We start from the raw sequence: 121,896 nt of genomic DNA on the forward strand, positions 1-121,896 counted from the left end.
CTCAATTTCTTATAATACATGAATTCATCATTTACAAATTTAGTAAATATCCTTTGCAATTCTTCAAAGTACTAGGAATGAATGGGCTTTAGAAGCACACATAATAAAATAAAAAATTACCAAAGTAAATCTTTCTGTTACAAAACAAACCACAATAACAAATTATTTGCCAGAAAAGCAGTCTAACATCACCACTTCCTTCTTCCTTATTTCTACTTTTTTTACGGAATGTACACAGGCAACAAAGGAAAGATAATCAACATTTCTATTTCACTAATATTATCTTTATTCATTCTGAATAGGGTATGAGATTATAATTCTATTTTGTAAGTTGCTGATCACAAGGATCTCAAGAATGTGGCCAAAGCCTCGAATTTGTCCCCATTTATTCCTCAATAATATCACATACAGAACAGTTCTACCATGCCCATAATTTCTTCAAGTAGAATTGTTATATGTAACTTGTAATTGTAATTGTTATCTGTAACTGGATGTTATTCAGGATAAAATAAGTTAATAAAATAATTAAAACCCAATGAGTTTCAGTAACGACAGATGATATTTAATGGCTTGAAATACCATGACTACATCTAGTACTTCAAGATATGTCACACTTTTGTTTAACATTTGCTCTGCAAGACCAGCCTATGAACTTCAAGGTCAAAATTTACTATAATTTGCTAATAGGGAAAGTGAAAATCAAAGAATTATTTTAAAGATTTTATTTATTTATTCGAGAAAGAGAGAGAGGTAGGGGGAAGGGGCAGAGAGAGACAGAGAGGGATGAACAGACTCCATAGCTTAAGGGAGCCTGATGCAGGGCTCGATCTCATGATCCAGAGATCATGCCAAAATCAAGAGTCAAATGCTTAACTAACTAAGCCACCTAGGTTCCCCAAGAGAATTTAAGAAACTTACTTAAGATCAGAGGTTGATAAGTAAGAGAAGAAAGGCAGAAGCCAAACTCATTAATGATGCTTTCAGAACTATTTCCAACACTAGTGAACTCATTTTCTTATATCTAAATTTCACAACTTATTTTTTATAAACACATTCTCAATAAACTACACATTTTGTGGTTACACCATTCTCAAGACCATGCTCCAATCTCCTTTATTGTTTCCTTATCAAACGAAAGCACTATCTGGAGCGCCTGGGTGGCTCAGTGGGTTAAAGCCTCTGCCTTCAGATCAGGTCATGATCCCAGGGTGCTGGGATCGAGCCCTGCATTGGGCTTTCTGCTCAGCAGGGAGCCTGCTTCCTCCTCTCTCTCTGCCTGCCTCTCTGCCTACTTGTGATCTCTGTCTGTCAAATAAATAAATAAAATCTTCAAAAAAAAAAATATTACCATTCCCCTATTCCTGGAAATGTACTTGTACCTAGAATCTATCTTTTCTAGGAAACATTTCATTTATCAAGAAACAAGTATAAATTCAGGACTATATAAGTGTCCAGACACTACTGAATCCCCTGAGGAAACAACATAATATAAGATCCTTATTTTTAAAAAGGCCATGCCTAGCAAGGAAAATTACCAAATGAACACATACCATAAGGTATGGTATGTACTAAAGGGAGATATAAGCAAGGTGCTATAAGGTCACTGGGAAGAGAGGGCCTACGTAAAGATTGGAAAGAAGGCTCTGGGGAAAAACTTTCCAGACAGAACACCCCCTCTATGACAGGGGATGCAAACTCATCACTACAGATCAAATATAAGAAAAAGTGGGGGTGCCTGGGTGGCTCAGTGGGTTAAGCCGCTGCCTTCGGCTCAGGTCATGATCTCGGGGTTCTGGGATCGAGTCCCGCGTCGGGCTCTCTGCTCAGCAGGGAGCCTGCCTCCCTCTCTCTCTGCCTGCCTCTCTGTCTACTGTGATCTCTGTCTGTCAAATAAATAAATAAAAATCTTTAAAAAAAAAAAAAAAAGAAAAAGTGACAGTGCATACACAATGGTAACTGGTAACTGACACAGCATGTGCAAGGAAAACAGGGAGTGGTGGGAAATAATGGTAAACTGGAAAATGAACCAAAAAGTGCCCTCACTCAACTAATTGGTGCTTTGTGGGAAGCAGGTTCACTATGTCAGATATTCTAATTTCCCAGAAATTAGAAATCTGAATTTTTGCATCAAAATTCTCAGCTGTTAAACACTTGCCATTAATTCATGTTTTAAAATACACCATGAATGCCAAACAAAATATGTCCGTAGGCCAGACTCAACACATCAACTGGCTATTTAAATTCTCCACCCTATAGTTCTCTCTGATGCCTGCCCTAGGAATTTGGGGATTCAGGATCCAAACATTCGAATTAATACAACTTCTCAAAAACACTGAGATTTTTAATTGTATTTTTTCTTAACCCTTGACTTCCCTAGGTTGGAAAACCCTTATGCATGTGCAAAGAAATCCTCATGACCCTTATTTGGGTTTCCCTTTACTAATTCGTGTGGTTCTTAAGGAACATCAAACTAGAAGTGCTTCCAATCTTAAACTACACTAACAGAACAAGGATAAAACACTCTAGATATCTAGAATATCTGATCTAAATTGTGTGTTGCATGTTAAACTCCAAATTATCAAAATATTCCAGTTTTAAGATCTACATTCCACTAATAAGAGATTATTTAAAAGTCCTTTCAAAAACATAGTCTCAGGGAGAGGCAAGATGGCAGAGGAGTAGCAGACTGAAATGACATCAGATCCCAGGAGTTCAGCTAGATAGGTATCAAACCATTCTGAACACCTACAAACTCAACAGGAGATAGAAGAGAAGAGATAGAAGAGAAGAAGAGCAGCAATTCTAGGAACAGAAAATCAACCACTTTCTGAAAGGTAGGAAGTGAAGAAGTAGAGAAGTGAAGGAGTGGAGAAGTGAATCAAAAGTAATGGGAAGATAGACTGTGGAGGTAGGGGCTGGCTCCAGGCAAGGGGCAGAGAAGTGGAGCACAAAATCAGAATTTTTAGAAGTCTGCTCCACTGAGGGACATCACTCCAGAGGCTAAGCGGGGGTGGATCCCTCACTGGAACAATGTGGTCTCAGGTCCCATGGCGTCACAGAAAGATCAGGGGTGTCAGAGTATGGCAGAACTGCCAGATACTGGAACAGGGAAGCCAACTACAGAGACAGAGCCGAAAAGTGAGCTCTCAGATCAGGGTTACATTAAACCATGATCCAAGTTACAGTCGAGCCACTGCTTTTCAAGGAGGGACCCCACAAGTGGGAGATTCAGGGAGACTCGCCTTGACTCACCTTCCTCCTCCAGGAGGAGCAGTGCAACATGAATCTGTTGGTTTGGAGACTCCAAAAGGGGCCTTGCACCAGAGATAGAAACACTTGGTCACAGGCCAGGTAAGCTCGGAGTGTGGCTAGAAACCAGGGAGACAGGAGAGATTGGCTGCTTTTCTCTGAGGGCATACTGAGGAGTGCGGCCCTGAGTTGTCGGCTCCTTCCTGGCCTCAAAGCAGTATGGAAACCATTCAGGGAACAAAAGACTCAAGAGAGAACCCAAGCAGATTATTTAGCCCAGTCTCTGGCAAGGGTGGTACAATTCCGCCTCAGGCAATGAAATTTGAGAATCACTGCAACAGGCCCCTCCGGCAGAAGATCAGCAGGAACATCCAGCCAAGACCAAGCTCACTGAACAATGAGAACAGTGGAACTCCAGAGCTAGGGGGAAGCAATGAACAGAATTCATGGATTTTTCCCCATGATCCTTTAGTCTTGCGAAGTTAAATTTTTTTTTTAGTTTTATTGTTTTCTTATTCTACTTTTTTTAATTTTTCCTCTTTCCTCTTTTAACATTTTTTAACTAGTTTATCTTAACAATATATTTCTAAAAGAAAATCCTTTTAAACCTTTATTGTTATGTTTTATCCCTTCATTTTTTTTAAAGATATTATTTATTTATTTGACAGAGATGACAAGTAGGTGGGGAGGGGGAGCAGGCTCTCCACTGAGCAGAGAGCCAAATGTGGGGCTTGATCCCAGGACCCTGAGATCATGACCCGAGACGAAGGCAGAGGCTTAACCCATTGAGCCACACAGGCACCCCTTCCCTTCATTTTATTTAACCTTATTTTTTGCTTACATATAGGGTTTTTATTTTTTCTAAAAAATTTTGGGATAAAATTTCTTCTAATAGAGCAAAATATACCCTAATCTAGAACATGGCTTTGTTCTACTCTCCAGCCTGAGCACATTCCCTCCTCTCTTTTTTTTTTTCTCTTCCCAACCAACTTATCAATTCCATACTCAGAATTTTTTTCTTATTTTTCAACTTTACATTCATATTCCATCCCTTCATCATGTTTACCCTTATGTTTGTACATATATGTTTTTCTTTCTTTAAAATTTTGGGAGGTAGTTTCTTCTAGAGACCAAAATGGAGCCAAAATCAAGTGGGTGGCTCTGTTCTAGTCACCAATCTAACTACATATATACATATATATTTTTTTTAATTTTTATTTCTTTTTTCTCCCTCTCTTCTCCCCCGAGTTTTGGATCTCTTCTGATTAAGTTAGCGTACATTTTTCTGGAGTCTTTGCCACCCTTTTAGTATTTTATTCTCTCATTCATATATTCTTATCTGAATAAAATGACAACGGGAAAAATCACAGAAAAAAAGAAAAAGTGGCAGTACCAACAGCTAGGTTTCTAATCAATGTGGACATTGGTAATTGTCAGAACTAGAGATTAGAATGATGACTCTCAAGTTGCTAGCTGGGCTCAAAAAAGGCATGGAAGATATTAGAGAAATGCTTTCTGGAGAAATAAAATCCCTTTCTGGAGAAATAAAAGAACTAAAATCTAAATAAGTTGAAATCAAAAAAGGTATTAATGAGATGCAATAAAAAATGGATGCTATTACTGCTAGGATAAATGAGGCAGAAAATTAGTTATACATAAGACCAAATGATGGAGAATAAAGAAACTGAACAAAACACAGACAAACAACTACTAGAACACGAGGGGAGAATTCAAGAGATAAGTGATACCGTAAGACAATATTAGAATAATTGGGATTCCAGAAGAAGAAAGAGAGGCACAGAAGGTACACTGGAGCAAATTACAGTAGAAAATTTCCCTAATATGGTAAAGGGAACAGGCAGCAAAATCCAGGAGGCACAGAGAACCCCTCAAAATAAATAAAAATAGGTCCACACCCCGTCATCTAATAATGAAACTTAGTCTTTGTCTTAGTGACAAAGAGAAAATACTGAAAGCAGCTTGGGACAACAAGTCTATAACATACAGTGGTAGAAATATTAAACTGGCAGCAGATTATCCACAGAGACCTGGCAGGCCAGAAAGAATTGGCATGATATATTCAGAGAACTAAATGAGAAAAATATGCAGTCAAGAAACTATATCCAGCTAGGCTATCATTGAAAATAAAAGGAGAGATAAAAAGCTTACAGGAAAAACAAAAATTAAAAAATTTGCAAACACCAAACCCCCCTACAGGAAATATTGGAAGGGGTGCTCTAAGAAAAGAGAGAGCCTAAAAGTAGTAGACCAGAAAGGAACAGAGACAATATACAGTAACAGTAACCTCACAGGCAATAAAATGGCACTAAATTCACATCTTTCAGTAGTCACCCTGAATTTATGTAAATGGGCTGAATGCCCCAATCAAAAGACACAGGGTATCAGAATGGATAAAGAAACAAAACCCATCAATATGCTGCCTACAAGAAACTCATTTTAGACCAAAAGAAACCTCCAGATTTTAAGTGAGGGGTGGAAAACAATTTACCATGCTAATGGACATTAAAAGAAGCTGGGGTGCGAAGATACAGATGTAGTGAAAAGAAGGGCCATCTGTACCCCAATGTTTATAGCAGCAATGGCCACAGTCGCCAAACTGTGGAAAGAACTAAGATGCCCTTCAACAGACGAATGAATAAGGAAGATGTGGTCCATATACACTATGGAGTATTATGCCTCCATCAGAAAGGATGAATACCAAACTTTTGTAGCAACATGGACGGGACTGGAAGAGATTATGCTGAGTGAAATAAGTCAAGCAGAGAGAGTCAATTATCATATGGTTTCACTTATTTGTGGATCATAATAAATAGCATGGAGGATAAGGGGAGATGGAGAGGAGAAGGGAGTTGAGGGAAATTGGAAGGGGAGGTGAACCATGAGAGACTATGGGCTCTGAAAAACAATCTGAAGGTTTTGAAGGGGTGGGGGGTGGGAGGTTGGGGGAACCAGGTGGTGGGTATTAGAGAGGGCATGGATTGTACGGAGCACTGGGTGTGGTGCAAAAACAATGAATACTGTTACGCTAAAAAGAAATTAAAAAATTTAAAAAAAATTTTTAAATGTCCTTTAAGGAGCAGGCACCCTGCTGGGGAGACTGGAAGAAGGCAACCCTTTTACAAAGGGACTTTTTAAAAAATAAAAAGTCTGTTTGCCAGATAAAAAATAAAAAAATAAAAAAGCTGGGGTGGCAATCCTTATATCAGATCAATTAGATTTTAAGCCAAAGACTATAATAAGAGATGAAGAAGGACACTATATAACACTCAAAGGGTGTGTCCAACAAGAAGTCTAACAATTTTAAATATCTGTGCACCTAACATGGGAGCAGCCAACTGCAAAAAACAATTAATAACAAAATCAAAAAAACATTATCCAAACAAAAGATCAATGAGGAAATAAAGGCCTTAAATGACACACTGGACCAGATGGACATCACAGATATATTCAGAACATTCCATCCCAAAGCAACAGATTACAAATTCTTCTCTAGTGCTTGTGAAACATTCTCCAGGATAGATCACCTCCTGGGTCACAAATCAGGTCTCAACCGGTACCAAAAGTTTGGGATCATTCCCTGCATATTTTCAGACCACAATGTTCTAAAGCTAGAACTCAATTACAACAGGAAAGTTGGAAAGAACTCAAATACATATAGGCTAAAGAGCATCCTTCTAAAGAATGAATGGGTCAATCAGGAAATTAAAGAAGAACTGAAAAAATTCATGGAAACAAATGATAATGAAACAAAATTGTTCAAAAATCTGTGGGACACAGCAAAGGCAGTCCTGAGAGAAAAGTATATAGCCATACAACCCTTTCTCAAGAAAGGTCTCAAGTACACAACCTAACCCTACACCTAAAGGAGCTGGACAAAGAATAGCAAAGAAAGCCTAAACCCAGCAGAAGAAAAATAATAAAGATCAGAGCAATAATCAATAATATAGAAACCAAAAGAACAGATCAATGAAACTAGGAGCTGATTCTTTGAAAGAATTAATAAGGTTGATAAACCACTTGCCAGACTTATCAAAAAGAAACGAGAAAGGACTCAAATAAACAAAATCATGAATGAAAGAGGAGAGATCACTACCAACACCAAAGAAATACAAACAATTATAAGAACATATTATGAGCAACTATACGCCAGCAAATTTGACAATCTGGAAGAAATTGATGCATTCCTAGAGAGGTATAAACTACCAAAACTGAACCAGGAAGAACTAGAAAACCCAAACAGACCCATAACCAGTAAGGAGCTTGAAGCAGTCATCAAAAATCTCCAAAAAACAGGAGCCCAGGGGCGCCTGGGTGGCTCAGTGGGTTAAGCCACTGCCTTTGGCTCGGGTCATGGTCTCAGGGTCCTGGGATCGAGTCCCGCGTCGGGCTCTCTGCTCAGCGGGGAGCCTGCTTCCTCCTCTCTCTCTCTGCCTGCCGCTCTGCCTACTTGTAATCTCTCTCTGTCAAATAAATAAATAAAATCTTTAAAAAAAAAAAAAAAAAAACAGGAGCCCAAACCAGATGGCTTCCCTGGGGAATTCTACCAAACATTTAAAGAAAAATTAATACCTATTCTCCTGAAATTATTCCAAAAAACAGAAATGGAAGGAAAGCTTCCAAACTTATTTTATGAGGTCAGCATTACATTGATCTCCAAACCAGAAAAAGACCCCACCAAAAAGGGGAATTAAAGACCAATATCCTTGATGAACACTGATGTGAAAATTCTCATCAAAATACTAGCAAATAGGATCCAACAGTACATTAAAAGGATTATTCACCACAACCAAGTGGGATTTATTCCTGGGCTGCAAGGTTGGTTCAACATCCAAATCAATCAATGTGATACATTACACTAATAAAAGAAAGGACAAGAACCATATGATACTCTCAATAGATGCTGAAAAAGCATTTGACAAAATAAAGCATCATTTCTTGATCAAAACTCTTCAAAGTGTAGGGATAGAGGGTACATAACTCAATATCATCAAAGCCAACTATGAAAAACCCACAGTGAATATAATTCTCCATGGAGAAAAACTGAAAGCTTTCCCCTAAGGTCAGCTACACGGAAGGGATGTCCACTATCACTACTGCTATTCAACATAATACTAGAAGTCCTAGCCTCAGCAATCAGACAACAGAAAGAAATTAAAGGCATCTGAATCAACAAAGAAGTCGTGTAACTTTCACTCTGCAGATGATATGATGCTTTATGTGGAAACTCAAAAGACTCCACTCTAAAACGCTAGAACTTATACAGGAATTCAGTAAAGTGCCAGGATATAAAATCAATGCACAGAAATCAGTTTCATTTCTATAAACCAACAGCAAGACAGAAGAAAGAGAAATTAAGAAGTCAATCCCATTTACAATTGTACCCAAAACCATAAGTACCTAGGAATAAACCTAACCAAAGAGGCAAACAATCTAGACTCAGAAAACTGAAAAGTACTCATGAAAGAAATTGAGGATGACACAAAGAAATGGAAAAATGTTCCATGCGTCTGGATTGGAAAAACAAATACTGTAAAAATGTCTATGCTACCTAAAGCAATCTATACATTTAATTCAATCCCTATCAAAATACCATCCGTTTTTTCAAAGAAATGGAAAAAATAATCCTAAAATTTATATGGAACCAGAAAATACCCCCAAATAGCCAGAAGAATGTTGAAAATGAAAGCCAAAGTTGGTGGCATCACAACTCTAGACTTCAAGCTCTATTACAAAACTGTCTTCATCAAGACAGTATGGTACTGGCACAAAAATAGACACATAGATCAATGGAACAGAACAGAGAGCCCAGAAATAGACTCTCAGCTCTATGGTCAACTAATCTTTGACAAAGCAGGAAAGAATGTCCAATGGACAAAAGAAAGTCTCTTCAGCAAATGGTCTTGGGAAAATTGGACAGCCACATGCAAAAAATTAAACTGGACCATTTCCTTACACCACACACAAAAATAGACTCAAAATGTTTGAAAGACCTCAATGTGAGATAGGAATCCAACAAAATCCTTGAGAGGAACACAGGCAGCAACCTCTTCAACCTCAGCCACAGCAACTTCTTCCTCGAAACATTGCCAAAAGCAAGGGAAGCAAGGACAAAAATGAACTATTGGGACTTCATCAAGATAAAAGCCTTTTGCACAGCAAAGGAAACAGTCAACAAAACCAAAATACAACTGTCAGAATGGGAGAAGATATTTGCAAACAACATATCAGATAAAGGGGTAGTATCCAAAATCTAGAAAGAACTTAGCAAACTCAACACCCAAAGAACAAATAATCCAATCAAGAAATGAGCAGAAGACATGAACAGACATTTCTGCAAAGAAGACATCCAGATGGCCAACAGACACATGAAAAAGTGCTCCACATCACTCGGCATCAGGGAAATACAAATCAAAACCACAGTGAGATATCACCTCATAACAGTCAGGATGGCTAAAATTAACAAGTCAGGAAATAACAAATGTTGGAGAGGATGCAGAGAAAGGAGAACGCTCCTACACTGTCAGTGGGAATGCAAGCTGGTGCACCCACTCTGGAAAACAGCATGGAGGTTCCTCTAAAGTTGAAAATAGAGCTACGCTACCACCCAGAAATCACACTACTTGGTGTTTACCCTAAGATACAAATGTAGTGATCTGAAGGGGTACCTGGATATTTATAACAGCAATGTCCACAAAAGTCAAACTATGGAAAGAACCTAGATGTCCACCAACAGATGAATGGATAAAAAAGAGGTAGTGTATATACTCAATGGAATACTATGCAGCCATCAAAAGAAATGAAATCTTGCCATTTGCAATGGTGGGGATGGAACTAAAGGGTATTATGTTAAATGAAATAAGTCAATCAGAGAAAGACAATTATATGATCTCCCTGATATGAGGAATTTGAGAGGCAGAGTGGGGGCATTCTGTGGGGTAGGGAAGGAAAAAATGAAACAAGATGGTATTGGAAAGGAGACAAACCATAAGAGACTCTTAATCTCACAAAACAAACTGAGGGTTGCTGAGGGGAGAGGGGGTGTGGAGAGGGTGGTTGGGTTTTGGACATTGAGGGAGGTTTTGATATGGTGAGTGCTGTGAAGTGTGTAAGCCTGACGATTCACAGACCTGTAACCCTGGGGCAAATAATACATTATATGTTAATAAAAAATTAATTAAATATATTAGTATTAATATATTATATTAATTTATATAAATATATTTTTAAAAATCCATAGTCTCTAAAACAAATTAAACTCTGAAAGGATCACACTTACGCAAAAACAAAGAGAAAGAGAAAAATTGCCAAAGATATCCGTTATTCAAAAGCTCATGATAAATGCTGTGGTTTTTCTTCCTGCTATTTATCTTTGATTCATAGGAAAAATGAACACATGAGATATTCTGAAATAAAGAAACACTGAATTGTCTTAAAACTAAGTATATCATTTAGTACACTGCAACTTGGGATACTACACTGGATTGAAAATTCAAAAATTTTTAATTAAATTCTTCATTTCATGATTAATTTTCCCTATTACTTGGAATTCATCTCTATAGAAGACTTGGTTAAAACCCAGTATAAAGGGATGCCTGGGTGGCTGAGAGGGTTAAAGCCTCTGCTTTCAGCTCAGGTCATGATCTCAGGTTCCTGGGATGGAGCCCCACATCAGGCTCTCTGCTCAGTGGGGAACCTGTTTTCCCCTTTCTCTCTGCCTGCCTGTAGTTACCCTGAATGTTAATGGGCTAAATGCCCCAACCAAAAGACACAGGGTATCAGAATGGATAAAAAAACAAAACCCATCTATATGTTGCCTACAAAAAACTCATTTTAAACCCAAAGACACCTCCAGATTTAAAGTGAGGGGGTGGAAAACAATTTACCATGCTGATGGACATCAGAAGAAAGCAGGAGTGGCAATCCTTATATCAGATCGATTAGATTTTAAGCCAAAGACTATAATAAGAGATGAGGAAGGACACTATTTCATACTCAAAGGGTCTGTCTAACAAGAAGATCTTAAATATCTATGCCCCTAACGTGGGAGCAGCCACCTATATAAACCAATTAATAACAAAATCAAAGAAACACATCAACAATAATATAATAATAGTAGGGGACTTTAACACTCCCCTCACTGAAATGGACAGATCATCCAAGCAAAAGATCAACAAGGAAATAAAGGCCTTAAATGACACACTGGACCAGATGGACATCACAGATATATTCAGAACATTTCATCCCAAAGCAACAGAATACACATTCTTCTCTAGTGCACATGGAACTTTCTCCAGAATAGATCACATCCTTGATCCTAAATCAGGTCTCAACCAGTATCAAAAAATTGGGATCATTCCCTCATATTGTCAGATCACAATGCTCTGAAGCTAGAACTCAATTATAAGAGGAAATTTGGAAAGAAACCAAATACATGGAGACTAAATAGCATCCTTCTAAAGAATGAATGGGTCAACCAGGAAATTAAAGAAGAATTGAAAAAATTCATGGAAACAAATGATAATGAAAACACAATGGTTCAAAATCTGTGGGACACAACAAAGGCAGTCCTGAGAGGAAAATATATAGCGGTACAAGCCTTTCTCAAGAAACAAGAAAGGTCTCAAGTACACAACCTAACCCTACACCTAAAGGAGCTGGAGAAAGAACAAGAAAGAAACCCTAAACCCAGCAGGAGAAGAGAAATCATAAAGATCAGAGCAGAAATCAATGAAATAGAAACCAAAAAAACAATAGAACAAATCAATGAAACTAGGAGCTGGTTCTTTGAAAGAATTAATAAAATTGATAAACCCCTGGCCAGACTTAACAAAAGAGAAAAGAGAAAGGACCCAAATAAATAAAATCATAAATGAAAGAGGAGAGATCACAACTAACACCAAAGAAATACAGACAATTATAAGAACATACTATGAGCAACTCTACGCCAACAATTTGACAATCTGGAAGAAATGGATGCATTCCTAGAGACATATAAACTACCACAACTGAACCAGGAAGAAACAGAAAGCCTGAACAGACCCATAACCAGTAAGGAGATTGAAACAGTCATCAAAAATCTCCAAACAAACAAAAGCCCAGGGCCAGGCGGTTTCCTGGGGGAATTCTCTGCCTGCCTACTTGTGGTCTCTGTCAAATAAATAAACAAACAAACAAATAAATAAATAAAATTTTAAAACCTAGTATAAATTACAATATTGACCTTGAAAAAGTTTTATGAAGGTAAATTTAAAAATTAATGAAAACTAAACATATTTAAAATCAAATTATTAATAAATTATCACAAACAAATTGATAGACCACTGTGTGAATGACCTAAAAATTATCAGCATGTCTGTTCTTAGTTCAGTCTGGTGTTTCAGAATTTGGTATTTTCAGAAACAGATTATAATACAACCAACTTTGCTCTCATCATAATAGAATAAAAGAAAGCATTAAAAACAAACTACTTCTATTGTTTGGACCTTTCCTTATAGATTCAGGATGTGTGGAGACTCAAGAACGTGAGAAAAAAGGATTTTGGGGGTCATCAGACCATATAACCCTGATGATATCTCTTGATAAAACAAAAATTTAACCATATATTCTAGAAAAACAGAATAAAATCTAGATGTTATCAGAATATTTTCTACTTTTAATGATAATATGGAGTGAAGGGCAGGGATGAGACAGAGTTCTGAATCTTTAGTGATATATCTGTCTTCTCCAGGAGATGACAGGCTCCTCAAAGGCAGGTGCCATGTCTGCTTTTTTAACTGTGGCATACCTAGCACCTAGGACATGGTAGAACACAAGTATTTTAATAAATGAGTAAAATAAATAAAAATATTGTGTGCTATCTGATAGTTATACTGTAAATTATACTAAATATCTTATTCAGTATGGTCATAGAGTAGGATTTCTGATTAAGGATATATATATTTAATATTATATATTAAATTATATTATTAATTATATATAATAACATATTACATATTATATATTTAATATATATTAAAGAATACTATTAATAGAGAAGTCTCCTTTCAATTAGACAGTTTATAAAAAGGAAAGACACATGGACTTTGAATTCAAGCTCACCTGAGTTTAATTTCTTTTTTTTTTTTAATATTTTATTTATTTGACAGAGAGATCACAAGTAGGCAGAGAGGCAGGCAGAGAGAGAGGAGGAAGCAGGCTCCCTGCAGAGCAGAGAGCCTGATGAGGGGCTCGATCCCAGGACCCTGAGATCATGACCTGAGCCAAAGGCAGAGGCTTTAACCCACTGAGCCACCCAGGCGCCCCCTGAGTTTAATTTCTAATTGAGTTTAATTTCTAAACCTGACACTTAGAATTATTTAACCTCTCTGAGTTTGTTTCCTCATCTGTGATTAACACTGGGAGTAACACTGTCCACCTCATTAGAGATGGCAAGAGGACAAACAGAAAGTACATGTAAAATGTATGGCATAGGCATTTGGTCAAAAGTGGTAACTACTATCATTGTTTTTTTAACTACTATCATTTTGAAGAAACAATAATTTTATTAAAATACTAAACCCTAAAATCCATTCCAAACTGAGTTTTGGGTGTTTTTTGCTCATTCAGGTCATATTTCAAGATCTTTCAGAGTTCTTATTTGAATGGAAAATAAGACAACAAAATAATTGCAGAACTGGCAGTTAACAGAGACCCAACTTCTAAAGTCGCGGATAATTAAAGATCCTCCTAATATGCTGAACTACTATGCAGCAGGCATCTGCATGACAAGCACACTAAACAGACAAAACTCTCTTAAGAGAGTAAATTCTGTGGGAGTTGGATGAATGGGGCCAGGAGACAGACAATTAATAATAAACATTATACATACGGTATTTCAGCAAGAGATTAATGCTATTAAAATAGAGAGTAAACTATGGGAAGATTGGCAGTACAGGGTGGGTGGGGATTAGAATATTTATTTCAGTGCACCTGGGTGGCTCAGTGGGTTAAGCCGCTGCCTTCGGCTCAGGTCATGATCTCAGGGTCCTGGGATCAAGTCCTGCATCGGGCTCTCTGCTCAGCAGGGATCTTGCTTCCCTCTCACTCTCTCTGCCTGCCTCTCTGCCTACTTGTGATCTCTGTCAAAAAAATAAATAAAATCTTAAAAAAAAAAGAATTATCATTTCAAACTGGGTGGTCAGAGTAGGTGTCTGAAAGAGGACATTTAGGTAAAAATCTGAAGGAAGAGAGGAACTTGGCTATATGGATATTATTCTAAAAATAAATGCGTATTCAGTAATTTTAATTTATGTTATTAATTTTATAGTTTCTTAATTATCTAATTATTAATCCTCTTTTGCCTCATGTCAATTTTTTCTTACTCTTTCTTACTTGAAAAATCCATTTCAGGTCATGAGTGTGAAACAATGATCAAAAGAACACCATTATTGGGTGAGCACTCAATAACCATATTTTTAATAAATGTCTGTTAAGAGGGAAAATAAATTAGGATGCTTAAATTTCAGAGATGACGCTTCACTGAATTGAATTATCTTTTAAAAATAATCGTTTAAGGGGGACTGGGTGGCTAAGTTGGTTGACTATCCAACTCTTGACTTTAGTTTAGGTCATGATCTCAGGGTCCTGAGATTGAGCCTCACTCAGAATGGAGTCTGCTTGTTCCTCACCCTCATCCCCTCCACCCCCCCTCAGCTCTCTCTCTAAAATAAATAAATAAATAATCTTTAAAAATAATGAATTTAATAGTGGCATCTCTCTAAAATCACTTAAAAATGTGACCTACACTTTTTGGCATAACAGACAAATAAGACTATCATGCTAAATAGACCGGCAGGCTTGTGGTTCTTGTGGAGAAAGATAAGCATAAACTACACTTGCTTCTACAGGAAAGCATAATAAAAAGAGCTGATAAATAAGATTCTTCAGAATAATTATATGGATTTTTCACTAATCAGATCTCTGTGTGTGCCCCCAAAAAGAAGAAATTAAACAACTAGACTAAATAAAATCACTTTAAGAAAAACAGAGAAATGGTAAAAGTCATACGAGATTAGTACCCTTTAACAGAAAAAAAATGAATCATATAATAAGAGCTATAAACTCTAACAGTTCTGAAAAATGTTTAAGCTGAATTACAAACATTCAAATATATATTTTAATATCCTCCCTAGCACATTTCATTATTTTCCTGAACCAATTTTATGTACATGTAATTTATGTTTCTGTGTCAAACACCTGCATGTTATAAATATATTAGCACAAAAACCTATTTTGGGGATTTTATTAAATCAGAAGTATATACTAGTACGCTTCCATTCCGTTGAAAAAGTTAATACAAGAATTGTTGGCTAGTTATGGTACAAAACTGAGCCAGGAAAAACATTCATTTATTTATATACTGTAGCACCTGAAAATGTTTCATTTACACTGTGCCCAGAACCACAAAATTTATCAAATAAATTTCCAAACTCTCCCATCCATGTGAAGGCTACATTTCCAAAGACACTGTAAAATTCACATTAATCTTAAAAATAAAAATTAGCCCTCCATAATTGTATCTGAAAACCAAAAAAAAAAAAAAGAAGTGAAAATAGTATTTGTAAATAATGGAAAGAATAATACATTAAAGATTTTTTAAAATATGCAGAAGCTGGGAAAATGATCTTAAGAACATTTTATACAAGAAAAAAATTAAGACTGCATATGATAAAGATGAAAAGTCAGGGGGTGGGCGCCTGGGTGGCTCAGTGGGTTAAGCCGCTGCCTTCGGCTCAGGTCATGATCTCAGGGTCCTGGGATCGAGGCCCGCATCGGGCTCTCTGCTCAGCAGGGAGCCTGCTTCCTCCTCTCTCTCTGCCTGCCTCTCTGCCTGCTTGTGATCTCGTTCTGTCAAATAAATAAATAAAATCTTTAAAAAAAAAAGTCAGGGAGTCTGGGCTTAAAACAAATTATATTATTGTAGCAAACGTGGTGAGACCTGAAGTCTTCAATTTTTAAATTATTCTTTATTTATAATACTTACAATCAGCCTTTAATATAGCATGGGAAAATTATGGCATCTAAACACCCAAATCAAGTCAGCCAGCACCCATAAGGATGGAACCGAACTAAAAATTCACATTCCCGTATTTCATTGGTTCACAACAAGGGGTGATTCTGCCCCCGCTCCCTGGGCATCTGGCAATGTCTGAAGACATTTTTGGATATCACTACTGGAAATAGGGGAGGAAGGGCTACTGGCATCTAGTGGGTACTCACTGCTGCCAACCATCTCACTGTAGAGGACAGCACCCACATAAAAAACCCATATAATCCAAAATGTCAATAGTGCCCAAGTTAAGACACCCTGCTATTTAAGATAGATCCCTTGGTTTAAGACCCCATCCTTGGGTCAGTCATCTGTAACTGGCCGGATAGTGGGATCTACTTGAACAAAGTAGATAGTGATCTCCATAAAGAATCCCTCAGAAAAGGGCAATATATGAGAAGGCAACGTGATTGGCCTATCTCATACCTTGGCAAAACACAGAACACCTTCTTTTCCACCTTAATGCAACTGCTTCCAATACTTGTCCCATGGGTTCAGAATCTCTACTTGCTTGCAAGTTTGTATGTTTGAATCTTCCACATGTTTGTTTGTTTGTTTGGCTGGGTTTTTGTTGTTTTGCTTCTGGTGGAAAATCCATACATATACAAAAGGAATAGTGTAATATAGCCATCACCCAACTTTAACAAGTATCAACATTCTGTCATTTTTTAGCGTGTCATTTTCATCTTTTGTTTCTACCACTCTTTTGTTGAATAGTTTTATTAGAGTATTTAAATGCAAATCTCACATGCCACATTATTTCACCAATATTTCAGCTTCTCTGTATATGTTTACCCCTCAAGAAAGATATTCAGGACAACCTGGATGTGATCAACCTAGAAAGTAGACAGCAATAGAATGAGATTAATTAGGTCACCCTGACAATCCAAGGAGGGGAAAAAATCCAAGATGGGTAGGAAATACACAAATGATAGCACCTATATTACCAAATTGTCATTTCTTCTCTGGGGGCTATAATAAAACCTGGAGAGGAAACAAAGCTTCCATGACTGAGACTCCAGGGGTCAGAACAAGGAAACCAAAAGTAGCACACATCATACTGCAGAGCCATACAAAAGGCTGGTGGTCTGTTTTGTTGGCTTCCTGCCTATCCATTACCAAGTGTGGATGGCCCTACGCCTACAAGTTTGTTCAAAAAATACCAGTAAGAGGAGCGTCTTGCTGGCTCAGTCAGTAGAGCATGCAATTCTTAACCTTGGGGCTGTGGGTTTGAGCTGCAGGTTGGGTGCAGACATTACTTAAAATCTTAACAACAACAAAGTTACTGCATGGCTTGCAAGTGTGCTATGATGCCAGATTAAAAGTTAAGACACTAAGATTCCAGGTGTGTGCACTCATGGGAAGGATTTAAAGACACTGGTTTAAATCAAAGATGTCTAATTCATAAACACACAGTCTAAGGAAAAGACCATGGACCCTGGGTCCACTGTTTTCCAGTATCCAAATAGCAGCCTACATGTTCTTTTCAAAATACAAATATGATTATGTCACTCCTTGTTTAACACTTTGGTGTTTCTTACCTTACCCTAGAATACAGTCCAAAATCCTAACACAGTCTGACTTGGCCCTTGCCTACTTTTCCTCCTCCAATGGCACAACATTCTGCCTCACCCTATCCACACTGACCTCCTTTCAGTTTCTCTTTCTCAAATAAAAATCACTGTACATTTATTATGCCCCAGGCACTGTGTTAAATACATTACATTTACATTTAATTCCCTCAAAATCTTACAGGATAAGAGTAATTATCTCCACAAAAGAAGTAAGTGCCTTACCACTGAGAGCCAAGTGTGAATGAAGCCTAATGAAAGGCTTCACTGCATGTATTTCAACTATTTGCAATAAAGACTTGCAAAAATATGAAAATTTGTTTTTAGATCACAAGCAAGCACTACTCTCAAGTTATTCATTCATGTTTCTTTAAAACAAGGTAGCTATAAAAATGCAATAATGCTTCCACTTAACTCAGGTCAGACCTCTGACAATCTCTAGCCTTGTACTAAAAGTTGGTTTAAAAAACTCTGAAAGGCTTATCTTGAAATCCATGAATGTTACACAACAGGAAAAGCAGAATTATAGGTAGATTCCAACAACTTAGTAAACCATATCATGGTATTATATGTGGACACAATAGCCAGTGAGCAGTAAAAGCTGGTAGATGATTTCGAAAGAGTAGACCAGATCTTGTTTTCTTTTTGGTTTTTCTAACAATCTGAAGGCATTCAGTTTTATTGAATGATAACACAACATACTCAACAACATGTCAGTGCATCACTGTTTAGTTCAATATTTGAGATTTAAATAGGATTTAAGTAGGGAAGCCAATCAAGCATTATACAAATATTCTCATTTTTAAAAACTAAAACAAAAGCTTTGATCTTCAGAGATTTAAGCTTTGGTTATTTTTAAAATTCTATATTTATCTCTAAAACACTGCCTAAATGGGTATTAGTGTACAATATAATGGCCAGTCATATATTTAAATATTCAAAATATAATTTCTTTGAGAACTTGAGGACTCATTGCCCTAAAAATAGGACATAAGTCTATTGTGTTAATGAAGACATTTGTGAGATTGTATTGTGTTTGAACATGTATGTGTAAATTTAAACACTGAGCATGAACAATTTGTAGCTCTTTTAAAAGCCACAGGAAGTGAACAAACCTTGTAAATTTTAGGTTCATTTATTCAGGAGAACAAATGTATTTACTTTTTCTCTGTGTTCCAATGTGTCCTCACCTATCCTACTATACGTATACATACATGTTTTTAAGATTTATTATTTTTTCTGATTGCAAAAGAAGTGACATACATTGTACATATTTCTGAAAATGCAGAAAGGGAAAAGGAAAATTTTAAATACCACAACTCAAAGATGATTACTCCCATTAAAATTTTGGTATATGTTCTTCCAGTTTGTATATTTATTCTAACAAAACTATGAAAATATTATAGAAACTGTGTAACTATTTTGAATGTAACAATTACCTTGCCATGTTCTTAAATACTTTCTCAAACACAGCTTTTAAATAACTATGTGTGGGTTTTAACTGTAACCTAATTCAAGTAACTTTTGGAAACTGGTAGACTACAAAATGGAAAAAAATATTAACTCTCATGGTATAACATTAGTTTAATCTGATTTTTATCATTATTGAAAGGAAAAATAATCTACATTATACTTTAAATTAAAATAAATTGAGGGGTGCTTAGTTGGTTAAGCATCTGCCTTAGGCTCAGGTCATGATTTCAGGGTCCTGGGATGGAGCCCCACTTCAGGCTCTCCGCTCAGCAATGAGTCTGCTTCTCCCTCTCCCTCTGCGATCACTTTCGTTCCCTCTCAATTAAATAAATAAAATCTTTTAAATAAATAAAAATAAACTGAAATATGACTCCTGAATTTAAATATATGTTCAAATTATTCAATAGAACAAGAACTCTGTAACATTCAAATTTTTCAAACATGGGGAATCATGGGAACAAAAATATATTGTTACAGGTTTTAAAATTAAATAATTAGTTTGATGAGGACTGTAAAGACTATTTCTTTTACATTACAATAAAAAATAAATAGCCCACATAATTCAGGATTGGCCTGGTTTTTTGTGTTTTCTTTTAGTCACATAATTTTTTTAAAAGATTTTATTTATTTATTTTAGATAGAGAGACAGCGATTGTGAGAGAGCAGGAGTGGGGAAGCAGAGGGAGAGGGAGAAACAGTCTCCCTACTGAGCAGGGAATCCACTGCTGGATGCGGGGCTCAATAGGAGCTCAATCCCAGGACCTCAGGACCAGGATCTGAGCCAAGGGCAGAGAGTTAACTGACTGAGCCATCCAGATGCCCTTGGTCAAATATTATTTTTAAGAGGATTCTTTCTGAGGGATTTGCCCAATAAAGGAAAAGAGGAAATTCAGAGCACGCAAATTACAGTAATATTTAAAACATAATTTTGAAAAAAGTTTATATTTACAGAAATATTATAAAGAAGGTTACAGCTGCCTTTAACCTCCCAGTCTTAACATCTTACATAAACATGAAAAATTTAGCAAAACTAGGAAGTGAAAATGGGTGAAACACCAATAACTAAAATTCAGATTTCATCAGTTTTTTGAGTAATGCTCTTTTTTTGTTCCAGGATCCAAACCAGGATATCAAGATAGTCTTGATGTCTACTTAGTCTCCTCCAATAGCTGTCAATTTCTTAGTCTGTCTTTGTTTTCCATGATTTTGGTACATTTGTAAGGTACTAGTATCATATTTTGTAGAATGTTCCTCAATTTGGGCTTGCTTGATTTTTTTTTCTCATGACTATACCAGGATTAGGAATTTTTGCGACTACTACAGAGGTTATCATCACATAGTATCACAAAGTATATGATATCAACATTACTTATTTAGTGATGGTAAACTCAATCATTTGATTAAAGTAATGTCAGCCAGTTTTTTAATGATAAAATTACTATTTTTCCCTTTCCATTCTACTTATTGGAAGTAAGTCCCTAAAATCCTGATCACCCTGAAGGGGGGAGAACATAACTCAACCTCAGAGAGAAGAGTATCAAAGCATTTTTACACATATATTAAGTCACCAGAATAATTAATAAGTATTTGAGAAGAGATACTTTCAGGCTATGCAAATATCCTGTTTACTCTTTTTAGTGTTACCCCCTAATTTTAGCATTCATCAGTACATGAATCATTTCTGGGCTGCACTATGATTTTCTATTTCCCTCATTATTTTTACATTTATTATTTAGAATTCTTTTGTAAAAAATATTTGTCTTTTGTCCTTCATTCATTTATTTATTCAATTACTTATTTGTATCAGTATTGACTCACAAATATCTATTTTATTCTTTGAGTTATAATTCATTACTATTGCTATTTATTTTGTTGCTCAAATTATTCCATCTTTGACTATGGTTCTTTCAGTTTGGCTCCTGCATCCTCAAAGCAGAGAAATTTTTATTTCTTTTTTTGGATCAAGGAAGAGGAAAGGATGGGTACGTAGCACCACTCCCACTAAGCCAGGTGGAAATTATACCGCTGTCTCATCTCACACACAAGAGCTAGAAGTACTTGGCTTCACCACAGAACCCAGGTTCTGGGAACAGCCAGGCTAGGTATCAACTGGTCCTTACAGGTCCTTAGAGCAAGAGGACATGAAGGAATCAGGTGAGTTGTAAGTGCCCCACACACCATGGACTGTGCTGTGAATGACAAAGCAGAATAATTTTAAGTGTACAGTTCAGTGCCTTTTAGCATATTTTCAAAGTTGTACAATGGTCACCTCTAATTCTAAAACATTTTCACCATCCCAAAAAGAAATGTGGTTCTTCTGATACTTCTTTTTTTTTTTTAAGATTTTATTTATTTGACAGAGAGAGATCACAAGTAGGCAGAGAAGCAGGGAGAGAGGAGGAAACAGGCCCCCCGCTAAGCAGAGAGCCTGAAGTGGGGGTCCATCCCAAAACACTGGGATCATGAACTGAGCTGAAGGCAGAGACTTTAACCCACTGAGCCACCCAGGCGCCCCTCTTCTGACACTTCTGCCTAGCCAACTACAAATTCAGAAGTTCCCACACCTATCAAGTTCAAGAATTCACTAAAGAATTCACAGAACTCAAAAAACCACTTTACTTATATTTTCTGATTTATTATAAGGGATACAACTCAGTCCAGCCAAATGGAATACATAGAACAGGGTATGCGGAAGAGGACTGGCACAAAGCTTCCATGCACTCTCAGGCACGCCACATTCCCAGCACATCGATGTGTTTACCAGCCCAGAAACTCTCTCAGAACTCTTATCTATTTAGCAATTTTTAATGGAGATTTCATATTGTAGGCAGTGCTGATTGACTCACTGGCCATTGTTGACTGAATTCAGTCTCTAGCCCCCCTCCTTTCCCTGGAAAGTCAGTGGGTGTGGTTGAAAGTTCTAACCCTTTAGCAACCAACTCCCATCCTAAAGCCATCTAGGATTCCTCTAGGTATTATTTTATTACCATACAAAAGACAGTGTCAAAATAAAATATATTGGAGACCAGGTTTGAAGAATCCCTCAGGCAGCACACAAAACCATGCAAGCAAAACTTAAACTAGCTTACTTCATGAATGTAAGCACAACTTAATTTAGATTATTTCTTATAAATGCCTCAGATAATCATAAATAAAACTTAAGCCATCTTCCTGAAATAGTATAAGATAATCACTTTTAACCAATCCCTGCCATCTGGAAATCTCCTTTTAATAAGCAATTATTGTAAAGTTTACAACATCCTCATTTTCACTTTATAAGCCACCCTGTAATGTCCTGCCTCTGAGCTTCATACCACTTTTAAGTTTGACGTCTCCCTGTTTATACAGTTTTTTTCTCACCCAATATAATATTCATATCAAGTAAAGCTCTGAATTTTCTTTCATTAAGAGTACATTCCAAGTCCTTTAGGAGCCCTGTGCTAGGAACACAGGACAAACACCAAATACTTATTTTTTATTATACCACAAAACCCCATTTCAATTAGAAGTCATTCCATATTCCCCCTCCTCTGGCAACCACTAATCTATATTTTGTTTCCATGGATTTACATACTTTGGACAGCTCTGACAAAAGGATTCTTGTAGTATGTTCTCTATTATGTCTTCTTCGTTAATTTATTACAATGTTTTCAAGTAGGCAGAGAACTTCATTCCTTTTTTGGAAAAATATTATCCCATAGGATGGATATAATACATTTTGTTTATCCAATCATCAGTTGGTGAACATTTGGATGGTGTCCACCTTTTGGCTACTATATATATATATATATATATATACACACACACACACATATATATAAAATAATGTCCCATTTTTTACTATGTGTGTGTGTATATATATATATGTATATATATATAATGATGTCCTATTTTTAAATGGCAAATCCAATTAAAAAAAAAAGCTTTTTTTAAAAAAATGAATATATAAACTTTAATGTATATATATATGGAATCACCAAACACCTATTAATAAAATTAAATTCACTAAATTTAGTTATATACTTAAATCACATATAAGATTATATATAAATCTAGAAATATTGCTTTGTTCCACTTAGAGCTTGATTAAACAATTTTACTCAAAGTCATCACATATATCTTCAACATTTGGTTCTTCACCGTTAGCACAGCCATTCATACCATAAGGACATTTCAAAATAGGTGGCTAAGAAATGGATAGACAATTCACCTTTACCAAGTCTATAAAGCCTTGACCTCTAGAGTCTTCTTTGAAACTCCAAGTCATCAGAAAAATATTTACTTAAAATCTTGTTTGTATTATTAGGTTAAGAACAAATCTTTTGTAACAAAAGACCCCCAAATACAGTAGCTCAAAGAAAGTAGAAGTATGATGCTCTTCCATGTAACATTCAGAGCCACACAAGTGGAGTAGAATCGGAAGGCAGACTGCTCCTTGATGTCACCCAGGGATCACGGCACTTCCACATTATTTTTTAGATATCCCCTCAGAGTATTGCCTTTATCAGCATGGTTGAAGATAACTCACTACCATAAAAGTTAAGGTCCAGTCTATAAAAGAATGGAATAAAAGATGGATCTACACGGGTGCCTGTGTGGCTCAGTGAGTTAAAGCCTCTGCCTTCGGCTCAGGTCATGATCCCAAGGTCCTGGGATGGAGCCCCGAATTGGGCTCTCTGCTTGGCAGGTGGGCCTGCTTCCTCCTCTCTCTCTCCCTGCCTGCCTCTCTGCCTACTTGTGATCTCTGTCTGTCAAATAAATAAATAAAATCTTAAAAAAAAAAAAGATGGATCTATGTAGATCCATCTATATAGATGGATGCTATATACTCAGTTTTTTAAAGGCAAGACTTAAAAGGTGCATTTATAATTTCTACGACACACCATAGGTAAAAATTAAGACATGTAACCACATCTAGTTCTAACAAGGCTGGGAAATATCATCTTCAGCTTAGGGCCCATGTGCCCAACTGGAAATCAGAAGTTTCTCTTGTAAAACGAAAAAGGGAAGAATGGGCATTGGGGATAATTGCCAGACTCCGTTAACAAGCCTTATAAGTAAATTCAAAATTAAAAATGAATATTGAAAAAGAAATTACTGAGGAAGTTTAACATGAAATGCTATATTCAGAATATACTTTTTTTAAAAGATTTTATTTATTTATTTGAGAGAGAGACAGTGAGAGAGAGCATGAGCGAGGAGAAGGTCAGAGGGAGAAGCAGACTCCCCATGGAGCTGGGAGCCTGATGCGGGACTCAATCCCCGGACTCCGGGATCATGACCTGAGCCGAAGGCTGTCGTCCAAACAACCGAGCCACCCAGGCGTCCCTCAGAATATACTTTTAAAAATAAAAATGTGTTTCTTTAAAAATTTAGTCCTAAAATACTTCAAACATGCATAAATTATAATCTATCTTGACATTTAAGAAACTAATGTTGAGATCTTTGGGATCTACTTTCAGTGACCTAGAGAAATGGTGGAAAATAGTGGGGGGCAAAATCCTTAGATAAGCCAGGACCCTCAATGTAATCCTGTCAAACTCTCAAATATTTTATCTGAGCTAATAAAATAAAACAACAATAAAAATAGCATAGTTTTTGTTTCATCTACTTTTATCCACCTATCCTGAGTTAAACAGGTAAGAAAATGCCTAGAGCAGGAACTAAAAGTAAAAAACCAAGAGAGGTGTACAAACTAAATAATTCCTCCAAGACTGTAAAGAGGCCACATATTACATACTAGAAGACATCACTTCTTTTATAGAAATAGTGAAAGTTCTGAAAATTACCAGCCAATGGGTTATTTTTGGCTAAACTACACTGTGTGAGCTTTATTCCATGCAGGCTTAATATATGTTAGATATGTTCAAAAAAACAAATCAGTTCAGCATGAACTAATAATCAGGTGGCAACCATATCAGTTAAAGCCAAGTTCTGACTTCCTTAATGAAAACTCCCTAGTAGGTTAATAAATGAGTTTGGAGTATCAGAGTATTAGGGACTATGATAACTCCAGTCACTTTTTAAAACCTAATCCCAACATTTCCAGATGTCCTCTGACTATAGGTGGCAGCTTAACGAAGTTGAGAATTTTAAAAGAACTAAACAATCTTATCCTTAGAAGTCCTGTTTGAAAGAGGACACCTGCAGTAATAAAGGTAGAATCATCTGAACGTGTCTTAAGAACACTGATTTCCCAAAATGAGAATGAAAGAGCCCATATATGAACTGCTCTGTTCAGGGCAGGGTGGACTTTCAGCAAGTATTTATATAAATTTACCTATGTAAAAGAATTTGCAGCATTTGGGGGTCTGGCATGAGTACTACCTTTCATTAAGCCTAGCTAGAACCATTTTCACAATTTGGATCTTAGAGAATGTGTATTTTTGGAACATCACATATATTTTATATAAAAAATAAAAGTGTTTTCATTGATTATTATTTAAAATAAAGTTTCAACTGATAAACAGAAGTGACTAAGTAACTACATTTTCATACATTTATTAATGTCAACAGACATTTTTAAGTATTCTTCAGCTAATTAAACCACCATTCCACTTTTGAACCTCATTTTTAATATTTTCTATTTATTTGGTCATTTCCTACTATAAGTTTAATACCATATTTTATATAAAGTCTACTTTAATGAGAATTCCTTGTGAGCAAATAATGTTTTCACATTGAAGCATAGCATATTAAACTATGTTAAAAGGGGCATAGTAAGAATGTTTAACAAAGTTTGGAATTCAAGCAGTAGCTTAGCCTAAAAAAAGCTATTCTGACAGAAGTGCTCCACTGTCAGAAAAATGTTTTTAAAACCCAGACTCACAATTCAAAGAAAAAAAATGATAAAACTAAGTAAAATTTAGTGTGTGGAAACTTAAAATTTGGAAGTGTAACTTGGAATAATAGGTCAAGTGCTTCACTTGTATTCAAAACAATTACACTATTTCTAGGGAACCCAAGAGCCCTTATTTATTAAAAGTATGAAACATAATAATGAGATGACTTTTGATTCTTGTAAACAATAAAATAACAAGAACAACAACAACGGACTAAAACTGATACATCCATTAATTCAAGTAAAGCAATAAAGTAGAAGAACAAAAATCTGAAACAAGTTATTTATTCTCTAAATTAAGGTACATAAAAAGAAAACACACCAAAAAAAGACAAACTATAAAAATCTCACTTGATAATTACTCAGTGCAGGTCTATTAAAGCAGACAAGTAGAATATTAAATCTCAAAAATCTTTTAGAGATTGTGCCAGTTATTAAGCTATTGTCTCTAAATTTCAAAACCCAGACCTCTAACCCCACTTTCTGGTACAAGAGCTGGAACCTTGTAAGCCATATTTCTGCTTTGCCAGCTAGCTCCACACTGCACTCTTCCAAAAAGCAATCCTAAAGGAGGAAGAATTAATTTGTTCCTCTCTCTGCTTCCTGTTTGCTTCCTCCAGGCTTCCTAGGTATTTCATTTTTGTTAGCATTGTCCCAACACTTATTCAACCCAGCAGCATCTCTTTCCATAGCAACACCTGAATCTAGTTTGCAGTTGTTCCAAACTTGCCAAACTAGTCTTATCAAGTCTTCCTGCTCCTGAACTATTATCACCAACCTGGCAATGCCGCTCCACAGAGGTCTGGGTCTCAGGTCAATGGTGCCTTTCCCCTAAGTTTCCAAGTCATTTTAGTTTTATTTTAGTTGCTCTAGCCTTAGTAGTGGCAGCTGTGGTGCTTCAGTATTCTCCTTTCCCATTATTCAGTTTTCTATTTAGCTTTATGCCAAATTCATGAGTCTTAATATTAACATCTATGTTTAAATAACAAATATGGTTTCTGTCCTGACTGAACTCAAAGTGATTGTTCAGTAGTTCCTTAGGTGCTATCAAAATCACTAAGGCTTGGGAGATACAAGGCATATCTATTTTCACGTTACATAATTTTCTACTTGCAAAATAAAAGAATCTTATTTTCATAAAATAAATCTTAACCAAATATTCTTGGTTCCTAGGGATATACAGAAGAGAGTGATTCTCAACTTGAGTGGAATGGAGATTATGGAGCTTGAGATGGAGACTTAAATTAACAAAAGGTTTAGAAACACAATTCAAGTTGAGTCCTTTCATAATATAAATAAACAATCTAAGCATCATTAGACCTATAAGCTCCTTGAGGAAAGGAACTGAGTTTTGTTTACCAAAATATGTTGTATAATAAACATTCAAAATAAAAACTTGTATGAATAAGAAAAGTTAAAGAGAGTACCTAAGATCAAAAAGCAAGTTAGTGGCAGAATTAAGCCTCAGTTGGCTGATCTTATTCTGCCTGTCCCATTTTTATAACAGTGCCCTATTAACACTGCACTGAGGGCCCAAGAAAGCAATGGTAAGGGCTGAGTTCCTCAGGAACCAGACCTGTACTGTATTAGGGGTATTAATTATGATCAACCCCTGGAGGAGAACGGGGAAAGACAAGGAGTAAACAAAGGAAGAGGTTGGACTACAATGCAGTACCAAGAGAGGTTGCAGTTGACTCTACAAGAAATTTGAAAGATCCCATGATTCTTTGGATTATGCTGAGTTATGCTGAGCTGGCAAAGAATTTGAGCCTTTAGACATCTGTGTCAATCAGCCATTGGATCCAGGCAAACCCAGAAAGGAATATGACCTTCAGTGAGGTAGCTCCATCAACCTAGGCAATCCTAGTGGAGGCTGACTACTCAGCATTTTCTGCTGGCAGTACTTCCAGGAGCTGGGGGTCGGGGGAGTAAGTCCTTCATTCCTGGAGGGGGACAGCTGGGTGGTATATCACAGTGTCCACTACAGTCCAATCCTTGTGCTACTAAATGCAAAGACATGCATTTTTATAAGACAGAAAAAGAGAGAGACACACATAGAAATGGAGAAGGCAATGTGACTCCAGAGGCAGAGATGGAGTGATACAACCACAAGCCAAGAAATATCAGTAGTCATCAAATGCTGATAGAAGCTGAAAGAGGAAAGAAACTAATTGTCCCTTGGAGCCTCCGGAGGGAGCATGGGCCAGAACTGTAAAAGACTAAATTTCTATGGTTTTAAACCACCAAATTTGTGGTTATTTATTATAGCAACCCTAGGAAAATAACATAAGGATAATAAAGAAAAATGTTATGGGATGAATATTGTTTTATGAACAGTAGGTAAGACTTAGATATGTGGTGACTAGAAAGAAGGAAAAAAAAGGTGGGAAGGTAATCATTACAGATGAAGGGAAATGGCAGTAAGACAGGAAATCAAGGGAACAGTACTTGACTGAACTGTAAAAAAAAAAAAAAAGAGCTGTTCAATTAGGCAAGAGCATATGTTATTTGAAAGTAAGCAATGATACAGATTATTGAAGATCCTGAATGTCAGCCTAAGAAGTTTAATTTAATCTCAGAAAAGAAGTTTGAACTTCCATCTACAGATGGTCAAGATCCTCTTGCAACTTGTGAGGACAAACTGTGTGTGTGTGTGTGTGTGAGAGAGAGAGAGAGAGAGAGAGAGAGAGATGGGAGTCTGGGAGTGAGTAATAATATGCTAAATCCTTTGCACACCTCTATCTTTTTATTCTCCTATTTTCTATTCGTCTTCTTCTACCTCAAGACTTAAGGGTTAGGTTTCTTTCCCCAGGACCAAGCAAAAAATCTGGCATGTATTTTTGATAAATAGTAAAAAAGTGAATAAAAAATACTGTGTAATTTTTTATTGTCATTACTAAGCACGATAGGACAAAGTAAATCAGAATACTAAATAATACCTGAATCACTTTTACTCTTCAAGGGTCTGATTAAGATAATTGTATTAAAATAAATATAAATATTGAAAGTAGAAGAGATTTGGGCTCAGTGTGATTCTCGATTCTGGAATGCTCCAGAAACAGGACAACAACTGGAGCCAAATCCCATCAATAAGCGGTGGTTGTCTGGAGCACAGTTTATAAGTAACAAAAGGTTTGTGCCTTAATAGATGAGCGATGTCTGCTAGAATGTTGGATTAGTAATTGACAGCCAAATGACTTCTGTTTCCCATTTCACTCTCGCTCCATAAAAAACCTTTCATTTTTATGTCTTACGTGAAGTACAGAAAGAAAAAGTCCATTTCAGTGTAGGTTTCCAATAGTTAAGCATGGTTAATCAAAGGCTTACTGCGTTCAGGTGTGAAAAAGAAGCCAAAGGTTGTAGTGTAAAGGGGATAGAAGATGGTTCTGCTGCTTGTATTCTACGGTTTCAGAGTATTAACTATTCTGACTTGGAAAGAAAGGGCATGTTCAGTTGCTTGCCTTGGAACTGCAGTCAGGTTTTATGATAAAGCTAACTGTTTTGGACAAAGGGAGATACTCAGTGGGGCCTTGGAGTGTTGGAATATGGGACCACCGGCCAGTAGAAGCCCAGCAGGAAAAAATGGACTCTGTAAATAATGAACTCCAAAGTTTACACTTAAAGTTTTGAGACTCAACCCAGAGAGAGGCTAAATAGCAGTCGCTGGAAGTGAAGTCAAGGCTGAAGTAGGCCACCATCTTCCGTGACCGTATGTAGTACCCACACCCAACGTGTGAGGGGTGTACCAAAACAGGTAACTGTCTTTTAAAGGTTTAAAACGTAGTTCATGAAACAAGACAAAAACACGAACATTATCACACAAGTTTTGTTACCCTTGTTGCTTTTGTAGGGAAGGTAGAGTATCCACCCTCTGAGGAGCAAGTTGTTGAAGGGTTGCCCCAGTTACCATTTTTTTGACGTGGAGAGGAGTTCCAGGTTCAGTGTGGGCAGCTCTCCTAAAGCCCTGAAATCACGGCTTGGTCTTTGATAAACAGCCCTCGCACATCCTTTCCAACTCGTCAAACTCGCCGGCTTTTCTCTGGAAATGCACGGAAGAAGCAACCACGCCAGCACGCTTTCCACAGAGCCAGCGCTCTGTGGAACCTCACACCGCTGCCCACGCCCCCCTCCCGCCGCCACGCCCCCACACCCCCACCGCCACGCCCCCTCCTGCCGCCTGGCGCAAGCGCATTCCGAGTCTGGAGAACTAACCTAAAGCCGGTAGAGAGCTCTCTTTAGCCACGCCTTCCTCTTTTCTAAACTGGCGCGGTTAGGGAAGGGACTAGCTATATAATTAGCTTTTATTTATTTATTTTAAAGATTTTATTTATTTAGTTGACAGAGATCACAAGTAGGCAGAAAGGCAGGCAAAGAGAGAGGGGGAAGCAGGGTCCCTGCTGAGCAGAGAGCCCGATGGGGGGGGCTCCATCCCGGGATCCTGAGATCATGAGTTGAGCCAAAGGCAGAGGCTTAACCCACTGAGCCACCGAGGCGCCCCTTTATTTTTTAATCGCCTTGTGTATCTGGACGCTCTTGGGTTCATTTCACCCCGACTCTTGTTGGAACTCAACTTTGCCTAAAGTAGGAGTTGCTGGTTGGGGATAAAATTTGCTCCTCCCATTTGTTACGGTTCTGCTCTCACAGGCGGAATGCGTCCTTTACGCAGCCAGTCCTGACAGATATGAAAAACTAAATGACTTATCATAGACACTCAAAATCCGCTCACTTACATGACAAAAATCCCCTTACAAAAAAAAAATTCTGCGTTGTTCCATTCTACATACATCATAAACCCAGACTTTCATTTTCCCAAGCCAGACCAAAAAAGTTCTTCTATTTATTAACAAGGACCTGCCGGGAGGAGCGGCGCACGCGCAAGCCACCAGCCGGCAGTGAGGCACCGGAGAGGCCAGTGTACACGCTTACCTTGTGCTCTCCAGCTGTAGTGAAGGAGTTTCCTGGCTTGGTCTCGGGCCGCGATGGGGAAAGTGAATGTGGCCAAGTTACGTTACATGAGCCGGGATGACTTCAGGGTCCTGACCGCGGTAAGAAGTTCGCTGTTTTTCCCTGCCCCCAGTCCTTTGCCACCGCGCGTTTTTCTTTTCTGCGACTCGGCTGAGAGCGGAGTGCGCTGTAGGCCCTCTGAGGAGACTCCGGCTGGGAATGAGGAAGAGAGGACCCCGACGGTCAGATTTCTCAAAGCCGTTGTTCGGAAGCTTTTGTCTTCCCCCAAACTGAGCAAAGTCCTGTCTTCTCATCATTTCCATCCTTTTCTGCTCCCCGACTTGTGCTCCAGAGCTTCACTGGCATCTCAGTGGCCTGGAACGCTTCTCTTGACCCTGGGCCTTCGACATCCACCCCCCACCCCCACCCCCGCCGCCCCCGCCCCGAGAAGAGTGGAAGAAGGCTCCAGAGAATTGATAGCACTGAGTTCCTCCCTCACAGATTCCCTCACATCGCTTTTATTCAATTTCATTCTGTCAACACTTGTCCGGATTTTAGTAACAATTTTGGGATACAAGACGAGGGTAATCATCGAGTGAAGGAGTAAATAAATGAGGAAGACAGTATCTGATAATAAGTGTTGTGAAGGTGATAAAGAGAAGAATACAACAGAAACTCTTTGCACCTTTGGGCTGGGGAGCATGAATGCCATCTTTAAATTGTGTAGTCAGAGAAGATTGCCGGAGTGAAAGAATCTTGTCTGTTAGGTGTTGTAGCCAAAGTGTTAAGGCCTTTTGAAAAAGTTCCTGACGTTTGGTAGGTACTGAATAAATATTTGCCAAATGAAAGAAAGACTGGCAGGGGAGAGGGGGAAATAATAGGAGCTGAATGAGAAGGAGGTAATCCAGTGGGCTTGGAAACAGCTGTAGTAAGTGAACAGCTGAGCTAGAAACCGTTTTTTGTTTTGTTTTGTTTTTTTTAAGATTTTATTTGTTTATTTAACAGACAGAGATTACAAGTAGACAGAGAGGCAGGCAGAGAGAGAGAGGAGGAAGCAGGCTCCCTGCTGAGCAGAGAGCCCGATGCAGGACTCGATCCCAGAACCTTGGGATCATGACCTGAGTCGAAGGCAGCGGCTTAACCCACTGAGCCACCCAGGCGCCCCTAGAAACCGTTTTTGAAGAATGGAAAGGCCAGTGAGGCTGGAGCATAGTGAGCAAGAAGTTGACTGGTTGGAGATGAAATTGGACAAGGTGAGACAGATCATGTGCTATAGAGCCTCGCAGGCTTGGTAAAGAATTTGGAATATATTCTAAATACAGGGGAGCCACTGAAGGTTTTAAGCGGGGAAGTGACAAAAACTAATTTTAATAGTGGTAGTCTTATGGCACAAAGATCAACAACATGTAGATTAGTCATCTCAAGAATAAAACAATGAGGGGCACCTGGGTGGCTCAGTGGGTTAAAGCCTCTGCCTTCAGCTCAGGTCATGATCCCAGCGTCCTGGGATCGAGCCCCGCATCGGGCTCTCTACTCAGCCGGGAGCCTGCTTCCTCCTCTCTCTCTGCCTGCCTCTCTGCCTACTTGTGATCTCTCTCTGTCAAATAAACAAAATCTTAAAAAAAAAAAGAAAACAATGAATTTTTTAGAAGCTGATATCTTTTGCGTAAATAGGCAATACTTAAAATATTAAATTCAAATTCAGTATGAAATTTAGAAGGCACTCAATTCATCTGCACGTTCTCTAAACACCTACTGTCACTTCTGAAAGATACCTTCCTTCTCTGCTTCCTCACCACATTGATTTATTCCTAATGTGGGACAGAAACAGGGGAGTCAAGAAAGAGTATTAGAGGCCAACAAGGGAATGAGTTAAGGTGTGAGATTTTGGTTGGGACATCATAACAGTCCACTTTTATCTTCCAAACCTTTATCTCTGCAATATTTAACTTTATTATTTGAAGCTCACCAATAAATGGCCTACTTGTTAAATATATTTCGGTCTCTGTTGAATCTTAACCATCCTTGGTATCAGCAGTCATCTTTCCTTGACTCTCTCTTTACTTCTCAGGCACTCCTATATCAATAATCATACTTTGGCTGGCTGCCTTTACCTTTTAATGTGAACTTCCCCCAAAATTCTGTCCCTCAGCCCTCCTTTGTCTTCCATTATCTCTTGTTTGATGATCACATCCACTTTACAGCTTTATCTGTCACCTCTATCAAATAATTGACAACTTTACCCTTTAATTGTGACTTCATTACTGAGTACAGATACATCTTTCCAAATTACCTTAAACATCCTCGTTTGAAAGACCTTCCAGAACTTTGAGTTGTGATTAATGTCCTTAGAACATCTCTGTTCATATATCTCCCTTGTGTAAACACCTTCAGGGGTTTTCAGTTTTCCTCAACAAGAAATCTAAAACTCCTTGATCTACATTTCAAGGCCTTCCGTACCTTTCTCAAAAGCATTTTCAAGCGCCTTTTCACAAATTCCGTTTGCCATTGCATCTGAGGTAGCACTATTCTAGCTGTTTCTGTGCTTTATATTTTCTTGCCTGTGTGTCATGTCCGAATCTTTTGTCTTTCTCTGATATTCTCTGATGTTGTGTGTTTTTTTGGTTTTCCTGCATCTAAAAGTCAATCTCAAGTGCCGCTTCTTTGAAACTGATCCCTCAGCTAGAATTATTTTTGTTGAGCCCTGAGTCACTTCTTTTTTAGCTCTTTCCATTTCTTGTCTTCTAATAAAGTTAGATGTCTAGTTCTTATTTCCACAATCAGATAATAAATTCCCCAGGGGTAGGGATTATTTTTATATATTTTTAAATCTTCCACCATGGCTGCCTATGATACTTTAATAGTAAATAACTTCTCAATGAATATCTGAAATATGTATAGTTTTTAAAGATAAATATTTAGGTGTCAACAAATATCTTAGTATTTGCCACATCAGTAACTGTTAAGTACTTCAGTTTTTACTCTTAGAGTTTAATAGAGAGGCAGAATATGTGTATCTGTGATTATATAATCAGATTGTGATTAGAAATATGTCTAGAATTACATCTCAGAGTTGGCTGGGTAAGTGCATGGTTAGAGAAATTTGAAGAAGTTAATTACTTAGCAAAGTTTTGGTAGACAACAGCTCTATGTTGATTATGATTACATATGATTCTTTTAATTTCAGGTTGAAATGGGCATGAAGAACCATGAAATAGTTCCATGCAGTTTAGTTGCTTCTATAGCCAACCTTAAACATGGTGGCTGTAATAAAGTTTTAAGAGAATTAGTGAAACATAAACTCATAGCTTGGGAGCGTACCAAAAGTAAGTATTTATGACACCATTTGTGATTTTTCATGTATCTGGGTTCCCCCAGAGCAGGCATTTCAAAAGATGGAAAGTGAAAGTTGCCAGACCAGCAAAGTACTCTTTGTAGACCTGAAAGTGGCACACATTTACCATATTCTGTTAGAGCATTGACAGGGCCCACCCAGATCAAAGAGAGTAGAGAAATAGCCTCCATCTCCTGTTAGGAGATTAACAAGTTCTAATTGGCAGAAGAGCAAGTAGGAGAGAATTAATGCCACCATCTTAGGCAAATACATTGTACTGTACTACTCTAAAGCATTAATTCTCAAACCGTCTGCAATGAGGGTTGTTTGTTTTTTTCAACCCATTATGCATCCATACTTTAGTAAAATAACAATAAAAAAGTAATTACTAGAAAAGTGAAATTTAAAAACTGATAAAATATAGGCACAAATTCCTTACTAGAGTTGAAGACAAAATAACTTGGTTTAAGTGATATAAAAAGTTCTTAAGGTAACCACTTCATTCCAGTTTCTGTGTCTTATCACAGACTGGTAACAAATATTTAGAGACTGGTCTCAGTCTGTGAGTTACACTTTGAGTAACACTGCTCTAGAGAAAAAAATACAAACTATAGGAAGAAATGCCACACTCTAAAGACTGGGTAAGCTAATCATTCCAACTAAGATATCTTATGTTTAAATTCTTCTCCTGACTTGAACTAATGTGACTTTATTGTACAATGTAAGTAATACACAGTCTTTTTTGTTTTATTTTGTCTAGCTGTCCAGGGCTACCGATTGACAAATGCAGGCTATGATTACCTAGCTTTGAAAACACTTTCTTCTAGACAGGTAGTTGAGTCTGTTGGAAACCAGATGGGTGTTGGCAAAGAATCTGGTAAGTGCTAACAGTACTACTGAACTCATTTTCTTCACTCTAGTTTCTGTTTATATTTCCCCCTGAGAAAGCGTTATTTTTTAAGTTTTCCATCTTTTCCAACTGAGCAGTGAATTGAAAAGTTGGTTGGAAACAATATAGATGATGAAATTACCCTTAAGTTAGGTTATTGTTTTTCATAAGTTTGTCACTGAAAATTCAGTTATAGCAGGAATTAATTTTCTTCTAATGACTGACATCTTTGGCAAATATTATTTTTGCTTTTGTTTTATATATGGTAAATGGATATTTGTAATAGTTAAAATGTGTAACACAAAGGAGTATTAGAAGACAGTGAATATTTAAAAGCCACAAGCACATTTTTCATCATAGAAATATGGTAAACTTAGATATTTGTAAAACACAGAAAACATTCTAAAATAGCATTGAGCAAATAAGTATTGCAGGAGTGCTATTTAGCACTGTTATATTTATAACACTGTGTGTGTGTGTGTGAGAGAAATTTATTATGTGAAATGTATAAAATGAGGTAATGAACACCTTTTCTTAGATATGCTGCCTCTTTTTTATGTCCAATTTTTTTATTTTTAAAAAATGGCTTTTTTTTTTCTTAAGAACTTCACTACATGGGAATGATAAATAGTACAAAAGAAAGTATAATAAAAAGTAAATCTTACTCCTAACCCAGGTCTCAATCTGCTGTTATTTCTTCCCAAAGTTGTTACTGTTGAATATCTTATATGTCCTTCTAGATATATTTTGTTAATACTAGAACATAAGGTACTGACGATGTATATGCATATGACGATATATGTATATGCATTCACATATTTTTTAATCACAGGTGAAACCAAATATTACTTAACTATTTTACACCTAGATTTTTTCCACTTGATGCCATATATATATATATATATATATATATATATTATTTTTGAGTAATCTCTACACCCAACCTGGGGCTCTAACTTACAACCCCAAGGTCAAGAGTCCTGTGCTGTACTGAGCCAGCCAGATGCTTCTCGATGCACTTCTGATATCATTTCATGTTAACAGATGGGTCTTTTTCATAGTTGCAGTTTTACCTAGTAAATCAGTAATTGATTTACCAGTCCCAGTTGTTAGGGCATTTATGTTACTTCATCTTGTCCTTTGTAAGTAATGATGTCGTATACATCCTTTTGCACATATCTATCCAAATGTGCAGATAAATTCATAAATACAGTCTTAGAAATTTAATTATTAGAGCAAAAGTTATGTACATTTGAAACTTGTAGTACCAAATTTCCCTTCAAAAGTTTACACTAATTTATAATCCTGCCAATGTGAAAGACAGTTTCTTGATGTATGATAATTAAAATTTCTCATGAATAATTAGGACGTGTTTTAAATATCAGGATTTCAAATAGCAACTATTTTTTGATAATTGCAATACTTATGGGAAGATCTCCATTCTGATTACTATAGGATTATATATGTTTTTTTATTTTTAAGATTTTTATTTATTTATTTAACGGAGAGCACAAGTGGGGGAGCAGCAAAGGGAGAGGGAGAAGCAGGCTCTCTACCAAGTAGGGAGTCCAATGCAGGGCTCAATCCCAGGACCCTAGGGATCATGACCTGAGCTAAAGGCTGACACCTAACTGACTGAGCCACCTAGGCACCCCTACGGGATTATATTCTAACAATTGAATATTATTCACTGAAGCAGTAGAAAGATTGAGCTTCATATTGTTGAAAAAAGGTATTAAATCACTTCTCATATATGTATGACACTAAGGGACAATGAGATTTTTGCCACTAAATTGAACTGAGTATTGAGCACCTTTGGGAGCAGTAACCTTTGACAAACCACATCTCTGTTTTCTTTTGTATCAGATATTAATACATGTCATCTTATTTTGCATTGTATTTAAGAGAAAGAATTTTGCTGAGTAGTAAATATTCCTGGTTATTAGGAAAGAAAATTTGATGAAAATAAAATCAAAATTTGGAAATTACAAATGAACTTTTTGGGATGATAGTATAATAATGATCTTTTCTAAATCTTGGCTCTAGATATTTACATTGTTGCAAATGAAGAGGGGCAGCAATTTGCATTAAAGCTTCACAGATTGGGAAGAACCTCCTTTCGAAATCTGAAAAACAAACGCGATTATCATAAACACAGGCATAACATGTCTTGGCTTTATTTATCTCGTCTCTCTGCCATGAAAGAATTTGCCTATATGAAGGTATTTGGTCAATAAATTTATATTTCTTAACCAAATAATACATGTAGTTGAAAAGATGTAGTGACAGTTATCAGTCTGCTGCCCCTACATCTCTCTACCCCCAGTCCCAATTCTTTCACTTACTTTTAATTATTGCTTTTTTCTGTTATTTGTGCTTCTGGTGACTTTTTTTTCTGATATGAAGTCATTTTTCATTTTTACTAATGCAAATCAAGGCAAAATGTGTTCTACAATATTAATAAAATATTATCTTGTAATATGTGATAATCTACAATATTAACAATATTTAATATTTAATAATTAAATATTTAATATTTATAATTAATAAACTTAATAATTAATGATGTAATTGCCTCACAAATGTTTGTGTGAATGTATATCTATTCAGTATACATAAATATGCATACGTTTGTCTCTAATTGAAAATCCCAGGGAATTACCTATAGTAGTTATCTGTAGAAACCTTAGTGTCTTGGGTAAGTTGACTAGTGTTTTTCCTTCATGTAATAGAAAAGAAATGTTGATTTACAAATATGCATGTATATTAGGAATGGTAAAAATCTTTAGCCTTTAACCTTTCACCTTCAAAATTAAGTTCAGGATAGATTTGTTAAATATCTCTTTTATTTTCTTTTTTTTTTTTTTTAATTTTATTGATTTGAGAGAGAGAGAGTGAGAGAGCACAAGCAGGGGGACTGGCAAAGGGAGAGGGAGAGGGAGAAGGAGAAGTAGGCTCTCACTGATCAGAGAGCCTGACCTGCGGCTCCATCCCAGGACCCAGGGATGATGACCTGATCTGAAGGCAGATGCTTAACCGACTGAGCCACCCAAATGCCCCAAGATGTTAAATATCTTTAATAACTAAATTAAATATCTTCAATAACATTTAATTAAACAGAAAATAGTATCATATTGTTATTATTCTCCAAAATAATAGTGTTTATTTATTACTACTTATCTTCACCTTTTAAAATTTTGATTTACTAAAAGTCACTCTAGGGGCACCAGGCTAGCTAAGTTGAAAGAACTTGCAACTCTTGATCTCAGGGTTGTGAGTTTGAGTCCCATGTTAGGTAAAGAGATTACTAAGAATACATACATACATTTAAAAAAAAAAAAAAAGGAGTCACTCTAGTATATGACCAGTATATGAAACTCTTAGGAGTGTTCTTTGAGTAGGTTATTTTAATTCATGTGCTTAAATTTTTAGTAATCATGGGAGAATTCTCAAGACAATATAAGTGATGCTGATACCGTACATGATAGATGTTTCTTGTCTTATACTAATGGTTTGTAACCAATGATAAACAATCAGTAAGTAGGCAGTTTGGTAGGGATTGTTACACATTTTCCCAAAACTGCACTAGGTGTTTTCTCAGATGTTTATTTGAAGGTACTAGAATAGAACCAGGTTGTGCATAAATATACTTCTTAAATTTATTCTCTTTTTTTCCTAGAGTGTAAAATAAGATTAGGTGATACCTTAAACGATTAAGCCATAGTGCAAGGGCTAGACCACTATGACAATAGTTAAGATTATTATATGCTATTGAGCTGCCAAGGCATGTTCAAAAGAATTTGCATCGGGAGGAAAAAAAAATTATTTAAATCCAAACAAACAAAAACCTTTAGGGAATGAGAAGTAATTGAGTTCCTCTCACAAAAAAGATAGGAAGTAAACAGCTTTCTAAAACTAACCCTGTTAATAGATAATATATTAAATATCAGTTGTTTGCCTACCACTGTATTAAGTAGCTGGCATGCAGTGGGGTGAAGGTGTGTATACCAAAGAAATACGTAATGCAGTCAGTGTCTTAAAATTAGGAACACAACACAAATATGTTATATATATATAGAGAGAGAGAGAGAGAGTGAGAGAGAATAGTTTAAAAATTAAATTATATCTTATATTTAGAGAAACTTCTGTAGACTAGAATAGTTGATAAAGGAGGTTTCATAAAGTGAGTAGGAGTTGAGTAGAGTCATGAAGCACGCATATAATTTGTCTCTAAGGAGAAGATAGTAAGACAGTGTACTTTGCAGAGGAGCCACTAGGGGCAAAGACATGAATGTACTCCTTTCTGTGTGTACTCCAGAGTGCTTATTAAAAAGAGTACTGGAAAAACTAGGACTGGATAAGTAGATTAAAGAGAGTTTTGACAACCAGGAAAAGTTTTCCAGATTGAAATCAATACTTACAACATTGTAGGTTTTCTTCAATGGACCATTGACATAACTATTTAAGTTTGGTATTGGTACACAGAGTAAAGGTTAGATATCGTGGCAAAAGCTAGAACCACTGTTGGAGCAAATAGGTGTAAGTAACAAAGGCCTACATTGAATAGTAGCATTCCAAATTGTAGAGGGCATAAATTTCCCAATTACAACTTATTTCCATGTAAATTTTTAAAGATTATATATTTATTTGAGAGAGAGTACAAGGGGAGAATGAAAGGGAGAAACAGACTCCCCACCAAGCAGAGGCAAGCCCGATATGGGACTTGACCCCAGGACCCTGAGATCACAAACTGAGCCAAAGGCAGACACCTAACCAATTGAGGCACCCAGGCACCCTCCACGTGAATTTTTAAGTACACTCCCAATTAGTGACAAAAATTTAACAAAATAAGAAGATATATCCTAAGAGACTGTAGGCTTCTTGGGGACAGACTTTTTAACATTGAATTTTGTAACCCTAACACCATGTATAATATTCAGTAAATGTTAAGTAAAGTAATGCTTGGTGAAAAAGTGAATTAAGTAATTCATTTTTGCTGTGAATAAGCCATACATAAATAAGCGTGTGTTAACTGTAATTTTGTAAAGACCTCTGTGTTTTTTTTCTGGTTGTGAGCCAGTATTTTTGCTTCTATTTTTCCCTAAAAATTAATGACATCTTCATTAGTTTATACCTGTTTTGCTATGTTTCAGGCATTGTATGAGAGGAAATTCCCAGTCCCAAAACCAATTGATTATAATCGCCATGCTGTGGTCATGGAACTCATAAATGGCTATCCTCTGTAAGTATTTATTATTCTGGAAACTATGGATCCTAATAAATAAATGTAAGGTTTAGTTTTCAAAATGTCTATTAATTAAATGGAATATTTAATAGAGATAAATTAATAGAAAGCTGTAGTCTCATGCAAATTAAAAACTCAGTTTCATTCTAACAGTATGGATTTTGTAATCTCTGTGATTCATTCAACAAGTATTTAATAACAATCTAGTATATACCAAGCACTATTCTAGGATATACCAAGGCTCAGCAGTGAACAAAACAAATTCTCTGCCTTCATAGAGCTTATATTCTGTTGGAAGGAGACATGCAATAAATAGCTAATTAAGGAAATGTATGATTATCAGATGGTAGAAAATGCAGTGGATAAAAATAAAGCAGGTAAGGGGGACAGAAAGTACTGATGTAGGTGGAGGGAGCTGCTATTTACACATAAATGGGCAGGAAGAGTCTCATTGATAAGGTGTTTTTTGAGCACAGTCCTAAAGAAATGAGAGAGAAAACCATACAGCTATCTAAGAGATCCAAAGAGAGGGGACAGCAACTACATAAATCCTGAGATGGGAGCATGCCTAAATGTTCAGGGACCAGTTGAGAGGCTGGTGTGGCTGTAGTTAAGTGAGTGAGGGCAGAGAATACAAGTGATAAGATCAGAGAGGCTGCTGGAAACTAGATCATTTAGGCTTTAAAGACCATTGCAAGGAATTTTTAATTTCTTTTTTAATACATTTGATATATAAATATAAACTGTGCAACATGTTGATTTCATACATTTATATATTGCAGTGTCATTGCCAATGTAGTAATAGTTAGGACAAGGGCTTTTTTATTTTGATTGGGATAGGAGGCTGTGGAGGATTTTGGAGAGAGACAGGGTGTGACTATTTTAATAGGATTACTGTGGCTATTGTTTTGAGAATAGACTGAAATGAGATAAGGACAATTAGGAAGACAAATTAGGTGATTATTGTAATAATCCAGGCAAGAGGTAATGGTTGTTTAGATCAGAGTTGTACATTTTAAGGTGATTAAAAAGTGTTCAGATTCTGGATATATTTTTTGGGTAGAGACAACATGATTTGTTTGGGATTGGATATTGATATGAAGGAAGAGGAATGTCAAGGGTAATACCAAGGATTTGGGCCTGAATAACAAATTAATTGGAGGTACAAAGTTTTCATTTACAGAAATGGGAAAGATTATAGAAAGAGCAGCTTGGAGTTAGAGGGTGAATTAGAATCAGAGGTTCACTGTGGGACTGACATGTTAAGTTTGAGAAGCCTTAGAGTTCAGAGAGGTGTAGATTGAGGTCAGTATATATATAGTGTGTAAAGCCATGAGCCTGAATGAGATCACCAATAATGATTGTAAATAAAAGCTCCTAACAATAACCTTTGAGGAGTGCTAAAATTTAAAGGTCAAGGAAAGATGAAGAACTAGTCAAACAAAAGACTAAGCCAGAGTAATAAATATGGAAAGAGGATAGCCTGAAGAGTTGGTATACTAAGGGTAAAGTGAAGGAAGTATTTCAACAAGGGTGAAGAGTTTAACTGACAGACCAAATAATGACTACTGGACTTAGCAACATGGAAGTCATTTGTAGCTTTGACCAGACTTATTTCTTTGGAACAAGGTGGATGAAAATGTTTGAAATGGGTTCATTAGAATGGGAGGGAAGAATGAGGAAAAGTTTGGCTGTAATTATCAGAGAAAGTCTATAGTGGACAGAGGATACAGAATTAAGGCAGTGATGGCTTCTTTTAAAGAAAAAAAATAATAAGTGGGAGCTGTTATGTCTGTATGCTGATAGAAATGAATAAAAAGTTGTTAGGGAATTAAAGAATGGAAATATTAATACACATACATGCTTGCTTTCATGAAAATCGTAAATGAATACAAATAACCTATTTTCATACTTTGAGATGTCAGATACACCATGTTGAAGATCCTGCATCAGTATATGATGAAGCTATGGAACTGATCGTCAAACTTGCAAATCATGGCCTAATTCATGGAGATTTCAATGAATTTAATCTCATTTTGGATAAAGATGACCACATCACCATGATTGACTTTCCACAGATGGTTTCAACTTCTCACCCCAATGCTGAATGGTATATGCCAAAACTGATTCTGGATATGGGTGTGTTTATGTGTGATGTAATAATTTTTTTCTTAATTTTTCAATGTTGTAATACTCTCATTTGGGTCAGTAACTGATTTGAAACAGCTGATGTTAATGGTCTTAAAAAAATTGTTGCTTTTCTTTAAGATTTATTTATTTGAGAGAGCGTGCATGTGTGGAGGGAGGGGCAGTGGAAGAGGGAGACAGTCCTAGAGCAGATTCCCTGCTGAGCACAGAACCTGACATGGTGCTTAATCCCAGGACCCTGAGATCATGACCTGAGCTAAAATCAAGAGTCAGACACTTAAATGACTGAGCCATCCAGGTGCCCCTAAAATTTAGTTTTTTATTAAAGGATGTCAGACTAGGATAATCCCCCCCATAAAAGAATCTTTCTTTTTAGAAGGGGAAAAAAATGCACTTTGATTCTGTTTTTAAAACCAGTGGTCATTAAGTATATACTGTAAATGGGAAATCTGAAGAAACTGCCTGCTTTATAACCCATCAAAAGAATTTGAATTATTTGTGTAATCTGACAGACTTTTGAAAGTCAAACTTTCTTAGTCCAAGGACCCTTTATTCATACTTTTAGGTGAAAGCCCAGTTTTTAAAACAGGCCTACTCAGAAAAAGTAGGGACATAGAGAAGGAAACTGTAGAACCCCATCTTCTCTGCCTTTCCCCTTTTCTCTCTGCTCCATGGTTGCCTCCAAGAGTGTTTCACCAAGCATAGTTTGATAATTATGATGGTCTTAATAAAAATTGTGATTTTGGAGTGCACTCGGTTGCCAAAACAAGAATATCTCTCCTCTTTTTTAGTTTTGTTTTTATTATTAGGAAAGAATTCATGTAAAACCTCATCCCTGACACAGGACAGAATCACTTTATATACTGTGATAATCTCATTCCTCACATTACTTAACATGTAAGCTAGCCAAGCTGTGAAATATGACAGAATATTTTCCCTTGTATTTTATGATGAAACTGATGGTAATCAAGTTAAAGTTGAATATTTTTTTTTCTTCCTGTTCCAAGTTACAATATGAGAAACTTCTCTTTATTCCTGAAGATGATACTGCTATCACTTAGATAATAGAGATAATGAATTCTTGGAAAGTAGGAGTTCAAACCAGTTTGTGTTCAGTCAAGGTTTTCTTCCTCCTGATCTTCATTAGAAAATGTCTATACTTACTCTAGAAAAAGAAATGTCCATTAAATATAAACGTAAAGAGTATTCCCAACCAAACAATTACTAATAGATTGTTAGGTGCTTGGGTGGTTAAAATATTTTTGGATGTTGACTAATTACCATTTTTATTATATGGGGTAACATAGTCACAATGAAGGAACATCCAGGAACCACCAGAATTATAGAAAGAAACGATGACAAATCATGGCATTTGAAATGTAGGCTGCATTATTCTATAGGGAAACAGTGTGATTTAACTTGATTTTTTTTAAGATTTATTTATTTATTTGCTAGAGAGAGAGAGCAAGCACAGGCAGACAGAATGGCAGGCAGAGGCAGAAGGAGAAGCAGGCTCCCTGCTGAGCAAGGAGCCCGATGTGGGACTCGATCCCAGGATGCTGGGATCATGACCTGAGCTGAAAGCAGCTGCTTAACCAACTGAGCCACCCAGGTTTCCCTTAACTTGATATTTAATGGGCAAGTACTGGGGTATAGAAGTTGTGCTAACACCAGAAATTAAGATATAAATTAATAAATAATTAAAATATAAATAACACCTATCTCTGCTTTTGAAGATTTTGAGATTTTATCTAGTTAGATGAGACATAGACATATATAAAAATAGAATTTTAAAATAATTTTATTAATGTTTTTCCCTCTGGTGTCCTAAAAGGAAAGAAGAGTGGCATTATCTTTCTATTTCTAAAATATTAATTAATTAATATTCAAGCAGGTAGTCAATTCCACAGTACCCTGTTTCTTTATTCTCCCTTATCTAGGAACCTAGAGAATTTAATCTGTTCTCACTACTTTACTGTGGCCTAAAAAGCAATGTGATATTCACAGGTCCTTCTACACTTGGACCAGATTAACATGTCTTCAGATCATTATTTATAAGCCATAGTATTTATCTCTCTTGGCTGTTGTTGCAAATTAGCTAACAGATAATAAAGGTATATAAGCATAACATAATTAATAGTCCCCAAAGTTTTTCTTAGGTGTCACTAACCTATTTTATCTTTAGCTTTTGCAGTTGACTAGGTTCTCTTGGTATAGTTGATGAGAAGTATAACCAGACAGACTGGAAATTAAAAAGGAAAAGTGGAGGGCGCCAGGGTGGCTCAGTGGGTTAAGCTGCTGCCTTCGGCTCAGGTCATGATCTCAGGGTCCTGGGATCGAGGCCCGCATCGGGCTCTCTGCTCAGCAGGGAGCCTGCTTCCTCCTCTCTCTCTCTCTGCCTGCCTCTCTGCCTGCTTGTGATCTCTCTCTGTCAAATGAATAAATAAAATCTTTAAAAAAAAAAAAAAAAGGAAAAGTGGAAATCTACCCCCACACCGCAGATCCAGAATCTTCGTTTCTGAAATTCATATACATCTTATCTTCTCTTAGTATGTCTGTTACAGTATGGGAAGACCTTGAGTTTTCTAACTATAGGGACTTAATGCCTTTGACAGCTTTTATTTCCTCTTCATTTCTCTGCTTTTAGTTTTAATTTTTCAAACACACTGGCAACTGAGTTGTTTCTTTTATTTTCTTCTCATGAGTAACTCCTTTTTCATACAGTGATTAAGAGTGTCATTATTAAGGGTATTGTCATTGACTAATAAGGAAAAACATGAGCAACACAGGCTATATGTAAAAAATGATTCTTGCCTTTACAGGTATTTTGACAGAGATGTTAAATGCATTAGAGATTTCTTCATGAAACGTTTCAGCTATGAAAGTGAGCTTTATCCAACTTTTAGTGATATCAGGTTTGTACTCTGCTTTGTTTAAAATGATAAAACTTTAAATAACCTGATTTATTTAGTTCTAAGAGTTTTAACAGTTAGTTTCATTTTAAAAATTTCCAAATAGTGACCTCCAGCACATTATAATTGTGGGGTATCATCATTGTTGAGTATCATTGCTGTCTAATGTATAAATGAAACTTAAACACTAGAAAATTCCTACCTTTGGTCTACTAAGGCAATGTTACTGGATTTAGGGGAGGAACATCCCTAGTTTCTTAGAAATTCTCAAACTTTTACTTCAAAGTGCAGCTTAATAGTGAATAACCCATTTTTTTTTTTTATTCTTTTTTTTTTTTTTTTTCCCAATTTATTTATTTTCAGAAAAACAGTATTCATTATTTTTTCACCACACCCAGTGCTCCATGCAAGCTGTGCCCTCTATAATACCCACCACCTGGTACCCCAACCTCCCACCCCCCCCGCCACTTCAAACCCCTCAGACTGTTTTTCAGAGTCCATAGTCTCTCATGGTTCACCTCCCCTTCCAATTTACCCAAATTCCCTACTACTCTCTAACGCCCCTTGTCCTCCATGCTATTGGTTATGCTCCACAAATGAGTGAAACCATATGGTAATTGACTCTCTCTGCTTGACTGATTTCACTCAGCATAATCTCTTCCAGTCCCGTCCATGTTGCTACAAAAGTTGGATATTCGTCCTTTCTGATGGAGGCATAATACTCCATAGTGTATATGGACCACATCTTCCTTATCCATTCATCCGTTGAAGGGCATCTTGGTTCTTTCCATAGTTTGGCGACTGTGGCCATTGCTGCTATAAACATTGGGGTACAGATGGCCCTTCTTTTCACGACATCTGTATCTTTGGGGTAAATACCCAGGAGTGCAATTGCAGGGTCGTAGGGAAGCTCTATTTTTAATTTCTTGAGGAATCTCCACACTGTTCTCCAAAGAGGCTGCACCAACTTGCATTCCCACCAACAGTGTAAGAGGGTTCCCCTTTCTCCACATCCTCTCCAACACATGTTGTTTCCTGTTTTGTTAATTTTGGCCATTCTAACTGGTGTAAGGTGATATCTCAATGTGGTTTTAATTTGAATCTCCCTGAGGGCTAATGATGATGAGCATTTTTTCATGTGTCTGATAGCCATTTGTATTTCTTGATTGGAGAAGTGTCTGTTCATATCTTCTGCCCATTTTTTGATGTGTTTGTCTGTTTCGTGTGGGTTGAGTTTGAGGAGTTCATTATAGATCCTGGATATCAACCTTTTGTCTGTACTGTCATTTGCAAATATCTTCTCCCATTCCGTGGGTTGCCTCTTTGTTTTTTTGACTGTTTCCTTTGCTGTGCAGAAGCTTTTGATTTTGATGAAGTCCCAGAAGTCTATTTTCGCTTTTGTTTCCTTTGCCTTTGGAGACGTATCTTGAAAGAAGTTGCTGTGGCTGATATCGAAGAGATTACTGCCTATGTTCTCCTCTAAGATTCTGATAGATTCCTGTCTCACGTTGAGGTCTTTTATCCATTTTGAGTTGATCTTTGTGTACGGTGTAAGAGAATGGTCGAGTTTCATTCTTCTACATATAGCTGTCCAGTTTTCCCAGCACCATTTATTGAAGAGACTGTCTTTTTTCCACTGTATATTTTTTCCTGTTTTGTCGAAGATTAATTGACCATAGAGTGGAGGGTCCATATCAGGGCTCTCTACTCTGTTCCACTGGTCTATGTGTCTGTTTTTATGCCAGTACCATGCTGTCTTGGTGATCACAGCTTTGTAATAAAGCTTGAAATCAGGTAAGGTGATGCCGCCAGCTTTATTTTTGTTTTTCAACGTTTCCTTAGCGATTCGGGGTCTCTTCTGATTCCATACAAATTTTTGGATTATTTGCTCCAGCTCTTTGAAGAATGCCGGTGGAATTTTGATCGGAATGGCATTAAAAGTATAGATTGCTCTAGGCAGTATAGACATTTTAACGATGTTTATTCTTCCGATCCAAGAGCATGGAATGGTCTTCCATCTTTTTGTGTCTTCTTCAATTTCTTTCATGAGTGTTCTATAGTTCCTCAAGTATAGATCCTTTACCTCTTTAGTTAGGTTTATTCCCAGGTATCTTATGGTTCTTGGTGCTATAGTAAATGGAATCGATTCTCTAATTTCCCTTTCTGTATTTTCCTTGTTAGTGTATAAGAAAGCCACTGATTTCTGCACATTGACTTTGTATCCTGCCACGCTGCTGAATTGCTGTATGAGTTCTAGTAGTTTGGGGGTGGAGTCTTTTGGGTTTTCCATATAAAGAATCATGTCATCTGCGAAGAGAGAGAGTTTGACTTCTTCATTACCAATTTGGATACCTTTTATTTCTCTCTGTTGTCTGATTGCTGTTGCTAGGACTTCTAATACTATGTTGAACAAGAGTGGTGAAAGTGGGCATCCTTGTCTTGTTCCTGATCTCAACGGGAAGGCTGCAAGCTTTTTCCCATTGAGGATGATATTTGCTGTGGGTCTTTCATAGATAGATGTGATGAGGTTCAGGAATGTTCCCTCTATCCCTATACTTTGAAGCGTTTTAATCAGGAACGGATGTTGGATTTTGTCAAATGCTTTTTCTGCATCAATTGAGAGGACCATGTGGTTCTTCTCTCTTCTCCTATTAATTTGTTGTATCACATTGATTGATTTACGAATGTTGAACCATCCTTGTAGCCCAGGGATGAATCCCACCTGATCATGGTGGATAATCTTTTTAATGTGTTGTTGGATCCTGTTGGCTAGGATCTTGTTGAGAATCTTAGCATCCATATTCATCAGTGATATTGGTCTGAAATTCTCCTTTTTGGTATGGTCCTTGCCTGGTTTGGGGATCAGGGTAATGCTGGCTTCATAGAAAGAGTCTGGAAGTTTTCCTTCTGCTTCAATTTTTTGAAACAGCTTCAGGAGAATAGGTGTTATTTCTTCTTGGAAGGTTTGGTAGAATTCCCCAGGGAATCCGTCAGGTCCTGGGCTCTTGTTTTTTGGGAGATTTTTGATCACTGCTTCAATCTCGTTATTAGATATCGGTCTATTCAGGTTGTCGATTTCTTCCTGGTTCAATTTTGGTAGTTTATATTTTTCCAGGAATGCATCCATTTCATCAAGGTTGCTAAGCTTATTGGCATATAACTGTTCGTAGTAACTTCTGATGATTGTTTCTACTTCCTTGGCGTTAGTTGTGATCTCTCCCCTTTCATTCATAATTTTATGAATTTGGGATTTCTCTCTTTTCTTTTGGATTAGTGTAGCCAGTGGCTTATCGATCTTATTGATTCTTTCAAAAAACCAGCTTCTAGTTTCATTGATACGTTCTACTGTATCTCTGGTTTCTCCCTCATTGATCTCAGCTCTAATCTTGATGATTTCCCTTCTTATGTGTGGAGTTGGTTTGATTTGTTGTTGATCCTCCAGTTCTTTAAGGTGTAGAGACAGCTGGTGTGTTCTGGATTTTTCAATTTTTTTGAGCAAGGCTTGGATGGCTATATATTTTCCCCTTAGGACCGCCTTTGCTGTATCCCATAGGTTTTGGACCGAAGTGTCTTCATTCTCATTGGTTTCCATGAATTGTTTCAGTTCTTCTTTGATCTCCTGGTTGATCCAAGCATTCTTAAGCAAGGTGGTCTTTAGCTTCCAGGTGTTTGAGTTCCTTCGGAACTTTTCCTTGTGATTGAGCTCCAGTTTCAAAGCATTGTGATCTGAGAATATGCAGGGAATAATCTCAGTCTTTTGGTATCGGCTGAGTCCTGATTTGTGACCCAGTATGTGGTCTATTCTGGAGAAGGTTCCGTGTGCACTTGAGAAGAATGAGTATTCTGCTGTTTTAGGGTGGAATGTTCTGTATATATCTATGAGGTCCATCTGGTCCAATGTGTCGTTCAATGCTCTTGTTTCTTTATTGATTTTCTGCTTCGATGATCTGTCTAATTCTGAAAGAGGCGTGTTAAGATCACCTACGATTAGTGTATTCATATCAATATGACTCTTTATCTTGATTAACAGTTTTCTTAAGTAATTGGCTGCTCCCATATTGGGAGCATAGATATTTACAATTGTTAGATCATCTTGGTGGATAGTCCCTTTAAGGATTATGTAGTGTCCTTCTGTATCTCTGACTACAGTCTTTAATTTGAAGTCTAATTTATCTGATATGAGAATCGCTACCCCAGCCTTCTTTTGAGTCCCATTGGCATGAAAGATGCTTCTCCACCCCTTCACTTTCAGTCTGCGTGTATCTTTAGGTTCAAAATGGGTCTCTTGTAGACAGCATATGGATGGGTCCTGTCGTTTTATCCAATCTGCAACCCTGTGCCGTTTTATGGGTGCATTGAGGCCATTCACATTGAGAGTGATTATTGATAGATACGTTTTTATTGACATCGAGTTACCTTTGAAGTCTTTCTTTCTGTAGACTGTCTCTATATTTCTGTTCAATGCTATTCTTGGGATTTTTCCTCTTTTATAGAACCCCCCTTAATATTTCCTGCAGTATCGGCTTGGTGGTTGCATAGTCTTTTAAGTCTTGCCGGTCTTGGAAACTCTTTATCTCTCCATCCATTTTGAATGTCAGTCTTGCTGGATAAAGTATTCTTGGCTGCATGTTCTTCTCATTTAGTGCCCTGAATATATCTTGCCAGCCTCTTCTGGCTTGCCAGGTCTCTGTGGACAGGTCTGACGTTATTCTGATGGGCTTCCCTCTGTAAGTAAGGAGCCTCTTTGCCCTGGCAGCTTTCAAGAGATTATACCTACAATTATAATTTCTCAATTTGACTATCAGGTGTCGTGATGTTTTTTTGGAGTGTATAATCTTGGGTGGAGACCGTTCAGCCTCTAGTACATGAACGCTGGTTTCATTCGCGAGATTCGGAAAGTTTTCATGAAGGACTTGTTCCACGACATCTTCTAGACTTCTTTCTTTCTCCTCCCCTTCAGGAATTCCAATAATTCTGACGTTGGAACGCTTCATGGCATCACTTATTTCCCTAATTCTGCTTTCGTGGGATCTAAGCTGTTTGTTCCAGGCTTCCTCCTGATCCTTTCTCTCTATCTGTTTGTCTTCCAGATCACTAATTCTATCTTCTGTCTCAGTTACCCTAACTTTGAGAGAGTTTAGATTGGATTGGAACTCATTGAGAGCATTGTGGACCTCCTCCCTGGTAGCTTTAAGCTCCGCCCTAACATTGTGAACATCCTGTCTGGTCGCTTTCAGTTCAGCTCTAATCAATTCTGTTTGGTCATCCATGGCTTTCTCCAACCTAGCTATTGCCTGGATAATTGTTAGCCTGAATTCTCTTTCCGACATATTGTCTATGTTGATAGCCGTTAGCTCTGTTGCGGAAGGTCCATCCTCTGTATTTTTCTTCTGTTGGGCATTCCTCCTCCTAGTCATTTTGGTGGGAGAAGACTGAACAGATGTAGCTGGATGTATCAACTCTGGTGCAGTCAAGGTGCACCCTGGAACACTTCCTGATCTCCGTCTCAGAAGCCTCAGTCTGGGTGCAGAAGCTGAATAAATTCCCCCTTGGATGCTGGCAGTGCAGGTTCCAAGTTAAAGACCCTGGGGGCGCAGGATCTTTTGCTCGTCCCCAAAGCCAAGGCAGTGGCGGCTGTCTGGGAGCTCCTGACCGCCAGAGAGGTTCCAAGCAGCGATCGCACACTGAGATTTTGCCGCTGGCCGGGGCTGGGAGTGCCCGGCTTGCGCGCACCTCTTTTCAGAGGGGGCTGTGGGTCGGGCGCGCGTCTGGGGCACTGAGAACGGGGCGCTGGTCCGTAAGCCGCAGGCTGGGCTTTTGCGCGCCTCTGTCCGGGGAAGAGTTTCGCGGGCGCGAGGCTTAGACTTTGAAACAATGGCCCGGGTCTAGAAGCGCCCCAGGGCCTTAGAAACCCAGGAGAGCTGGAGCAACGTGCACGCGCATCTCAAGCTTTGTGGTAGGGCTAGCGCGCGTTCTGCAGACCGGCTCCCATCCCCTCACAGGAGCCGGAACCCCGCGCTCTGGGGCACGCTGGCGGCTTAGGGACCAGGAGCCGGTTTCTCCGCCGCACTCTCTCTGCCTCCGCGCCGGGGAGGCCGTCTGGGACCGGGGACTCAAGCCCCTGTCCCTAGCCGCCCCGATTCCCACAGTTTGCCCCCGCGATCCTTTGCTCTTTTGGAGTGCTTTCAACCAGTCTCCGAGTTAATGCTGGTCCCCAGACGCAGGGCACTCTCGCTCGTATCGGGGTATTACTTTCCCACCGGTCGCCTCTGGTGGCTCCCTCCCCCTTTTGTTTATCTTCCGATCTCAGTCCACTGTTCCCATTCCGCTTTACCTGCTCACTGGCGTCTTCTGCCCCTGTAGAGATCCAGACGTGTATAATTCTGATCTCAGGCTGATTTCATGGGTGATCAGAGTTCTTTGGTAGGTAATCAGCTCACTTTGGGGTACCAGCTGAAAAGACGCCTCTTCCTAGTACCCCGCCATCTTGTCCCCCCCTGAATAACCCATTTTTAAGGAAGCAAGTCAAGTGTTCATTGTGGTTTATGTTTTCCTTTGTTCAGAAGAGAAACTATATTTAATTGATTTATGGAAAATAATTATATATAAATTCTCAAAGCAAAATTTCCCCATTTATTTATTTCTTAAAAGAAGAAATCTTTAGCCCCTTTTGAAAGTCAATTTATTAAATAAATATCAACTGATGTTAATACTTTCTACTAGTATTTATTGCTTTCCATAGTCACTTTATTCTTACATGACAATAAGCCTGTATCTTTTACATTTGAATACCTAACGAAGTATTAGATTTTAGGGAAAGAATAATCTTTAAAACATACAAACTACTAAACTCATTTGAGGATTATAATTTGTCAGGATAATAAATACCCATGTCAGGTACATTTTTTTTTCCTATTACTTAAGCACTCATTCTTTTTTCCTAGGAGGGAAGACTCTCTTGATGTAGAGGTTTCTGCCAGTGGCTACACAAAGGAAATGCAAGCAGATGATGAACTGCTTCATCCAGTGGGTCCAGATGATAAAAATACTGAAACAGAAGATGAGTCTGAATTCTCACATTCTGATGAAGAGATGTTAGAAAAAGCAAAGGTTTATAGTTTAGAAAATCATAGTGATCGAAACTCTTCAGATGAAACAGCTGACTGCTGTTGCAAATCATCTGGAGATCTTGAGCAAATAAAGGAAGGTGATTTGTCAGATGAGAGTGCTGATGCACACAATTTTGAAATACCTGAATTTAGTCAAGCTTTAGAAGAAATAGAAGAGCAGGTTGTTAACAGTTCTGTAACTGAGTGTTCTGAGGAGAAAAACAAAACTGAAAATGACACCAGGCAAAATGGTAAAGCAGGTCAAGGAGGAATCTGCATGGGCTATGAAGAATATGAAGATATATGCCCTCATCTGATTGCCTTGTCGTCATTAAACAAAGAAATCAAGCCTTTCAGGTATAGATGTCTGTGGATTGATTTTTTTTTTTAACACTTTAATGTGGAGACCTATACTTTATTCAGGGCTGGTAGATGAGTGGGTGTGTTTGTTTGTTTTTTCCCAAATGATGTAACAGAGTTATAGTCTTCCCCATTATGTGTAAATAATGAAAGCAAATAACCTTTTGTTAAAGTTCTCATTACCCTTTACAACCTATTATGTCAGTTTTAAGCAGTTCTGCCTTAAAAATGCAAACCAATTACATTAAAAGAATTATTTACAAACATTTGATAAATTGATCTTTTTTTAAAGATTTTATTTAATTCTTCCCCATTACGTGTAAATAATGAAAGCAAGTAACCTTTTGTTGTTAAAATTCACATTACCCTTTGCAACCTATTATGTCAGTTTTAAGCAGTTCTGCCTTAAAATGCAAACCAATTACATTAAAAGAATTATTTACAAATAGTTGATAAATTGATCTTTTTTTTTAAAGATTTTATTTATTTGACAGAGCAAGATCACAAGTAGGCAGAGAGGCAGGCAGAGAGAAGGGGGGAAGCAGGCCCCCCGCCAAGCAGAGAGCCCCATACGGGAGTCAATCTCAGGACCCCAAGATCATGACCTGAGCCAAAGGCAGAGGCTTAACCCACCAAGCCACCCAGGCTCCTCAAATTGATCTTGATAAATAGAACAAGTTGTAGATGGATGAATGTTCAGATATTTTTGTGATTTTACATCTAATGTATGTTTGATTTATGTGTAGTCCAATAAATATGCAGTAAGTATGCTCTCTTCCTAAAATACCTACTTATAGTGAATTTTCTCTGGTACTTTGAATCCTGTATCCCTATTTGCTCATTTACAGTTAAGATTATATAATGTTACTATATTATTTTTCTTGTAAGAGTTTTTTTCTTGCAAATAATAATACTAGCAAAAGATATAAAAAATTTAATTTCTAGACTTGGAGTAGTTTATCCAGAATCAAATAACTATAGTTCAATGAAATGGAGGTTTTTTTAAATTATTTTTGTTAACATATTATGTATTATTTGCTCGAGAGCTACAGGTCTGTGAATTGTCAGGCTTACACACTTCACAGCACTCACCATATCACATACCCTCCCCAATGTCCATAACCCAACCACCCTCTCCACAACCCCCTCCCTCCAGCAACCCTCAGTTTGTTTTGTGAGATTAAGAGTCTCTTATGGTTTGTTTCCCTCCCGATCCCATGTTTCATTTTATCCTTCCCTACTCCCCAGACCCCCTACTCTGCCTTTCAAATTCCTCATATCGTATGATATGAAGGAGAGCGTATGATAATTGTCTTTCTCTGATTGACTTATTTCACTCAGCATAATACCCTCTAGTTCCATCCATGACATTGCAAATGGCAAGATTTCATTCCTTTTGATGGCTGCATAGTATTCATTTGTGTGTGTGTGTGTGTGTGTGTGTGTGTGTGTGTATGTGTCTGTATATTTCACATCTTCTTTATCCTGAAATGGGAGTTTTCTTCAAAATAGTAATATGACAAAACTAAATTAATAGTACACTTATTAGGCATTTCTCAGTACATGTTCAGGCTTACTTGCTAAGGCTGTTTTATTGTGAAGCAAAACACAAAAATTTTGTGCCGTTTTTGTATGACCATATCCAGAATCTCAGGGCTATTACCACTCAAATAGGAAGCTTGTAAAATTAAATTCAAATCAAGGGTGGCAGTGGCTGAGGAGTTTGAGTAAGTAATAGAAGAAAATCTACATAGGTTAAATAGTTTTAGTATGGAGTAATTTGTTCTCTTTGAACACATGTTGGACAAAATTTTTGTTATTCAGAATGGAAACAAGATAACATTTTGATGAAAAATACTGTTAGGGGTTAATGTTGTCTGAATTTCTTATACCTTGTATACATAAAAACTTTGAGCATGTGTAAAACAAGTTATTTTCCATCATGTTTTCTGGCTTAACAGAGCAGACTACGAGAGTGCCCTCAGTTGTTGTCTGGGAGATGGCAGCAAAGTTTTACAAGGATTTACGTTGTAAGAGGCAGACATGGGTCAAGTTCAGTGAAAGAAAAGGAGATGATTAGTGAGAAAGATATGAATTGTGGGGACGTGATAACAAAGCCGGTGGCTGAAACATTCTACCATTTTGCAATTTTGATAGTGACTATTCGAATGCTGAAAAATGAAGTGTTAATAAATTGGGCTGAATTGTGGATAGTTTTACCTACACAGAAATTTTAAATATAATGATCTTTCTGGCATGTGTGTTTTTTAAGTTTTACTGTAATGTAGGAATAATATAAGTTAATTGCCATAATTAAATAAAAAATTAACTGGATAATTTGTGACTTTCTTTTAATTTTAGAGATGAAGAAAATACAGAAGATATTAAACAGAGCAGAACAAGAACTCTGAGTGTTACTTCTGCGGGCAGTGTTTTAAGCTGTTCAACAATTCCTCCGGTAACTATTCAGCATTTTCCAAATGTTGATTAGGTCATAACCTAACCTAATGGACAGATTGTAGACACTCATATATATGGTCCAGTCTTTGCAGTTTAATAATGAGGAAATTGAGGCCCAGTTGGTTACATTTGCTCAGGGTTACCCAGTGACAGCAGTGCAGCTGAAGTGCAAAGATGCACCAGTTTCACTAGCTAGTTCTTTAATTTTGAAGGAGAAAAGTGGGTAATTTAAAAATGTTGGGTATCGTAACTTTTTGTTACACATTTAGCAACTGTGTTCAAAACAATTTCTTAAGGGGCATTTTCTGTGCAGGAGAGTGAACACAAATAGTCCAGCTTCTGAGGAGCTTTACTGCCTGCCATCCTTCTCTGCAGGGTACCCTGTAGGAAGTTTTATTTCCTTAGTCAAATTTTTCTTTTAAGATTTTATTTATTTTATGACAGAGATCACAAGTAGGCAGAGAGGCAGGCAGAGAGAGAGAGAGAGGAGGAAGCAGGCTCCCCGCTGAGCAGAGAGCCCGATGCAGAGCTCAATCCCAGGACCCTGGGATCATAACCTGAGCTGAAGGCAGAGACTTGAACCCACTGAGCCACCCAGGCGCCCCTCCTTAAGTCAATTTTTAGGGAAAGAAATAAAATTACATCGTTGGTGTATTTTCCTAATGCTTAAAGGCATGAAGTTAAATACCATTGAAACCAGTTTTTAGTGATAACTTAAAATGAACAAAAGGAAATCAGTTTAGAAGTTAGAAAGGGGGGGCCTATTGATATAAATCAATACATATATATAATATATTATATATATATGCATATAAATGTATTTACTCTTTATTGTTGGCCTTATAATTTACCTGATATTCTGGATGTAAAATTTAAATCTATGAAATTTTTGAAACACCTATTAATTATATTAAAAATCAAAAGTCTTCCTTTAAGTATTAGCAACCTATATTTATTAAGAATTCTCACACTTTTTAGGGGTGCCTGAGTGGCACCATCAGTTGAGTGTCTGACCTTTCATTTCAGCTCAGGTATTGATCTGAGTCCTGAGATCAAGTCCCAGGCCCCAGTCAGGCTCTTACTCAGTCTTCTCTTCAAGGCTCTCCCACTCTCTCTACCCCTCCACTCTCTCTTTCAAGTAAGTAAATAAATCTTTTAAAAAGGAAAAGAATTTCTCATACTCTTTGATTGTCTGTTCACCCTTGGCTTTGATATTTTCTATACTTAATGAGTTTTATTTACCCTTTTTTCTTTGATTTCTCAGATTGAAAACAAATGCTTTTATGTAATTACAGTGGTGTAAAACCAGCAATTGCATATAAAGTTTAGATTACTAATTAATGCTACTTTCTTAAATTCTAAGTTATGCTGTCTTCTGTATACAAAAATGATGACACTAACATTATCTTTAGGTTGTTTTTACTTTATCCCATTTCCCTTATAGCTAACAGGAACTTAAAGGTTAAAATGGGGTCAAACCAGAATGAATTGCATTATAAAATACAAATTTGCCTTCTAAAGAGAAAAAAGATCTCTTAAGCCTAGTTTGATCAAAAAGTTACCCTGTAGTCATTGGAAACAAATTGATCATCTTAATTCTTCTTTATTTTGGAAGTTTGGTCACACTGTTTTCCTTGAGGTCACATTTTATTTTGTTAAAAGACCAGGAGAAAACAATTTTTGTTAACTCTCTCTCTCTCTCTTAAGATTTTATTTATTTACTTGACAAGGAGAGAGACAGCAAGAGTGGGAACAGAAGCAGGGGGTGTGGGAGAGGGAGAAGCAGGCCTCCTGCTGAGCAGGGAGCTGGATGCGGGACTTGATGCCAGGCTCGATCCCAGACCCTGCGATCATGACCTGAGCTACCCAGCCTCAGTAACCCCTTTTGTTTCCTCTCTTAATTTGATGATTATTGTTTCACTATCTGGTAAAAGATTTTCTCTGTGCTCTTTGAAACTGTAATTTTAAGATCTGTTTTCTTCATATAAATACTTTTATAGTTCTCTGTTTATTGGCAGTTGCCACGTCTCAACCCTGTTCTTCCTAATATGTAACAAATTCTAATTAAACATTAAGGTATATAGCTTTTTAATAAATATATATGGCCAATAATAACAAAACAAACAATGGAATCAACAAAGTGCATGATTTTTGTTATTTTTTTAATGTACTCTAATAATACACAAGTATTTTGTGTTTCTTCATTTTAAAAAAATATGTAGTAAGCGAGATTTTTCTCTCCCTTCTTTAACATGAAAAATTAACCTTGTAGGATTCATAAATTATTCCGGATCAGGAGTAGGTGCATGCATAGTAATTTGTTATCTCCTTATTTTCTTCAGCTTCTTGGTGTGATTATCCTATGGTCTCATCAAAGTGAAAAACCAAGGGAAAATTCAAGCAGAACACTTAGAAAAGAAATTGATTTTTCTTTCTTGGCAATATTCTAGAGACATCTGTGAACTCTTGTAGTTTAAATGTGGTTCATCTTCTACTATTGTCTTCCTGGGACTCTTAGTTTCCTATTATTGGTTGCCTTTCCTGTTCCATGTCTTTCTCTTACCTAGTGTAATTCTTTATTTGGCAGTACAGATTCCAGTAATTACATGAGTGAATGGGAGGGTCAGTACTTTTTATTACTTAAAATGTCTTACCCTGTTCTAATACTTGATTGGGAGCTTAAGTGTTTGAGTTATGGTTTGGGAATAATTTTCCTTCAGAATTCGGAAGGTATTGCTGTTTTGTTCTTGTTGTAGTTAAGAAGATGCTTTTCTAATTCAGGATTCTGGTCTCCTGTTGGGGTGAGGCGGTTATGATATTTTGCTAGTCTTCCTAGGGTATCGAAGAGTCCTGGGGGCCAGTCACACTTGTTCTAAACTTTCAGCCAATCCTACAGCTTTCAGTTCTGAAACTTCGGGATACCAGTTCCTTCTAAGTCTCCTCCCTTACTGGTTTGGGTGACTGCATCTCAAGGGGTTTTCTGCAGGGACTTGAATTCTGATTCTTCCATCTGTTTCTATCCTTTATTCTCGTGCCTTTTTTCCCATTGAGAATCATTAAGACTAAAATTAAGAAGGATAACTTGTTAAAGCCTGTTGACTGAGTGTAGTGTCCTTAACTGTGTTAAATAATGCAAAGTCTCCATTTAACTAACCTGGTCCAAAGTTTTATAGTACAAATATACAACCCAAGAAATAGTCTATTAGGCAGACTAATTCTTCTAGCCCCTTTTTGCCTGTTATGCTTTAATTTTTTAACTTGAAAGATATTTAATAAGTTTTTTGTGCCTAGCCTAGGTTGAGGCATATTAAAAAGAGACTCTTGCTTCAACCATTGCAGTATCTCTTTTTTAGGAAATAAATTGGATGATACAAAGTTATATACAATTTAAAAACAGGCAGTAGTGCTACAGATGAAGAAAAGGTTATTGGGAACAGAATATTCAAACTTTTTATTTATATTGTAAGTGACACTAGGAGCCTGAGTCTTAACAAGAAATCATTTGAATTTATATTGAGAAATTATTCTACATTTCCCAAGAATTGTATAAAGACTTTTTCATGTAAATGCTGCCATCAGGTCATCCCTATACCTGAAGTTAGAAAGACTCTTGGATACATTTTGACCAGTTGTGAATGCTTTCCAACACACTTTTCTACTGCAGCACCATTTCTACTTTTATCTTGAACACAGAGAAACAGTTTTTATCTTGGGTTTTTTGGTTTTCCTTTTTTGGTTTCAGTTTTCCTGATGGACACTAGGTGGCACTATGGAGATTTGTTAGTCAAAGAATTGCGTATTACTTTTTGCTCTAATCTGTATTTCTGTTAGTAATTTAATTTCTCCTATTTTGTAACCATTAGTTTGTGTTTATTTTATTGTTGGTTCATATAGGACTGTCAGTATTTGGAATTCAAGAAATTCATGCTCTTAATAAATTTTAAAAAATATTAACAATGTAAATCTTTGTTTTATTGAATATTTACTCCTTATCATAGTGGTCAGTTATCGGTAATACTAACTCATTAAATCTTTCCAGGAAATGGTGAAACAGAAGGTGAAACGTCAGTTGACGAAACAGCAAAAATCAGCTATCAGACGTCGATTGCAAAAAGGAGAAGCAAATATATTTACAAAACAACGAAGAGAAAACATGCAAAATATTAAGTCAAGCTTAGAAGCAGCCAACTTTTGGGGAGAGTAATATATTTAAGATCTTAAATATTTTTCAGAAAGTTATTAGGATCCCTTTTTAAGCCCCCTGTAGTCTTTTCTAGACCAAGACAGATATATAAATAAATAAACTCTCTTTCTCCTATTAATTTGATTCATTTAGTATGTGTCTTCCAAAGAATAATTATAGTAATTCTGCTAAAGCAATCTAATTCTTCCAAGTATTTTAGGTGACTGGTAAATCTGCCAAAATTTTTTTTTCAAAATAATCTTTATTAGGAATATCTGGGTATTTAAAAATATATATATATTTTTGTTGTTGTTGTTGTTGTTGTTTTTTGTTCTAACTACTTTGTGGGTTGTTTTGAGGACTACATAAGGTAATATACAGAAAGCACTTAGAACAATGCCTGGCACTTTATAAACATTCCTTAAAGTTTAATGAATTTGTATTAGAATGAAATTATTAGAATGAAATTGTAACGATGTTTATCTTTCTGCTGTTCTAACGATTTGGTTGCATTCCATCTAACCACTAGAAGAATTTACTGTAATCTATTTTTTTTAGTTTCCAGTATTAAGAATCAGCCACATAATGCATAATTTTATTTTTTGCTTTTTACATTGGTAATGCAGTCATGAGAACAAAAAGTTGCCATGGTCTCACCAGTTTCCACATTTGCCAGTTTTTATGCAGGCCTAAGCAGAAGAGTTAGGTGTGGGAGGAGGTAGACAGGATGAGGAATGAAAACTTAGCTGGGTGGGTCCTAAACATTAAAGAAATATTTGACAGTAGCAAATACTTAGCACAGGAGAGAAAGAAAATACATAAGACATGGTTCCTCCCTCAAAGACTTCATGATCCACTGAGATGTGAAGATGGGTGCTAAAGTGTGTGTACCTGATGATGAATTCAAATCTCCTCAACATTGCCCAGTGGGCCAAAAGGGACATCGCCTATGGTGAAAAATAGCCACTAGATGGCAGTGTCACTCCACAGTCACCTGGCCGATGATCCTAAAATTACTTGGATCTGTGATAAAAATAACAGATTTATTTCCAAGAATGATAAAGACAGCAGATACCCTTTCACCTTTGTAAAATTCATTCTGCTATTTGCAAGACCTATCATCTAATAAATTACCTTTAATAATGGAGATGCAAGAAAGTATCTCATTCAATTCCTCTAAAAATTAACTAATTTTGTAGTGTAAAAATACACTAATTTTGAAGTGTTTACCTAGCTTTGAATTTTAGGTGTGCCTTTAAAGCATTTACTAAATAAATCTATTTTAAAACATTTTAATAGAATAAAATGGTGTTGAAGACAGCTTAATAGAACCATAGAATATTTATCTTGTAATATATACTGTTGTTAGAATGTCTAAGGTAAACTGGGAATAAAGCTATATGACTTCACCCTCAGTTTTACTGAGTTGATGTAGTCTACTTTTGGGTACCTACTACATAAAAAACATGCTGCTACTTAAGGAACATTGAAGGCAAGTAAACATAGCTCTTAATAGCCTGAGATTTCCTGTGGTTTTCAGAACAAATTAGTCAAATGCACAAATCTAAACAAATGACCCAGTGTGTAATCACGACAATTTCTAAAAGATGTTTTTGAGTAGCCATCAATTAGAAGTCAGTTTGCCTTATCGGCATGTAACCCTCATGTTTTAAAACACCCGTACTGAATAATGAGCAAAAATAAAATAGAAGTGCACTGCTAATACAGTCGAGACATGTACTGTAATTGCTATTAAAACACTTTTGAGTCTGGGAGTTCCAAATTTAAATACTGGTTCTACCTTTCCCAAACTTAAAGTGCCTTCTGTAGCCTGTCTAACCTCACTTTTTTGATTTGTGAAATAAGGACATTTAGTAGTGCCTGTCTTAGAGTTATTGTAAAAATTAAATAACACCTGTAAGGAGCGTAGCACAGTGCCTGATAACGTGCTGTATGTTAGGAAGTACTGCTCAAATGATTTCAGGTTACCAAAAGAAGGATTCCTGAGGAATCTTCCCTATTTCCAAGGTCATTGAATTTTGACCATGAACCTTTCAGTTTTGTTTTATCTGGATGCACAAATGCATTGCTTGTAGGCTTTCATCCTCTACTTGTTACTCCTATTAAGTAAGTTTTTCCTACATGATAATGCAGTTTATACTTGTTTTAAATAACAGACATTGTTAGCCATTGGTCTGTTCTTTGGTGCGTAGCTGGCTGGCTGTCTTTAAAAAAGCTTTCAATAGAACCCTGTAGATCTTTACAGGGTACTAAACAGAAGATAATCTGTCTTTTAGTCATGTATGCAATAAGTTTTAAGAAACAGACGAAGAGTTACCTAATTAAAGAACTTTCCTCGTAAACCTGCTGCCTTAGAAGTGTATCAGACACTTCCACAATGTGGAGGGATGAATTCATCAGGTTCTCAGGGAAAGCACTACCCTGAGGTATAGATATTTTCAAGTCACATGCAATATTCTGGGTGGTTAAGGTTCACCATCTCCACTGTTCTTCATATCTCTTCAGAATATCTCCATAGAGAGCATCAGACCATATCTTAGTTTGACCTTGATTTGCTGTATGAAGGTCTCAACCATCCTATGCAACTGTAGAAGGCTGGGAATGAGGTAAAGTTCATAATGTGACTTACACAGTTATTTTATAACTGGGAGTGTGGAAATAACTCCAAAGTCTACAACACTTGGACTGAGTGACTAATACAGTTATATTTTAAATATAATTTTTCTTTTACCTTAATATAAATAATGACATTAAAATTAGCATTCTATATACCATTTACAATCAGATTATTGTAGCTTAACTCATAAATAGGAGTATGCCTTGTAACACAAAAATACATTACTTGGAATATTTGTTATGATATTATATGCTTCCATTAAAAAAATTAACCACTTGGGGCGCCTGGGTGGCTCAGTGGGTTAAGCCACTGCCTTCAGCTCAGGTCATGATCTCAGGGTCCTGGGATAGAGTCCCACATCGGGCTCTCTGCTCAGCAGGGAGCCTGCTTCCTCCTCTCTCTCTGCTTGCCTCTCTGCCTACTTATATCTCTCTCTGTAAATAAATAAATAAAATCTTTAAAAAAAAAAAACACTTGAATGAGTCAAAAAAAATGCTTACTCTAACTGCTGTGGATAGAAGTTTGGCTTACATAAAGAAAAAAAAACACAGTGTTCAGATAAGTTTTGCAAATGCTTGATGTTGTCTAAAGATATTAGATTAAATTTAGATTAAATTTTTTAAAATAAAATTTTTGTTGACTGAAGGCCTCTGCTGTGTTTGGGGAGACAAAAATAAATATGCAACAATTACATGATGGTACAAAGTAGACTGTACTAAAGAGCCTGGTATCATTGATCTCATGCTGAGGAACTTCAAAGACAGTGGATAAGTGAAAGGCTAGAGTAATTTGGAGAGTTGTGGGGAAGACGGATTTGTTTGAATAAGTAGACTGAAAAATACCTTACAAATAGGAAGTCATGCAAAAGACGAATATAATATGCTATAGTTGGGAAAGGGATATTAGGCAGCAAAGGACCAAATTAAAGATGATTTTGAAAATTTTTATGGAATTAACTCGATATATTGCAAAAGGAGCATTTGTAGATTTTGAGCCCTGTAGTGATTTGATTTTAAAGGTGTTGGGAGGGTGCTTCGCTGGCTCAGTTGGTAGATATGCAAGTTTTATTTTTTTACAGATTTATTTATTTGAGAGAGAAAGCATGCACACACATGCATACGTGAGGGCAGGCAGGGTGGGGGTGGGGGAACAATGGGGGAAAGAGAAGCAGCCTCCCCACTGAGCAGGGAGCCTTGCAAGGCACAGGATCTATCCCAGGACCCTGACATCAAGATCCTAAGCTGAAGGCAGACATTTAACTGAGGTATCCCAATCATGTGACTCTTGATCTTAGGGTCATGAATTCAAGCCCCATGTTGGGTTTGATGATATTTTAAAAGTTAAAATTTTTTTTTAATTTTAAAAAATAATAAAGTAGAAGGGAGAACTAAGGGAACTTTGTCAATGTTAGACAATTTTTTGGAAGAAATCTAACAGAAGCTAAAATATTGCAGATCAGCTTAAGTATTAAGGTTAAGAAAATCTGGGATAGAATCCTATTATACTAGAGGTATAGAGATTTTTGATTACCTTATTTTTATTTTAGGGGTGAGAAAGCATTTTTATATGTAAAATTACTTGCTCAAAGTCACTTGGAGTAAATAGGGTTGGGAATGAGGGGGAGGAAAAGATGGAATTGATACATAACCAGAAAAGCAAAAGGTAGAAGAAGCAGAGTACTCAAGTAGTTTAGAACTGCAAAGTCACCAAAGTCCACAAGCTTTGACTCAAATTCTTGGTATGGAGGTTTGAGAAGAGACAGTCCCTTACAACCAGGACAAGGTTTTGAGTCCTATCCCCCACAAAACTTCCTCCCTTTATAGAAAATGGTTTTTATTTGTTTTTTCCATGATAAACCTTTCATTTTTCTCACAGGTCCAAGAAAACCCATCTCAATAGACTGAAGCCCTGAGTGGAACATTTCTGGTTTTTCATGGCGGGGTGGGAAGGGAGTAGGGTAGTAGAGTAGGGAGTAGTACTTTTTCTTTGATCTCAAGGCTACTGAGGTACCTGGAGAAGATGAGAAGAATATATTATTCTCTAACTTGGTCTTGCTGTAGTTTTCATTTTGTGGAAAAATGGGGCCCTTTCTATACAGTTTTCTATTTCCTTTAAACAAATTTTTGAAAATAAATATTTCTTTTGTGTCAACAGGATGCATGCTAAGTGCAGTACTCTGGTAGTTAACTGTATAGGAAGTGAAATGGAAATTATAGTTTACAGTGTGAAATGGATGGGCGCAAGGCTTTTATCTTAATGTAAGCTATCCATAAATATAGCCTGAATTGAATTAAGAGTATACTAATGATGCAATCTTTACAGAAACCTTCATCTAAAATATATGGAGCTATGAAATTACTGGCTTGTTTGAACCTAACATATCCATCAACGAATCTCAGGTTTAAGTCGTTTATTTACAACCAGTAAACATTCTTCCCAGGTTTGTTTTAATCTAATATTATTAATTTTTTTCATAGTCTAGGTTTTTATTTGCTTATTACTTTTGCTTATTACTGTTGCAAAGACTTAAACATTCCAAAGAACTCATACCCCCAGAAATATGACTATCAAAAGAAAGGGAAAAAGAAGGTAGCTTTAGTTAGCCTGTCCCATCCCTCAGCATGCCCTTCCTTTATACAACAAAGACTCAGCTGAAGTTCAGACACCTCTTTTAGAATCAATCTGATCACATAGTCACAACTTGTGTAAAGTTGGTTTTTGTTTTTTTTGTTTTTGTTTTTGTTTTAGCACCCAGCAAAATAAACTTCTGTCCCAGACAGAAGTCTGTCCCAGGCAGAAGGTGAGGGTTGGGGGGCATGGGAGATGGTTCCTGTGAGGAAATGGAAGGAGAGGGAGAAGAACCAATAATTAGATAACCCTATATGAGAGAAAATATTATTATAAAGTCTACTAGAAAAATTCACTCCATAAACAAAACAATAAGCTATTCTTTCCCAAATATATATTACGCTGGATGTCAGCCAGCCACATTTAAGGTAATGAGTTCAGTTTTCACAGAACACGTATCTAATGACCTAAGGGTTTGGCGCTATTGTCTCCAATCTTGTAAATGAATATTCAGATTCTCTCACCTTTAAGTATCTCTTGAGTTTATCCTAAAAATTTAATCTGTCAACTAGTAAAACCTCCTCTGGTGAGATCTTTGGCCTTCTTAAAGAATCAATTCTGACTTTTCTTCCAAGGCCAAATACCAAGACAGGGCTGCATAATTGCTTACTTAAAACAGTCAAGAAGGGGAGCCTGGATGGCTCAGTCAAGACTTCAGCTCAGGTCATGATCTCAGAGTCCTGGGATGGAGTCCCAAATTGGGCTCCTTGGTCTGCTGGGAGCCTCCTTCCTTCTCTCCCTCTACTGCTCCCCTTGCTTGTGCTCTTTCTCTCTCTCTCTCTCTCTGTAAAATAAAATCTTAAAAAAAAAAAAATGTCAAGGCATGGGAAGTTTCAAAAAAACAGGTATATTTTCATTGTGCTTTCTGGTTAAGAGTGTTGATTCTGAATGCAGTTTTACCTGGGGTGGGGGGAAGATACTATTTTAAGAAAGCATTTTTTGTAATATTGTATGAAAATGAGGAGATGTACGTTTTTCTAACCTGTAAATGGGATATTAATTCTCTAATTATCTGTTCATGTAGTTAATTAAACAGATTAATACTTATTGATGATTTCCTAAATGTAGTGAAATATCAAGGTAAAAATGAGATAAAGTTATTTTATATTACCTGTGTTTTTTTTTTAAAGATTTTATTTATTTATTTGACAGAGAGAAATCACAAGTAGGCAGAGAGGCAGGCAGAGAGAGAGAGAGGGAAGCAGGCTCCCTGCTGAGCTGAGAGCCCGATGCAGGACTCGATCCCAGGACCCTGAGATCATGACCTGAGCTGAAGGCAACGGCTTAACCCACTGAGCCACCCAGGCGCCCTTACCTGTGTTTTTTAATTTTGTCTGAGGTTGCTTTTCTAACTGACCTTCTCATAAATACCTTGAATCAAACATCTCATTGGTCCTTTCCCAGTTGAGAGTTTAAAAAGTTGGGGCTAACCAGACATTCATTCTTCCTACTAGTCTCTTCAGCTTTGTTTAGCTGACACTAAACCTTTAGTTATTGCCTCTGCAAAGTAAGTTTCTTCCTGGCCTTGCCCTTCTTCACCCTCCAACATACCCCTAGAAACAGTCTTGCTCACAGCCCTGACCCTCTTTTGCCAATCCAGCTCTTAGGCCCTTCCAGCTCCCTTCACCCAACTCCCATTGGAATCTGGAAGGAGCTGCTATCAGTCATTTCCCATTGTTTTGTAGAGGATATACTCCCTCTAACTTTAATTCTTTTTCATTTTATTTGCTTTATCTTAAATTGTAAATTTTTAAGAATCAAAACATTAGCAAGTAAGTGAAAAAATTATTGCAGGAAAGATAGTCTTCCTAAGTTTCAATCCATGTTTTCTCCGCCCCTCAGTCACTTCATTTCCTACAGATGAGTAGCTATGATTTGGCTCAGACTCAGTTACTGCAAGCCTCTTCTTTGTGGAGTCTGCATGCCTGCCCACTTGGAATTTGACCCTCTTCACTACAGCCATACCTGCAGGCCCAGTGTCCTGGTTTACTGATTCCAGCCTCCTCCTCCAGGACAGAGCAGATCATGAAGTGGGGAGGCAAGGAGAAGAGTAAATGTTCTTTCCTTTTTATAACCAAAGATGATACTTTGATACATTTATTATGTGTTTTAACATGATTGATGTTATTTCAATTGGTGACCCCCCACTTCCTTACCCCTTTTGTGCCTATAATGAGCCACTTAACAACAAAAATATTACTGGAATTATAAGAATGAATTTTCTTTTCCTGTTTCCATAGACTTTTTTGTTGCATTGTGCATGAAATAGTGCAAAATATACCACCTTGATTTCTTACATTCTCAGAGTTCTGTACTCTGAGAATGTAAGTATGCTGTTGCCCTGAGCCTTCCTCTTTTACCATAGGGTAAAAGTTTTGAATACTAAATATGTCAGTTGGATGCCATTTTTCACTCTTCTGAGTAATACAGAATTTGTAAAGACATCATTTTGGTTTTCACTGTAGTCATCTACCTTTGTTTTAATACTTGAGTTTTTTTTATGGCCTATGACTACAGGTAGTTGAGGTTGACAGTGAAATCTAGCATGCGAACCATAGAGTCTATATGAAATAGACATATAGCATAGGGGTTTCTTAAGCTTTTCCAATTCCATCAGGTACTTTTTACATCAAAGACAGAGAACTAGGAGAAGCCACTGAGTTGGTTTTTTATGTCTTACCTCAGAACTCTAGGGTGAGAAGTCTTTATGGGTGGACAAGGAAAAATGTTTATCAGAGGATTTGGAAAACTTCTGCTGAAGCTTTGGACCTGAACTGAAAGAAGAAACTATACTATCCAACTGGAATGTTGTACAGTCCCCTTTCTATAATTCTTTTTTCATTTCTTAAAATATAACTCAGTAAAGATCATGATTTTTTTTTAAAAGATCTTATTTATTTATTTGACAGAGAGAAATCACAAGTAGGCAGAGAGGCAGGCAGAGAGAGAGAGAGGGAAGCAGGCTCCCTGCTGAGCAGATGCGGGACTCGATCCCAGGACTCTGAGATCATGACCTGAGCCGAAGGCAGCAGCTTAACCCACTGAGCCACCCAGGCGCCCAAGATCATGATATTTTTATAGAATTATCTTTGCAAAGCTGTTTTGTGGTTCTCTAAGTGGACTCTTAACAATTTGCCTTTTTTTTTTAAAGATTTTATTTATTTGACAGACAGAGATGACAAGTAGGCAGAGAGGTAGGCAGAAAGGCAGGCAGAGAGAGAGAGAGAGAGAGGAGGAAGCAGGCTCCATGCAGAGCAGAGAGCCGGATGTGGGACTTGATCCCAGGATCCTGGGATCATGACCTGAGCCGAAGGCAGAGGCTTTAACCCACTGAGCCACCCAGGCCCCCTACAGTTTGCCTTCTTTAGAAAAATCTCGGGGAAGTTGAAAATTAATTTTCTTAACAAACTCCTAATTGGCATTGGTGATGAGTATCTTTGAATTGACCCTATTAATTTGTATCTCTCATTTGTTGAAGGGATATCAGGTTTACTGTGGAATTGTAAGTGTTCTATTTGAAGACCAGTCCAGCTTTTAGGAAATAAGTGTATTTTCAGAAGGCTAGAAAATGTGTGATAATATTTGTGGTCATTTGTAATATAGCCACAGTATCATAGATGTTAAATCTGAACGAAAGCATCCAACTCAGCTCCTTAATTTTCTAGGGGGGCCAATGGTGAGGACACTGAGCCCAGAGATGAGTAACTTCTTCAACGTCATAGAGGTAACAAAAATCAAATCCTAAATCTTACTAATATAAAATTCAGTGTTCTTTCCACCATACGACACAACCAAAATATTTTTATATACTGCTAGAATTAAATTTATGCCCATTAAAAAGTCCATTATTGATTGAAATCTGAGTATCAAACAATTTTTATATTATCATTCTCATTCCTTTGAGAATTTGTTTCTCTAATGGGAACCTTAAATATCCTGGTTTCCAATTTAGTATGACACTGAAAATACTTACATTCATTTATATGTTGTGTCCAATCACTGTATAATAATAGGCATTTATCTAGTTTCTCTCTTAAATTTATAAACTCATGAATGGCAAGGATACTGATGATTTCTTATTTGGCTCAGCCCACATAAAGTACACTTTGGGACCCTAAATAAGTGTCTTAACATGAAGTGCTACTTCTTTTCAAGTTCTTTCTTTAATAGTATCTGCACAATGGGGCAGCCCCATGTCTCTGTTGTGCGTAACATATACTCCTGGGGGCATTTACTAAGTAATAGTCATTATGATAAGAATTATTATTATAGCCCCATTTCTTTTGTTTCCTTTTATCAAGCCCACCCTTCTACCAACTAGCTGAAGAAGCCTATCACATGCAAAATATTTTACTTTTATATTATCTTTAAAGAACTGTTTTCAGTTAATCATATACCACATAATTATGGAATCTGAAAATTGGAAAGAACATTGGAGGGCACTCTCCTGTGCCTACTCTGGAAAAATATTTTAAGTAAAAGAGTGGTCCTCAGCAAGTTTTCAGTAACTAACATAGGTCACAGCCATTAAAAGTCAGTTCTGGTATAAATCCTAATTACTGCAGTGGAATCCCATGACTTATGTTTATGTCTCCTGTGGAAAAACTATTTAACCTTGTTGTGAGTGGTATGGGAATTAGAGAAAGGTACTATAATCTGTAAGATATTTTAGTAACTATATTCTTTAGAACAAGACATATTTTGCATCTCCTGAAAATTTTAATAGAAGGAGTTATCATGAACTAAAAGGAAGTGAGTGGTAGCAGATTTCACTAACTCAATCCTAGGAATGATTGCCTTGAAGAATAAATAGGAAAACAAACATTCTCAGGCAAGCCAAAAGACAGTGCAAAGGTTTTACTTACTACTACCCTCAGAAGCTACTATAACTTGGGTGAAGGGGGGTATTTTAAACTTGGTTCCCATAAGGACTCTCCGAATTCAAATAGAAAGCATAATCTGATCCCTGGCAATATCCATGATCTTTATAGCACTTCTTTACCAAAGAATTTAGATTGTACTAATTCTTAACTAGAAATTCTGAGCTGGAAATTCCTTTGTTACTAAAGTAATTTCCTTGAGAAATAACCTTCTTGATTTTATACTGGGGACAGCACATTTGAAGGTGGGGGACCAAAAGAAATACCCAAGTCAGAAAGCCGTACACCATTCAGGCAGAATCTGGTTGGAGAGGAAATCTGGTCCCATGATTATCGAGCTTCCCCGGCTAGCCTGTAGGTGGGTGTGTTTAACAGAAGGAAGCAATGGGAACCAGCCTGTCAGCCAGCCTTTAGAGCTAATTAGCTCAGCCTACAACAAAGATAAGTGAGCCTGGGAGGAGGGCCCCCTGAGGGGTCTTTAGATTCTGGGAAATGTCTGATTGGCAGATGTTAAAAGGGATTCTTTGGTAATCCTGTGCATCAATGAGCTGCACAAATTCAGTCCAGGACTGCAAGAATTCAGGCATGAGGACACTGTGCAGCAGGCTCACACAGGCAGACCCAAGATGGACAGAACCTTGGAATCCCTGAGACACATCATTGCCCAAGTCTTGCCTCACAGAGACCCCGCTCTAGTCTTCAAAGACTGTAAGTACTGAAGGGGAAAAAGTTTTCTGAAAATAGTCCTAAACGTCTAGTCACATCCTATTTAAGTATGATTTCTCCTAAATCTCTGTAGTCGTGTGCTGTGGTCTAAGTGATATTTAACTTGTTCCTGACTTCAGTCAGGAGAATGAATTCATTTCACCTACGTGTATTAGTTGCTGTGTTATTTTGTCAGTGATACATCTTACTAACTGTTTGGAAGTCTTTCCTAAAATAAAGACTGTCCAGAGACTTAATGAACTCTTCTAGATGCTTTTATAAATAAAGAAAGGCTGATTACTGCTGAGATTAAAGCTAAAAATAACTTAGATATGATAATATTCTGTATTTGTTAACCTGTTTAATCCTCAAAACATATTAACTGTGTTAAATTAAATATTGTGTTTGAAACTTTTTTTTGCAAACAACAATAAATAAATCACCAGTGAGCTTTTGAATTTTGGTAACAAATAATAACACTTTAATTAAAAGGCCAATAAAATTAGAGTCTTCCCACCTCTGCAACACCTCCCCCTCAAAAAAAAAAAATCTGAACAGCTATGGCAAAATTATTTCAAAAAAATTTTTTAATGATTATGAAAAATAATTCAACCAAGCTCTCCAATCCTAGCAATACTATTAAACCATTTGTCATGTAACTTAGTTTCTGGAACCAATTTGATTTCCTACTGCTGCAAAACAGACTATCTTCGTGTTGTATCTTATCTACAGTGAGTTTCATATTACAAAGGGCTTCTGAAATAGAATTTTGCTATGAAACTGCCCAAAAGGTAAAATGCATATGGAATTTTTTTTTCTTCAATAAGTTACAGCTTTCTTTGTGAATCTTGTTATGTTTGTCTCCATCAAAACATCAATGCTTTGGATTTTTGCTCTCTGATTGCTGAATAATGTTAGTTTCCAGATGTCCTTTTAGTTTATATTTCTGTTATGTGTGATGAAGACAAAAATGTTAGGCCATTTTTTTCTATAAAATTTTCTTCTTAGAAATTAAATTTTTACCAGTGTGCCCTTCAATACCATATTTAAGTGCTTTATTTCCTTCCTTTCTTCCTTCCTATCTTCCTTTTTTCTGTCTTTTAAAATATTCTCTTCAAGAATATGTCAATAGCTATGCTAGACAAATAAAAATCACTCCTCCCCCAATCTAACCTGGAGTCTATTCAGGTTTAGTGTGTTCCTTTAAGTAAAAAGGGAAGGAAAGAACGTCTTTCTCCTACAATGGCACTGAATTCACTAGTGAAGGGTGAAAGGGCTCTTGACCTGCTCAAAGCTTTGAATAAGTTGTGTAGAACCAAGGGTCTTATGCTGCGGGTTTGGAGAGTGGAAGCAGTAAAAAGAAACAGAGGAGCAACTTTTCACTGAGTTTCTTGTGAATAAGAAGTTTAGTCTGTAATTATATGGTCACTTTTTAAGCTTAACTAAACTCCACCAATTGTTTACAGTTTAGCAGCGAGAATAAAATAGAAAAGGGGTTAAAATAAAACATACCTTATGTTCTATCATCCAGACCTTTGCGGGAACTCTCTTATATGGAAGGATAAAGAAGTCTCCTATTTCATGTATCTCATTCATTAACACAGAACCTAAATTTGATCAGATAGCGCTTACCCTTAAATGGATTGTACTCTGCAACTGCTTGCATGGCTTAAATAGGTATGGGTATTAAACTGCTGATCCTCTCCACTCAGGTGTTTCTAATCTGAAAAATGACTAAGTGAAAGTAAGCCAAATGGCAAATTTCTGTACCAGCACTTTTTATAACATTGAAACATGCAGCCACTCACCAGCCTCATGGAATAAATGGGAACAGGCTTACTCATTTTCTGGGGCAGGACATCAAAAGTCTGCCGGGGGGTTATGCCATGCCTTGGCAGCCTATCATGCACATGCCAGAGTTTAGCACGTGGACTCATTTTCTTTGGCACACCCATAAGCTGCTGCCACCACACTCATCTTTTAACACAGCTTGTAAAAAGTTGCCATCAGCCCTGAATGGCAGGTTCTGAGCAGCCTCCTCTCCTCCTAGTTACTTGTGGCCCTTTCTCCCCCACCCCAGTCCAGTGTCTTCCTGCCAGAAGGACAGAGCTAAGCACTTGAGTACATCACTGCCAAATCCTTAAGAAAAATTGCTACCTTGCTTTCTTGCAAGGTGAAAAGCCAGTCCAAGAATTTTTAAAACCCAGCTCAGTTGAACAAAAGAGCATTAACACATACACACACACTCTCTCACACTCTCTCTCTCTCTCTCTCTCTCAAAATGTTTTTCTTAATTTTCTATAAATGCAGGGACAGGTTTTTTTTTCTCTCTTCATTCTTTGGAAACACATAATAAAGGGATATAAATGATCATTTGAATTTATTTATTTATTTATTTATTTATTTTTTTGGCCTTCAGTGGCTTTTGATTTATTTAAAAACAAGCAATTGTAAATTGAATTTTCTCTTCAAGTTGGTCAGGAAAAGTACCCAGAGAGTTTTCTGGTCTGAGACTGATACACATGGGGATAGTTACATTCATTTAAGGAAATATTATTTAGCTGCTTTTCTCAGCTATCCTCCAAGTGGCATTTTGCAATGCATTAAATATCTCATTTGTTATAGACAAGGTGTTCATCTGGCAATAGTTGCACTTTGTTTTTTTGGTTTTTTGGTTTTTTTAAATGTTCTTTCCTGGAAGGAAATGAATTCCATAATAATTTTTTGCTTTTTTTCCAGAACTATTTCACATTTCAAATAAAAAATAATGGAAAGACATTTTAAATAAAATGGGCTCTCAATTTGAAATTTGCTCATCTAAGCTGATACTGGATTGTTCTCCACTGTGTAACTGTCTCAAATTTGTAACAAGTAACGCTAGGAGTCTCCAAACCACCAGCCAGAATCTCTTTGCAGGGAAATTAAGGCATATCTCCATGTTGCCTTCCATTCCTGGCTTTGTTCAACATCCAATTTCTTTTTGTTTGTCATATGTCACAACCAAAGATGAGCTATCCTAAAAGCAGCCCTTGTCAGCTCTTTTAAAATGTGTGTCTGAGCTTACTATTTGTTTGCCACTACTTGACAGTTCCTAGTGTGCTTGCTTTCTCAAAGGATAGCTACATGATTTCAAGATGGCTGCACTTTCAGATTCTACTCTGAATGTTAACTCTTCATATAACAAGAGTATAATATGCTTATCTGCCATCTTTGGGCTTGCTCTTTATCCATTCATAGTAATGCTAGGATATCAAGTCCTCATCATGTGATGACCGGCACAATGCTAGGAACATTTATTCACAACAAACCAGTAATGTAGGCACTATTGTTGTTTGTAGGTGAGGGAACTGAGTCTCCTGGAGATTAAAGTGCCTTGCCCAAGTCCACACAGTTAATGAGTGATAGAGCCAGAATTCAAATGCTATTCCAACTCCTCACCTTTAACCACTAGATGATATTGCCTCTCAGAAGTATTATATTACCTTGTCATTTGTGCTGTCATGGGAAAATGGGGGGTTGGGAGGGAGGGCATTGAAATGAACTCTTCTGGGAATATGGAGGAAACTCATTAAATAGGCCCATCTGAACAGGTATGTGACAGGAGAGTCAGAGGGGAAGGGCATTTTTGAGGAGAAAGAAGAGCTTGTCCAAAGACATATCAGGCAATTCAAAAACAGTGCATTGGGGAAGGTGGCGACAAGGCTATAAAATCAGGTGGAATCACACAGAAGTGTAGGCAACAGGGAGCCACTGGAGTTAACGGTGTTGTTAGATTATTTCTGCAAGCTTATGGCCTTATGTTGCATTGGGGGAAATATTAGACTTCTGTGTTGGAGGTACACTTCCTGATACTAAGGGAGAATCACAGCTTTTTCAACAGCAGAAATTCCCTTGCCCTCTTGCCCAGCCACACAAGATGCAAAATTTGCAAATGTATACAGGCCTATAGTGAGAAATCACTTTGACTAACTGAAAGCCAAAATCAAGGCAAACTTTCTTAAAACAGATTGTTAAAAAACAAACTTCAGGGGCGCTTGGGTGGCTCAGTGGGTTAAAGCCTCTGCCTTCGGCTCAGTTCATGATCCCAGATCCTGGGATGGAGCCCCGCATCAGGCTCTCTGCTCAGCCAGAAGCCTGCTTCCTCCTCTCTCTCTGCCTGCCTCTCTGCCTGCTTGTGATCTCTGTCTTTCGGATAAATAAATAAAATCTTTAAAAAAAAAAAAAAACTTCATTGTCGTTGAAGCCTTGAGATCTTTTGGTTTCCAGCATTGACCAACAAAGTGATGTTGGATTTCATAAATATGTTTTCCCAAATTTCATAATAAAAAAGTGAGAAGAAAACTTTACTAAACATTGCACAATTAGAAGCAAATTTCTCACATATTTGAGGTGCATTAACTTCCATTTGGGAAACATTTTTCTGCATGAAAGGTTTTATTTATATCAGATAGGTAAATACTTCAAAAGGTACATTTTTACCCTTTGGAAAAATTGGACCAGACTATAAAGCTATTAAAAACACCTTAGTAATCATGAATCTGACTGTATGCAACCCAAGAGAGCAAAAATCCTCAAGAGTAAAGTGTTTTCTCCATCCCATGCTTTTTAGTGTAGTTATCTGAAATCTATAAATTTGATGATACATTTATGGTTTTTGCATTTCACAAAAAGGAATGGAGTAGGATGTAAGGGATAAAGGTACTTGTGCAGTAAAATCTCTACACATATTGCATTACATTCCACCACATAAAGTATGCCTAAAAGAATATGGTTAAGGAAAAAAAAAAACCCTCCACTGCTCACTAGCTTATTTTGCATTAACAACATCATCTTAATTACAATAATTTGAATTCTGATAATTTTAGCATCTAAAGTGTGAGCTGAAGCCTACTCACATGCTGGCTTTACTTTATTACAGGATACAACTAGTTTTATTTTAATTAATTATACCAAGAGAAAAATGCAGATTTTGGTTTCAGCCATTAATGCCATAAGCACTGTTCTCTAATCCTTTATTCAGTATATATACATTTGGTAGATTTAAATACTGAAAATCTCAGCCCCAGAGGAAAATTTTTCAAAATGGAGAAAAAAAAATTTTAGTGGCCTCTTGATCGTTTAATGGCCATCTGTCCCAATACGTTTATTTTTTAATATATAAGTAAGATTTAACAAATAAACAAACTACGATCAACATTCAACCTGTGATCAAATCTAGTCCTTCTTCATGGTCTGCCATCTCATCTCACTATAGGCTTTTTTTTTTAACAGTTAAGATTTGTTAGCCTGATCTCAACTTTAACAACTTCTGAAACTCATGTGTTAAGTTACAGCCATAATAGGATACAGCTGCACAAGGGTGAGTTTCTAAGTCATGATTTTTCTGTTTAAATGATATGGTTTTACTGATTATGTGCTACAGATTGATTTAAGAAATGTAAGACAACTTTAGAAGCCTTTCATAAAAGAATCTTCTGTATTTAATACATTTCATATTGAAGTTTTAACCCCAAAGGCTCTTACTTCTTTTCCTCCATGTTCAAATGCTCATGTAAGTTTAGTCTGTCACGGTAGTTAAAACCATCTTATTTTAAAAGAAAAAGAAAAAGAAAAAAAAAAGATTCTTATTGAAAGCTTAATATTGACGAAATAGTCAATTATTACACTCCCTGTAGTTCTCTGTATTCTATATTCTTTCTCTGGTGTCTGTGGAATGCTGTCTGAATTATGGTCTCTTTTTTTTTTTTTTCCCCCCCTACTGCGATGATAATCAGTTGATCTCTATTTTGACCTCATCCACTTAGGCAGCTGTGGGAACCCGTCATTTTGTCACCACTTCTTTGGCACTCATGGCCTATACTATGTAGTTTACATTTCTCTTGTGCATTATGAGTTAAAGGTTTGCTGGCATGTTTTTGTCTATACCTAAGTTGGAAGTCCCAGGAGGGCAAAGCCATATCTTGCACTTCCATGTGCCCTCCCACAGGTCAGGCACCCAGCAGGTGCACAAAAGACATTTTTTGGTTCCTAAATGGTTGGTTTTCTCCCTCACAAAAAGGGAGAAAGATTTTTACTATTGTCAGATATTCTCCTTTACTGTAAAATAAACTGTACCTTCTAAAACATCATCACTGACCCCTTAATCACAGCTTAATTGCATGCAAGGTTAAACTGACAGCCAGATGAAACAGGATGGAGGAAGAAGGGACTCTGGAAATAAACACAGCCACCTCAGACAACTTCCCCAGAGCACTGTCTTGGGTTGCCCATGGTATAGGACCCTAAATCATTCCATACACCACAGTGGCACAGTAATTTAGATTGCCAGTCCTTATATTCATCTTCAGGGTCTAACCTCAACTGTGGGTAACTCAAAAGCCATGTACCATGCTCTTTAGAGCAAAACTCTATCTATCTTTGAACTTGTACCTAAACCCTAGTTAGATAGCTATTGCAGAGTCGTGAAGGGTTTTCTTATGACTTTTCCTAGGGAGAGTACATTGTATGCCTAAAGCCACATTTGCACAGACTGACCATTTTAGCTAAACAGAATTTATCAGCAAAGCAACTGTGTTTGCTTTTATTTTTTTAATCTTGGATTAGTTACCTATAATCAGCAGTCCTACAAAGTCTCCTAAATACAGTGTAATGTCAGTGCCTGATGGAAAATGGGAGAGATATATTCTTTCTGATTGGTTAAAAAGATTACATCAGGTTTTTATTTTATGTAGCTTTTGTGATTGGATGACATCATCTCAACACGGTGCATGTGTAAACCACACATGGGAACTTAGGCATACTGATGCTGTTTAATACTGGTATACTTAATGATCTTTTATTTTATTTTCATTTGTCTTTGTGATTCCTTCTTGCTCCTTCATATTCTCTCCCATTTGCCCTCTTTAAAAAAATTATGCAGTACTTCCAAAGATATAAAAAAAAAAAGTCACTTTAATTTCCCCCAAAATGACTCAAAAGTTCAGCAATTTTAAACTCTGAAGGTGAAAATTAAATGAAAAAGAATGGGATTCTTTTTACACATTTTGGACAGTCTCCCAAGAGGTTAACTTTGTAGAACAACCCAAAGGATCATAATTCCCTCAAGAAAAGTATTAAGGGAAGCACATGGGACCAGAGCAGAAGAAAAGAAAAAGCAAACAAAAGGAGAAACACACCAGCTTTCCAGCTGCTCAAAGAGCTAGGTGCTGACTCTGAAACATTTATACTAAAGGAAAGCTCCTCTCCTGGGAGTATAGCAAGACTCCAAGCTGTCTCAGTCCTGCAGTGTAGCTGTAGCTATCTTTGAAAGAGTATCTACATGTAAGAAAAAGAGGCCCAAGATTCCTACAACTTGTACCTGACCTGATACACAAGCTATGTCAGCAAGATTCCATTAGCCTGATCAAAATCTCGCAGGACATGAAGATAGTTATAAATGATTGGACAATTAGGTTTTTTGGTCAGTGTCCTGGAGTTTACCAAGCCAACCACAAGACTGAAAGATACTCTGTTTTACAACCCATTTGGCACAAATCATAAATTGACATCACATCTTGAGCTTGCCCTTAAATTATTTGGGGGTCCTTTTCTATTTTTCCTCAAAAGAAAAAAAAAAAAGCTAGGAAATCACATTTGGCAAGTTGTACATGATCAAATTGCTAGAATAGAAAATACTCATTAAGCTTATTTTAAAATGTCACCTGCTAAAGCTAATTTAATTAAAGATTATATTAAAATATTGCATAACATAAATCTATCTGGTTGGAGGCAGAGAATCAATTTGAAAATATATTAATCATCTTGAAAGCCTTTTAATGATTTATCCTTAAATTGTAGCCTTTCCAATTTGTCTTTAACTGTTTGGCAAGGGGTATTTTACCCAGCTAGAATTTTTTCTCTGTAAGGCAAAAAGAAAATGGTTCCTTTTTTCTGATAGATTTATAACATACTTTTAAGAGCTTTTTTTGCTGACAAATGACTGTCTGTCACACAGGACTTACCACATATTAAGTAATTGAACTGGGCAATGGACTGTAATGTTTATTTTCCTGAAGCTTAAGCAGTCATTTAAACATTAATTTTAAATAGAAATTAGCTCCTCTCATTGTTTCTGCTAAGAGCAGTTCTATTGCCTTTAGCATCCATTAGAAAGTGAGTAATTTGGACAAACATCCCTATTTTCAGATTTTGAGATGTACCATTTCATCCATTATTTTCTGGCTAGTTTGACGTTTTGACTTTACTAGTGAATAATATAAAAAGAGCCTTCTCTTTCCCATCTCTGAATTCTTTACATATTTTGGAAATAAATAGCACAATATGTACAATTAGAGAATTTTCAGATGCACAGACTTTTTTAGAATGTTTAATGATATGGTTTCTAATTCAGGAATAGTAATTTTTAAAGATGCATTATGCAAGCATATAATCATGCCATTTCCTTTCCTCCTTCACCTTCTTTAACCACAAATAATAGCTAACATTCTCGTGCTTACTATGTGTGAAGCTCTATTCTGAGCATTTTCCATTTAAACCTTACAGAAACTTTGTGTGGGAAGTACTGCATTTTACAGATAGAACTGGGGTAGTTAGGTAGGTATCTTAGAGTGGTACAGACAGAATTCAAACACAGGCATTCTGATTCCAGATTCCATGCTTTAAACTACTAAATAAATTGCCTGCTGGTTGATAAAATGTAGAGAGACAAGATCCAGTACACACGTCGCTGTGTTTGACTATATTTGAGGATTCTTCTATAACATATTCTATAATCCATGGGGCATTTACTTTCTATACATCTCAGATTGCCCATATGAAAACATAGATCATGTGTCCTTATTGGCATCTTTATAGCACCCAATCCATGAAGATGACAAGTTCTGAATTTGTAGGATAAAAGCCCTCTGAGCGTCCAGTTATTGATGATCTTGTCTTAAGGGGCTTTGTGCTCCTTCCAGGCTGCAAAATGAACCTTCTCTTGCTTGTCTCATCCCCTACCCACTTCTCATCCCCTATCCACTTCTCATCCCCTACCCACTTTTTATGTCCAAACTCCTCCCAGAAACTTTCTCCTTGGGGTCACCCAGATCTACAAGAGCAGCCAAGCATTCTCTCCACATGTCTGGGCCCTGCTTCTTGAATGGAGCCACTATGAGCAGAAGAGAATCTTAGGCAAAGACAAAGGGCAAGGGACTCTGTGCTCCTGCCATTCTTACCCACTCAGGTAAAGCTAGGGCACTAGAACAGTAGGCTTGATTTCCAGTTCTTAGAAGAAACTAACTCCCCTTACTCTGTCTTCTGTCCAAATCATACCCCTTTCCTATGCCCCCTTACAAATTTCCTTGGCTGAGGCATTTTAGTTTTCTTACTCTTCTTGTCAAGTCATCCTTACTCCTTTGAGAGGACAACTTCTCTCTCATCATGGCTAAATCTCTTCTCAAGTGGCTCAGCTTAGCTTCTTTCAGGGCAGATTTTACCTGAACTTTTCAGCCCACATTCATTTCTTTCCCCCCTGTGTTGGTTTAATTATTGTGCAATAAATTTTTAGGTTTTAAATATTACTCTAAGATCATATCTGTTGGGGGATGCCTGGGTGGCTCAATTGGTTAAGCCGATGCCTTTGGCTCAGATCATGATCCCAGGCTCCTTGCTTGGTGGGGAGCCTGCTTCTCTCTCTGCCTCTGCCTGCCACTCTGCCTGCTTGTGCACTCACTGGCTCACGGGCTCTTTCTCAATCTCCCGCTCTCTCACTCTGACAAATAAATAAATAAAATCTTTAAGAAAATAAAATAAAATCATATCATATCATATCTGTTGGGGTGTCTGGGTGGCTCAGTGGGTTAAAACCTCTGCCTTAGGCTCAGGTCATGATCTCAGGGTCCTGGGATGGAGCCCTGCATCAGGCTCTCTGCTCAGCAGGGAGCTTGCTTCCCCTCCTCTCTCTGCCTGCCTCTCTGCCTGCTTGTGATCTCTGTCAAATAAATAAAATCTTTAAAAATAAATAAAATCATATCTGCTCCACAATGTAACACTCTTAACATTTTCTTCACTAATTATATTACACATTTATTATTTCTTCAATCAATTTTTATGGGAAGAAGCCTGTTTTGAACTTCTTTTTATTTTTAACTCCGTATCACCAAGGTCAGTGTTGTCAAATAAACCATGCCAGTGCCACAACGTTGGTTAATTCTGGTGTTCTTTTCCACTTATCCCAGAAGCTACTTTCAAATCCTTTTCAACATGATGTTCCAGGCAGTCAACATAAAAGGATTAGGGTTGGCACTCCAATATAAAATTACTCACCATCTCCATTCAGGATTTTTTAAAGCTTAAGCTATTATGAAAGTAAAGACCTAGCCAGAAAGTGACGAAAAAAAATCATGTGTCTACTCTGACCAGGCATGCTCTATCTGTACCTGCTCCAATCTCCGGCTGAAGCGTGGCTGCCACCATCACATCCGTGCTGTGTGAGCATCATAGTGGTTCATACATGAAACCTCCTGTTCAAGGAGGAAGCCTCAAACTCTCCAGGAATCATAGTGGCTTCACTTACTTTCTACACATTCATTCAGTTGCATTCAAATGGCTCAGAAGTGTAGAGTCTTCTTACATTCCAAGTGAATTCAACAGTTGCTTCATGGGTTGGGTACCAAGGAGGCTAGAGAGAAGAAAGAACCAGAGTCACTGCCCTCCAGATTCTCACAGTCTGCTGTGAGTTAAGTAACAAAACTGTATGATATAAGATGAATTCTTATCATAAGGCATTTCATTCCTGCAGCCAGAAAGAAGTCCAGCCAAGTCTGACTTGATCAATGTAGCCTGGAACACCACATCCATTTCATTAGCATGGTTTAGAGGAGATTAAGTGCTAAGACACAGGACCACTAATGGAATGAGAGCTCAGAAAAGGAGATTCATGTGGGCCAGAACCAGTGAGTAAGGCATGATGGAATAGGTGGTATTTCCTCTGAAGTTTGGGAGTAAGTGGGGTAGATAGAGGGGAGCGGCAGAAACAATACTCCTGGGAGAACTTGAACCAAGGCACAGGTGAAAAAAACAAAAAACAAACAAACAAACAAAAAACCACTCTACGTTCAGGGACAATGAAAACACTGCTTTTCTGAAGCTGACCAAGGATATCTATAGAGCAGGTCAAAGGTTGGATGGTCAATGTATTCCACATTGTTGGATGTCTTCTCTGTTCAACTGCCTTTTGTGAAAGCCTTAATACTCACCTTTTTATAATCAAAAAGAAAGCCTGAGGTAGGGAAAAACAAAAACCTCATTCAAGAGAGATTTACTTGGGGATTGAATTACCACTCTAAAAACTCTGTCACATTTCAAATTTCAAAACACTGACAAAGAAGTTAACTATACTAATGCCTATAAACTACTTTGCAAATTCTCTTGTTGATACACAAAATATTCCAAAACTGCTAAAGAGGTTTGTGTTAGTCAGCTCAGGCTATTGCAAAAAAAAAAATGCCTTAGACTGGGTGGCTTACATAACAGGAATTTGTTTTCTCACAGTTCTGAAGGCAGGGAAGTCCAAGTTCAAGTTGTCGGCACATTTGCTTCCTGGTGATAGACCTCTTCCTGACTTGCAGATGGCTGCCTTATTGCCATATAGTCACATGGCCAAGGAAGGCAGCTCTAGTGTCTATTCTTAAAAAGGCACTAATCCCATCATGGGACCCCCCAGCCCCATAACCTCCTCTGAACCTAATTATTTCCAAAAGGCGCCACTATCCTGTGGGTTAGGATTTCAGCAAATGAACTGGGGAGAGGGAGGGTACAGGGGAGAGAGGTAGAAGGTACAAATACTTAGTCCATATCAGGGTCAATCACTTGTGTCTGAGAAAGCGATTTGGGGTGATGCAATGGATTTAAAAGTTTGATGTGCAAAGTATATTCAGAGGCTAAATTGCTTTCTTTACTCTCAGATGTTATAAACTGAGAGAAGTCACAAAAATGAATTGGATTTCATGCAGTTATTCTAGGATCTCCCCAACAATTCTCTCTCCTTCTACTTCCTCCCACATCTCTTTTCTCAGCCATTTGATATTCTACTTCTTCATAGTAATTTTACCCATTTAATATCAGTGACCTTGATAAAGGTACCTCCAGTAGAGTACATACAAATGAAAACAACTTAAATTCTGTCATATTAGAGAGTGTCTTGGAATGAACAAAGAGCATGGACTATACACTCAAGACAGGTTGAAAATCCCAGGTCTGAGACTTTGTAGCTGTGTGATTATATCTTAAGCATCTTTAATTTCTAATCTGTAAATTGTGGATGATAATACCTGTTTCTAGTGGATGTTGTAAAGATAAGATGAGAAAATGCACGGTGCCTGGAATGTAATAGATACATAATAAAGGAGATGAGAATAACAACTTCTTCCTACAAAAAGACTTCTCAAACTTCAGTGCACATCAGATTGACTGAGAATCTTATTAAAATGCAGATTATGGTTCAATAGCCCTGGAGTGGGGCCTGAAATCTTGCATTTCTAACAAGACCCCTGGTAATATCTAGGCTGCTTCTTAGAGGACTGCAATTTCTGTACAAAGGTTTAGTGATTATTTTGTTTTTGTTTTTATTTTTATTTTTATTTTTAAGTAGCTGATGGTTGAGGGGAATCTTAAAAGATGAGTAGACCATACAGGAAGACAATAGTCAGTAGAAAAAAGGGCATTCCACATGTGGGAATGGAAGTAAAGTGTTTGCCAGTAGCATAGAAAGCATGGGAGTATGTGAAGCCTGGAAGGTGACTTGAGGAGGAGAGAAGTATGGAATGAGAAACCGTATCAAGACAGAGGGTCTTCTATGCATTGCCAAGGAGTTATTTATCTTGTAGGTAATGAAGAACTCACAGAAGGATTTTAAGTTGTGAATGATTTAATGAGCTATGAGATTTAGATTACCTGGGAAACAATTGGAGGATAGGAGAATAATGGAAATCAGGAGGATATTGTATTTGGTGAGATAAGAAGCAATGCAGCAATGGCAGTACAAATTGAGAGGAAGTGAGGACTATAGGAGGCATCAGGATATAGAATCAATAAAACTTGGGGATTTATTAGGAAGCAAAGAGGACATAAAGTTTAAGGTGCCTGCCAGGTTTCTGATTAGGTTATTGGGTAGGTGATAATATTACTTTCTAAGTAATTCAGGAGAAAGAGAAGAGTTTGTGGGAAAGAAAATGAGTTGAGCTTGGGAAATGTTGAATTTGTGTCACATCTGACAAGGAGGTATCTGTAAACAAAGTTGGAGTTATAGAAGTTTGTGGAAACTGTCAGCTTATATTATGGTGGATGGATGGAGTAATGGAGATAGGTTCTGTCATTTAGGGAGAATGGTAGAAAGAGAGCAAGAAAAGACAAGGACAAGACTTTTATTCAAATCAACATGAAGGGTGAGCAGAGGAAGAGAAACCCACAAAAGAATTTGAGAGGAAACAATTAGAAATAGAAAAGCAGAATCAGGACAATACTATCAGAAAAGCCTAGGGATATGAGAGTTTCTAGAAGAAACTGATCAGCTGTGTGAAAATGCAGTTAGACGTCAAATACATAAAAAGACTGAAAATTAGGAATTGGTGGTGTTTGCTAGAGCAGTTTCTGTGGAATAAATTGTGGAAGAAAGTCAGATTGTGGAGGGTTAAAAATAAATGGAAGATAAGGAAGTGGAGATAGTCATATAAAATAGTCTTTCTAGCAGCTTCTTTACAATCGAAAAATATTAATAATTAGTAGTCTGATAAAGTCTCAAGGTTGAGTGTTTCATTTAATTAATGGATTGATTCATGTATTCATTCTCTAAAGCATACTTTTAGCTGCTGAAAAGGTGTGAATAAAGAGGAAACCTTTAAAATTAATAAGAGGTGACGAGAATTACTACTAGAACAAGGCCATTTGAGACTGGAAGAAAATCTTATGGAGCTGGGCACTTGTGCAGATGGGTGACTAGATGTGGGGATGGATATCACATGCTTGGTAGCCCAGATCTGTTCTGAAATAAGGAAGGCGGGTTCATCGCCTGAGCACTGAAGTACAACTGAAGCTAGGGACTAAACTGTGTCATGTGGTCTCTCTTCAAACTTGTGCTTTTCCTCAGCAGAACTTGAGCTTCTGCTTGCATTATCTTTGACATTGTCCATGAACCTTGTTGTTGCTACTTCAAAAAAATAAAGAAGCACGTGTTTCTTAAATAGAGCATCCTCTGATATACTGCTCTTTGGAATTCCAAATAGCAAGCTGGCCCTCTTCTCTCTGCACTCCATTCATCTGGTTTTCCAGTTGACAAGAGGAGATAGAGATAGAAAGATGGATTGTGTGTGTGCATGTACATACATTGTACTCTTCAGAGGTGATGACATACATAGGACTTTCAAAGAAGCCTTCTAGGGTTGCAGAATGAAAAATTTGAAAACTGCTACTTTTATTCATGTAGAATTCTACTTAGTACCTACCTTTGAACTCTTTAATCCACATAGCTTTACATGCCAAAAGTCTCGTGTTCATTATACCTGGACAGTCATGAGTCTTCATCTTCCTGCTCCAGTACTCAGCTCACATCCACTCAACAACGAACTAACTTAAAATAGCAGGCTAATATGCCTTATTGACTATCAAAGCAACAGGCTGGTTTTTGTTTTAGCCTTCAATCTTTAAGACATCCTGCTGAATTCCGGAGGTCACCTGCAATAGAAATGCAAGTCAACCAACTCAAAAATCCTTGTTTTCTTGGAGTTGGGAGGCAGGAGAAGATGGGAGATAGAAAATATTATTAGATATTTTGAATAAATGAAAAACTCTGTAATGACCAATGTCACCTTTACCACTTCAAAATGTACCTTTTTGTTAAGTCAATTATTCCCTATGATACTTTTACCTTTTCCCAGTTTTTTTTTCCAAAACACTTCTTAAATACTGAACACTGCAGTTTTAAAATATGCACAGCCATCTAATTCCTTAGGCATCTTGAGAATTTGCCTGAACTACACACGGTGAAGCTGATCCATGTCCTAGGGATGAGGTAAAGGAGCCAGGTGCTCTAGTAAACAGCTTAGAAAGTGGTTGTGCATTATTTTTGCCTCCGGGTCAAACTCTGTGACTTTCTTGACACCTGAAAAATATCAAAGTCCACATTTTGAAGCACAGTTAGGAATGTGTTTAAGAGGGTACCCAAGGGCATAGACAACATGTTATACAAAGACTGGAAGAAAAAAAAATGATTTAATTGAGAACTTGAGGCAGCCTGGGGGTTCTCTGTTTTGGTATACTTTCATATACAAGTGACAGACACCAGTTCAAAATGATTTAAGAAAAAGGTAGATGTGTTGCCTCGGGCTCAAAGTGTATCAGCAGAACTTAATCTTTCTTTCTAGAAAGATTTCTTTCTAGAACTTAATCTTTCTTTCTCCCTTGGTTCTACCCTTCTCTCTGTTGGCTTTCTTCTCAACCAAGTTTTCCCCCTGCTTCGGCTGTGTCACACTTAATCTCCTATTGCCCCAGCAAACCTAGTGAAAAAGGAGAATCTCTTCTTCCAACATTTCCAGCAGAAGTCCGGGACTCATTCATTGGTTCTAAATGATTTGTCTTTGGTCAAATCCCTATCCGTCAACCCCAGAGAAGACATGGTTGAAGGAAAGACTATTGTTTAAGGAAAGCCTTTGTGCTGTTCCTAGGCAGGCAAAAACACAGATGTCCTTATATTGCCTTTGTGCATGCAGTGGACTCTCATGTGGATAAGGGTATATACTTCTGTGAGACCCCAGAAATGAAAAATGGACCTCTTGCATGAACTTCACAGGAAAGCAGATTTCAGCTTACTCCCAAGAAGGATCTTTTCACAACAGGTAGAACCATTAGGAGTTGAAAGGGGCTGCCTCAAGGTGTGCCAAGTACCAGGTCCTTCCATTTGTTCAGGCACAAACCAGATGGGCAGCTGTCAATAGTGTTGTGTTAGGAATTCCTACGTTAGGCAGAGCTTTGCCTAAATGACCTGAAAGGTCTCTTTTGACGCTACAATTCTATTATTCTTGTTAATTTCCACAATTCAATTTGCAGTACAGGATAAACAAACCAACCAAATTTGATCTGAAACTTCTGCAGGCTATCACAGGTCATTTAATCTAAAACACATGGCTATAGCCATTACTCTGTTTTCTGAAGTCATCTAACAGACGTGGTCCTTAACAAGGTCTCCATGTTATTAGTTTCACTTACGGCTTTTTCCAGCCTCCTGCTTATTACACAATTGCCTTTCATTCTCCTTTAGATTGGCATGGAGAGGAGCATGAGAGTTTTCTTCTTTCTGCCTTTCACCTCTTAAACCTTATAATAGGTGGGCCCCAATTAAAATTACATTGTTTATACCTTTACCTCCAAATTTGGCTTTCACTTGGCAGGTTCAAGAATCGATGAGAAACAGGAGCAGGAGCCATGGATAACCATAGCTCTAAACTTTATTGAGGCAAATTTTCAAAAAAGGAAGAGTGAGATTTTTAAACTCTTGATATTAAAAATTAATCTATAAAGTAAGTTTAACACATTACAATATTGTTAGAATTAGGGTACCAAACCACTTGAGCCATAACTCAAGAAGAAATAAACACATTTGCGTTAAACAGGATTTGCTCCTTTCACAACTGAAAGCACTCCCTCCCCCCATATACATATATACTCTGTTCTGCTTAAACTGGAAATGACATGTCACACAATCCAGCCTGCAAATAAAATTTTGCTTTTGCCAGAATACATCCATCCTTAATAACTGATTATGTTTTTTTTATGTTTTTCAGTGAATGTTGTGTCAATGTTACAGGAATTTTGGGAAAGCAAGCAGCAGCAGAGAGCTGCATTCCCAAGTGAAGGCGTGGTGGTCTATGAGTCACTGCCGTCTCCAGGACCTCCCTTTGTGAGTTATGTGACCCTCCCAGGGGGAAGCTGTTTTGGCAACTTTCAGGTAAGAAACAACCATAAATTGGTCAGTAAAAGTTAATTGGGTTAAAATAGAGTAAGTCCTTTAATAAAATGGTAACATTATCAGCTTTCTTGGTAGTAGTGAAAAGAAAGTTGTGTTGCATTCCATTATATACCCAGGAAAGTTGGCCAGGTGTTCCAATTTTTTAAAAATGCAAGTGTTTTATATTAGAGTGTCCCCTGATATTTCTTTATGGAAAATTAATTTTATATCATTTTATTTGCCTGATAGCTGCTGCCTTCCTCCAAAATATTTTGAAATAAACCATAAAGAACAAGGAAACTTCTATAAAGTCCTTCCATCACTAGGAAGTCTCCACTTTCATGAATTTTGAATCAAGTCCTAATCAATCTACTATACAGCAAAGTATGAACCAACGGCAAAGGTTGAGACTTACCAGTTTTGGGTTCAGGCACTTGTGCTAAGCCCAAGTTCTGCCTCTGACTAACTGTATATTCTTGGGACACTTATTTAACTTCTTGATTTCCCGGACTTTGAAATGGGGAATAATATCCATGGTGTTGGTTGAGAGTCATGAGATATACATACATATAATAATAACTATTAATAAATAGACCCACCAATGTATTATCTGACACATGCTAGGTATTCCAGTTATTTTTTATGATTGTTATAAAGATCCTTCTTGTTGGTGAAAGCTTTATTATGTCTATGATAAGGATAATGATGACCATCAACACCTGATTGTCCAGTGTATATGACAAATATTTGTTCAGTGACTAGGAAATATCAAGCATTGGGCCAAGTAATGAGGATATAGTCCATACCTTGAGGAAATCAGTGTGCAAAAAAATTATAGTAATTAAGTAGGGTTATATTTGGGGGTTGATGAAAGCATAAAGAAGAAACCTCTCAGTTTATGAGTACTCCATTAGTGTAGTAAACTCTCAATTTTCAATAACTTTCAATATGGACAATATGCTCAACAAGCATTCAAGTGTCCCTCAAAACTTTGACAATAAGAGGCAAGTTTTCAGTGTATTTCTTGGTAGTGTAAGTCTACAAAACTTAAAGTCATGTAATTTTTTGGACTAATGTCATACTTGATATTATTTATATTTCTACCTTTACTCTCCCTTTGAAACTAGCCGTGCCTCACTCATTTATTTTATCTTGTTACTGTGTATCTATTACATGTTATTTCAAACCTTTATGAAGTGAAGGGAGACTATAGATTAATTAATATTAATTACTAATATTAATATTAATAATGACTGTTAATAAATAGACCCACCAACCTATGTCTGACTCAGATAAGTCAAAGGATTCATGGGGAATACAAACACAAGCTGAAATATGCAGTTGAGGGTGTCTTTGCCAGTCACTACATGACATTCCTAGCATAGGGAGCAGTATGTGAAAAGGCCCGCCTGGAGCAAGAGAAAAACCACAAGCACTTTCAGAATCTGGGAAGCTTGAGTGCGTCTGTGGCAGGGAAGTGATAGGAGATGATGAGTTAGGCACTCCTATCAAACCATAATGGGTCTTTATGCTCTGCAAGGAAGGAATGCAAGGAAGAGCAGGTTTTATTCCATATAAAATCAGGACCCCTGAAGGGTTCTGAGTGGGAGACTAATATATTCAAATATGTTTCAGAAAGATTATTCTGGCAGTAGCATGGGGGTTATTTTAAGGCTAATTAAAGAACTATTTTCAAAATTTCTGGCCCAGATAGCCTCTAAAGTCTTGCTTTCTCCTACCCTGAACATCGGTCAACAGTAGACCTGTTTCCCCTCTGTCTAGTGACAGTGAATTGCCTGATGAGGGTGATTTGAAAGTGGGTCTAGAAGCCTCAAAACAGAGCTTAATAGGTGCTCCTGGGTAGCTCAGTTAATTAAGCATGTCCAGCTTAGTTTTGGCTCAAGTCATGATCTCAAGGTTGTGAGATTAAGCCCTGCATCCAGCTCTGCCCTCAGCAGAGAGTCTGCTTGAGATTCTCTTCCTCTCCCTCTGTCCCTCCCAGTACCCATGACCCCCTCCCGCTCTTAAATAAATAAATAAATAAATACAGTCTTAAAAAAGGCCAAAAAACCCCACAAAAACACAGAGCTTAATATAACCACAGACAGACAAGGATGAGGGGCTGGAGAGGGGGAAGAAAGCAGCAACTGAGGAAGGGATTTCCTAACCCATGTGAGCCTGCCAGTCCATCATCAAGCATTCTAAGGTGAAATCCACCTACTCATACAGAGCTTCCATCAGACTTCCCATTCAAGGTAGACCTTCTAGGGAAACACACCTACTCAGACACGGAGCAAGGTCTTGCCAGCCAACTGAATGAATCTCTTTGTCCATGAATGTTAATGGACTAAAGACCACCAAACATTTGAAGAAAACCAAAAACAAAAGAGAAAGGCCAAGTTAAACAAACAAAAGGATATAAATAATTTAAGCCATAGATGACATAAGAGATGATTCCAGTGAGTATCCTCAGAAAATTGTGGGAAGATATTTATCCCTAAAATAGCTATGAAAAAAGGAGCAATCAGGGAATAAGAAATTTAAAATATGATTGCCAAAATAGAACAATAAAAATAAAAAAGAGTGAGTAGATGAGTGGACATAGGTCACAGCCAAATTAGTGAAGGATGACAGAATAAAACATAAATAGTAAAGTAAATCTTTTAGAACATAGAACAAAAAGACAAAGAGGTGGGGGAGAAAATAATACAGGAGACATGAAGATAAATCCTGGAGGTAAACATTAACAAGAGTTCCAGAAAGAGACAAAGGAAATAGAGGGGTGGAAATAAGTAATGGAAGCAATTTTCTTTTCTCCCCCCAGATTCATGCTTGCTTGCTTGCTTGCTTTCCTTCCATCCTTCCTTCCTTCCTTCCTTCTTCCTTTCTTTATCTATTTGAGGTGGGGTAAGGGAGAGAGAGCATGAGTCTGGGGAGAGTCAGAGAGGGAGGGAGAGAATCTCAAGCAGACTCCCCACTGAGCTCAGAGACCCAGGGAGGGCTCAATCTCATAAACTGGAGATCATGGTCTGAGCCAAAATCAAGAGTTGAACACTTAACTGACTGAGCAACCAAGGCAGCCCAACAGAAACAATTTTCTTGAGTTAAAGAAAAGCACAAATTTTCATATTGAATTGGCCCACCGTATTCCAAACAAGATCATGATGAAAGAATCACAGGGCTCCATGGCTATTTGGAACTTAGGGACAACTCTCTGCATAAAAGATGGATCAAGGTGCTTTTTTTTGATACTGGATTTATAACTGATCTCTGGTTTGGTTTTTAGTTTTTAATTTTATTTTAATGTAGATTGAGTATATACATAAGATATGGAAGATCTAATGTAATAGGGCAAAAACTGGCAAACCCAGTCAACAAAACTAAACTATTTTTTTAAAAAGATGAGTAAGAAAGAAAAATCTTTGGCATTTCTGACTAAGAAAAAATGCAAAGCATATACTACACTAAGCATGATAAGAGGAATGCAATCATGGGTGTATGATGTAAGAATACTACATAAATAATTACATTAAACAACAAAGATGATATTGAATGCTTTTGGGGAAGTCTTTGTATTATCTGTGAAACTCTTCCATAAGTCTAAAAAATTAAAAGTTAAAAAAACTTCAGTGTCTCCCTATTACCTTCTTATTAAAGTCTGAATCTGAATTCTTTACTCTGAAAATAAAAGCTCTACAGCTGACCCCAGCTTTCCCTTTCAGCTTTATCTCCCTGAATTCCTCTTCTGACACTCAGTGTTTCATCCTAACTGTTCTTCATTCATGCCTTTACTTCTTCTAGCTGCTATTTATGTGCATGTTCTGTCTCTATAATAAAACATAAATGCCTCAGGGACAGGGTCTATATCTTCATATCCCTATGACTCCAAGCACTGTGCTTTGCATATAGTAAGTGCCCAATAAATTTTGTTGAATGAATAGCTAAGTGAGTGGATAAAAAATCTCAAATATCAACGGAGTTTATATTTGTCCATTATTGTATATAATCACTATTGATTGATACACAAAATAGTGAGTACTATTATATACAATACAATATATCAAGTAAGATATTTTACCTAATAAGATATTTTACCTAATATTTTACCTAATAAGATGATGGGCTGGCAAAGAAAAGTCAGGAACATTAAAGTTAGGTAATATTATTATGTTCATATTTGTGGTTTTAAGTTTTGAAGGTGGGTTAGCTTAAAAATATTGATGTAAAAAAAATCCAGTTCTCTCTGAATTTAATTTGTGCATAGTAACTTCCCTTCTACCAAATACCCATGACCAAAAATAAGCAAGATTTGGCCATTTCCTTACCCAGGTGTGCATTATGTTTATTTATATGTAATAAATGCACTCATTATAATCTCTTAGAATGTAACATATTTGACAGATCAGTGAATGGATCTAGAGGATATAAATTTTAGAAATTCAAATTTCCTTATTTTTGTTTTTGCTTTCACTACCTTGAGAATTATGAATTTCCCAAGCATCTCATAAATTTCTCCTCAAAATGATAGGACTTCCCCTTGATAGTACATTCAACATCCTCCTTGTGGTCTTTAAAAAATAGAAGACAAAATGAAAAAACTGAACTCTTCAACAGGGAGGCCTCTTGGTGATTTCTCTAATCATTTCAGGTCTCCTTTACCTTATGTTTAAATCATTATATTTTAAAGTTCTCAGGAGGATTGTTAACATCCTTGCTTTAAAAGATGCAGAATTTCCTGAATCAAATGTTTTGAAAATGTGTTTGGATGATTGGCTGACAAATCTGGCCCCTTAACCCCTTTGGCCCCCCAAAATATGATTTGAGAAAGGAAAACCAGGAAGTAAAAAAAAGAAAGAAAATTTCTCCTAAAGCAATGTCCTTACACGTTTCTTTGACTGTTCAGAAGCCATCTTAAATGCTATTTTCACCATATAATATTTCATCATGTTTTTGCCAGCAGTTGGCCAGTAAGAGCCTACATGCTCATTCCTGCAATGCCTTTCACATAATCAAATGTCACCCTTGTGCATTGCAAATCATTTCACGATGGATTATTAATGCCAAGACCATGTGCTGAGACATGGAGAAACCATTATGCCAGCAGTAGCCTTCTTACTGAGCCATGGACGTCACCTCCAATGGTGCCAAGTAATTGAAAATACTTGAAGTGGAGTTTGGGACTGGATTGAAGGATTAATCCTTCTGGTTTCATGAAAGCTGTAAGAGATTATGCCCATTCATTCTTTAGAAAAATGGTATTCAGACTGAGCTTTAGTTTTCTGATTAATCAAAGGAAAGCAGTCAAAGGCTCTGATGGACATAAACCACTGGTTTTATGCAAAGAAACCTCCCACTGAAGTAAATGGGAGGCTTGTGTCCAAGAAGACTAATTAAGGAATTTTCAGTTAGTCTTGACACCACAACCCACAAAAAACAGAGAGCCAGAGGGAAAGAAAGCAGTCATAATCTTGTTTAAACTATGCCTTCATAAGCTACTACAGTATTAGAAAAAGAGAAGTGAAAATGATTCATTTTTGAATTTCAAAATAATAAATAAAATGATCTATTCATATTAAATTATTTTTCTTTTAGAAAGTTATATTGAAACACTTTAGTTCTTATTGTGTCTTTTATAAAAGAAACCATCCTCTAATATTACAGGCATTCAGTAGGAATTCATGCATTTTGGACATATTTTCTTTATGCCATTCTCGTCTAGGCAGTTAATCCTTCCCTAGCCACATATCATGACCATGAAAACTTGCAGTAATTTCCATTTTTTACAATAAGAGCAACACAAGGGCCATCAGATCAACGTCTGGCTCCCCTCTTGATGAACTCAGAAGGAAAGCCACTCACTGCTTCAGCAGCTGTTTTTGTTTTCAAGTGCAAAAGGAGAACTTATTTGAGTATTTTATCTTATTTTATATTTTGATTAAAAGGTTTGTGATTCAAGTTTTTTTTTCAACCAATGACGTGACCTTCCATGTCATCTGCTAGGGTGATTTGGATTAATGAATTTCATTCTTCTTTGGAATAAAAACCAAAAATTCCTTTGAGTGTAGTACAAGACCATATGATTATTTGTGTGCATAAGTTAGGATTGATAAAAAAATGTGTCCTCTGGCTAAAACACGGATGTGATAACTTGATTTATTTGAAGTATAGGACACTAATTCATTTGGGTATCATATATTTTTCATCTTATTATTTTTTGTTGTTAAAATTTCTTCATGGAAAATAAATATAGGTGTTAAACACGGTTTAGGTATTTAGGCTCTTTGTGTATTGCCAAGCAACCCATGGAACTGAGACATTTAATATTACCATAGGCAAACTGTTACTGGTTTTTGTTTTTGTTTTTGTTTTTGTTTTTCATTTTCAACCAAAGCTTGGTGTCGAATAATTGGGTGACATGAGAGGACAAAGCAGATAAGCTCCTGGCAAAGCTCTGTCTCTAAAAGTTCTCTTTATTTTTATGCCTCTTAGTTTTCAAACCAAAACCTTTGCGTATGAAGATACCTGGAAAAATTACTTTTCCAAGATGCGTACTGTCTAAAAGAAGATAGAACTGTTTGATTTTGTTGTGTTTGGTTTCTTGAGGCAGTAAGCGTACTTCACCTATATTATCAGATATAAAACACGTGTTTTACACTTCCATGCATTGAATGATTCTTCTCAAGTTCCAGGGAATTAAAAGTATATTTAAAGCACAATAAACTCAGTTTATGAAATTGAGTTTTTACCAGGAGAGAAGGACTAAGAGAAATTTTTATTAATTCATAGACTTGGCTAATTCTAATCGTAAGGCTCTTTTCACTGCTTATTAAATGAGGCTTAACCTTAACAGTCTATGTCTCAAATAGAGATCTAGCTCCTGCCATAAAATTGAGACTATTGCCCTGCACTGAAGCTGTTTTAATGCCAAGTATTTCTGTTTAAAATCATCCATGACCTCTTCTTTGTCTCTAGACTTGTATACCTTGACTCAAATGCACAACCCACTATGCACTGTAACTTAACTTCTAAAGGAGGCATTTCCTGGTAGAAATCTCCACAGGAAAGCATCCTGTTTTGTAACTAATGAGACCCAAAGATAGGAAGGTTAGTTATAACCCCTTCCCATTTGAAAGTCATATGTCAAGACTTTAATGACTTGCCCATGAAGCTGGGAGAGCATATTGTTTTAATGAGACATTGTATTTATTCCCCAGTCCCATTCCCTAACTTTAATCTGTGTCTCTTCTTAGCAAGTAAAGTGAATAGAGATGCTTGGCCTCCAAACAGAACAGGAGAGTGCAGTGAAAGAAATGCTTAGGAAGAGAATCTGAGTGGTAAATAAAGACTTGGGAGTATCTTCACAGAAGTCTACAAGCCCCTAGTTGATGAGCTTTAGGAAGATGCTAACTGTCTCAGGAGTTGCTGAGTGAGAAAGAAAAGCTGACTCCCATCTTTCCCCATCCCCCCTCCATCCCCCTCAGTGCAATCAGAGCCAAGTCCTTTTACATCAAAGCAACTATAAAAATAAACCAAAACTTTGAGCCTGATCAATTCATCTTGTCTTCACCTTAACTTGAAAAAAGAAAAAGAAGAAAAGAAAAAAGGTAAAAGAAAAAAACCTGAAGGAGCAAAACACAACATGGTTTTGTAATAGTTACCAGGGACCTTGCTCTAGGTATGTGTGTAGAATACCATTTGTGGCAGAGGTAAACGAGGAGGAGGCCAGGTGGTTTATATTATAAAAATAACATTCTGACCTACCATGTGCATGAAACGTTTCTTTCAGTTGACAGGAACTGGTGAGTTTTCTCTGAAAATTGGACTCCCAGACCACTCCCCTCCCCCATACCTAGCAAAGACCCCCATTCCCAGCACACACAGAGCTCCAAATTGTTCCCAACATACTTGCAGGCAGCCTGACCTAGGGAGAAAGAGACACAATATTAACTTGGGTGACTGAGTTTCAACGGTTGCCCTTTTTCACATCACCATCTGGAAGGGGGGAAATGCTAATATATCCACAATTAGATAAATTGGAACACATGCAAATGTTCATGCTTAGACCAGGGCAGTCAAGGTCTTAAGGAACTGAAAAGGGGACAATTAACAGCAAGGCCTGGCTTGCGGCACTCTTTGTGCCCATGCCTTGCTGTCAGGATGAAACAGAGGTGTTGGTGACACTGACCAGAGCTGACAGACCGTACACACAAACTCTGCAAGACACTTGCTGAGACTTGAATTCTGATTCACAAAAGCAAAACATTCCCAGCCACCTGAATGACAGACTTGACAGCCTAAAAGATTTGGGCAAGAATTCTCACCTCTCAAAGGGTCAGTTTATTTGGTTTTGCCACCTGCAAAGCCCCAGCTCAGGAGATCCCTTGGGTAAATGTGCTATTGAGTGAATGTCACCAAAATAACATTGACCTGCCCTTGACTCCCCCCTCTCCACTCCCCGCCAAGGGGAGTGGGAACAACATCTTCAGCTTTGAGTTCATATGTACATTCAATCTGTCACATTTGTGACTATATTATTGTTCTTATTCAAAAACCTCATTCCTTACAGACTATTTTTCAACTCCTTGGCCACCATTGGTAGTGGCTGAGTAAAGTGAACCTAACTTGGTTTTATACATTTTGGATCTACAAACCTTTTTATTCCTTGATATCTTTAAAATAAAAATATGAAAAATCTTTAGAAGTCAGTTAAGATGGAGAAAAGTTACTTAAATTGATGTCTTTCTACTTGCTTTCAAGTAGGAAACACTGTAGTTGAGATGCATGTGTAATTAAATCTTGGCATCTAGAAACAGCTTTCAACATGTGTATACTGCCTATTTTCTAATACTAATCCTGGGGAAAATTATTAATCAAATGAAGGCTACCAGGAAAGTAACTGTTCAGAGAATGTCAGCCTTGTTAGAAACGGCTTTTACAAACAAGTAACACAGTTGTCAATAATTTTTAAATATTTAATAAGTAATTAACAATAAAACTAGTTTCTTAGTAGGCATTTATATTTTTATACACATACATGACTACCAAAATTTTATTTCACTTAATTTAAGAACCGTACATCTTGGGGCACCTGGGTGGCTCAGTCATTAAGCCTCTGCCTTCAGTTCAGGTCAGGGTCTCAGGGTCCTGGGATCCAGACCTACATTGGGCTCTCTGCTCAGCAGGGAACCTGCTTCCCCCCACTCTGCCTGCTGCTCTGCCTACTTGTGATCTCTCTCTCTCTGTCAAATAAATAAATAAATTCTTTAAAAAAAAAAAAACTGTACATCTTAAAAGTTGATAAATCACTATTTTATTTCAGGACAATCTACTTGGCCCATGAATTAATCTTGGTTGATTAATTTGCCGTTGTATAGTGTCACACTTTGGAAAATTATCATGGTAGAAATAAAAACTGCTCAGCAGAAAAGGAAAATTGAGACCTCACTTACTTAAGTCAGCAGTGCTTATATACTTCCTAAGGGCCTAATTTCAGAACTGTCATAAAGAACTTTTTTTTTTCAACTTGAACACTGCTTTCCTTGATTCTTGGGTAGAGGCAATTTCACTAGTGAGAAATAAACATTTTGATGTTAGCAAAGGTGGACTTACCATTGTGATATTGTTATTTATAAAAAGAAATATATATTTGGTCTTTATCCTGGTCCCTGGCGCAGACTTCCTAAAACCCTTAGAATTTCCTAAGTGGTAAGAATGAAAAAGGTATCTTTTATTATTCATAACAAAACCCTTTCTACCATACTTAAGTTTATGTTAATGAGGTGGTTTCTGAAAAGCCCCTAATGATGGTGACTGGTTGCCTAGCTAACAAATCACATGATTAGAAGGTTGAAAGTTTCAGCCCTAGCATCTGACCTTCTTGGAAATGAGAAGGACTAAAGAATAATTTAATCACTGGTGGCCAAAGATTTAATCAATCAAGTCTATGTTATGGAACCTCCATAAAAATCCTAAGTGTTGGAACTCGGAGAGATTCTAGATTGGTGTTCAAATGGAAGTTCTGGGAGGGTGGTGCACCTGGGAAGGGCATGGTGCTCTGGGCCTCTTCTCACACTTGTGCTCTATGCATCTTTTCCTCTGGCTGTTCCTGAGTTCTATCCCTATATAATAAACCAGTAAGCTCTTAAGTGAGCCATCTTCCTGAGTTCTGTGAATTGTTCCAGCCACTGATAGAACCAGAGGAAGGGGTAAATGTGTTACTCATTTTTACCTGGTTGATCAGAAACCCAGATGACAACCTGGAATTCCTATTCATGTCTGAACTGGGGGTAGTCATGTAGGACAGAACCATTAAAATGTGGGATGTGATGCTATCTCTAGGTAACTAGTTTGAGAATTATGTTAAATTGTAGAACACCCAGCTGGTGTCATGGAATTCATTTGTGTGATATAATAGTTGTGTTGGTGAACAGAGTATAGAAGTATAGAATGATACAGTGTAGTAGAGGAGAGACTTACCCTTTTCATGAAGCCAGTGAAGCTTCTGCTCAGACTTCTTCTAAATCCAATGTCAGTTTTTTAAATTTCTTATTGTTCTTCTTAAACAAGATCCCCCAAATTATGTAAACTTCATGCCCCACAAAACCTGGTTCTGCTGCTGACATTTAGAAACGGGACACGGAAGAGATAGAAGTTAGAGCAGTGTTCCTCTGAAAATAGTCATGGGTTCACTTGCCTCAGAATCACCTGGAAACTTGATAAAATGCAGACAAGCTCCCCCCCACCACCTGCCCCAGTACAATCCAACTAAAGAAACTGATTAAGTAGGTCAGATTGGGGCCTGGAGATCTTCATGTTTAACAGTTTCCCCCAGGTGATCTTACTATCAACACTAGAGTTTTTGAACTCTTGGTTCAGATTCCTGGCCTAGGTTTATAATTGATCTTCATAGTGTACTCTGTGGGCTTCTAGCATCTTATTGGTGGTCTAATGTGCAAAATAAAATATAAGGCAAGAATGAGTTGATCTTGGGATAATTTCTTATCCAATAGAGCTGGAAAAGTATAATTTAAATGATTTTTTTCTCTTGAAGAATTAACCAACACTTCTTAAAATTATTGAGCAATCTTATGAGGCAGAATTCCAAATTCTTTTGGCCCCATACTTAATCAAGGGGTCACTTTCAGGAGAACCCTCCTACACCGTTGGTGGGAATGCAAGCTGGTGCAGCCACTCTGGAAAAAAGTATGGAAGTTCCTCAAAAAGTTGAAAACAGAGCTACCCTAGGATGCAGTAGTTACACTGCTTGGTATTTACCACAAAGATAAAAATGTAGTGATCTAAAGGGGCACCTGCCCACCAGTGTTTATAGCAGCAATGTCCACAATAGCCCAACTATAGGAAGAGCCCAGATATCCATTGACAGATGAATGTATAAAGAAGATGTGGTGCATATATCTACAATGGAATATTATGCAGCCATCAAAAATGAAATCTTACCATTTGCAATGATGTGGTTGGAACTAGAGGTTATTATGCTAAGTGAATAAGTCAATCACAGAAAGATAATTATATGATCTCACTCATATGTGAAATTTAAGAAACAAAACAGAAAACCAGAGGGGAAGAAAGGAAAAAAATAAAACAAGATAAAACCAGAAAGGGAGACAAACCGTAAGAGATTCTTAATCTTGGGAAACAAACTGAGGGTTGCAGGATGGGAGGGGAGAGAGGGTTGGGGTAACTGCATAATGGACATTAAGGAGGGCCTGTGATGTAATGAGCACTGGGTGTTATATAAGACTGATGAATCATAGACCTGTACCTCTGAAACCAATAATACATTATACATTAATTGAATTTTTTAAAAACGGGGGGTCACTTTGAGCCAGCACGAGAAACTTCCTATAGGACATTTGATCTTCTCATCTAATCAAGCTGATGCCTCTCTCCATTTTCCTTCTCCCTGTAGTACAGGTAGAGGAAAGCATTGAAAAGACAGTAGAAGGAAAGCAGATATTAAAATAATTGTCATCACATTACCCTCCTCATTGAGCACTTTTGCTTGCCACAGTGTGCTGCTTCCACTTTTGGCCTTTTGTTCTGAATGAAGTTGAGTTTGTTATGCAATGGGTGGTGATAAGCTTGAAGTCTTTTGTCAAAATGACCCACAGAATATCAAAGTAGAAGGTTTGGCTAAAAAACTATATTGATTTGTAGAGTGCTGTGAGATTTTAGCCAAATTATATATTCTGTTTCAAGGTGAGTGATCATTTCTGTGATAAGCAGAATAGTGTAGTAGTTAAAAATTTGGACTCTCAAGTCAGGCAGACCTGGGGATGAATCTTTTTTTTTTTTTTAATCACCTTTTTTTGCAGTGGGGTGGCGGGTGGGGCTGGGGGCTTGCTGTGCGAGAAAGAGAGAGAGAGAGAGAATCTTAAGCAGGCTCCACGGTCAGCATAGAGGCCCACTTGGGGCTCAGTCTCACAACCCTGAGATCATGACCTGATCTGAAATCAAGAATCAGAGGCTTAACTGACAGAGCCACCCACGTGCCTCTTTTTCATCACTTCTTAAGTTGTATGACCTTGGGATATGACTTGTTTTCTCATCTGCAAATTAAGGATAACAATGAAGAGAAATGCCTTTATATTAGTGATCTTTGGCCTTGTAACAAATTGCCTCAAATCTTAATATTCATTGTCTCATATTGTTTCTGGGCATCAGGAATCTGGAAACAGCTTAGTTGGGTAGTTCTGGCACAGGGTCTCCTGGACGTTGTAGTCAAGCTGTTGGTTGAAGCTGAAGTCATCTGAAGTCTTGATTGGTTCCGGAGGATCAGCTTCAATCTCATTCAGATGTCTGTTGGCAGAAGGCATTAGTTGCCTACCATGTGTGTCTTTCTGTAGGGCTGCTTACAACATGGCAACAGAGTCTTCCCAGAGCAAGCCATCTAAGAGAGAAAGCAAGTGTTACCAAGTCAGATGGTCACAGTGTCTTTTATAACCTAATATTGAAAGTGACATACCATAACTTCTGTCATATTCTATTGGTTACATAGACCAACCACAGTATAGTGTAGGAGGGGACTGCATAAGGGTGTGAATGCCAGGAGCAGAGATCACAGGGAGCTGTCTCAGGGCTGGTTACCCCTCAAATAGTTTTCCTCAGCAATGAGGCACTCTTTTATTTTTCTATTTTTTATTTTTTTGCCTTAATTTTAGATGAGAGCCAGGAGGCTTTGAAATGATCATAGTGGTTTATAATGTAGCAGCAAATGAAAGGCATCTGAACATCAAGATAAATGTCTGAGTGGGGTCTACTAGCCACTTGAAAAGCATGTGGCTCCACATGCCTAAGAAATACACAGCTGACTTTAGTAAAATCTCAGATATTAAATATTGCAGCTCTGCACTCTAACAAAGTGCAAAGGACAGAAGTTGTCTCTCTATATTAACAAGTAAGAATGGTGAGCGGATAAGGCATGGTTTACAAATCTGTATTTATGATTGGGGTCTGGCTGAAAAACAGCAAGAATAAACCATACAATCTGGGAAGTCTAATTCTAGCAGGAAGTTGTTTTGAAATAACATCATACTTCATTCACTCCCCAAGTATGTCTTTGATGACCAGTTTGGACACATCAATAAGATGTCCTGTCACTTACCATATTTTATTTTCTTGCAGCATTTCCTACTGATGGTAATTCTAACGGTGCCTGTTCTTACAGTGGAATCCACACTCTGATTTAGATTTGCCAAGCAGATTGCTCTTGGCTAAATTTCTTGCCCAAGTGCAGGCCCTTATGCTTGGAGAGATCTCATTTAAAGACCCCTAAAGAAAAATATGCAGCCTTTACTGGCTTGGATTTGTAGCTCTAAATTTTAGAAGAAAGCGACTGGTTAACATTATAGACATTTTGAAGTACTTGTCTTTCAGAAATGCGAAGAACAATAGCAAGAAAAACCTTTTGATCGTTCAGAATTTATTTTATTTTATGTACTTATTAATTGGTACACTTTCTCCCCCCATTTTAACCAAAGATTCTGTACATTGAAACAATAAGTAAAGACATGTGTCTGCTTTAAAATCTTGATATTGGTTAAGTCTCCATAGTCCTTTTTCATGCTTTCTGGGAAAAAGCTCTTCTGTTCTCTCAGCCCAGCAGTACTTTGATCTCAGAAGCAGTGCCATTTGGTTGTAAATGTATGTGGTGCCTTTGATCTACTATTTAGCTGGCCTTTCTTAAAATAGATAGCTTCTTTTATCTAAGTAGTGTTTACTAGGTCTCTCTCTATGAAAGATGGCTTAAATTGCTATTATTTAGATAGAAAGTTATATAAAGTTTCTTAGGATTACCCAGATCTGAATCTAGTTCTCTAAACTCTAAAACCCCAATGGTTCTATTATAGATTTTGTAAAGCAGATTCCTATTAAAATGGGCTACTCCTACAGATGTCAGGTAATATTTGCAAAGACTTTGCTTGCTTTTTGATAGGAAACTGATTTTCCAAAGAATAATAAACATATCCTACACTCGGGCAAAATGGTAATTTAGAGTGTCTGAACTTAACCAATTATCCTCTGAAATTCAAATATTTATATATATATATTTTTAATCTTTTTTAAAAAATATTTTTATTTATTTATTTGACAGAGATCACAAGTAGAGGCAGAGACAGAGAGAGGAGGGAGCAGGCTCCCTGCTGAGCAGAGAGCCTGAGGCAGGGCTCGATCCCAGGACCCGGGATCATGATCTGAGCCAACCAGGCGTCCCTATTTATATATTTTTATATTACATCCCTCATAGGGTTTATTGAGATGGGATTTTTTTTTTTTAATAATGAGTATATATATTTAATTCTCTTCTTTATATGAGGATTTCTTGAACATTTTGTCAGGTGCCTTAATGAGTTGTGTTTGACTTTTCTAGGCCTCAATCAGTTATTCATTCAACAAACTGTCTATTTCAAGTACAGAGACACAAAGATGATTTAGTGACAGACTCTGCCTTTAGATCTCTCACAGCCAACGATTGTGGGGCAGAGCACTTGCAGACAATTTCATGGCAGTGTGGTGAATGCCTCTCATGGACGGTGATCCTCCCACCCTGGTCTTGGAGAGATCATGGAAAACTTTCTAGAAGACGTGGCATCTGAGCTTCTTTGCAAGCCTGTAATGAAGAACTCAATGTCCTATAAATTCCTGGCCAAGTCCATAAGTCAAAATCAACCTATCTGTCCAGACCTCCCTAGTTTAATAGAAGAGTCCTAAACCATAGGAAAGGTCTAAAGCTTCGATGGCTTTTGCTGCCTGAAGCTACCCCAAAGCCTTCTTACTTGTCATTCAACTCTAAGGAGGAAATCCCCAAACCACTTTTACATACATTTTAGAACTTTTGCACCATTCTTTATTTAAAAGGAAGTATTGGAATTCTCTTTGTGATGTAAACAAAAATAACTGTGTACATTGCTACTTTGTTGGACTACCAACACGTGGTTTGTTTTCTTTTCCCCCCATCCTCCTTGGTTTCATGTTCCTATTTCAGAAGTCTCGTCATTACTTCATCTGAATACTAACCACGTCTGAGCACTTCCAAATGCTGACCCTGAGAGCAGGCACTCCGGAGGACTCTCAAGAAATATATCAGTGACCCTTCCCAGGCCTGAAGGTTGGGAGAGGGACAGAAGGAAGCAATCTGTAGTTACTTTTGGGATCATTACAGCAGCAGTCACAACTGTCCAAAGAGGGAGGTCAAATCAGAGGGACCTGGGGCCTGACCTCAGGGGACCCCTAGAGTGTTCATGGAGAGGAGAGGTCAGCCTCTAGAGGATACAAGAACATGAGTTTGGAGCATTCTTCGGTCAGTGCAGGCATGGTCAGTGTGGGACAGATGAGGTAGAGGCAGTAATGTGTGGAAAGCAAACTGAAGGGGTTTGGCTTTTTCCCAGGGGAGTTACTGAGTCCTTGAGGCTGCAAAATGGGAAAATAAAATGGAATCTTTGGTACTTGTCCTGTTATTTCACATTAGTCACCAAACACTACTGATTCTGAAAATTATGCATTTTAGGTGGTAGAGTCCTAGAGATCAGAGAGACTGGCCTTCCCATTTGTCCAGTGAGGAAATAAGTCCCAAAGTTGCAGAGGCCTGGGTCTCACAATCACGAAGTAGCAGAGCCAGGGGTACTGGTCCACCCTATTCACCAGGACCTGAGCCTGAGCTTCTCTTCCTAGGGCTTGTTTCCCACCAGGAGTTTTAAAGTAGGGTCTAGGACCTTTGATGGTTCCCGGGAACCTATAGGAGAAATGGCAACCCACCCTCCAGTAAGAGTGGGCTCCAGTGCACTTCTCATAGGGCTTCATCCCTTTATATGGACCCCCAGGGTCCACACCAAACAAGAATTTGAATGGGAGCTGTGGCTGGTAACCAAAGAGACAGAGAGAATAGAAAAGAATCAGGATACATTGAGCAGGCCCAAATGAGCCACAGGAAAGCCAGGTTATAGAGAATAGAGAACAATATTACTTTTAGGAGAATTTTTTAATGAGTTGCTAGTCATAGTCTTTCTATGGTTCCTAACTTCAGAAAAGCCTAATGGAGCATGTCCCACCCAAACTGTGGCCTCAGAACAAGGGGGACATGGTAGTCCTCAAGAAAATCAAGGATCTATTAATAGAAGGAAAGTGGAAGGATAAATGCTGGAAAAACCAAAGCAATAGATTTTGACAGCAGTTCCCTTGTCCTCACCTGGACATGTGAGTACATAAAAGACTGGGATAGTCCCATAGAATATTACCATACACCAGGTATTCTCATTGCTTCATGTATATTTAGTAATTGTTTCAATCTTCAGCTCAATGACATAAGCATTACTATTATTCCCATTTACAGAGGAGGAAATTGAGGCACAGAAATGCTAACTTGTCTACCATCATTCAGCTAATAAGTACCATAGCTGGGATCTGAATCTAAGCAGTCTGACTCCAGAACCTGTGTTATTAATTATTGCATTAAAAATATACCATTTTCCTTCTTTCCTTACATTTTTTTCCCTCTGAAACAAGAATTCGAGGAAGGTCCGGAAAGTGATTGTAATCCCTAATTATACCATGGTAGCTATTATTACTTTTATTACTATTTATTAATAGTATGAAAAGTCTGTGATGCAGAGTAGACATTCAAAGACTGCAAAATAAGGCAAAAATCATTTGAAGACCAACCAAGACATTTGCATGGACTCTAGGGCAGAAAGAAAATCTGCATGATCTTCAGGGGATTAGCAATGGGTAAGAAAGACTAGGAGCAGAGTAATGTACAAATGAAAATGTCCAGAAATCCACTGAGGCAGTGACAAAAATGGAGAGATGCCAAATCCTGTAATAATTTCCTTTCTCCTTCCCTTCTCAAGTGCTGCTTAAGTAGAGCTGAGGCCAGACGGGATGCAGCAAAAGTGGCCCTAATCAACTCCCTCTTCAATGAGCTGCCCTCTCGAAGGATCACTAAGGAATTCATTGTGGAAAGTGTGCAGGAAGCAGTCGCCTCCACCAGTGTGAGTACCCAGCAGGGTAGAGAGCTGGATGCACTGAGACATCAAGGCCCTTGAATCTGGGGAAATACTAAAGCGAGCAAATTCATTGAGAACTGAGCAAGTTTAGGAAGACTGGCTGGCTTGGTCGTGACTTTCAGCCTCACACTGGGCAGAGAGTTTACTTAAAAAAAAAAGAGAGAGAGAGAGAGAGAATTGTGCAGGCTTCATTTTGACCCATGAAATCATTGATCTTCAACAAAATGAACACTTGGATTGAAAATCCAGAAATTGGAGCTGGTTCCCTATGCCACATCTCAGAAATATTTTTTAGCTGCCCTGGATGATCTTTAATCAAATTTTAAATCAAAGTAGATAGTTTTATCCATCTTGATTTATTTATTTGAATGTTTGCTGTTTGAAAAGTATTGATTTTTTTAGGGCCAGGGAATGCACGCAATTGAATACTGCTTTAATCTAGAGATAAACTAGCTTATTTTTTCCCCCAAACTTGACTAATCATAAAAATTATCCTAAGTGCTTGGGATGCCTGGGTGGCGCAGTTGGTTGGACGGCTGCCTTCGGCTCAGGGCGTGATCCTGGAGGCCCGGGATCGAGTCCCACATCAGGCTCCCAGCTCCATGGGGAGTCTGCTTCGCTCTCTGACCTTTTCCTCGCTCATGCTCTCTCTCACTGTCTCTCTCTCTCAAATAAATAAATAAAATCTTTAAAAAAAAAAAATTATCCTAAGTGCTTATTAAAAGTGCCAATTCCCCAGTCACTGTGGGGATCCTGCAACCTGTATTTTTAAGAAAAGGCTGACTGCTTAGACTTGGAAAAAGCATATGTCCAATTTTTTTTTAGCTCTTAAATTATTATGCTTAATATTAATTCTTTCAGAGAGCTGAAAAAAATTTTTTTCAGAGAAAATTTCTGTTAATGGCCATAATTAATGCAAAATGCTTTAAGAGCAAAAACTCTTGTCTTGGAAATTTAGGTAGAATATATATCCAGCAATCCAGGAGGAGATGATTTGCACCATGAATTATTTAGAACTTCTGATACTTGATACCTACCAATTACAAACAATGGAGGAAGCCTTGGTTTCCCACTGTGGCAGGTGTCTCCTTGTGTGTCCACCAAAGGCAGAAAACTTGGCATTACTGAGGGAATTAGCCACCTCCTGACTTTGCCTTTAGCATGGACAAACCCCATCTAAGGTGATCTCTGATCACCTTAATCTCATTATAAAGGTTCTGTCATTTTGGAGAAGCTGCTGAAAAATGAAGGACACATTGTCACTCTAGCAGTGACCCTTCTGTTCCTTTTTCCCTCATAAAAGCTCTTGTCACTCACAGAAGAGATAAGAGAATGGGCAGGGGACAGAGAGTGGTTGACCTGGCAAGGAGACATCAGGGAGATCTGTTCTGGATCTGCTGTAAAGATGAAAGGAAGCTTTTATTTCCTTGACTTGTACATTTCAAGGGCCTTTGAGGAAGAGAAGTTAGGAAAATGATGCCTGATTCATATGTGTGGAATTTACTCAGGAGCACGGAGGGGCCCTCAGTGTAAATGTAATTTATCATTTTTTCATGGAAGTTTCTAAGGAAAGAGAATATATAAAGTTTGCGGGCTTCTGGATGGATTTCCTCTGGGATATTTAAAAAGCCAACATAAATATTTCAACACCAGCATGTTAATGTTATTGCATCCAGAAGCTGTAAATTTGCTGCTATCTGATGCTGGCAGTTGTTTGTTCAGCCTCACAAAGGCATTGCCCACCTTCCCAGAAATCCGAGGCCCTGGGATCCTGCAGAATAGGCCCCACTGCCACTCCAGCACTTGCGTTAGCTTTTTTTTCTGCCACTACCCCTAACCAAACTGAAGGGCAATTTCATTTCTACTCGTCACCCCCACCCACTTTGTTTCCTAAAGATTAAGGAGTCCAGATGTGAAAAAAATACATACCAAGATCCGTGTCTCTAGGTCAAACACCAGCATATTATAAAAAGCTCCCATTAAGAATCATGGCAATAAAATATGAATGGTCCAAACAATCAGAGAATTCTTTCCCAGTCAGTTATACAATCTCGCCTGGTTACCGTCAAATCAGAACAAGGTCAGCATTTCAAGATTTCAAACCGACGAAGGCAGCCTTCCAGAGGGCGACCACGCTAACGGTACCACCATCAACAGCAAAAACTTTGTGCAAAGATACAGGAATTTCTACTTTGGGAAAATTATTCTTTTAGCAAATATATAATCAGTTAACATTTGAATGAATGTTCAGATTGATTACAAAAATCTTCTTTACTCTGAGTCATGGTGAAATTAAGAACTTTTATCCCAAATCAGCTGGAGACCTACTTGTAGAATGCACACCCGAAGGCTCAATATAATAGAAGTTTCACTGTAGGGCCACAGCATCAGCTCATGACCACAAAAGAAGAGGAGGGGAAAATCCATAATATTTTCCTTTTCTGGTTTCTTCCCAAGGGCACTTTGGATGATGCAGATGACCCCAGCACCAGCATTGGAGCCTACCACTACATGTTGGAGTCAAACATGGGGAAGACCATGCTGGAGTTTCAGGTACCTGACTTCCTGCTTCATGTTTATTTCGCTACTCAATCCAGAAAACCTGGAGAATGCCACTCTTATCGTTAACATCTCCTGTCCCAAAAAGCTAGTCTTTTTGTTGTTGTTGTTGTTGTTGTTTGGGTCATTTTAATTTAACCCTCTTTGACTTCAGCATGGTAACTCTGTCTTAGCCACACCTAAGAAGGCTAAAACAAACAAGCAAGCAAGGCGAAGTCTTTGCTTTCTTGAAGCAGAGTAAAGCACTTACGTCTACGAAACAGCTGGGGAACCCCACCATCTGACCTGCAACATTTCACCAGGTTTTCAGTACAAAGTTCCCTTTTAAGCCAGTTGAACAGTTTGAAGTGTTGGTTGTGACCATTTGGTTTTTAATTTTCCGAAGTCATAGACGTAGTTGTCTGTACTGTACATTAAACAATGCCCCCCTCAGTTCTGGTATTTCCATTAAACAAGATCAGCCACCACCCGTTGTTAACTAGATCAAAACATTCAGCAAACTGTAATCCTGTTTCATCCACTGCTGACAAGCAGTAATAGAGCTGAGGAACAATACTACCTATTATTTGCAAATTAAATAACTGCCTGAATAACATTAGCAATAAGAATAATAGTAGCCAACACTGACTGGATGCTTACTTTCTCTGACACTGTGCTCACTGTACTAAGCATTTAACAAATGTAGTTTAACACTCAAGACAAAAATGAGTATTTACTATCCCCAAGTCATCGTTGTAGGAAGGAGTGCTGTATAACTCAGTCAATTGCAGAACAAGGACCCACACAGTCTGATTTCTCAGCTCACACCCTCAACTCTTATCTTTTATGGGCTGGGCAGATGAAAATTCAGTAGTGATTGGGCATGAAATGTGTGCCCTCTAAAAAAACTAACTTTGAATGTTGAATAGCTGCATTTATACAATACTAGTAGGAATCAATACACGGTGTTGTGATGAAGAGATTGTGCCCCCAGTATTTCTACTGCTTTAGGTTAGAGTCCCAGAAGCAATCAGAGATACAAGTTTTATGGAACAAAAAATTCATCGTAGTGTAAATTACAACAGTGTTTCATCTGCGCCCTGAAACCACTAGCTTTCAAATACCTTTCAGACTGTTTCTGGACTACAGTGGCATAGTCACTTTGCAGGCGGATACGTACCTCCTGCCCATTTATTTAAAAATCAGTATTTTTTGTCATTAGTCCCCATGTTTAGCTGAAGCAAAAATACTCTCTCTTCTTTTGGTCATCCAGGTTTTTTTTTTTTAATTGTTTAATGAATAAGGAGTTTTTTTTTTGTTTCTTTGTTTTGTTTTAAAGATTTTATTTATTTATTTGTCAGAGAGAGAGGGAGAGAGAGCGAGCACAGACAGACAGAGAGGCAGGCAGAGGCAGAGGGAGAAGCAGGCTCCCTGCCGAGCAAGGAGCCCGATGTGGGACTCGATCCCAGGACGCTGAGATCATGACCTGAGCCGAAGGCAGCTGCTTAACCAACTGAGCCACCCAGGCGTCCTTTTTGTTTTTGTTTTTTTTTTAAGGTTTTATTTATTTGTCAGAGAGTGAGAGGGAGAGAGAGCAAGCACAGGCAGACAGAATGGCAGGCAGAGGCAGAGGGAGAAGCAGGCTCCCCGCTGAGCAAGGAGCCTGATGTGGGACTCGATCCCAGAACGCTGGGATCATGACCTGAGCCGAAGGCAGCTGCTTAACCAAACTGAGCCACCCAGGCGTCCCCAGGTTTTTTTTTTAAGTGGCAGTGGTTTCACTGAATTTTGATGTTGATTGCCTTGGGTTTGAAGATACCAGGTATCCCTAAATCCTACCCTCTGGAATAGACAGACATTGATTCTGAGTTCAGCCGCTGAAGCGGGCTGGTCCGGTTTAGCTTGGCTCAAGTCAACTTTTCACCTCTCAATCTGTTTCCTCATTATATGTCTATTAGGGAGACTAATAGTACTAGTGTTACCTCCAGTGCCCATGTGAGCATTAAATGGGACAATAATTGAAAGAGTCCAGAACAGTTCCTGGCATATGGTAAACACTCAGTGAAGACCCGACAACTGTTATCATACATACTTCTGAAGAAGGACCGCTTCACTTGAAATGCCATACTACCGGATGGATTCCCTCGACAACTTGATCTAACTTAAAGGTTTCAAATGAGGACAAGGCAACTCCCTGCAAACATTTCAGGCCTCTTGTTATAGAATAAAAGGGTGGAACTATAAAGGGCCCATGCTTTTTCCCCCATAATGATCTAAGGTCGAGGAGAGTAAAAAACAAAAGGGAGGAGCATAACACAAGAGAATTTTTACAAACGGAACAGAATTGTGTGTGAAACCTGCTCTACCACTTCCTGCCTGTGCACATTAATTATCTGAGACTCAGTTTTCTCATCTCTAATATAAGAATCATAATGCCCATTGTGTAGGATTTTTGTGGAATTGACATAACATGTAAAATATAGCATCTAGTATAGTAATTTCCCCAAGGAAGAACCCCATTTATCTTAATTCCTCCCCTCTCAATCCCAACGAAAGAATATTTTACATCTCTTATTATAAAATGAATGTTGCCTGCCCTGGTACATAGTAACTTATATGTGATTTAGTAGCTGTTTTCAGAAAATTAAGAATGAGTTTTGAATGCAGTCAAATTAGTCTCCCAAATATGGAGAAGATAAGATTTTTTAAAAATTATTAAAATTTTGTCCAAGTACTATGAATGGCTGTACTCAACCACCTTTTAGTAATTCTTAATCACCCTGCAATGGGCTGTATGTTTTCTGTGTGGTCTATGTAGTAAGTTACTTAAATATGTGAAATACTAACTTGAAGCAAACTGTGGAAATGCTTCATAAATTCTCATAAAAGAGGCTGGGAGCAGGATGGGGGACACAGGAAGAGGAAGATGTGAGGGCAGGAAAAATCCAAACTCGGTCCCCCAGTAGGGATGCTGGCAACCCACTAGGAGGGCCATGGAACACATCCCTTATCCTTCCGCCAGTTTGAGGTTGCCTGCTGGGTCCAGCACATTCCTTGGTGGCCTGGGTTAAATACATCAGCTTGTTTCTGCACATAATGGAAATTGACCACAGACCCGGGCTGTTTGTAGCCAACATAGCACTTCAGTGCCCTGGTGGGTAATGGATGTGTGTCTGTATCTAGCTACGGAAGACTATCCTGTGTAAAAACAAGGCTGGTGTCTCCTGACTGCCTGCAGGCTTTCCAGGGAGGCTGTCAAGGAGGCAGCACTCAGAGGAAACATGATAGGCTTCTGCTTACCTTTACTTCGTGGGAGGGAAGCAGAATAGCCTTGCCATACAGAAAACTGCCTGGTATTTGGGGGGAGGGATGGCGACAGCACTAGCCACTGGGTCTTGTCAAGGTCAGATTTGAGACGGACTTTGACTGAAGCTGGTTAATATATTTATTCTGAAGCCTAATGCAGTCCAAGAACGAGTTGTTTATTTACGTCTTTGCTAAATTCTCCAGGTCGCCTTTTAAAACCTCATCCCATAAACAAATTTCCTCTTAAATCCATTCTCTTGGGTGGGGAGATGGTGCCCACCTGTTTTTCAAGTTCTCCATTTACAGTGTTTGTTTTTCTTATTTCTGATGAATCACAGAACCAAGCGAGTCTCCCAGACAAAGTTCCAGCGAGAAGCATAGTGCATTTTCTCCCCACGAAGTAGCTGAAAAGGCAAACATTGCTCCTGATAGGAGGCAACACCAGGAAGCACTGTGAGGACAGAGCCCAGCTGTTGGTGGTTTAAACGGAATGAATGACAAATAGAACCAGGAAAGCTGTAGAATGAAAGCTGCAATTTGCAGAAATCACAGAGCTTTCTTCTCCATTTGATTTCAAATTTACCTTACTGGTCGGGACTGGCCACATCATTCTTGGGGCCCATACAAAGTGAAAATCCAGGGCCTTTTGTGAAAAAATTACTAAGAATTTCAAGTCAGCGGAGCATGAAATCAAGCTTGGGGTCCTCTGTGACTGCCCACACAGGGCCTGTGTGACTGCTACCCCAAGCTCATGAGGCCGGGATTGTCCCTGAGACAGACTCACCAGAAGGGACCAGACTAGGGTAAGGAGAGTTAGGCCTTCACCTCAGGCACAAAATTTAAAGGAGTGTCCAAAAACTCAGTGATCAAGACAATATTATAATGCACTATTTTAAAAACTCAAAATGAATGTGTAAAAATTCATAACAAAATATCAAAATTCTAAATAAAGACAATTTTTTTAAAAGATTTTATTAACTTAAGAAAGAGAGAGAGAGAGTAGGGTGTAGGGGCAGAGGGAGAGAGAGAAGCAGGCTCCCCACTGAGCAGGAAGCCTGACATGGGGCTTGATCCTAGGACCCCGAGATCATGACCTGAGTCGAAAGTGGATGTTTAATGGACTGAGACACCCATGTGCTCTTAAAGACAGAATTTTAAATAAAAGACCCTGAACTTTCATGATTCAGCTTAAATCCTGCTTCACTCTCCTCAAAGTAGTCCCAACCCAACCTATATGCCAGCTTCTTGTTTGTCTGTCAGCCTACCCTAATTCCTCGGGGTTCTAGATCAGCCACATAACAAATAGCACAGCCCAAAGACTTGCATGAGGAGCAGGACAGATAGCTCACCAAACAGATTTCCTTTAAAGTGATAAGGCTTTGACAGAAAAACAGTGAAAACCAGGCAACAAGGAATCCTGGTGAAACTAGGAAGTCCTTACTGAAGTCCACAGCTGTCTCCTTGCCAGTCTATTATAATGCAAGGATTTCTGATGGAATCCGTGAGAGGCATACAAGGATTTCCTGGGCTCATACAGCTTCAGAAAGATCTGAGGATAGTGAATTTGGTCTTATGAGGGGGAAATAAAGAGGTGAGATGCGAAGAAGAAATTTTTTCTCCATATATGTTACATAGTGATGGTAAGAGAAGTATCTCTACAGAGGAGGGCAAGAACTAGACTGGGACATAATGTACAAAGGCAGAAAGAAGGTGATTTTCCCTGTGGGATTTTAGGAATGAGAGCAACACTGAGAAAGAGGCAGTTATGTTACAACAAAAACTCCTTGGGGATGGAATAGAAATTTAGACAAACCAGAAGGGGTGCGGGGATGACTCTCCTGCAGTCAAAAACAGTTCAAGTCTCTGTGGGGAAGTTTTTGAGAGATGTTCGTTGCCAAGGGACAAGAGAATGGTTTCTGGCTCTGTTCACAGCAGAATTGTGTGTCCTAAAGTCTTAGGAGCCTTGCTGGGTGGAATGATGGGAGTTTACCTGGAAGAGGGGCAATGGTTAGTATATAGATAAGAATGAGACCTTAGAAGACGTTGGAGGAAGACTATGTTACTAAGGCATATGTTGCATATGTTACTATGTTTCTGGGTTATACAGAGTTTAATCATTATAAACTTGGGTTGGAGGGAAGGTGGAGAACTGGAGGTGGTATTTATTATTCTAAAAAATGGACATATACAATACAATGCAAAATTCAAATGGAGTCTTAAAACATTAAACAAAAAGAACTGTCTTATTTGGAAATAGTGGCCATTCTGTAACACCACAGAGACTGTCCCCTATCAGGACATAAAAAGTGTTCCTTTTCATATTTTCATAAAAAGTGTTCCTTTTCATATTTTTCAAAGTCTTTAGTGAGAAGATTAAAGATACAGTAGGAAAGGAAGCACAGATTTACCCTCCTCAGTCACTGGGGTTACTTTGTTGAGAAGCACAGGGTGAGAAGCAGATTATGTGAGATTTGGCCATAGAACTAACCACACTCACGATTCCAGGTTATCATTGTGAAGTGACAGAGTGCAAATCTGGATGGGGCAGGGACAGGTGGAGGAGAGAGGGCCCGAGAGAGGCGGCTTCCCTCGGCAGTGGGCCCTGGACCCTCGGCAGATGGTGGCCTCTCTGTTTGGGGCAGGAGGAGTAATTCCCCTGGTATCCATGTCGCATTTTAATTAATGGAAACACATGGTTTTGCTTTCACTGAAGTCTCTATGAGCTCTTTGAGTGCTTACTGTATAGTAAAATATAGACAAAGTCCCCAACTGAAAAGAAGACAAAAAACCCCTTACATTATACTGGTAATTTCAACATAGGAATGGTGATATTTGCTCTTCTGAATATCTTATAGTTTTAAAATTTACCTAATAATTTTAAGATGTCTGAAATTTTAGAATGCCTTCGGTCTCCTCATTTTCATAATTTAAGATCTTTGGTAAGCAAGCAGAGGTAAAGACAATAAAAATCAGCTTTTTTGAATGGTCAGTAGGACAACTGTCTAAATGTTAAGTTTTCATAACTAGTGTCATAACCAAAAATTGCCTTAATTTCCTGAATTGTGTTGAGTGTATGTGGTTTGTGCTGTCAATACACAATATATGTCTCTTCACCAAAAAAGAAAAAATGCAGATAGCTTTCAATTGAAGACTGCTACTTTTAATCACATTAGGAAAATAAAGTCTTCAGAGTTTACATAGTTTAGGTTGCCCTTGATATCATGAAGGAAAAGGATGCTGACAGAATCTTAATGCTGTGCTCAACAGCAGCCATTGGGTGTGGAAACTAGGGATTGGTTTTAATGTCAATTCTACTTGATTATCCATATTTTCAGGCATTTTCTTGACTGAATTTATACACATAGGAGTATTTTACAGTTTCTTTCATTTGCCCATTATATGTTATCTATATTCTTGACCGAAATTTTTAAAACTTTAAGTGGTTTTCTTTAATATATATTGTCACATGATTGAAAACTCAAAAGGTACAAAAGAATGTCAGTCAGTGGTCTCCCTTGTACTTCTGCCCCACAGGCATTCCTGTTTCTACCCCAGAAACAACTGTGTTATCCAGTTCTTTTGTATCTTGCAGGAACTCTCATAGGCATTTACAAGCAAATATTCATAAGTATTTTCTACTCTTTTTTAATCAAATACTAGTACACAGTATATATGGTGTGCACCTTGCTTTTCTTTTAACACCACATCATAGAGATTCTTTATATTAGATGCTAGAGGGGGACACCTGGGTGGCTCAGTTGGCTAAGCGTCTGCCTTCAGCTCAGGTCATGATCCCAGGGTCTTGGGATCAAGTCCTGCATCAGGATCAGTCCTTGCTCAGTGGGGAGCCACTTCTCCCACTGCCTGCCACACCCTCTGCTTGTACTCTTTCTCTGACGAATAAATAAATCAATCTTAAAAAAAAAAAAAAAAAGGAAAGAACTAGGAGGGCCTTCTCATCCATTCTCTATGAATGAAAGTATTCAGTGGTATGACTTCATTGTAGGGGAGGAAAAATAATTTTTTCTCTACCCTTCTGAGTTTTTAGGTGAGACCCCTGTAATAAAAGATTAATAAGAGAAAAACAGAAGTTTTTTGTTTTGTTTTGTTTTGTTTTGTTTTAAACACATATACTGCATGTATACATGAGAGATGCTCAGGGAAAAATAGTATCTTCCTGAGGTGGCTTGGAATTTAGGATCAAATACCATCTTAATAGGGAAAGAGGAGGGGGATGTAGGCCTCTTAGGAGATAGTAAATGATTCTTAAGAAAGATGAATGGCCCCTTAGAAGAATAGCTGGGAGGTATGTTAGTCTGTGTCTTCTTTTGTGATAAGAATCAATCTTCCCCAGTTGATGAAATTGCTCAGGAGGGGATTTATCATAATTGGGTTCCTTCTGGAGGATGTGTCTTTAGGCAGATAAGGGGAGTTCAGAGAAAGCCTTTCTTTCCATTTTCTGTTTTTCAAGTGGTTGCAGCTTAAAACGAATATAACAAAGCGGCGTGTTTTGGGGTGGCATGTCCTGAACTCATATTTTGGTGGCAACAAATTCTGCTACTCTTCAGTATCGTCCTTTTTAAAACTGTTCCTTTAAAAATGAGCATTTAGAAGTGCCTAGGTGGCTCAGTGGGTTGAACTTCTGCCTTCAGCTCAGGTCATGATCTCAGGGTCCTGGGATCGAGCCCCACATCGGGCTCTCTGCTGGGTGGGGAGCCTGCTTCCCCATCTCTCTCTGCCTGCCTCTCTGCATACTTGTGATCGCTCTCTCTCTCTCTCTCTCTGTCAAATAAATAAATAAAATCTTTTAAAAAAAAAATGAGCATGTGAGGAGTGCCTGGATGACTCAGTCAGCTAAGCATCTGAGTCAGTTTTGGGTCAGTTAATGATCTCTTGGGTTTTGAGATGGAAACCTACCTTGGGCTCTGTGCTCACCCAGCTGTCAGCTTGAAGATTCTCTCTCTCTGCCCCTCACACACACAATGAATAAATCTTTAAAAATTTTCTTTAAGATTATATTTATTTGAGAGAGAGAGCATGAGCGAGGAGGGGGGTAGACTCCCCACTGAGAAAGGAGCCTGATGTGGGACTTGATCCCAGAGTCCTGGGATCAAGATCTGAGCTGAAGGCAGACGCTTAACCAACTAAGCAACCTAGGCGCCCCTAAAAAAAAAATGTTTTGATGATGTCCACCTCAAATGACACCATCTAATTAGGTGTAGGAACCAAAATCAGCTGGGAAAATAGTAAATTTATTCTCTGCCCTACAATCAGAAAACTGCACCATTCTGTAAACTAAAAGCAGAGGTTCTCGCCCCTTGGCCAATGGCAGTTTTTCTCAGCCAATCAAAACTGCCCACTCTTCCTGGAATGGCATGAAACCTACAGCAAAAGAAACAGAAGTCAGAATCTTTGCCATTGCTGAGCCCTTTGATGCTCATTTAGAGCAAATTAATGTCAGCTAAGACACAAGGTACATGCCAGTACATTATTCAAACATTCATAATTCCAGACTCAAGAAGAGCCAGGTTGAAAAGCAAAGTCGATTATTACTACTTTTCCTTTTCTGTATCTTGTTCTCAGTGATACCCTGTGCTGAGGAGGATCACAGTGGAGGATTCGCTATTTAAATAAATCCTTAAAAAATAAAAATAAGCACTTAAAATATTTTCAATTTTCAACCTCAGGCAATTTTAAAAACAGTACAATGAAAAATTTTACCTACATATTATTCTGAGATGTGCTGATATATTTAGATAACTTCTTGGGGGTAGAATTGTTAGAGCATATGTATTGTTATTTTATTTTTTATTTTTATTTTTGGAGAGTTGGTGGGGAGAGGCAGAGGAGAAGAAAGAAGAGAGAGAATCTTAAGCAGGCTCCATGCCCAGGCTAAGCTTGATGCAGGGCTCCCATCTCACAACCATGAGATCAAGACCTGAGCTAAAATCAAGAGCCCAACACTTAACCAACTGAACCACCCAGGGACCCCAAGCATATGTACTTTTAATGTTGAAAGATATTTGTCAACTACGTAGTCATTTTATTGTGCAAATATGGATAGAACAGAGGAAGGAAGGAAGAAGCTTGGGGACTCTGGTGTTTGAAAGGTCTTTAAGCATTCCGATGATATTGTATATTCTGTTTCCCTGAGATAGCTGGGAATCAGAGTTATGCCCTACCCAGCTTTCACGCTTTCTTTTTTTTTTTTAATTTAATTTATTTTTCAGTGATCCATAATTCATGCACCACACCCAGTGCCCCATGCACTCCTTGCCCTCCTTAATACCCATCACTGGGCTCACCCAACCCCCCACCTCTCTCCCCTCCAAAACCCTCAGTTTGTTTCTCAGAGTCCACAGTCTTTCATAGTTTGTCTCCCCCTCCCCCCGCCAACTCACTTCTCCTCTCCATCTCCCAATGTCTTCTGTGTTATTCTTTATGCTCCACAAGGAAGTGAAACCACACTTTCACATTTCTGCTTTGAGAGTAATGACAGGTGTTTGTGTTTTGTAGGAGCTGATGACCATTTTCCAACTATTGCACTGGAATGGAAGCTTAAAAGCCCTTCGTGAAACAAAGTGTTCCCGACAGGTGAGGTTTTCCAGTCAAGAATGGGTTTGTCATCTTCCTAGATTTCCCTTATTTGGATTTTTCTCTGTTTAAATCTGATACTTTATCTATTAAGAGCAGAGGATATATGAAAAAATATATATAACATTCCATTTGAGTCAGGGACTGGTCAAATATGCACACGAAGGAGAATGTTGCCTACACATAGGACTGATTTAGATACCCATACTAAATGCTTAATAGAGGGATCATTAAGACAGACTTGGTTTCTAAGGCAAATGCTCAATCCCTGCACCTGTTCTGCCTTAGAATTTGTGCCCTCTTTTACTCTCCAAGGCAGGTATGTGCTATGGTGAGTGCTGTGAATTGTGATGATTCACAGACCTGTACCCTTGAAGCAAATAATATATTATATGTAAGTAAGTAAATAAATAAATAGATTATACAGTAAAAATAATTAATACAGTAAAAAAAGAAAAAGAAATTTGAGAATGTACTACTTCTGAACCGCCTCACTAAAGTGTACTAAAGTTGATTGTAGCAGGAAGATTTTTCTCAGCCCCACCAAAAGTCCCCAGAAGACAACAAAAATGATTATAAAGTTGGACAAGCTGGCATTCAGTCACCTCAATTTTTTGGTCTGGAAGTTTCTTCTTTATTTTTCAGAAACAAGGTGTCACTATCTCTTCATTACCTATGAGAGGCACCCTTCCCCCCCCTTTTTTAATGGCAAAGGCAAATCCCCTCCTATGTCTTTGACAGTTTTCACCTTCTATCCTGCAAGATTCATCTTTCCTTTTTGCACCAGTGGAGTTTGAAAGATAGCCATTTATTTTTGAGAATTTGCTAACAGGAATTTGTATGAGGATTAAAGCCTCTACCAGTCAGCTAGATGTGGGTGGATATAAGTTTTCCATGCACTGCAGCCCCAGGAGTTTTTTAGTTGTTCTTTGGTTAGAAAGTCTGGCTTTCAAAATGTCAAAGATGGAAAAGAAATGAGTAGTTGACAATGGCTAGGGCTATTTTTTTCTTTTCCTTTGATTTTATAAAAGGTCTTTGAAATTCGCTGGGTTGGTTATAAACACTTTTCCATGGTTGTTTTTAATTTGTTAAGGTCATAAATAAATACCATATGCTCTTGAAAATAAAAGTAAGCAATGCATCCACTCTAGGAGATTTTCTTAAAGTGTATCCATTAAACCTATACATGATGTTACAATGTATTGGCAGATTTCTCACATGAGAATTGACAAGTAGTGATTCATTTCGACTAATATACAGAACAGACAATGTACATTATTATGATTATCATTATTGATAATGCCTACATTCCACAGTACATTCTTAAAGTTCTTTCTGTAGTTTCTGTGAACCATTTGGACTGCCATCTATCTTCCTTACGCTAACAAAACAGCAGTTAGGAAATTGACCCTCCTTGGTTTCTAAGCCTTGTCCTGACTCAAAACCTCCTGCTCTCTGCAATGGGTGTGACTAAACCGAATTCTGCCCTAACCCTTCCATATAATTGTTCTGTCTCTCTACATTGCTGACAGAGATAATGTTGGGTAAAAGAGTTCAAGGAATCAGTGAAGTAGTAATATTCATGCATAAAGGAATGCATTTTCAAAGGAAGCTAGCAAGGTCAGAGTTCTGTTTGTGGACATTATCGAGCCATTCTTGGTGGTAGTGTTCTGACACAACCTGCAGTGACTTTGTTTTACCTGATCAGCTTAGCTCTTCATTTGCTTAAGAAGTGTATCTTGAGATTTGGCCTCCATTTGTGAACATCAAAGAGGTTCGGTTGTTGGCAAAACTCCTATGGATGTGGATGTAGGGGGGTGGCAGAGACAAAGGAAATGAGGTGTTGGAAAGCCATGAGCACAGGTGCTTTTATTGTTCTTCACTGACTCTCTGGACTTTGTCTCTTGGCTCCCAGGAAGTCATCTCCTACTATTCCCAGTATTCCCTAGATGAAAAGATGCGCAGTCACATGGCCCTGGACTGGATCATGAAGGAGAAGGAGTCGCCAGGAATCCTCTCTCAAGAGCTACGGATGGCCCTGAGGGAGTTGGAGGAAGCCAGGAAAGCGGGACAAGAACTGCGGTTTTACAAAGAAAAGAAAGAAATCCTTAGTTTAGCCCTGACTCAAATCTACAGTGATCTTGACACCTCCTCACCCAGTGATGATCAGCTGAGCCTAACGGCCCTTTGTGGTTACCACTAGCAAGGCCAAGTCCCGGCTGCCCCAAGGTTGGCAGAGGCCAGACTAACATTAGGAAGCTCAGTGAACGAGGTCCATCCCAGGCTTTAGCAGCTACAGCCACTACCTGGAGGCTGTACTAATTCTTCCCATCCATGCCATTCACAGAATTTGAGAGTAGTAGGACCCTTACAGGACCCAACATCCCACTTGATGCAATTTTCCCATTATGCTTTCAAGAGTTCTGCCTCTTACTGAAAGGATGGAGAAAAGATTGTTGGAAAAATATTTTCCCGGTTTGGCTTCAGCCTAAAGCCCTGTTAACATGTGCCTTGCTAGATTCTATGTGTTGTTGTAAACAATGGGCCAGTGTAGCATCCCCCAAAAGAACATCAGCCAGCATTGGAGAAAAAGGAGCATGATAGCAATTTTTAAAAAATACTTGGGATTAAATAAACAATATAGAAAAAAATATACCAGTTGGAGTTTCCTCCTAAGCTTTAGAAGCTAAGAGATACTTATACTCCACTAGGTGTAATCCAAAATTACAGTGGGGATTTTATCTGGACATCCCACTACCAAAGATCTTAAAGTGGTAAAAGTATGAAAATACTTGATAAATTTAATTTGGCTTAAAATGCCAGTAATAATCATTTTTAAAAATCTACACTCTTCCATATGGGGATGACACCTAAAGTAGTACCGTTAGTTGTATTCCTCAAGAAGAATTAATATCTAACGTTTACAAGTCCTGGAGCTAGTCATGTTTATTTTTAATTTGCAGATAGATTACTTGAATTGGTTTGTTTTTCTTTTTGCCACCACAGTCATATGTCTATAATGGAGAAAATTACTGGCATTTTAAAGGTTAAAGCTTTTTAAAAAATCATTAGCTTTTAACAGTGCTTGCGTTTGATTAGTTTCTCATGCATTAGAGAGGAGTCTGTAGCTGTCTTTTTGTTATTGTTCAAGAACATGAGCCATGAGTTGCTCAAATGGAGTGTCATTTTTAGGTTTTAATTAGACATCTCTCTTTGAAAATGGCTTGGGTCAATTAATTGATTAGAAAACCAAAAGCAAATACAAACCAATTTTTAAATAGTTTCTGGTCACTCAAATTTAAGAATGGCAGTGGCAAAATTTAAACATTTGTAGGAATTTCCATATTTATAACATGAAAACTATTATCTTACATTTAGTTCCAAATTTCAAAATAAAGAACATGGTTTTTTCAATATTAAACAGGTTTCTTTTTCTTTATCTTTAGGCAAATGCAAACTAACTCTCCTGAAGGCTAAAACCACTGTATTAAAATTTACAGAAACATGATAGTTCAACTTCATATCTAAATACATGCATATGTGATTGTCCCTCCTTAAGTCCCCATGAAAACTATGTATACTGATCATGTATTTTATGATAATAATAATAAATGATAATAAATTGATAATCAAGATAGTAAATCTTGATAATAAAAAATTAATTTCATTTATCCTATTTCTCATACGAGGGGAGAATTTAGCTTCATGTCTGCCCTACTCTAATGTGGGAAGGTAATACTATATAATATTAAATAAATTTAATTTTAAAATATTATTTTAACAAATGTTACATTCCTCCCCATAATGAGGCTAAATGTCACCTAGAATATAACTGCATTCCCTTATAATTCCAAAATGGAATTAGGATTAATATTTGTAAGTTGAATATTTGTAAGGTGTAAATTTTAAAATTAAGGAAACTTTCTATTTAAAGGAATTTTTTCATAAAGTAATTACTCTTTAACATTTCAAAAAGCCATAATTTCCCATGTCAGGTGTATGCAAAGCTAGGTATATCTTTACTAGCAGATTTTGTTGCAGACTTTGACAATGACTACCTCAAGCTGACACCATCTAATTAGATGCAGGAACTGAAATCAGCTGCGAAAATAGTAAATTTATTCTCTTCCCTACAATCAGAAAACTGCACCATTCTGTAAACTAAAAGCAGAGGTTCTCACCCCCTGGCCAATAGTAGCTTTTCTCAGCCGGTCAAAACTGCCCACTCTTCCTGGAATGGCATGGAAGGTATAGCAAAAGAAACAAAAGTCAGAATCTTTG

The 121,896-nt window shown here is 37.7% G+C and overlaps 2 protein-coding genes across 2 annotated transcripts; both read left to right on the top strand.

Moving 5' to 3' along the window:
* The first annotated feature begins 31,120 nt into the window (after nucleotides 1–31,120).
* RIOK2 (RIO kinase 2) lies at nucleotides 31,121–59,961 on the top strand. Its single transcript, XM_044265023.1, has 10 exons — nucleotides 31,121–31,287; nucleotides 34,374–34,512; nucleotides 35,281–35,397; nucleotides 37,456–37,631; nucleotides 40,563–40,651; nucleotides 42,573–42,764; nucleotides 45,625–45,717; nucleotides 52,659–53,180; nucleotides 55,545–55,641; nucleotides 59,683–59,961. Exons 1-10 carry the CDS (start codon nucleotides 31,222–31,224, stop codon nucleotides 59,845–59,847), a joined length of 1,656 nt encoding a protein of 551 aa, XP_044120958.1. The 5' UTR covers nucleotides 31,121–31,221; the 3' UTR covers nucleotides 59,848–59,961.
* A 144-nt stretch (nucleotides 59,962–60,105) lies between these two features.
* Nucleotides 60,106–120,233, top strand: LIX1 (limb and CNS expressed 1). The gene is made up of 8 exons (XM_044265035.1): nucleotides 60,106–62,453; nucleotides 68,758–68,816; nucleotides 70,521–70,680; nucleotides 87,492–87,655; nucleotides 105,022–105,162; nucleotides 107,635–107,730; nucleotides 117,538–117,615; nucleotides 119,531–120,233. The coding sequence occupies exons 2-8, from the start codon at nucleotides 68,766–68,768 to the stop codon at nucleotides 119,816–119,818; spliced, it is 978 nt and encodes a 325-aa protein (XP_044120970.1). The 5' UTR covers nucleotides 60,106–62,453; nucleotides 68,758–68,765; the 3' UTR covers nucleotides 119,819–120,233.
* The last annotated feature ends 1,663 nt before the right edge of the window (nucleotides 120,234–121,896 follow it).

The sequence above is a fragment of the Neovison vison genome, chromosome 1, assembly GCF_020171115.1.
Source record: "Neovison vison isolate M4711 chromosome 1, ASM_NN_V1, whole genome shotgun sequence".
Taxonomy (NCBI): Eukaryota; Metazoa; Chordata; class Mammalia; order Carnivora; family Mustelidae; genus Neogale; species Neogale vison.

Bases quoted from the DNA above. Each gene is read 5' to 3' on its own strand.
- LIX1 (XM_044265035.1), top strand. From the start codon at position 68,766: ATGGTGAGGACACTGAGCCCAGAGATGAGTAACTTCTTCAACGTCATA. The intron at 68,817-70,520 runs GTAACAAAAATC...TGCATCAATGAG, and splicing joins ACTTCTTCAACGTCATAGAG to CTGCACAAATTCAGTCCAGG. The intron at 107,731-117,537 runs GTACCTGACTTC...TGTGTTTTGTAG, and splicing joins AGACCATGCTGGAGTTTCAG to GAGCTGATGACCATTTTCCA.
- RIOK2 (XM_044265023.1), top strand. From the start codon at position 31,222: ATGGGGAAAGTGAATGTGGCCAAGTTACGTTACATGAGCCGGGATGAC. The intron at 37,632-40,562 runs GTATTTGGTCAA...GCTATGTTTCAG, and splicing joins AAGAATTTGCCTATATGAAG to GCATTGTATGAGAGGAAATT. The intron at 40,652-42,572 runs GTAAGTATTTAT...TCATACTTTGAG, and splicing joins CTCATAAATGGCTATCCTCT to ATGTCAGATACACCATGTTG.